The sequence below is a fragment of the Micropterus salmoides genome, unplaced genomic scaffold (genome assembly GCF_014851395.1).
Source record: "Micropterus salmoides isolate LMB-PRFRI ecotype aquatic unplaced genomic scaffold, ASM1485139v1 Ms_hic_scaffold_8, whole genome shotgun sequence".
Classification (NCBI taxonomy): Eukaryota; Metazoa; Chordata; class Actinopteri; order Centrarchiformes; family Centrarchidae; genus Micropterus; species Micropterus salmoides.
This window is the reverse complement of record NW_024044570.1, coordinates 33636052-33759707: the sequence shown is the minus strand read 5'-3', so window position 1 is coordinate 33759707 and position 123656 is coordinate 33636052. Positions and strand designations below refer to the sequence as shown.

The 123656-nt window shown below is 40.5% G+C and overlaps 3 protein-coding genes across 3 annotated transcripts; all 3 read right to left on the bottom strand.

Annotated features, from left to right (window-relative positions):
- Positions 1 to 21399: 21399 nt before the first annotated feature.
- On the bottom strand, positions 21400 to 31254 carry gins3 (GINS complex subunit 3). The gene is made up of 3 exons (XM_038706647.1): positions 30984 to 31254; positions 30135 to 30368; positions 21400 to 22004 (listed from the first exon to the last, which is right to left on the bottom strand). Exons 1-3 carry the CDS (start codon positions 31152 to 31154, stop codon positions 21774 to 21776), a joined length of 636 nt encoding a protein of 211 aa, XP_038562575.1. The 5' UTR covers positions 31155 to 31254; the 3' UTR covers positions 21400 to 21773.
- Positions 31255 to 35327: 4073 nt separating this feature from the next.
- Positions 35328 to 99615, bottom strand: znrf1 (zinc and ring finger 1). The gene is made up of 5 exons (XM_038706958.1): positions 98466 to 99615; positions 56552 to 56647; positions 41655 to 41760; positions 38754 to 38846; positions 35328 to 37114 (listed from the first exon to the last, which is right to left on the bottom strand). The coding sequence occupies exons 1-4, from the start codon at positions 98857 to 98859 to the stop codon at positions 38789 to 38791; spliced, it is 654 nt and encodes a 217-aa protein (XP_038562886.1). The 5' UTR covers positions 98860 to 99615; the 3' UTR covers positions 35328 to 37114; positions 38754 to 38788.
- A 4183-nt stretch (positions 99616 to 103798) lies between these two features.
- Positions 103799 to 121479, bottom strand: LOC119893470 (probable D-lactate dehydrogenase, mitochondrial). The gene is given in 12 exon segments (XM_038705655.1): positions 103799 to 104449; positions 106450 to 106561; positions 107793 to 107883; positions 108552 to 108679; positions 110573 to 110665; positions 110668 to 110700; positions 113001 to 113200; positions 113297 to 113456; positions 114081 to 114222; positions 115309 to 115450; positions 116034 to 116146; positions 121322 to 121479. Coding segments are annotated over 12 exon segments (1488 nt in total). The 5' UTR covers positions 121415 to 121479; the 3' UTR covers positions 103799 to 104268.
- Positions 121480 to 123656: the final 2177 nt, after the last annotated feature.

The following is a 123656-nucleotide window of genomic DNA, read 5'->3' as shown; positions in this document are numbered from 1 at the left end:
TATATGGTGAATAACAGTGGCCCCAAGATCGACCCCTGGGGGACCCCACAAAATAGAGGAGCATGAGAGAAGGAGGCTTCTTCAAGGATCGAGGAAAATGACAAACCAATCCAGGGCCACATCTCTGATGCCAACATACCCACTGTGTAGGTAGATGCATATGGATTATGGTAAGTCAGCTCCCAGCAACTCAAATAGTGGCATCGGCAGCTAGCAGTGGCACTTCCGCTGGCAGCCTGAGGTGCCGCACCACCTGCCGCTGTTTCTGTGGTATTTCCTGAGATGCCACAGGATCTACCGCTGTTTGTGTGGTAAATGCGCCAGGGTTTGTTTTAACTGAAACAAACAGGTTAGGTGTGAAGGCAAAACTCACAAAATAAATTCATTGGGAAGTGGAATCAAAGACAATACAAAAGGCCAGTGTTAGTGTTTGACATATGCATTGCATATTGACATCAGCAAAACTCAAGAGGCATGTTGGCATACATAGCAAAACCAAAGCAGAATGCTACTAATAGAAAGTAAGTCTTTTGCAGTAAAATAAGGTTATAAAACGTGAATATAAATTGCAAGTCAAACCAAAATTAACATTGCCAAATTAAAACCATAAAAGGTCCAGAGTGTAATATTTCTGAGGATCTATTGACAGAAATGCTTTATAAGATCCATAACTATGTTTTCAGTGGTGTATAAAGACCTTACATAATGAACCGTTATGTTTTTATTACCTTAGAATGAGACATTTTTATTATATTTCTATTCTTTCTATCTCCGCCTTTCCATGGGCGCCGCCATGTTTCTACAGGAGCTGAAAACAGACAAACAGCGCTACAGAGTGCGTTTCGTCACTACCTTCTTCTTCTTCTTCTTCTTCTTCTTCTTCTTGTAGCATTCCGGCAGTGTAGACGCTCATCACTATGTTGAATACTTAAATGAATAATTAAATAATATAAGTGGAGTGGTAGACTAGACAGTTGGTTTGCAACCTCACCGCTAGATGCCACTAAATCTTACACACAAAAATGTTTAGAAACTTATTATACTAAAGAAGAAACAGCTTGTGCCGTTTTTTCAACTCGGCTCGACTCGACTCGGTTTGGCCGTGCTCCGTTTTCCATTGCAGATAGTACCCCTCAATGTAACTGGTCATCATAGGGACACCACACACAACTGCCGCAACGTAATTTTCAATGCGACACCCACACCAGCGACCCACACAGCTGTCTCTTGATTTAAGTTAAAACGTTTCAACATGCCTCAGAATGTAAAGACAGATAAGCAGTATGAAAACCTTCCAGCTGTGTTTTCCTCTGCCGTTGTTGCTGCAGCGGCCTGTGTGACAGCGGGAGCAGAGGGCTCTGTGAGCGGGCGGCTGGCCGGCATCACAAGCTCCTCCCGGGGGTTGGTGCAGGCTTTCCCTGCCGCCACTTGCGGATCTCCTCAACTCCGAAAACTTTCAAGCACATTTTTGTTCCGACATCACTTCTCGTAAAACTGTCAGTATTCAAAATCTACACATTTGATTTCTCACCTCAAAATTTCTCAGAAGTGGATTTAATGATGAATAACGTATGAAAATTGTAAAATATAAAACGTTCTGTTGCTAGCCTCTGTCTGGTGCGTGCAATGATGACGCAGTGAATAGTGACTATTCTCTCTGACCAATGAGTAAGCCGTGTTTTCACGTCACATTTTAGTATCGCCTCAGCCCGGTTGGAACCTCGACAGGGGTGATCCCAAAAAAAGCCTGTTAGCTGGTACAGGTACAACTTTTCCACATGGAAAACCAAAAAAAGGCGAGGCGAGTCGAGCTGGTACCATGCTGTGGAAAAGGGGCTTTAATTGCCAAGAAGGTTTTAGACATCCAAGGGATTTGCTTTTGTCTTGGCGCATTCACAAGAAATGATGTAGTAGGTGGAAAATATTAGACTTGAGAAAGGAAAGTACTGCAAGAAAAATATCATTAATATAAAATTGGCAATAAGATCTAAAAATTATAAAAGATTAATAAAGACTATGCATACAATATGGCTGTTATTTAAATAACATTTTGTGCAGGGGTGTGCAGTGTAGGAATCAGGTATACTATTGATTATGATTTTCTTTTAAATAAAGGTTGAAAGTTTTTGTCAGTTGAGTTTAAACCAGTGATTTAAAACCTCAGTTGATATTTCAGATCAAAAGGGATTATATTAAATTATCATACTTCGAGTGCAATAATGCATAAGCTGCAGTTCTCTGGATTTGAAGTCTCTAAAAAACACATTTTGGCAGCATATCAACTATTAAGTGTGCATGACAGCATGACAGATATTAAGATATCAGATTAATTGGAACCAAAGTGGAGACTAACTGCTGTGTGCTTTTGTCCTTGCTCTAGTTAAAATTGTAGCATGACTCTGTACTTCTTGTAACTATTAAGCTAGGAGGAGATGCACTTGAAATACAGCGCGACACTAAGTGACTTCCGTGTTACAAGAGAAAAGCTCTGTGTTGCAACAATCCCCTGATACTTTCGTCCTGCCCCAAACAACAAGGCACAGCTCCCAAATGGAGTTTGAGGTTGCTGTTTTTTTTCCTGTGACCAGTGAAAAGTTGATCAACTAAGACTCTTCCTAAAGGTTTAGTCGACTGTTAGTCACTACAGAGCAGAAAAACAGATACACCAAGAGCTTTGCAACCAGTTAATCAAGTTGTTTTAGTTAACATGTTAGCAAACTGGAGTCCCCATTAGCAGTTATGGGATGTTATTCTCAAAAGTGTCTGGACACTGGGTGAATGAAACGTTCACTCTACTTCTAGCTCTGTTTTGCGCTCCACAAACTCCTGAGAAAGATAGCTGGCTCTTGAATGTTAACCCTTTTTCAACAGCTATTTGCTGTTTGCCATTTAGTACTAGGCAGGGAGTGTACAGTGGGTTTATCAGAGCGTTCATGCTGGCTAGTGTTTCCTGAGGTTGATAGCATAAATTGATGCATACAATCAATGTACTGCAAAACCAAAGCAACCAGGCAAAAAAGGCTAGGTAAGGGCTGGTAAGTTGATAATTGGTGATAATTCTCATTGATTACTGTGCCATGAGCTGATCTTTAATCAGTCATTTGATTGAATGTTATCAAAAATGATAATAATGACATTTCTATAATTATAATAATTAAAATTTTTGAGTGCACTGTTTTTGCTGTTTTGGAATATGTTTCCTGTATTTGTGTTGTCTTAAAATATTGTCATTGTTTCACTGTATTTGGCTATAATTATTTATACCTCATCCATTTTTATCAATTTGTGTGGTTACATCAGTAAAAATGTATAATTACACTTCTTGACTTGCTCATCTCGTCTGTAAATTAAACTATAGTCATTAATGCTAATCTCAACAAGACTTTAACAACAACTTAACATACGGGCCACCCTACAGTGAGGCTGGAGACTGTTACAATTGGGTAACAAGACGACCACAGGCTCAATCTCTGCAATCTCCTAATGTGTCCATCAACAGTCACATATCCTGCAAAAATGGCCTGTAGCGAAAGACTGAGTTTGCTGCAAATTGCCCTAGCCTACAATTTCAGTAAGATGCATAAATTACAAAATAAAATGTAAAAAGTAAAGTTTTTTCATCGAAAATGTGACTACCTACTGAAAATGGCATGTTGTGTTAAATAGCATCTTTCCTCTGGGAAAAATTCAAGTCTGAAGGACGAGAGATGGGATCCCTTCATAAACCCTCTGACAGCCAGCAGGAGCTTTTTCTGACGTGTGTGCGTCATGTGGAATCATTTGATATCTGTTGACACATGTCCCAAGCTTTTAGGTTCAAAGTCTCAGAATTGTCCCTGGCAAATTAGACATGGTCTTTCTCTCAAAGGCTGCGCAATACCATAAGCTTAGCACACAAAAAGAGGCTGGGAGGGTGGAGGGAGCTGCATCAACAAATGCCATTGGCATGACCATATCAGCACAACAAAAGTGGTAAGTGTCGGATTATAATGGCTGTGCAGTATATCTGAATATGAACATGATTGGACATCACTAGTCAACTGGTAGCCAAGCAGTAGATATATAAGCCAATGATGCCGAAGCATGAATGAAGCAGCTCATGCCAATCAACTAATGCTATGATCAGTTTAGGATGCCTCATTGTAATACACGTCTGTTCAATGTATTATCACATTTATATCTAGACCATTTCCAAAGGAAAAATGAAAGTTAAATGTGTGTGGAGCTCTAGCCACCATGAAGTCGACATCATCGTCAAAGTCATTTTATTTGTCATATGCACCGAATAACATTGCATAAAAGACAATCTTGTGACATGGCTTGTGACAACTACACAGTAGGCATTAAACATTCAATATTATGTATATAAGTGTGGTAGTGCCTATGGAGGGTACATTAACAAAGTGGAAATAAACATTTATTTACATGAAAAAGACCAGAGTGTAACAAGTGTTTGTTGAGAAACAGTATGGCCTGGGGGAAAGAAACGATGTTGCGTGCTTTCCTAAGGCATCGCTTGCGGTAGATGCCTTGAGCGTAAGAAAGATGGCAGCCGATGAAGTGCTCCGCTGTCTTTATCACCCTCTAGTGAGGCGCTTTTGTGCAGATTTTACCACCCAGTCTGTTTGCCTAACCACGTGAGTTTGTCGATGAACACACAGAAGAACTTGAAGACGGAGACTTGCTCCAATTCAGTTTCGGCATGACCCCTCTTTCAGTTTACTGAAGTCCAGAATCATCTCCTTAGTTTTGCTGACTTTAAGAGAGATGTTGTTGATGTCCTGGCACCATGTTACCAGGTCAATTACTACCTCTTTGAAAGCGGTCTAATTGATGGGACCCAGGGCAGTGGAGATGACTTTGAGCTGCGTATGCAGCCCTGGGAGGATCCGGTGCTCAGAGTCAGTGCAGAGGATGTGAGGTTGCCCATTCTCACCACTTGGGGTCTGCTCATCAGGAAGTCTAGGATCCAGTTGTAGTCAGAGCTGTTTATATCCAGGATCCTGAACTTGGGAATAAGCTTAGCATGTTACAGTTAATGTTGAATGCTCAGCTGTATACCACGAAGAGCATCCTCACATTTATGTTGCCCTTTTCCAGGTGGGAGGGAACGGTGTGTGCCATCAGCGTGATGGCATTGTCTGTAGATCTGTTGTTTGGGTATGCAAATTGTAGGGTCCAAGGTGTCAGAAAGAATGGAGCTGATGTGGGTCCTGACCAACGACTCAAAGCACTTCATGATTATGGAGGTTCTTTAGGCAAGTGACGGAGCTGTTGTTGGGTACAAGGACAATAGTGGTCTGAAGCAGGTGGGGACTGCAGACTGGTTCAGGTAGAGGTTATGAGTTAAATGTCTTTACAACTGTTGGCTAGATTGTCACTGAAATTTTCCTCTCCAGAAAAGACCGCTTGTATAGCATACTTAATATACTTTGGTTTATAACCAAATACCTGCTAAACTACATTTACATTTACATTTACTCATCTGGCAGCTGCTTTAATCCAAAGCGACTTACATTTGAGAAACAACATACAAGCATCAACAAAGCATCTAATACAGCACGAGATCTACAACTGACTAGTACTACATACTAGTAACAGCAGCAATAAATACTAGTAAGAGCTATAAATACTAGTAAGTGCTAATAGCACATATCGCATCAATGGGGTAAATACCTAGGCAAAGAAGAGTTAACAAAAAAGTGCTATCAATACAAGACAATTGTAAGGGCATAGAAGAAGAAGAGCACAGGAAGTGCATGTTAGAGGTGTTATAAGAGGAAGTGTTCTCGGAAGAGATGAGTTTTCAAGAGCTTCTTGAAGTTAGAGAGGGACGCCCCTGCTCTGATGGCGTGTGGTAGCTTGTTCCACCATCGTGCCACAGTGTCACAGATGAGAATAGCCGGGACTGGGATCGCTTTGTGTGAAGGGATGGCAGAGCTAGGCGGCGTTTGTTGGAAGAGTGTAGTGGCCAAGAAGGAACGTAAACTTGTATAATGTAGCTTAGGTAGATAGGTACAGATCCAGTAGTCACTCTGTATGTATGCATTAGTGACTTGAATCTGATTCTAGAGGCCATGGGTAGCCAGTGGAGGTCACACAGTAATGGAGTGACACGAGTCCTTTTGGAATCATTTGTAGGGGCACGACCAAGAGACAGCAGCAACATGGTCTGAAAAGGACAACTTTCCAACAAGTTTCTCACCACCCTGGTTGGAGTGATGGTTGAGGAGTTGATTTGTAGTTTGATGTTATGGTGGATAGATTACTTTGCTGGAATGACCTAGAGTTTAGTCTTAAGAGAGGTTTAGGTTGAAGGTGACATGCCTTCTCCCATGAAGATATGTCCGAGAGACAGTCTGTGATCTGTGCCGAGACAGTGGGGTTGTCTGGCAGGAAGGATAGGTAGAGTTGCGTATCGTCTGCGTAGCAGTGGTAAGAGAAGCCGTGCGAGCGAATGATCAGCCCCAGTGAGCTGGTGTAAATTGAGAAGAGAAGAGGCCCTAGCACTGAGCCTTGGGGCACCCCTGTGGAGAGGCAGTGGGAGGAGGATAATTGTCCTTCCCATAAAATATTGTAGGAATGACTGAGAGGTAGGATTCAAACCACAGGAGTGCTTCACTCAAGATGCCCATTGCTGAGAGTGCGGATAGCAGGATCCTGTGATTAACTGTGTCAAAGGCAGCTGATAGGTCAAGCAGGATAAGAACCGAGGATTGTGCCATTGACCTGGGAGGGCAGAGGAAAAGATGTAGTAGGACTGCCACATGTTAGCCTTGGTGTTGAGCCTTTTGAGCCATTTCCCGAGGGAGATGTATAAGGACTGTTACATGGCAGGTTTTCCTGTGCCGAGTTCACACAGTGGGCGCTGACCAGGGCGGGAATAGAATGGTTGATTTTGAGCGAATTAGAGAATGGGCTAGTTATATCCGCCACTTTTCCTGTGAAGAAGGCAGCAAAGATATCAACAGACAAGTTTGTGGGTGGTTGTGGAGGTGGAGGAGGATTTAGTAGCGCTTTAAAAGTGGAAAATAATTTCCTTGAGGATATTAGTTAGCCATGGGTGGGACTAGTTCGGGCGAACAGGCTTGGTGGAGAGAGGACACAGGCCATCCAGGCACGAGTTCGATGTAGAGCACAGACATTGTGCGGCATCATTGACCTCGAGTGAGGAAAAAGTGTTGAAGGAAGGTAGAGCGGAAGCTACCACTGAGGCAAAGTGAGTGGGAGACAGGTTGCGGAGGTTGCGGCGGTGTAAGACAAACAGTGCTGGAACAATGGGCTGTTCCTGTAGGCATACCGCGAACTGAATGAAATAGTTGTCCGACATGTGTAGCGGTGTGACAGTTAGGCACTCAGTGGCACAGTTTCGGACAAGAACGAGGTCAAGCACTTTGCCAGCTTTGTGTGTCGGGGGGCTGAGAACCCGTGTTAGATCAAAGGACTGAATCAGAGACAGGAAGTCTGCTGAGTTTGATTTGTCTAAGTGAATGTTCATGTCACCGAGGACAAGTAACGTACAGTCATGCTCTGGGATTGAAGACAGCAGTGTGTCTCTGGCTCGTCCACAAAGTTACCCACTTGTCCTGGTAGACGGTATATGACAATCACAGAGACCTTTACCGGAGCCTTTACCTTCACCAAGACAGCATGATATTCGAAGGAGGTATAGTGGTTCGGGGGTAGCCGCTGTGTGAATTTCCATGTGTTGGAAGTCCCTCATATCAGGCCTAATTAATTTGTCCCAAACGAGATGTATGTTGTCCCGTTTATCGACTACTACGCTGATCTAACCACTGACTGATACAACAGCAGCAGCAGCAGTGCTGATCACGACACTTGACAATGGTCACAGACAGCTGACATCATCACAGCCCCCCCTCACTCGCCTTGGTATACATCAAGTAACATTAGCAGCTACTGTGGAAACAGACAAAAAGGCGGCAAGTGAAGCCTCGTAGTGTATTATCCTGTCAAACATGGACTTTAGCGCCGACTGTCTTGTTAAGCTAAACAGTGCTTTGTTTCAGAACTCAAATGTTGTGAAGAAGATGCACTAGGGAAGAAGGAAAGCTGAGATGATAACAATGACTATTTTAGTACCAAAGACTGTGCGGGATTTCCTGAATGATCTAACTTATCCCCAGCCTTTTACTTAACCTTTCACTCGGTTGCCACCGACACCTCAAACGAGGGAAACAGAAAAATGTTTCCAGTGTGCGTGAGATATTTTTCTGTGTGATGGAGTGTGGTGCAAGTTAGTTGACTTTTATGAAAATAGTGATGAAACTGCAAATGGTATTCATCAAGCACTGATGAAATTCCTGAAAAAGCTTGAACTGTAAATAAAACACATCACAGCAGTTTTGTCTTATACTAATAGTAAAGGTAAAGCATATAGAAGCTATGTTTTGTCATATGTACATGTGGGGGATAACCTGTCCTAACCTGCAGTACAAGAGTGTCAAGTGTTTTGTATTAGACTAATAGTAAAGGCAATGGTTCAATTATAGGACTGTGTTAAAGGTACCTGCTGTAAATAAACTATTATGAAACCTACTGTATGTTGCCATGGCATGAGACTTATATTAATATTTAATTAAGAGATTAGCTATCATTATGACAAATTGCTTCAAACAATACACTGTATAGGCTATTCACACAAAAACATACCGCAGCAGGCCGCATTTTGTCCCTTATTTCATAGTGACAAAGTTGGCGACACTAACTGTACAGCCTCACAAAGCCACTAGCATGGCTGTTGACTCTAAGGCTTGTTGCAACTTGTTTACTTTTAGGCAAGCATTTCACTTCTAGGACAGTCTTTTGCTTTTCTCTTTGCATATTGCAACAATGTTTTCTAAAAATCCACTGCATGGCTTAGTCAGCCTGCCCTGGACTCAAACCTTCACCCACCAATAAAATCATCGAAATCGTTCCGACCTCCTGCTGAAACTGGTATTATGCATTTATATCTGTTCTTTAAAAGAGTAAGCCCTACACACACTGGGATACAATATCAAGGAGCCACAATCAGCACACAGGCAGGGATTTAAAACTCACTGTGGGACAGTCACAAAACCAACCCCCTGGCATGTTTGTCCCCAATGTCCATTTCCATTGATCCAGTCAGTCCAGTAAAAAGCACTCACTCTGTGCAATAATGCCACAGGAGCTCAGCGTGTGTTTACTGCCAACAGACAGACAGACTGAGTGACCCCTGGGAGGACTGGGCTGCTGTTATTGTTATTATGACGCATCAGCCTGTTATGCAGCAAATTGGCCTCTGTAGATTTCTGTAAATGTGAGTCTCTGTTCTGTATAAGATAGAGGTACAGTACAGGGTAATTAAATGAGTGAGTGTGAGTGAGTTGCTTGTAGTAAATACTGTATAATGTTTTGAATGTCAACCCACAGACAGAAGCAGGCATTTGTTGTCATCCATAGAATAGACATGGGGAGGTGGCATTGATTGCCCCCATAGCATAAAACATCAATAATTATGTTCTTGACATGATCTTGGAGGGGGGGGGGCTTTATTCATTAAAAGAGCACTCCACTAATTTAGCATTATTTTACATGTCGGTCATTTCTAACTAATTTCCCAATAAATTCCTAGATCGTTTCCTGGAAATAACTATTTGGTATAGATCATGTGAAAAATAGGAATTTCCTTGAAAGAAAAACACAATAGTAGATCTTTATTCATTGTTCCTTATTACTAGAAACTTTGTTCTCCATTGAATTGTATGATGCCCGAATAAATTTCACATTTTTGGAAAAACCTGTCTTGTCTTCACAGTGAACTGAAGAGTTCCAACTGGACACTATGTTAACTTGTTTTCCATATTATTATTGAAATTTCTTCTACTATTACTACTACTACTACTACTACTACTAATAATAATAATAATAATAATACTATTATTATATTATTAATTAGCTGGAAATTAAGTATTACAATTTTGTTGGAATGAAATGTTTGCTTTTGTCTGTAATTTTAACATTCTTAGCAATAGGTGTTATAACAAATCCAAAAACTACCTGAGCCTGCCTCTTTACCATTAGCCTCTGCCAGACAATGGACTTTTCTGTAGGGGGTTGCTTCATAGGTCTTTCTAAACAATTAGCATTGAAAAACTTAAGCTTCATGCGGCATGGTAATGTGCTAATTAACAGGGGTGTAAAGAAACAGGCACTGCGGTGAGTTCCTTTACATAGTGAGGTGAAAACTATTTCCTGAGGGGCAGTCCATGTGGGTCAGACTCATGAGAGCTGTACATGCTGCCCAAACAAATAATTAATCAATTAGTGGATTCATGGATGCCACAGAGATATATACAAGGCATATGGAGAAATGAGAATGGAAGTGAGCTAACAGTCAATAGTACACTGTAATACTGTAATACTGGCGCTGTATGGACAGCAAAGCTATCCATGCACCACTTTATTTTGTAACCTCTTACCTCAGACGTTGTTACATAAGCGCTCTTTTAAACCCTGTCACCACAAAAGCAAAATAGTGTGGATTTATCTGTTAACAGAATATTTTGAGTCTGATTGTCACCTGCATTATGAATATTACAAGCTATGTCAAACTATTGATTGCTTCGAAATGTCACATGGAAATCCATCTGGTCAACACTGTATAATTTTGAGAAACTGGCTCAATGAATTGAATTATAATGAATTGAATGTCATTACTTTGTGTTTGATATTGAATTGCTTAACCTTTGCTAAAACCTTAGTGTGCCACCTGAGCTGACTCTGGGCACCCCAGGGTGCAGGCAACAACAGTTGAAAAGTGGATGAACTGCTTCTCTAAGGGCTCAAGTTAGAATCTTGTGTTTTCTTTCAGCTGTAAGAGTAAAATTTTACACGTATTGATGTGGATGGACTTCATATGTTTGTATGGTAAAGAGAAATGACATGTTCTCACATTCTAACCGAACCTCCAAGTGCAGTAAACGGATGACTGGGCATACATGCTGCTTTAATATGGAAGATGACCGGACTCTTGGTTGAATTCATAGGGTGTATTAATCAAAATAAGATGTAATAAAAGATGAAAGCCATATAATTTAATAACTAAAGATACTCATGATAATTTACAACTCAGCCAACTGAAAACAAACATTTTGTTGTGATGTTTGATGCTATGTGGGACAATCATGTCACAAAATGCACTGAACACATTCATTGTTGACCTAGACATTTCTTCTTGCTATAGGCAGGTACTAGCCTCTGATACAGCATTAGCTCAAGGTCTACTTCATAATCAGTGCCTGTTTTGCGCCTCTCATTTTTCCTCCTCTCATCTCATTTTTGCGTGACTGTTTGCTCCTCCCTGATTGAGTTTACCCTGTCTTTGCTTGTATTTAGTCTTGTGTTCAAGCCCTATTCCTTGTTTCCCTGTGTTTTCTTGGATTGTGTTTTTCTAGTGTTTTTGGACTGTCTGTTGCTGGACTGTCTGTTGCTGGACTTTGTATTCTGATTCTTGCCCACTCCCTACTGGATTTGGTTGGCTTTTGGACTGCTTTCCCACTACTGGAAATTCACCAGTAACCCTGTTGTGTTGAGGGTTTTGTAATTTAAACCACTCTGCTGAACCTGCTCTGCCTCTGTTGTCTGCATTTGGGCCCTAACCCTTGTTTTCCTGCTACTCCTATAGCAGTCATTGTAATAGTTCACCAGCTTGTTGCTAACTTTGTCTGTCTGCCGACTGGTGCTGTGCAGTTAGTGTAAAGTGATTTTATCAGTGCCTTCTCATTGAAAACATTTGCCTCCAGCAGCAGGAAACAATGCTGATGAGAGAGGTGAACCACAACAGCAAAGCCGGCAGCTTTAAAACCAAAAGAATGAGTTAAAAGATACTAATTGCGTCACACAGTTGAGAGGTACTGCAAAGTCAGGTGATAATTCTCCTTGGGTTGAACACTATTAGTGACCCCTTTATTGTTACCCATAGTAATATGTAACATTGTTTATATAAAAATGTTGATTTATGCCATAGACAAAAAATATTAATCCATGTTTTTCAATATAAATAGAGAACCATGACCAGAACAACAGCAAAGGTTTGTTGGCTAATTAATAATGTCCTTGGATCTAAATAACAGAAGAGGTCGTTTGCCAATGACTCACAAAACTACACATCACCGGTCCCTAATATATGAACAGTGGAGACTACCAGCAACAGGCGTACTGGACCTCCATCATCATGGTAACAATAATAAACATGTGGTTAACGTTGATCACAGTTTGGTTAGGTTTAGGAACCAAAACTACTTGATAATGTTTTGAAAGAGATCATGATTTGGGTGAAAATAAATACTTTATGTTAGTAAGTCATGTGAGCGGTCTCGTGACATAACTGTAGTTACGTACGAAAGTTAAAATAAGTCCGCACTGACTTCTAGTTTCATACGAGACACAGACAGCAGCCTGTCCTGTGTCTGCCCTATCCATCAACCCTCCTCCCTTTGTAGACTGTTCATAGCTCTTCATCTATATATACCACTCCCTCCTGTGCACCTGTCATAATTAATAAGACCACTAGAGGTCCCCGCCTAACAATAAAGTTCGTAATGTCTATGAAGATTCTCAGTCATCCAGGTCATAGTTATCCAACGAAGGTTAAAGTCAAGGGCAACTGGACTTGGTTGAAGATACTGGAAGACGTTTCGTCCCTCATCCAAAGGACTTCTTCAGTTCTGACTGACTGGCAGGGAAACTCAGCTATTTAACCTCATTGGGGTCGTTGGCCTGCAGTCTACTTACATCTGAAGGACAGAGGACACTCGTTTGAGGACCACCAGGTGCACATTTTAGACAGAGAAGATGGATGGTTTGAAAGAGGTGTCAAGGAAGCATCTACACCAGGGTCGTGAAGCCGTCATTGAACAGAGGAGGGGGTCTACGCCACCACTTATCCCCCACTTACAATGCTGTCCTTTCATCACTTCCCAGGAAACTCAACAAACGTAACCTATTGGCCTCAGGTGAAGATGCCAACGATGGTCGTTCAGTCTTGGCCACGGGTAGTCTTAACGACTGTAACGACTGTCGTCACAGCAACAAGCAACACTAACGAACCAGCGGTATCGATGACCCGGGATAACGACCCCACTGAGGTTAAATAGCTGAGCTTCCCTGCCAGTCAGTCAGAACTGAAGAAGTCCTTTGGATGAGGGACGAAACGTCTTCCAGTATCTTCAACCAAGTCCAGTTGCCCTTGATTTTAACCTTCGTTGGATTGTTCGTAATGATCGTATGAAGCTGCTTGCTTAGATATCTATTTGGGCGTATTTTGGGGGCGGATGGTCTGCTAATTTTGGACAAAACATTAGCATATCAACCTCTTAGTCTTTTCATAGTTCCAATCATTCAACTGTCCAAACACATGTATCACCATTGCATAGTCAGACACATATATCACCAGCTATCAAATAGCTGCCTATTTTTTCCTCACGGCTGCCTGCCACCTGCTACAGATAATGAAGCGAGGCCCTACAGCGTGTTGGACTCCCTCCACCTCCCATCCCTGACAACATGGTATTGTACGAGCAGTTGCTCTTGTGCCAACGGGGGGGGGGGATAATACCCATTTGGAGAGCATAGCGGGGGCGTTGCTTCAGATACAGCTAATCCTCACACCTCATCGCTGAGATGTGGCTGGCTGCTGCATAGCTCGCCTCCGCCACTCCCTCTCTCTTTTTTTCTTTAGTCTCCTTATTTGCTCTTCTTTCTTGACATTCAGGACATCTACTGTTGTTTTTGTTCTCATCTCTGAGTCCTCTTCTCTTTCGCATTTTCTTCTCCTGCACTTATCCCCTCTCTTCTGGGGCATGAGCACAAAAGCCGAAAAGCCGGGGCATTTAGGGAGAGGAAGATAATAGAGGATTGAAAAGATGAGATAAGGAAGGTTGATTAAAAAGAGTAGAGGGGAACACAGCTCAGCATGAAATAATAAGATGTCCCGACAAAAATAAAATTATCTATCATTATTACTATCATTGTAAATTGAGGTTTTGTACCGCTGGACTGAAGAAGATATTTAAACACTTCACCTCTGGTTGTGGAAGTTTTTCACCATTTGTGGACATTTTATAGAATACACAAACTGAAATTTAATCAGCAGATTGATTGGTTATGAACATGTATGTGAAGTCAATACACACAGTTGCTACCAGACACAAACAGGATGATAGCTCTCTGCTGTCCCTCCTTTCATTTTAGAAAGCCTATATAAGGTGAAATATTGGGGCCCAATTGTCCATTATAAATGATTAAAGTAAGTTGTTTTTGAGTGTCTAGGACTCAAAAATACTTTTTACCCCCTTTACAAGATTATTACAAAAACAAGGCTGTAGATGAATATATATATATTTCTGAGAGTGATTTTTCAAAACTCAGAATTTGAATCTAATAAAAAAAATTGGTACATTACAAACACAAAATCTCAAAGAGTATGAGCAAGTTATTTTCATTCCATTTCATGTGAGGGGAGGCAGCAGGAGGTCGATCGGCTCAGTCATATAAGGACTCTGGTGCATATGCTTTACAGGCCCAAAAACATGGACCCCCCCCCAAACACACATATGGCCCTGGTGAATATCTTCTCTAGATTGAATGGGCGCTATCTTGGAACACAATATGCAGTGTTGGGCACTATATTAACTTTTCTTAGTTGATGAGTTATGAACGGATTAGGTGGAATTTCAGTATACACTAATAAGAGCAACACTAAGAGTAACAGTTACTTGTAGAGGCAGCTAGCTTCTACTAAAAGGAGGAATACGTATGCCTTCTAGAAACTCCCAAGTTGCTTTATTTACATGTTGCATCGCCGTAACTAGGTGTTTATAAAGTCACTGCAGTCAATGGGGCTGAACTGGTTAGTAAATACCTCCAGCCATGTCACATTTTCTATTTCTAGAATACAATAACTGTGACGTGTAGATATGGAGGTTTTGGAGTTGCTGGAGGGCACTGAGTACTCAAACAAATACTGAGCAAGTATTAATCTTACATAATTATTTTTTTAATTGAGTAATAAGTAATTCAATGAATGCTTCAAGAACCTTACCCAACAATGTTCCCAGGGCATTATGTGACCTGCAACTGTAACTCTAGACAGTACAGCAAAGTGACTGCATAGCCCATTGCTGGTCCTCAGGGACTGGATTCTATTAGGTTGATGTTTTAATGGTAAGTACAGTACCCTGTCACTTCATGTTGGCAAAAACTCCTCTTGACTAACAGATACACTCAAACCAACTTTTTCTTCTTAACAGGGACAAGAAAATCACAGAGCTCACTAACGTGACAGTGTCTTTGCACATGGAAGCTCTTCACAGCAGAACCATAAATCAACAGGTGACTCTGGTGGGAATGAGCAGCTTTACAATGTATACATCTGAGCTACAGAGGAGCATGAAAGTACAGATGTTAATTTAAATTTAGTAGTCACGTGGAACCTTGTAAGGTAACTTCTTATTCTTGTAATTCAATCCAGTGACGTGTTCTAGAACAAGAGTAATTGGCAAAGGTTGTGGATGAGTGAAGATGATAAAGTGTTAATTGCGCGGTGGCTCTGCTCAGAATAGAAACTCTGCCTGCACAATGTCTCCACAGTGAGAGAAAGTGATGAAATTACTTGTAAGGCCGACTCAAAAGTACAGGGCTAAAATGTGAATGGAAAGAATAGAAATGTCATTACAATAAAAGGTACTCACATGTCGAAAATGAGAGACAAACTGAGTGGGATAGGGTGAGAGAGGGAGAAAGAAAAAGCCTTTGGCTCCTCTCAACATTTTATCATGTACACAAATGGTTCTCCAACAAATACCAAATGTCAGAGGCCCTTAAAGTAGACAGAAGCCAGAGGCAGCATTAGTGTCTTGTATGTCAGCTTCCTGGACGCTCGCCCTCAGTCTGCCCTTTGCTTCAGCTAAACCTTTGGCTGACACTGCCCACCAGGACCCTCAGACAGAGGCAATGAAAGGCCTGTAACAGATCTGCCTGCAGAGACATGTAATCAGACAGTAATGGTCAGATCCGCCTACAAATGGATTTTGTGCTTTTTAAGATTTCTCGCCCCTGTGGGTGAGACTGATTGCATTGTACCTCAATGGTCATGAAGTTCATTGTGAATACATCCTTCATTTGATCCTAATCCTGAGGAGTGCTAAACTGTAGAGCTTGGATCTACTTACCTGCCCGATCTACATGCAGGTCATCTAAATAGGTAATGATATCAGCAGGAAGGTTACTACATCAGTGGGAACACTTTACGATGTAGTGATCCTGGGTTCATAGATTTAGTTTAGCTAAGGCAATATCTCAAGGCAGGTTTCAATAAAAGTTTAAAAATTAGCGGATGATGCAATGCAGCTAATTAGTAAATTAACTCTCCGTTTCTCAGTTCCCTCAAAGGTCAGCACTGTCAAGACGGTTTGCTATTGGTTCACAGCGGGACTTGTATGTCCAAATTCACTGAAGTTGAACTTGACGTGAATTACTTATGTCTTTAATTTTAAGAATAAGATTGTTCTGGAAGGTATTGTTAACTTTGTTTGCCAAGATGATAAATCAGGTTATGTTAGAGGAGGAAGTACACCAACCAAGGGGACTTTTCACAACCTGGAAACTGAGCCTTTATTCTTATGGCTTATTACTGATCTATAATAAATTATTTGTTAACAGTTAATAAAGGCATCAATTACAACTTCTAAACCGTTTATAAAGTATACTTTATTAGAAAGTGAAACCTTGGCTTTTGAATGGACTGAGTACTGAAATGTATTTAGATTTTTCTTTGAGGTTGAGCAAAACAATTGGATCTTGCAAAATGTATGCATCTGTTGGTAGGTTGGTAGGGTTTCATGGGTTAACATACTAGTGAAGGGACTGACCAATTCTGAAAAACAAGATACTGCTTTTCTTAAAAAAAAAAAAAAAAAAAAAAAAAAAAAGACTGCATACAGAAAAAATACAGTTTAAAAGACATGAAGAATCCAAAGGGCACTAATGTGGTAAAATCTTTTTGTGTCCATGTGTCAGGACAATCCCATATCAGGATCAATAGTTACAGCCCAGCGTCAACATCAATATTTTCATCAGCGGTGACCTGATCTCCTGACTTGCTGTCCATCATCTGACACACACTTCAGTTTGCAGTTAGGACTAGCCGCTCTCACATGGTTTGTTACACTAAAGCCTTTTCCACATAAATCCATGTATGACCAGTTATAGCAGCCTGCTGCTTACTGTTAAATATTTTCTTTCCTGGAATATTGCCTGTGTCGGATAAATCTAGAACCTGTTACAAAACAACTTGAGCAAGTGGGACTGTTGATAGTTTGTGGAGAACCAATTGACTTTGATTGACCTTACGCATCCATTGTGCAATACATTCAGCATGTTAAGTGCTAAGGTTGGCAAAACCAGCAAGTTTTGACCTTGTGCATGATGCAGATGGCCTCAGCTGAATCAAGTACAACCAAAACAGTTGGCAAGCTGTGTAAAATGTAAATAAAAATAAAATGTAATGATGTGCAATACAGTGGAGCCCCATATTTAATTGAAAATAGCACAAAAGCAACTTATCAAATACTGAAACTGTAGAAAATGTAGTGGAAAATGAAATGCTCATTTTGAATTTGATGCTAGCAACATGTTTCAAAAAAGTTGGTAAAGGGTCATGTTTACCACTCTGCTGCATCGCCTCTTCTTTTAACACTCGTCTGGGAACGGAGGAGACCGACTGATGTAATCTTTAAAGTGGAACGTTTTCCTATTCTTGCTTGTTGTAGGATTTCAGCTGCTCAACAGTTCGGGGTCAGTTTGTTGTATTTTACTTTTCAAACATTTTCAGTGGGTGACAAGTCAGGACTGCAGGCAGGCCAGTTCAGTACCAGGACTCTTTTACTCAGTGTTGTAATACTTGCAGAATGTGGTTTGGCATTGTCTTGCTGTAATAAGCAAAGCCGTCCTTGAAAAAGATGTCATCTACTTGGCAGCATGTTGTTCCAAAACAGCATTAATGGTGCTTTCACATGTATGCAGGTTAGCAATGCCATGTGCACTAATGCACTCCCATACCATTACAAATACTGGCTTTTACACTGTGCACTGATAACAAGCCGGGTGGTCCCGCTCCCCTTTAGCCTGGAGGACACAGGGTCCATGATTTCCAAACAGAATTTCAGATTTTGACTCATCAGACCACAGGACAGTTTTCCACTTCACCTCGGTCTACCTAAAATGAGTTTCTACTTGCATTTGTGGATGAAGTTTTTGGAAATGTTCCTTAGCCCATGCAGTGATGTCTCCTACAGAATCCTGTCTGTTTTGACGCAATGTCATCTGAGAGCCCAGAAGGTCATGGCCAGTATTAGTTTTCGGCCTTGACCCTTGCGTACAGAGATTTCTTCGTACTCTCCACTGTTGCCACTGTCCCAACTTTTTTAAAATGTGTCACTGGCATCATTACAAATGGGCATATATATATAAAATGTATCAGTTACAACATTTGACAATCAAATCACATTTTGTTTTAATTTACATTTTACATAGCGTGCCAACTGCCTTGCGATGGACTGGCGACCTGAAGCTGGGATTGGCTTAAAAGTAAAAGTATCAATGAATGATGCAGAAAAGCCCTGAGGTGCAGTTCAGTCTAAAATGACACATGCAGGCTGAGATGTGTCTCCTCTGGATAACAAGCAGGGACAGCAAGCTAATCAGCAGCTAAAGGCCAACACTCACATACAGAGAGGGCATGGACAAAACAGCAGTAACACCGTGCAATAATACAGACTGACAGTAAATACCAATATGGTTTGTAAGACTCTCTCTGTGGACACTTTTCGAATGGAGTTTGTAGTGTCAGACAGATGTTCTACCAACTAACTGTCTTGCATTCAGTGTTAAAAATAAAGCAGTGATTACTGTAAATCAAAACTACAGAGGCAGCTACACAAATGAATCATTAGGCTGAATATCAATCAAGTATGAGTCAGCTTTAGCAGAGGTCTGACAATTACCATTATCAATATTCCCTCAATAGTAGCAAGTATTTATGGGTGGGTTCCATTCCAAAGCATCATTTTGGATCAGACATCACAAATTGTTGCACAGTAACAGATAAAATGCAAGACATTGGCAGTAAACTACAGAAACCCTAAGCAGCCATCGATGCAGGAAAACTATCTCATGATAACAAATGTTGTTTTCCTGTGATAACTGGATCATTTTCTCATGATCTTGCGATAACAAACCATAGCTGAATACAGGGGTCGGATGCGTTTCTTTAGGATAATTTCCAACAAATTTACAGTGTTTCTGGTTAGCTCAGTTGGTAGAGCACAGGACTACTACTGTGTTGTTATTTCTAAATCACAAGGAAAGGATCCCGTTATCAAGGGAAAACAACATTTATTATGTCAAGATCGCGAGATAATTATCCTATTATCACAGGAAAAGAGTAAAAAAAATATTGAAACCGCTCAGGGCTTCCGTAGTAAACACAATATAAGATTGTAAACTAAACCCACGAACGTCTATGGCACCTTTTTTTATACTTAAACCAAGAGGTGCCAAATTCAGAAATGTACATAAAAGAAGAATTGCAATGGTACTTCGCAGCAGGCACACCAATTTATTTTACAGGTAGAAAACAGGACAGCTTTGACTATTTCAGCATCCCTAGTTAGTGTTTTAAACTCCATTTTGAAGAGGAGTCTTTTTGTAGCATAAAGGATGTATGAACTATACATTTATTAGCTTTTTACAAAGTCAATTCATAGTCAGACTGTGCTTGTAATTCATCCACACATTTTAGGAAAAGTTCATGAACGCAGGTTTCCGTCACCTTCTATTAAAGTGGATATAACAAGATCAAATAATTGAGCACCGCCAACTTTGACACTTGATGACCTTTATTTCTAGTTACTGCATAAAATGTCCTCTTTGATTCCTCTTAAGCAAAATGGGGGGGAAAAGGGTGACACGCAACAAGGGTCCCTGGCTGGTCTCCATGCAGGGCAGTTTTTGGGCTTTCTGATCAAAAGGAGTCCTGTAATGGTGGGTGGCAGCATGACATGTGCGTTATGTACAGTAGAAGCAGGTATTGCAGCGTCATGGTTAGATTAAAAAATGCTATCAGCATTCTTTGTCACATCGTTTTTTTTACAGAACACCAAGAAGTACTTGTAGTACAGGCCTTCTTCACATACAGGTGACACAATTTTGAGTAATAACATTAATGATGGCTGTTTTCTGCACACTGGCTGACTGTCATTAGCTTACTGAACACTTAGAACAGTCATAATGTCTGCTGTGAGAAAGGTCCCTCGCCTACATCAAATAAAATAGCTATTTATTGTCCTACTGTCTAACATATAGCAGGGCATCATTGGTGATTTACTCTCATTAACAGAAATATACACATAAAATTACTCAAAACATCACAGTCCCCTGGAGTCAGGTCAAATGGTTCGTCCCACCAGCAGGGGTCAGGAATGTTCCACAGGAACGTTGTCTCCAGGAGAGAGGTGAAGTCTGCAGTTGAACAGCCTATCTGCCCACAGCCTGCCCTCATATCACATTTGATTATCTCACTGTAGGACGGTTCAGACTTGAGGCAGAGATGGGAGGGAAGGAAAGGTTTGCAGACTGTGCCACTTTTTAGAGTAGCAGCGGGTGAGACAGCTAACCAGCAGCCTGTTTGCCACATTCTTTTGCTTGGAGACAGTCAGCTCATGGTGACGGGGGGGTAGTAGTTTACAGTGGAGACCTGAAGCTGAGGGAAAAGACTAAAGACTGGTTATGAATGCTTTCAAAATGTTAACGTCTCAGTAACTCAGGCGGTGTGGTGGGTGACCCTCACTGATGATTCTACCAGAGACACGTTTTACCAGCATTTGGTGTCCGACAGGTGGTAACAGCAGATTGTGCTCAGTGTGCACAACAGTTGGCATTTAGAGACCTCAATCTGCATGCCGTGTCTACACTTTTAGTATTCATAATTAAAATTAAAAGATAGCTGCTTTCTAGTTTGTTTTGAAAAGGAGCTCATGTTACCACAGAGTGTTCAGTGTACAGTGTATCAATAACAGCAGATGTATCACAGGTCGTAAATATTGCGACAGCAGGTAGTTTGCAACAAGAAATGTATTACTGATATTGTGAGATGCTCTGCTGCTTCCACCAAGGTCACTATAGCTTTAATGTCTCCTGTTCTGCTGGTAGGCAATTTAGAAACGACTGAGTTGGACTGCTTAATGGAAAATGTTGCTATTTTATCATATAAAATTATATATGTTTAGCTAAACGTTTTATCCATATCATCATCAACGCTCATTGACCAGTCTAAAAATCCTAAGGTTACCCATCTGTAGTGAACAGGAAAACAGGAAATGTTAGGAATCTTTACTTGATATTTGTCAAAACAATTAAATCAATAATGAAAATTTAAACAGACAAATATGTATATATCACCTGAATGTCCATCAAAACTCAACGTATATATTAGTCAACACTTTCAGCACTAGTGATGAAAAATCTAGTGATCATGAACACACTGTCAAACTGTCAAGATTACATGAAGCTCATACAGTATGACAGAATAAATAAAATGTGTATTCTCCACAGGGCCGTCGTCCCACCACAGAGAGCATGATCAGAAGTAAAGAGTGGATTTGTCACAGTGCTTAGAAGAGTTGACCAAGTTCTGCTCCATGTCAGTATTCTTTAACCGCAGGCCGAGGTCAGGGCTGTATATCGTTGATCTTCCTCTTGCGGTAGTTCAGAACCAGACTGGAGGCGGTGAGTTGTGATGCACGGCCCTTTTCCCAGCTCTGGAAGCCGTTGAGGCCACTCTGCCCGGACCTGAACAGAGCCTTCTCCAGACAGTCCAGGCGCTCCACCAACGCAGACGTGTCCTCGTTGTAGGCATTCTGGGAGGAGTCCATGGTCCGTCTGAACCGGCCGATGAACGTCTGGACGAAGGACAATGTCACTGATTAGATGAGACAACATTCTTAAAGAAAACAACCCAATCAAAGAGTGCGGGTCCAGAACCGGCCCCTGCTACACTGAGTTCTAACATTTACAACTACTAACTACAGCTGGTATATCATTAAAGCTGCAATCAGATGGAATTCCTAATTTGCCATCTTGATAATATTTTTTAGCAGAGTCCCTGCACCACATTTTAAAGAGTCTCTATAGAAATAACTTATACAAATGTAGGGAGCACAAGCAGTTGTACAGGCTTGACATGAACACCCGCCAACCCACCGCATGCAGGTGGATTTCAGCTGTGGCGGATAACTAGCCATGTTGTCATGTGAATTTTAAGCGTACTTTCAAAATGTCACAAAAAAAAAACCCCAATATATATTGCGTTTCTATCAGCTGGTTTGGAGCAAATAAACCAGGCTACAGCGAGCGTAGTTACATCAGTTACACATGGCTGTAATAACCAGGACGGTTGGGTTCGCATGAACCTGATGGCCATGGATCTTAATAAAATGGAGAGAGGTCCTCAGGAATGTGTTTCAAGCGGGCAAGTTGCTGCCAGCCATGTCTCTGCACGTAATGGGAATCCGGTGTTATGCTGAGTTTTGCATGCACCTCCAAATAATGCTTTTAACGCTATAATATCCTTTGTGGGGTTCATCAATGGGGATAAATGATTTGAAGTATATAGTTTATGAACATTTAGAGTCGTTAATATTTTATTACACTTCGTAAAAGTAGCATTCATTGAGATTCAGCAAAAAGATGCGGTGATAACCACGTCTGATGAGTGCGCAGATCAAAGGATCTGAAAAGGATCTTTAAGAGGTGAATGCACAATTTGGCAGAACAGATGATGAAGGCTACCTGTTGAGATTTGCATCCACCCCTTTTCTCAGCACAAATTAGCGTTACCAGCTGCGAGGTGCAGGAAATTCTCGGCAGGCATGCAGAACTCTGCACAACCGGGCAAGATGCCGACAGCAGAAACAGCTGATCAGACATCAGTTACAAGTTTGCTACGTCAGAATTTATTCCGAAAAAGTTTTTCGATGTCCGATTTGCTCTTTATCGACAAAGGCAAAAATCACCTCAAGCGAGCGTAAAAACGTTAGCAAAATTAAAGATTTTTTTCCCCCAAGTATTGCCGTTTCCACCAACCTTTTCTAATATGATACTTCAAAATGCGCATTAAAAAACATTGATGGAAACACGGCTACTGCCACTAGCCACTTTGGCATGTTGAAAAATACGACACTCCAACTCCCATGAGTACTACGTGCACATAGTGTTTGATCATCGGTCCATTCGTGAAGCCTATTGTCTTTACTGACAACACTGTACCGACTATCACAAGTTGACGCTGTGGAGATTAAACTCGTTGACTGGCCGTCGGACTGAGGGCTATAGCCTGGTGTCAACAGACGCGTCTCACTCTCTCCTGCAGTGCCGCCGCTCGAGGTGCACAAGTATGACATCCAGATGTTTGTCAAACGAAGATAGTAAAAATTGTATCTGTCACAGGGCAGCACAGTCTACCAGCAAATAAAGGAGCTTGACACACAACCTTATTAGAGCTAATGATCATATATATTTTAGTACACCATAATCAACTTTAATCATATAAAACGTCATTTTCTAACAACACAAATGTGGCCAGTTTGGAAAAACACAAGCCACATTGGCTAGTGAGCGAAAAAATTTAATGTCAAGCCCTGGTTGTACATCTGAACACGGGCTGCATGCAGTAAACACATGTTCATAACAAGCTCAGTTCTCACTCACTTGATGGCGTGCCTGATTAAATGTAATTAAGATGAGCTTGAACATAAGTGGGTTTTTAGTCAACATTCAGTTTGTAACTCACTAGCAACTGGGACAGGAACGCCGCAGAAGTTGCCTGTGAATAGTTTCAGGGATTATTTATTCCTATTATAACTATATGTAACCATTTTGCTATAATTAGTGTAGAGAAGACACAACAACTGCGGCAGCCTCTGTACATGGTTTCATCCAAGCATATTGTCAATATTTTAGAGACCCCCCGCAAAATATCACAAATCCTGTTTTCAGGGGAGCTCATGTCGGCTGGCTCCCCGTTGTTCATCCTGGCCGTAGCCTCGAGAGAAAAAAATAATTATATAATATAAATATATATTGATAAACATATTCAGGTATTTTCTTAGATCACTCAGGTGCTTCAGATCAGCCCAAAACAAAATGCTACCTGGATGCTGATGTACTTAATAAATAATCGACTGGAAATAGGATAATAAGTGTTTGAGTGGCTTGCAGGCAAAGAAAAGCATCACAATACATTGTCTTCAATTTCTTTTTTCATATGTGGCTATAAAAAAGTGCTCATTTCTACAATCATATTCGCCACAGTCACTATGAGATGCTATGAAAGAAGAAAAAAAAAAAAAAAATATATATATATATATATATAGAAGAAATAGCCTATATGTTTTGTAAGTGTGACCAGTCTGGGGAAGGAGGCAGACTACAGCTGTTGTAAACAGGCACATGTAAAGCAGCCAGTTAGTTTGAAAACCAGTAAGGATACAACAGCAGTCATAGAACAAGAAGCAGCTGCTTTGTTTTTCTGATTTGGTTTTGAAACTAAATAATCAAAGAGCAAACCACACACAGATTTTGATGACATCCAACTGAGATTTTCTTATGAAGCTCACACAGTTTTGTCACTTAAAGTAAACCTGTTGGTGCTTGAGGCTGTGGAGAAGTCTTACAGTGTGCAACAACCATCTCTTTCTGTTAGTCTGTCAGACAATCTCCCCGGTTACAGCCGTTTGTTTTCTGATCTGACTGCGCCCCCTAGTTGTAATGTCCTAAATAACACTGGCTTCATTTGTTTTAAATCTGCATTGTGTTGGTTGATCTGGGAAGTTTTGTATCGAAGCATCTGGGTTGTAAACTATATATTATCACACATTTATTGATACTTATAAAGAAACCCAGAAAAATATTTTGGTCATTGCAAGCTTGTACAGTATGTATACTTTCACATACAGGTGCAAACATTCATTCCACACAGACTAATATATTTCAAGTGTTCATTCATTTTAATTTTGATGATTATAACTGACAACTAATGAAAACCCCAAAATCACTATCTCAGAAAATTAGAATATTGTGAAAAGGTTCAATATTGAAGACACCTGGTGCCACACTCTAATCAGCTAATTAACTCAAAACACCTGCAAAGGCCTTTAAATGGTCTCAGTCTAGTTCTGTAGGCTACACAATCATGGGGAAGACTGCTGACTTGACAGCTGTCCAAAAGACGACCATTGACACCTTGCACAAGGAGGGCAAGACACAAAAAGTCATTGCTAAAGAGGCTGGCTGTTCACAGAGCTCTGTGTCCAAGCACATTAATAGAGAGGCGAAGGGAAGGAAAAGATGTGGCAGAAGAAAAGTGTACAAGCAATAGGGATAACCGCACCCTGGAGAGGATTGTGAAACAAAACCCATTCAACAATGTGGGGGAGATTCACAAAGAGTGGACTGCAGCTGGAGTCAGTGCTTCAAGAAGCACCACGCACAGACGTATGCAAGACATGGGTTTCAGCTGTCGCATTCCTTGTGTCAAGCCACTCTTGAACAAGACACAGCGTCAGAAGCGTCTCGCCTGGGCTAAAGACAAAAAGGACGGGACTGCTGCTGAGTGGTCCAAAGGTATGTTCTCTGATGAAAGCAAATTTTGCATTTCCTTTGGAAATCAAGGTCCCAGAGTCTGGAGGAAGAGGAGAGGCACAGAATCCACATTGCTTGAAGTCCAGTGTACAGTTTCCACAGTCAGTGATGGTTTGGGGTGCCATGTCATCTGCTGGTGTTGGTCCACTGTGTTTTCTGAGGTCCAAGGTCAACGCAGCCGTCTACCAGGAAGTTTTAGAGCCCTTCATGCTTCCTGCTGCTGACCAACTTTATGGAGATGCAGATTTCATTTCCCAACAGGACTTGGCACCTGCACACAGTGCCAAAGCTACCAGGACCTGGTTTAAGGACCATGGTATCCCTGTTCTTAATTGGCCAGCAAACTCACCTGACCTTAACCCTATAGAAAATCTATGGGGTATTGTGAAGAGGAAGATGCGATACGCCAGACCCAACAATGCAGAAGAGCTGAAGGCCACTATCAGAGCAACCTGGGCTCTCATAACACCTGAGCAGTGCCACAGACTGATGGACTCCATGCCACTACGCATTGCTGCAGTAATTCAGGCAAAAGGAGCCCCAGCTAAGTATTGAGTGCTGTTCATGCTCATACTTTTCATGTTCATACTTTTCAGTTGGCCAACATTTCTAAAAATCCTTTTTTTGTATTGGTCTTAAGTAATAATCTAATTTTCGGAGATATTGAATTTGGGACTTTCATTAGTTGTCAGTTTTAATCATCACAATTACATAAAATAAACATTTGAAATATATCAGTCTGTGTATAATGAATGAATATAATATCCAAGTTTCACTTTTTGAATGGAATTACTGAAATAAATCAACTTTTTGATGATATTCTAATTATATGACCAGCACCTGTACTTCAAATCAAATCCTTTACCATAGGCTGGAAATCCAACTGTGCATTACAAACTGACATTCTCGCACGCAATTCTTCGTGTGCACGTCTGTATGTCAAACAACAATCAAACAAATCTACAAAATAAATAATAAAATACTCCTTTAGTAAAAATGTGACACTGTAATTGTAACAGTTCATTATTTTTCTCTAATTGTGACCTTTGGTTCAGTGGAAAACAAAAAATAAACAAACAAACAAAAAAGTACTCTTGCTAAGGCGATATTTAGGGCTGCGCAATGACAAAAAATCATATCCCGATATACGTAGGTCATTTCATACCTCAATAACGATACATATCCAGATATAGAATTTGTTTTGTAAATTCAATGAAATATGGCATTTCCAACTGTAACTCGGGATATTTCTCTGCATTATAAAAGTGGGGTAACTTGGCAACACCATGACAAATACAATGATAGAGTGAACAACGACACAGCAAAGTAATGTAACTAATGTTAGGTAGGTTGTGGATTAGCAAAGTAATTAGTAAGTAAGTAAAATTTATTTCACAGATAAAATCACAAGGTGCTTCACAATATAACAAAAAAATACAGTTCTAGCTTAACACCAGAAACACATTGACATATGACAGACAACTTTAAAACCAAGCTTAATGTTTAGCAAACGCCTGTCTTCTGCGAATCTTCAGCTGCTTTTTAAAAGAAACAACACAGTTTAAGGTGCGTAACGAAGTGGGGAGTGCATTCCACAACCTGGATCCATCGATCTTAGTTTGGATATGTTCCTTAGTTGGAAGAAACAGTTTTTAATTAGTTGGTAGCAAACTGATGCTACTTGCTGCTGCAAAGCTAACATCAGAGGATGAGATGGTACAGAAAGCGACACACACAATTTTTCTCCCACCCCTACGCTGTAGCATGTATGACACTATCATACAATGCAATTAGCCTACTCAGACAAGTCTCGCTGGGTTTAAATACCTATAGCCCATTGAACAATTAACAAACAGGATATAAGCGCCCTTCTTCTATAGATTCTTGCTGGAGGACACGATGTAACACGTTGCCGTGGCAGATACCGACACACCAGTGGGCTGAACGGAGATGATGTGCACACAGCTTTGTCTGTGTAGGCTGGCTCACCTTTATAATTGGGACTAAACCCAAAATACTCCCAAACAGGGGTCATGTAATGTTATCCCACCACTCACAGTCGCTATCAAGTTGCCTGTTTTTTTTGTACGTAGTGGCAATGAGCAACAGGTGAACGCAGCGGAGCAGAGGAAACGAGCGGGAGCAGTGATGTGTGGCAGTAAATGTAGAGTGTAGTAGGGCTGAACCATTTAGGGAAAACATCTAATTGCGATTTTTTATCTCTGCAAGATATTGAGATTATGATTTGATTTGCGATTTTATTTTATTTTTTTAAAGTTGGGCGATGTCTACAATGAAACATCAGGATGGACAATGTCATCGGGTGCGCGTGCGCCCACGTGCGCGCGGGGGGCAGCAGTCGCCTTATGTGCATGTATTCTCGCACAGACTTCACTCCGTAAAAAAAATGGTAAGTTAGACTATTAACTTACGTTACAAGTTGCAGCGATATTTTACACACGGACCAGGTAAAGCAATGGTGAACACACAGGGTGCAGATGTTGGTTTCAGTTGTTTTATAGGCTGCGTCATTAATAAGCAGAGGTGAGGCTCACCTGCTGCCGTGATAAGGGATCGCGGGTGGAAATATACGGAAAGGGAGCGGGATGATCACTCCCTACATGATCACTCCAGATCATGTATCAACAATAAACACAGTTAAAACAGATAAAAAATAAACAATTTAACAACGTAGCCTACTTAACCATGGTAGAAGCAAAAAAATCAAGGAGAACCGAACAAATCAACAAAATCTGAACAACTCAGCAAAGTCAGGCAGGCAAAACGCTGTCATTCTGAAATGCTCCATGTGAGAAATGCAGCCTGCACAGAGCGGCACAACAGCTGCTCACAGAGAGCCGTTATACATAGTTGAAGCACAAGAAAGGACAAATTAACAACACGTCAACAATGTAGGGCAGGCTAAATGCTTCGCTTCTGAAACACTTCAGTGTGAGTTGACGCCGCGCAAAACCTGCCTGTGTAATTTCGGCTGGCGCCATTATACCACATGTTTTCCTCTAGTTTTGTTTGTTGTAAAATGTACACGCCATGTGCCCCACTCTGATTGGTGAGTAGGACCGTAACAGGAGGCGCATGGAGCTTGAGATTGGCGAGCAAGTCACACAAGGATGACAACAGAATGAATATGTAACTGCATGACCGTTTGAAACGGGTCAGAGGCGCTGTATAATTAATCTACATTTTAATCGCCGTCTTCACAATGAGCTAATCGTGTTCTTTCAAATCGCAATTTCAAATTGAAAACTATTAATCGTTCAGCCCTAGAGTGTAGATTACAGTATGACAGAGAATAAACTAAGTAGTGGAACAAAACCTTGTTAAAAGAATAGTTTGACATTTTGGGAAATAGGCCTGTTTGCTGTCTGGCAAGTTAGATGAGAAGTCTGATACCGCTCTCATACCTGTGGCAACAACCAACAGTCAGTTCGCTTAGCTAAGCATAAAACACTGGAAACAGTGGGAAGAGCTAACCTGGCTCCAAAAGTAACAAAATTCACCTACTGCCATCTCTAAAATTAACATGTTATATCTGGTTTGTTTAATCTCCACAGAAACCAAAGTGTAAAAATGAAAATTTGTTATTTCCCGGTGGCTTATGTGCCAAAACATTTTGAACTTTTTTAGTGGGAAAATCATCGCAGACACAAATTATTATTATAAGTTAGTATTTTATGTCCTAAAACATGTCTGGGTGGTGGTGGTGGGGGTCCTTTAAATAAAGCACCACAATCTGTATAATGTTCACTGGACAACACATAATATATTATAATATTTGACTTAATTAAACAGCTGCAATCTGTGCAGTCTAGCAGCATCAGCTGCTTGGCAGATTTCCCACCATTCCCTGCCCTCTAGCTCAATTAATGAGTCCAGATCAGATAACTGTATACTTAAACACAACATCAGACATGTCTGTTCACCAGTGATACCACATTGTTATTCTTGCATCATGTCACAGTTTAGATTTCTGACCATTAGCTCTCAATGACAATAAGAGAGGCGGGGATCTGTACACACTGTACACCTATGCACACCGGGTTCTACTAAGCCTACTAAATATCCAGCACCATCAGAAACTTTTTCTTCTCCTGCAGGTTTGTCTCACCTCCCAGAGGGCATAGTCATGCAGGGTTTTCATAAATCCATTAAAAGTTTTCCAGAAACATGCTGTGTCCTTGATGAAGTAGATAAATCACTGTAATGACGTGTAATGTGTACAACAAGGACCCCTGTCTGATTTATTTATTTATTATTTGTTAATGGTGGTCCAGTGTAGATCTGGGTACTATTAAAATGGCAATACCAACGATAAGTTTTTATATTTAACAATTAACTTTTCTGTGTTCATGTTTGCTCGTGTGGTTCACCTGCAGCAGCGTCTGTGCGATCTCTGGGTTCTCTGGGTTGTCAAAGTGCAGCATCTGGGATCCCAGACCATAGTAGTAGGGCCCCATCTTATGCAGGTCCACTACGTTGGGGTCAGCGTTGAATACAGTCCTCCAGCCCTCCCTGTACACCTTCGGAAGCTCGACTGACAACACTCTCCTCTTCTTCTCGTACAGTCCCTTGGAGAGCCACAGAGGAAGCTCCATCTTTGTACCCTAAGATAAAGGAAATAAGAGTTGAAGTAACTGTCAAGACCCCCGAGCTCCCGGCATGCACGACACCAGGACCCTCAAACTGAAACAGCATCCATTTTCTTCTTTAAGCCTGTGCTTTTCCTACTGTACAAATTTCCAAATGTCTTCTGTGAAGTAGGCCAAAGCCTGTGTTTTATACAACATTTCGTTATGATAAAATGTCACTGCTGGGTCCTGTTTAATTTACAGTATCCACCATGATTTGTGACTTAACGCCAATGACGTTGGATTTATATTAATGTAAGCATCCTCTAGTTTTATATATTGCTTTAATGTCCTTGACCACTGATTTTTGCTGCCCATTGTCGCCTGTGTGTTAATCAATGCCTGCATGAATACCACATATCCTCCCAGATAATAATAAAGTTGAAGTTTTGCATTATTTTCGACCACATATGTGCCAATTCCAGTAATTTAACGTCATGGCAGGGTAAGAATAAACTGCAAAGTATTTAATGAGGTTTGGTCTAAGTTTCGTTTCAAAAAAAGACCTGTACATCTGAGAGACACAGTTATCTCTAAATGTATTAACACTATCACAACGTTCATACATTTTCCCTCAGTAACTTTACCGACCTCCGGTATGTCCTGCGTGTCACTCGACTTCTCCAAGAATCCCAGCCGGGGGAAAGTGCACTCTGTCCGTATGGGAAGTCTTTCATGAGAGAGCAAAATATCGTCGAGAGACAGGAAATTCTCCTCCATCCCCACCCCCGGTTGTACAGACTGATATGACTGCGTATCCATTTTGTGGCTGAATGAGGCCAAACGTAGCTTTAAACCAAATGTATTTACTGAAATATTGAGCAGAAACCTCTCTTGTTGTGTTTACAACGCCTCCTTGCTGTTTTGGCGCGAAGACCTGTTGCCCAATCAGAGCACTGCTGTGACGTCTAGACCAGAGCAATCGATTCAATCTGAGTCGAACTGAGTCAAAATGTTCTGCTGTCCACGCCTTTCTGCTCTTTTTCTGCTTAATGTTCTAAAGGTTGCTGTTTTGTCATGTTTTCTTATAGCTGTAAAACAGTAAATGTACTGTTGCAATCGTTGTAATTAATTTCACAAAAACAGTGAAATGAATTACAAAATAAAATGTTATTGTTGCCATAAAAATCAGGTGCAATTATTTATTTAGCCATTAGAGGTCAGAATATTACCATTACAAATGTAAGGTCCCCTTGTGTCCTGAATTAAGAGTTTTTAGCGGTCATGACGCTGGAAACTATAATAATAATAATAATAATAATAACACAGATAGAAGATAAGGGTACTACAAACAAACACAGTCAACCTTGAATTTCCATTCAACTAAATTGGAAAATCTCTTATTCTATTACGCTCTCTGTCTGTCCTGATCACATTTATCAGTTGATAAATGAAAAATGACAGCTAGTCCATACTGGAAAATATTTTTCCCCATTTTACCATGACTTTACAAATCAGGAAGAACAGGTCAGTCATCTGTCTTATTTTGTTATTTTTAATATTATAGATTATATGTCATTGTTATTACTCATCCCACAGATTGCACATCAAAGTAATCAGACATGTTAGTCGGTGCCCCAAAAAGCAGGCAGCCATTCACAAAGTAAAATCAACTAAAAGAGGTCAAATGAAATAGTAAGCCATAGTAAACGAAGGTACTGTCTTCTTGTGGCTGTGTGTCCGAGCTGAGTGGGCAGGCAGAAGGTACAGTGGGCCTACTGTTGACTGTAGCAGCAGTCTGAGAGACTCTGCAAACCAGACTAAAGCGCACGTCATTTCCCAAAGAGATCATCCCCCTCTATTTGCTGCGGGCCATGATACACAGGGAACATTGTGTGTCACACAAATAGGCAATGAGGTTAGCAGTTACCATTATTATTTGGCTTCTTATGGCCCACTGTTACGCACCATGATGCTGATACCCATCCTTACTCAAATTAACATTGCCCTCTGTCTCGAATCGTCCATGTGTCATGGCCCCAATAAGGAACAAGGACGATCTCAGCGCTGCCAGGCTTGTAACACTTAATTTGAAGTGGTGCTCACGAGGCATCATAACCACATTATCATCACAAGTGCTTTAATGTGAGATGTGATATAATGAGGAAAAAATCTCCAGTAGGATTAAAATAATTTCTGCCGAAAACAATTTCAAACCACATTTAAACCCCACTAAAGCTGAATTAGACATCACATGACGGCTGCTCCAAATGTTGAATAAAATATAAAATTGATTTCTAATAGATCTTTAAAGTGAGGTCACAAAGCATACTCCTGTTTTCCAGACCAGCCAGTGTGGGATAAGGACAGTCAATGACAGAAGAAAAAGATTAAAAAAAAAGTAAATTTGTTGTTAACAGTGTCTCAACTACTGTTGATGAGAAACAGTTGTATTTTTATAAGCCAAATGCAGCTTTACTGTGTCCCATCATATATTTTAATTCTAATGCTAATTGTTTTCTGAATGCATTTATTATAGCTGCATTAATCAAATGTTTAGCCCCATGAGGGCAGTGGAACAAGCTAAAACCCACAACCATACAACATATTATCACCTTCTTAGGTTTTTATGTATAACTTATTAGCAAACTGTTGCCTACTTACACATCCATCAAACACATCCATCACTACAGGTCACACCTTTCACGTTACACATGGTCATTTGAACCACTGTCAATAAAAAATATTGGTTCAGGCTTTGTAGTTGCTAAATGCTCCACTATTCACCTGTGCTTCACCTGCTTTCGGGTGGCAGTAGCTCAGTCTGGAAGGATTAGGCTGGGAGGGTCGTCGATTCAAGTCCAGCTCGGACCACAGTTGCAGAGTGTGGATTGGTAGCTGGAGAGGTGCCAGTTCACCTCCTGGGCACTGCCAAAGGTGGCCCCAACTGCTCGGCACTCTGTCATCTCTCTGTGTGTTGCTGCATGTGCATGTGTCTTCTTCTTCTAGTCGCTAACTTTGCCTGTCAGCTGAACAGGTACAGGGTGTTCAGAGCTTTCTTCACTGAAAACAGTTGCCTGGGGGTTGGGTGATAATTCTTGAGTGAACTCTTACATGTAGTCATTTAATCCATTGCATTATTTTTACTAGAGCAGCTTTAAGCTAACATACAATAGTATATTCATACATATGCTATATGTCTACAGTCCTTATAATGCCTCGTAAAACACTTCATGTAAAGTTTATGAAAAAGCTCTCATGATAAAGGTTCCCAAAATGGACTGCGCTGACTTAGGCATCCAACTTTTGCAGGAAATACAGATGCTCATGACTAGCGCAGTGTGAGTACAGAGCAATCCCTATTCTGTAAATGGTTAACTCCCAAATTATCACATCTGAAGCAGTTTTCCTGTCAGCTTCAGAGCACTACAGATGCCCCTTTGGGAGTTGACTGCATTCAGTTGTGTTAAATGTCATCTGTTCTGGTATAAAGGTGACTATAGAGCAATAAAGGATAAAAGCAAGGGGTGACAACTTCCCCACCCGTCATTTTACTTTAGTGCAAAGTTATACCTCAAGAATCAGAAAGATTGAGAGATTAAAAAGATCAAAATATAGTGTGGATGGCTGTTTTCCCACACATACACACAAACATACTATACACTTCCAAGGGTTTTGGCTGGATTCCTCATGTTATAGCCTACCCCAAACAAAAGATATTAGATCATATGACATCTGTAAGAAAGAATGAAAGTCTTAGTGTTCTGAAGCTGTTGGGAAGCTCTCAGTGCTGATCAGTGATTTCCTGCCAACATTCAAGATTTGGTCTGAAAATTCTCCCGAAAGCTGGGTTTCCCTGAAAGCATCTTAGCAGTGAGTCCAGCTCTTACACACTGACTTACAACAGTGGAACAGTACTTTAGGTTAGTTAGTAGGTTCAAGAGTTTGGACCAACATGTCCTGTCGTTGTGACTTTTTCAACATTATATATCATGGAGAGAAGAAATGTTTGAGGAAGAATCCACTCTTGAATGATTCAACAGCAGCGTGTTATGTACCGTATTTCTGATGCATTTCTTCAAATGTAAGGTTTGGTATATTGAATCGCTTCCCATTGATAGTTAGCCAAACAAAATGATGTCAAACTGGGATATTTCCAGTATCTATAATAGAGTTTGCTAGCAGATTTGTGAGTGAGGTTTTAGAATCAAGGGTACTGATAAACCTCAATAGACCAGAATGCACTGCAGCCACAAAACATGTCACGCTTTGAGTAAGAGTTACAAGGTGGGAAGAGTTATTTTAGGCATTAGAAAATATCTAATGCCTAATGTGTAAGATACAAGTTTGAGTACATTAAAATGTAAGTAGAAATGTCAATTAATTAATTAATTAAACCTCTATGTTTCACCCCCCTTCACTCTGAAGTGCTTTGAGTATAGTTTTGTTAAATGATCCTTTCATAAATATCCATGTTGAGGAACACTGAGGAAATCATTTAAAGAAAACTTATTTTTTTACTTATTTTTATTTAACAACTCTCTCAGCATGGCCACTATTATTGCAGAAAGTTTAAGAAGTAACTGTGGTAATAGCAGGAGACAGTCGTAACCACATTCTATACATTTACACATGCCCCCTCTACAGCCCCTTCCTTGTCACTTGTCAAAAGGCATTCTGGGAAATGTAGTAAAATGACCAATTGAAATAAGATTACACACAGCCTGTTTAGAGAAAGTGGATACATCACATTCATTCCCAAAATAACTCCTGGAGTGTGTTGAACATTTCTGACTGATGTAAGAGTGAGAGATGATTCAAGGGTGGATTCTTCCTTAGCTGTAACACCATGTCCCATTAATATACAAGTATAATACAGAGAGTGTGTCTATAGGACGATAATAACCTCAGGATTAAGATGTTTCATGGGAAACCCAGTGCTGCTCAGTTTGTATATGTTGTATCTGGGTCACAGAATGAGAGTTGAAAATAGAGTCTGTCATCTAGCACAATTTATTCCACCATTTGTTTACAGTAGCTTTGTAAATGCAGTTGGTTTGTATGTTGATTTGTAGTAGTCTTCACACATCAGCTCTTGGCATTCTGAAGAGTGAGTAACACCTCACATGATTGAAATATTAAACAAATATTGTTAAATATGAACAAATGAATAAATAAGCCCCGTTGAGTGGATCCACAGTGGGACTACAGAGTCCTTTTTCGGGTCTGAGTGGCTCACGTCTCCGGTCGCAGTCAGCCAGACCTACTCTAGCAGAAACACAACGTGGGGAACCAACAGTAGCATAGACCAATAGGCGCCTTTTGAATCACACACTCACACACACATGCACAAACAGTCATATGCACGGAAACACACACGCGCTCTCACACTCGAGGCTCTCACGAGAAAATGACTAATCATGATCACATGAAAAATCTGGCAGATCTAAAAAGAAAGAACCGAGAGAGGTTACATATGTAATTTACAATATGTCACGTCGCTTCTCTGTAGCTGTAAACATCAGCAAAGTAAAGGGAGGACTGCCAGTCACACACACAGGGAACATGGACATCTAGACTGTAAACATTTCAATATACAGACACACACAGCACTGTCCCAGTCAGCCTTCTACAGTGACCTTTCACGCTGTCTCACACACACACACACACACACAGACTAGGCTTCAGCAAAAGCTATGTTGTCACGGTTCCAAGCTCACACACACCCCACACACACACACACACACACACATACACACATAGTGTACATACACATACCGGGTGAAGCCTGACACTGGGGCATCCCAAACACACACACAGTAGGAGCGTAAACTACATTGCTGGCCCCTTCCTCCTGCTCAATCGGAACTGAGCATGCTCAGACTGCTCCTCTCCACCCCCAGTCCATCGTTAGATGACCCCCCTCCATGCTGTACATACAAGACAAGCTGACATCCCAGTTTATGTGTTTGTTTTTTTTTAACCCTCCATCCCTCCCTGCCTGCCCAGATGCGCAAAAATCTAAGAAGCATTTTGGGGACTGTCTGATTTGATCATAATGAGTCAAATTGGCAAGGATGGGCGCAGAACAGAGGCAAGAACTATAAGAAAGAAGCACACCCTTTCTGTTTTGAGAGGACGTCACAAAGTTGGAGTCCTGAGATGAGAAGCCCACCAAATAATGTACAAGTCTGTTTCTCAAAGCAAGCTTCTGCAACTCAACAATCCTTCATTCGTCGTTTTCCTCCTCCTCCCTCTGATCCTCATTGTCTTCCTTGTTTGGCTTTCTTCCTCTTCCCTCCTGCCCCCTTCCCTGCTCTACTTCCTCTCCTCTCCCAAGTTAAGGCCATGGAAGGGCTGGACACCAGTGACTGACAGGCCTGGATCCAGATAGAAGATGGAAGGCCAGTTGCTGGAGGCCTGCGATGACCTGAGCACATCAGGGAAGCAACTGGCCACTTGAGTTAGAGGGGGAGCTGAGGCCGATGAAGCCCTGTAAGGGACTCTGTTAGCCTGGAAAAGTGGAAGGGGAGGGATGGAAGGGCGCTTGGGCCGGGTTTGTAAGCAGTCTCTTCAGCAGATGTTAAATGGAGCGCTGAGGTGGGGGAGGGGCCTTTAATGTACGAAGGTTTCACGTTTTTTTTGGTTCAGTTCACGAGGAATAATTATCTTGGTTAGGATGATAGAATCTGTCAGAATAAGTACGTGTTGATCGCTTTGATTGTTTCATCAGATTTGGTTGCGTCTGTGTCCAGATATCCATGGCAGGACCACGAGATGTCCTGGAGGCACAGAGGAGGAGAGGCGGGGCACAGACAAACAGACAGAGGGGGAAAAATGATGCGTGGCTTGTAGTTATATCTGGTTTACAAAGCAACATATTAATAGATGAAAAATGGTTAGATTTAGTCATTTGTGTAATTTAACAGAAACTCTGTATATGAGTATAAGAGTGTACCACAGAAAGAGAGTGTATGGATATATTACTTTTTCAACAAACAAACAAAAAAGACCAAGTTTATCAATGTTGGGTATCTTTAACTCTAATTTTAGTCCGCGTGTATGTTATTTTTAGACATGCTAGGAGCTTGGCTCGACGGTAGGGTTACTCAATTATAGCAAAAATCATAATCACGATTATTTTGGTCATAAATGAAATCACGAAGTATTGATTGACTCAGGAAACATCATGCATTTATTGAACTTTTAAATTCAATGCTTCATTTTTTTTTAAAGTATGCATTATCCAAAATATCCCCTGAAATGGGAAAAAGTAATCAAATAGTTTAAACAGCATCATAGAGCCAAGACTAAGACAGCACCGCTATGTGTGTGTGTTTGCTGGACCATGGAGTGGAGCAGAGCAGGTGACAGGTGAAGTATTTGAGTTGACGACACCTCGTTATGTTACAACGCTGAAATTCAGTTCATTCGGGAGATGCAGTTACTTAAACCAATGGAGAGGAAAGTATAAATCCAGTAATACGTTAGAAGACGGGGACACAGAGAATATTTTACAAGCACGAACCAGGTAAAGCAAGGCTTAACACACCTGGTTTAGTATAAGCACAAATTGTTATGTAAATTGCAAAGGGGAGAGGAAAAGTCCGCTAGCCGCTAGGCTAATGTATGAGGTGTAAAATGCCATAGGCTGAATCTCATAATGGTGACTAGCAACTTGTAGCAGTTTTAACCCCGTCATCTCAGCTTGAGCTGAAGTAAACATCACAGCTGCTGAGAGGGAGTTTGGTCTTTTAGGGGGGGCGCCGCTGTAAAGGAAAGGATGCGCTGGATTTATAACACAAGACAAAACGAGTGTCATTGTGAAACAGCATGCGGTTCAGGGATGATTTTAATTTTTTATTAACTTGCTTTCATAATTGTTGGAAATTTTGATTAATTGCACAGCCCTACTCTGTGGAACTTTGTGTTTGTTGCTAATTCTCAAATGTTAGCATGCTAACACTCTAAACTAAGATGGTGAACATTGCAAACGCACCTTCGTAACATCAGCTTGATCATCATTTTGATTACGAGCGTGTTAGCATACTAACGTTAGCATTTGTCCCAAAGCAGTGCTGTACAGCTTCACAGAGCCGCTAGCATGGCTGTAGACTCTTGTTACAGTATTAAAATGTGCAATTCTCTGTTTTATCTTTTATTGTAGCTAGTTTTATAACCTGGCACAGCTTGGTCTTTGAAAGGTGCTGTACAAATTTAAATTTCTCACCTTCAAAATTGAAACATTAATCTTAAAATTATAAGTCATTATTTCTACAATGAATTTGTATCCAGTCAAATCCATCAAATCCATCATACTAATGGAGGAATACAGTGAATTAACCACATCTTTGTATGCAAAGTCTTATACTTGCAATAATTAGCATTCAGACAGTGGTGTGCATGTGCTGTGTGTCTCACCTTGAAAGAGTATTCATAGTGGGCCTGGTGGTCAGTCAGTCAGAGGGGTGTTCGGGGCAGGATCGATTGATCTCAAACCATGAGTCTATACAGCTGGAGATACACAGAGACATTAAGTTAGTTTGTCAAAAGACAAGCTGCAAATACAGATGACACTTAGGAAAAACATTTGACTCAGTTGACTCATCAAAGGTCAGTCATCAGGGCTAATAAAAAGTCATAGTCAAAATAATAATAACAGAGGGAATAATAAAAATAAAATCAATAGACATTTGATAAAGACATAAGAACTGAATTATACTGTAGTCTTAATTGGTTTCAGTACCACAGAGGATTGTTGCTAAAGTAACACGTAGGCATGTTGGAAGGCCTCCATGCACTCCCACATTAGTAGAACATACACAATAGTGTATACAGCATGTAAATGAGACTCAGAGGGAAACATAACAGCAGTGTTACACCACTATATACTGTTGGGTGGTTTTATGTAAAGCAAAAGATCTGATTTTTAAAGCATGTAAAATCTTTATCTGCAAAGTAATTAACTACATAGCTGACTGATATATGGGGTTTAGTAAAAAATGCTATTATATACATTATCTAAGGTGGGTTGAAATCAAGGACAACTGGACTTGGTTGAAAATACTCAAAGATGTTTCGCCTTTCATCCAAGAGGCTTCTCCAGTTCTGACTTCACAGCAGGGAGGCCCAGCTATTTAACCTCTGTGGGATCGTTATCAAGGTGTTGGATACCCGCTTGATTTGTTAGTTCTCTAACACGGGAGTGTGGCGTCAGAAAACAAACTCAGAGTTGTTGCAAAGTAAACAGCGACATGCACAGTACAGGTGTAGGCAGATGAGTGTTATTTGCACAGTACAGAATATTTTAATAAAAATATGATGTCAAAAACCCAGTCAGCAGCATTGTGTTTCTGCTTTGCAAGACCCAATCAGTAGGGCTGTAAATATCGATTATTTTTTAAGTCGATTAATCTAACGACTAATTTTGTTTACTCTAAAGAAAGAAAAGTTGCCTATTACTCAGTTAACATAACAATTTATCCAAAATAAATATCAAAAACATGTCTAATCAATAAATCTATATTTTATTCAATCATCCTGATGAAGCACATTGGAATAATGACAATAACAAGCAAATCTTAAAATGAATCAAATTTCCACGTCACTGATGTGTTGTGATAACAACAATAACAGATATTAATTAGGGTACTTCACTTAAAATTTTAAATGTTTCTGACATGGATTCATTTCAATATTAAGTGATGCAGTATGATAATAAAATATATTCCTCATTTCGAGGTACCTAGGATATTAATGCTAATGCTAATGCTAATGTGAATGCAAATTGTAATTGCAGTTACAACTTACCCATCATACATAAGTGAAATTCAATCAGTCTTAACCCGCAACATTACATTGACTGTCAGAAACTTGTAGTTTAGAAAGAAGTACAAAATGTCTCTCTAGAGTTTTGTGAAGTAGAAATATAAAGTCACAGAAAATGTAAAGTAAAATAAAACAGTTCTATGGCTGTGCCTTTTTCAACTGATTTCAACTGTTTTTTGAAACAAGGTATCCTCTAAAAGCCACTTTTGCATTGCAACCCCATAATATTCCGGTTTTATTGTAAAGTGTCTTTGAGTATCTTGAAAAGCGATAAAGAAATAAAATGTATTATAATCATTATTAATACAGGATACTACTGCTAATGTGGTGCAAATATAAATCATAACAGACTCAAACATGTGTGGAATCCAGTCAGTCTTTTCCGTAAAGTAACTCTAACTGTTAGATAAGCTGGGTTTAGTAAACAGTACATCATTTCCCTCTGAAATGTGGTGGAATAGTAATATAAAGTAGCCAAGTAAAGTACCTAAAATACAATGGGTGGGATTTTGTTTTCAAAGTTTTCAAAGCAGACAAAGCCATCCAACATGTTTGGAAGAACCTCTGCAAACCTCATTTACATTGGAACCAAGAATATTAATGCTGGCTTTCAAATACTAATTCTAATAAAAACATATCCTCATACATGGGTGCATGATCAATCCATATTACTCTGCAATGTGTAGTAAATTGTAGTAAAAAGTACATTATTTCCCTCTGAAATGTGGTGAAGCAGAAATAAAAATAAAAAGCAGCATAAATGGATGTGACTGTGATTTCAAGGCAAGTATTTTTTAAGCCCAGTGCTTTAGTAATTATACTGCCCATAAACCTGAACTCATAAGCTTACAGTAAACTCATACTTACACAATGAAGCTATGTCTAAATGCACAACACTGTTTAAGTCCTTCAAACATTATTTCTAGTTTGTGTTGACAGATTTGAGCTTAAAGGTACAGAGTGAGCTTAAAGACACGTAAGACGATCACCTAAAATTGGAAACCTCTATTAGAGCTGTCTGGGCTTATGTTAAATATATAAAATATATTAAAGGGAAATTGGCCAAATTGCTTCATGCTAAAAAAAACAAAAACAAAAAACAGGAAGAGGGTGCTATTTATACATAGCAAGCAGGGTTTTCAGGTGATGCATATGAAACAATCTTTTTAGTGTGTTTAGTGTGTTTAGTGTGTGCAGTCTGCTCTCATTTGTTTATGGTAATTATCCAAAGCTGTCACAGTTAATCTGACAGTGATGTATCGATGTTTAGAAATGCTACACGCAGCACCTTCATTCCCAGTGATATAATATGAATAACCCCTAAATCAAAGGCAACAAGTACTGTTCATATTTAAGGAATGTTTTTATTGGAGTGCAGTAAGTGGATTTAATTAGAAGAAGTGCAAAATGATATAACGGGCAGTGATTCAAATCTCTTGGTGTGTGTGTGTGTGTGTGTGTGTGTGTGTGTGTGTGTGTGTGTGTGTGTGTCACCTTTTGTGGTAGATGCAGAGGCACGGCAGTCTGGCTATGGTGTCCCCTTGCTGCAGTTCCTCTAGACATATCACACACTCACCGGCATCCCTCGCCAACACATCATCTAAAGTGGCAGGCGCACATGCGCGCGCGCACACACACACACACACACACACAGGGCAGAACGTGTATCAGTATTCACCAGACAGCCACAATTTCAGACTCCAACAGAATATCAAACACAGCAGAGAGCAGTAAGGAGAGCAGGTTGGTGCATTACACAAAGTAGATATAGTGGGTAGATTTTGCTAGTATCGATGAAAATGCACAAGGAGTTTCAAGATGAATTAGGAGCCTGGAGTCTGTTTCCACTGTAGAAAAATAACAGCGTCCATCACATGGAAATTCACCACTGGATATTTTTATTTCCAAAAATCTACTTACTGTAATGAATGCAGCCTCTTAAAAGTCTTGAATAGTCTATGTACAGTATAAGGCTATATAATATCTAAAATACAGTTTACAGGATAACTATTTATTACATGTTTAACAGTTGAAAACTGAAACAGTTGAAACTCTCTGGGTGTGGTTTAATCAGACTTGACTGACAGTAACCGAACAACCCTCAAACTGTCATCGGACTCAGATTTAAATGTTGTTAAATCCTGATTGGTGCAGAAGTACATGACATCAACCTTTTGTATTTGAGAAAAACAGAAATGCAAAAAAAGTCAACTGACCAAAATTGTTTTAAATTGTTTTAATTCAGAGAGAAAGAAGCTGACTAAGGAAGTGAGTCTTCAAGGCCTTTGAACACAGACAGCTTTCAAAATTGCTGCTTTAGGGAAAAGTGGACCATATATATATATATATATATATATATATTGCACTTACATGTACAGCATATCAATAAAAATCATATATAAATCAGTTCACCAGTACACATGCAATATGCCAACCAATGCAGACGTATAACAATAAAAAATACCAAAGTTCTTAAGTTTAGAAAATATATACACCCTACACCTAAAATAGAAATGAAAATATATACTAAAGGAACAAATAAATTAATGAAAAGCAAATAAATATTACTTGTGTAACAGACTGCTTGTTAGTTGTAGCTAACTTGGGGGCTAACCTCTGAACCTCTGTGTTACATTCAGCTGCTGGCACCAGAGTGAAAGGCCTGTACAGTTCAATTATTTGCTGTATTTCGGTGGTAGGTGGCATGAAGTGTATGAAGGAACAAATTCATAAACAAACATAACAATATATATAAAACTGTTGGTTAGACAGCTATAGGGATGGGTATCGCTACTCGATACCTTTATGGTATCTCCTGAAACAGTAGGCCTACAGTAGCCCAGTTCGAGAAGAATCGATCGTCTCCATTCAAACCAGTACTTCAGTCGATACTTTTTGTAACCAGATCCCAGCAAATAATTACTATTTGTATGGTTTTGCTTGCAGCAAAACACGCAAGCAACACACCGAAAGAAAGAGAAGAGCATGCCTTTTTTCCCTTATGTGCCTGCATCATAAACTGTATTAAAAAAGGCCTGCACGCACCGAGTCCACGCTGATTTTAACAGCCGCTCACATGGCTGCGGTCTCAGGCATGTTTGTCACTGTTGCAAGTTTATCACCACAAGCTTGGCTTTCCGTTGGTTTCATCTATCATTTAACACTTCCCGTACATTTTCATTTGTTATTCACATCACTTGTCACTGATCGATCGCTGCGTTCCATCACATGCAGATTCTCTTTTCCTCTGTTTGTGTCTTTAGTGTAGTTAAGTGACTTGTTTAAACAGACTCCTTTTATACTTACAACACTAAACCTAAAAACCTGAAACTATAGCAGATGACATAGTACAACGTGTTATTTCTGTGGGGCACAGCTACAAAGACTCTGCAGCCAGCTGCTGCTCCGGTTTGATATTGGCTGGTTGGTAAGGCAGAAGCAGAAACCCTAGCTTCTAATCCACAGTGAGTCAATTCAGAGCTGAGCTGGTCGCAGCTCATCACCAAATATCAGCTTGTTTCTTTTTTTTCTTGTCATCTTTGTTGCTGAACTGACTTGGCATATTTTATTGCAAGTTTTTTTCCTTCTTTGACTGCTCATTACTCATTACTTTTCTCTTTGTCTGCTCACTCATGGTAGGTATTCAATTCGATTCAAAATGCTTTATTTCTCCCTTAAAGCCCATTATTTAAGGTGAGCTGGTTTGCAAGCATAAAACCACGCAAAACAATTCATTCACACAATATACACAACACAATAACACATACAAATCTGAGTGTAAAGATTTAAGAAAAGTGATGACCAACAGTTTCCAAGACCATAAAGGCAAATTTTATCAGTGCACAGACAGCGTTCACTGACCATCACTTTAATTAAGGATTTTCACAAGCCTTTCGGCTTCTGCAATAAAACCAAACATCCTTATATTGGTTTTACATGCAGGTAATGTAAAAAGCAATTATGGAATTAGCTTGAAGAATTCATAAAGAATATGTGTGAGGTCACTGATAATCATATTTACCTTCTTAAGGACATGTTCAGTATTATGTGAGAAAGAGACCTGTGGTTTACCAATAGTTTTGGAGCTGAGGTTAATGACACCTTGTAATTAATTTTGACAAAGGAATGTAAAGCAGCTGTCATTTGGTAAAATGATCATTTCTGTGGGCATGGATACATTTAAATCTAATCTAATGATCTATAGCTGTATGGGCCCATGTGATTTATCTGACTAAGAGGAGATGGAAGAACACTGTCATCAACACATTTCACAATATGGAGATATTTGTATTTATTATGTCAATCATCTGTATATAAGATAAAAGAATAAGGGAGAACAAGGATACAGCCCTGGAAGCTGGTAGGACAAAGGGATTTGAATGCTAGACCATTTATGACCTCTAAGTTCTGTTGGTGACAGAAAACTGATAATCCATCTGATGAGTTGATGATCTAGCAGTGATCTATACACACCAGGACACACATGCACCCATGATGAGATGGGATACATATTCTGCTGCTTGTTTTCTATTCCACTAATTGACAGTTGGTGGCGGTAACGCAAGAAACATAGAAATGTGCCTTACAAGGCAGTAAAGAAAACTGCCAGCTAATAAACAGGGTGTAAACAATGTGGGAATTAAAGAATTCAAAGAATCGAATTACTATGGCAAGCCATTTTCAAATTTATTCCATAAAACTTACTAGTCGCTATTTTAAAGCTACTATGACTTATTTACTAGTTACTAGTAACTATTCCATTAGCTACTAGAAACTATTCCGGTTTTACTAGTAACAACTGATTAGATCAAAGACTATTAAACTATTAAAGACTATTAGCAATTAAAAAAAACAGAGTCGGATCTTTCACTCATGTCTCGAGTGTTGCATAGTTTTCCCACCAGAGGGCGCTCTGCAACTCCCCTGATAACCTGGCTGCACCACAACACAATCAGCTGACCGGAGTCTACAGGAGAATGCACAAACAGGAAGGGAGAGTGGAGAGTGGTTGTGTTACCGGCGAGTTGGTCATTTGTTATAAAAATGGCCCGCATCACTTCTCCTCTCCTGAAAACATTCATAACCATACTTGCTAACCCTCCCGTTTGTCACAGACCTCTCCCGGGTCAAAGCAGTATGTCTAATGTTACAGTAGGTGAGTGGTGGAGGCTACGCTGTTGACAAATGTGATTGTCAATTTATTTCTGAAACAATGGTCCAGTTCTAGTGAACAGTCCTTTCATTTCTATCTAGTTCATCACTTCAAAATATTTAGCACATTGCTAAATTAGCTTCCTCACAAAGCTAGCTAATGCCATGTTTATCAGTGGAAGAGCGCTAACGTTAATGAGCAGTTAAACTATAGTGTTTCTAAATATAATCTAAATATATCTGCGAGTCGCTTGTCTGTAGTTACAGTCGGTACATTGGAAACGATTAAACCAGAGGGGACATGTAAATAAACGTGAGCTGAACAAGTATCTAAAACAGCTTCCTGCCATACAAAGCTATCTGGCTCCTCTTTCAAATGTGCAACGTGTGATATCCATAGGTGAAATCTCAAATTTGAAGGTCCTTTTGTAGACAGTCATGTAGTATTAGATGCATTCAAGAGCAGTGTTTCTCTGGCTCACTGTATCATAAACGGTGGTTGAAAAAATTGTGAATCTTTGGATAGAATTAAAGAGTGCTGGTAATGGGATAAATGTGAATATGCTACACTGACAATAGTCCTTGTGGCAGATTATGAGGTAATAACTACATGACAAATAATATATTGCCCATCTGGGAGAGCCCTGTTTCTCATTATAATGTAATATAATAATTGTAATGACATGATAAATATATATTATTATTATTGTTAGTACTAGTAGTAGTATATTAGTATTATATCATTTATAGCTTCTGTTTGGCAGCCCCACACAATTGGCGACATACACTATTTCTTTTAATGTTCATTAGTTGTAGTACTCTATAGTTTACAATGAATCTTTAAATATTTTTGTAGTTTTGACTCTTATTTATCAAAACTTTAATATATTTTTTGTTGTACTACTGTGTACTCATTTGTGCATTTTGTTATGTTATCTTGGTGAGGTCTCATAACAACAAATGTTAGGAATTATCTTTGTTCATGTTGTTTGTTACTGAAAAGAAGGGGGAAAAAATAATATCGGCATGTCGGATATTAAAATCCTCAAATATTGAAATCGGTATCATTAATCACTTCCCTCTTGTGTGTTTAAGACTGTGTCATCCCGCTGTTTAGTGTTAGTCGTCTCGTATATTGTCAAGGGTTGCTGTTGCCTCTTGTGTTCTCTTCCCGTGTTTCTTGACTTCTTTTCGGATTTATGGACTTATTATTTATGGAGATTATTACCTGTGCCTTTTGGATTTGGTTTCTGCCTGCCTCCTTGTCATTAGTTCTGCAGGAATTTGGTCAAGAGATGAAAAGTCAAAAGATCACCAGAGTTTTACAATTAATCTTATTAGGGGACATGGATACCAAAGACACAGAAAAAGAAATGTGAACCTCATGGTGGCACTAGAAGAAATGTCAGGGGATCACCAAAGTTGTTAGCATTCATCGGGACAATTAAATTTATTGACAATGATTTTTTCAGCTATTTCAGTCTGGTCAAAGGTGGACCAACACGCCAACATTGCCATCACTGGAGCCACGCAGCTTGTATTGCTAAAATTCACAGTAAACTATGTCATAATTGTTTGTAATTGTGAAAAAGGGTCTGTTTTTACAGTGTTTAGAATAATAACCTGTATCTGCAAAAAGATCACTGTCATATGAAGTACAGCCTAATGAAATTGTAATAAAGTGACAGAATTACAGCACTTGAATAAATGCATGCTTTACAACCCAACTGGATAGATGTTCAATCACTATTGCACTGCCACAGAGGGAACCAACATTAACATTTATTCATATGAAAATGTCACACATTATTGCCTTGATACAAAATAAATCCTCTTTTTGGGGCCAATAAGAAGAGGGGGTAGACTGTGAGATGGAATAAGAGACAGAACACATATGCTCTGACTGCAAATCAGCTTAGTTCCTCAACAAACTCCCATAACCCCTCTCTCCTCCTCCCTCTCTCCTTCCTCTCTCTATCTTTCTCTGCTCTTTTGACCCCCCTCCTTTATTCTAGTGTTCACTGTAGCACATCCCTCTATCCCTCTGTCCTCCGTCAACCCCCTGAAAACACCCAGCAACTCTCCAACAGAGCTCTCCGGATTAAATTGCAGGAATCTACATACACTGTCTGATAACAACACAGCAGCTCTACTCCTCCTCTTCCTCTTCCTCAAATATCCGTAGCATTCAAATCCAAGCAGGAAACGCTCAGAGATTATTCAACTCCCAAAAAGTCCGCATCCCGTTTGACGGCGAGTGCAAAGTGTATTAAATCTAAAGTCAACATCTGACCCCAGCTTTAATAATCAAGTGAAGAGTGTTGTTGATGCTTGTTTCCTTCACCCGTGAAATCTTTAAAAAATGAGGTCATGGATAAAGTTAGAGCCCTAACTCATCATTGTCCCGCCTCAGCCAAAACTCTCTACATCGATTGCAATGCAAAATGCAGCTGCAAGGCTTTTAACTGGATCAGATAGGAGCATGTCACTGCTGTTTTAACTAACCTCCACTGACTCCCGATGAATTCTAGAGCTGATTAGGAAATTTTACTGTTCATTTATGAAGCCTGTCCTGATCTTGAAGATACATAAGGGAGCTTTTGGCTGCTTATGTACTAGCATGTGACTCGATATCCAGTTTTTTGGACCTGAAACTAGGTCACTGCAGTACAACATTCTGTACAATACTAAGGAATAGTCTTAAAGTGTAGTGGTCACTGAGTATCTGCAATGCTCATATGAAAGTGTTGAAGATAACTAACAATATAGTGGTCCTCCAAATAAAAGCACAAAATATGTTGTTGGTCCATGCCCACTAGAACAGCACAACAACCGGAGACTGCAACTTGTAAAGAGCGATTTTTAGCCCGATTTGCCGCTCGCCGAGCTTGACGACCGTCAGGCTGTGAACGTGGGGAAATCAGCGGTCGACTGGTGGTCGCCAGTTGTTATATGTGAACTACACGACGCATCAAAACGGCACTCCGACACATATCTGACACATCGCCGACGTCTGCCAGATATCTGCCAAATCTGCCAAATATCTAGAAGAGTCAGCCAACTCGACATCTTCATCCAGCCAATGAGAGCAGGCAGCTACTTTTTCACCGCAAAACACTTTTTACTCACCTCCAGCTCTCTCCGTAGCTCAGACAACACCTGCTACCTGCGTGTGCTAATCCATTCTGTAACCCATATGTTTTGTCTTTATATTTGCAATCTTTATAATAACAGACAAGAGCTGTTTCATGGCCACGGAGGCCAAGTTAGCATTGGAAATAACAATGTATCCTGAGGGGACCATGAACTTACACAATACACAATTTGATGGCTATCCGGTCAAGATCAAGATGACTGAGGAAGTGTGTTTGAAGGCTTTTATTGTTTGAAGCATGTGGATTTGAAACTGGCCAAATAGCAGGTGTGTCTTCAATCCTGAAAGAGTGTCATTCCACGTTAGACTAGTTCACTAAGCGTTGGTGGTCCAGTGGTAGGATTCTCACCGCCACAGAGGCCAAGTGAGAATTCCACCAGAAACCCTTACAGGTTAGCTTTTTCAAGCATCAGTGGTTCAGTGATAGAATTCTTGCCTGCCACGCTGGAGGTCTGGGCTCAACTCCTGGCCAATGCAGAGTCAGTTTTAACCTTGTCACATATCAGCAGAAAGTACTTAGCTGTGAAGGATACCGTAATGGAAAACTTGTACATACATCAACTACTGATTGCAGATTCCTTCATTCATCTGAAAGCGTGTCAGACCAAACTTGACTTGTTCATTAGCAGTGGAAATTACAATTTATCCTGAGGGGAAAGTGAATGTGTGCGCCAAACTTCATGACAATACATCCAGTAGTTGTTGAGACACTCAATTCATTTGTGGCACTTTCTGCAGTCATTCTTCTTGGAAGGGCAGCCTCAGATTTTTCTATTCTTACAGTCTATCTTGAAGCTTGTGTTGGAGAAAAGTTAATGGGGTAACTGAAATCAAAAGTGTTTATCCATTGGGAGCATGAACATGCTCAGCAAGCTTCATGATGGGGACATTATCATGGTTTAATCTGCATCTGGCTTTTTAGCAGCTAAATGTTCCACTATGTTCACCATCTAGTCGCTAACTATCTCACGTCTGTACCTGTCCCTGTCGACCGATGCTGTCAAGGTAATGTCCAGAGCATTTAGCCGAGCTTTTTCACTGAAAACAGCGGCATGTTGCTGCTTGAAGTGACGCTAATGAGAGTGGTAAAGTGAAAAGTTGCAATTTTCTGCACAAGAGGAACATTTTATGGAGTGTTTCCGAGGGTGAACATAAAAATGGTTCACCCTCTGGGGAGCATGGCTGTGCTGAAAGAAAGTTTCATGGCAATCTTAGCCTCCTCTAGGTACTCGGAGAAAGGACAGAAGGTCATCAAAGTCATTTGGTTTTATCCTCTGGGAACCATGAAAATGTTAAATGTTATAGCAGTGTGACAGTAGTTGCCAAGATATCCTTCTCTGGATAAAGTGTTGAAACTGACAAATTTACAGACGGACAGATGGATGGACTGACTGACATTTACATCCTTAGGCATACGTAACCAATGAGAATATGATCAGAATCTGAAGAAATGGCATAAGACAAGTATAAATCTGTGTGTGTGTGTGCTCTCAGGTCTTGCTGACTTTCCCCGTTCCCTCAATCATCAGCCCTCTCCTCACTTGCCCCTGTTTCCCTCTTGACTTTCAGCTGTCTCTCCCCATTGCTGGCTTGCCAAAAGACATTTGGCAACCAACACCTTCACATCAATTATGAGTTAGAGGAGTCGCTCTTTGCCTCTCTGAATCACAGCACTCAATTCCCTTTTTCTTGTATCTTTCTGTGCCCTGCGGTGACCTGAGCTGCAAGAGGCAAACTGCATGTCTCTTTACCTTTATCTCTCTAACACATGCACTTTCTTGCTTTCTGTGTCTCCATACCAGCCCCCTTGCTTCTGTGTGTGGCCCCCTCTCCCTCTCTCTGTGCATGTGGGCTATATTTAGTGGGAGGCATTAAAATATCATCATGCAAAGTCAAAGCCCAGAAAAGATCCAGTGGTCAGCTCACGTGGACTCAGTGTGCTACCTATAACCCTCACCTGCTTCACATAAACTAATGCGCGGTATGCCTGCATCAACACATAGACACACACAGTAGGCAAGCAGAGAGACCCACAAAACTGGTTTGTGTCTGTTCATTCAGAGCAGCAAAGATGGAACATTTAGCATCATTTGTGAAATAATTTCCCCTAGTTGATTTTGGTATGCAGTGAAAATGTCAGGAGTCTCTCAGCATCTCCATCCTATGTAAATGTGCTGTTTTTAGTATTTAACCACACCACACAGATAAAATAATAAATTGTTTAGAGCAGTGGTTTACAATTTCTTGAAGGACTATAACAGTCAAATAGCAGAGTAGCCTACTCGGGGGGATTTAGGCTCCATCCACATACTGAATTTTGCTACGTTTGCACCTCCCGTCCAGACTAAAACGGAGAAGTCTGAAAACACTGCCGACACTGTTTTTTGTTTTAAAACTCTGGAGAGCATTTTAAGTGGGGACGGGCAAAAACGGAGGACTTTAGAAACGATGACGCAGACGCTCACACTTGGCTCTCTGATTGGGTCTTATTAGTCATGCAAAGCAGAAACAGGATGCTGCTGACAGAGTTTCTGATTTGGTATTTTTATTAAAATATTCTGTACCGTGCAAATAACACTTACAGTCTACACTTGTACTGAGCATGTAGCCGTATTTACTTTTGACGACTCCCAGTCTGGTTTCCGCATCACAGCAGCTTTTAACTCCCGTGTTACATTCAGTAACAGTCCCAGCTCGTTATTGGTCCATGCAAAAAAATCTGATGTGGTTCTTCATCTCTAGTACTTTATTCTTTTGCCAAATCTTCTGTAACTACAGAATAGACCATCTACTTCATGTTTACACCGGCACGCGCATGCCCAGTGTATGTGAACGACCACCAGATGGGCGTTTTCAGTCGTTTGTATAGATGGAGATCAACTCTGATACGCAGCTAAAACGCTGGCGGGGACGGAGATCGTATTTGTTTCGTAGTATGGATGGGGCCTTAGCACTTCCACAATGCTGCACGGTGTGAAAGACAGACTGTAAAAAGTGAAAATGAATGCAGCAGAGGCTGAGACTGCATCCTACAATTCCGGTAATGTATATTACAGCTAAGAAATTGGGAAAATCATTTTAGGAGAGAGCGTTGGTGAGTTTTGTGGATATGGATGAAACCAGGTTACGATGATGCACTGTTGCACATGTATATTTTCATGGGAAAAATGTCTGTAGTTTGTTCTGTGCCCACAAACTACTCATCGTTTAACTTTGTTAAAATCATGAATCAATTCCTGACTGCAAATGCTGTTGTCTTGGAATTTGGAAAGTAAAAGAAAACACAGAAGCAAGTGATTTTCATACTATAGTGAAATTAAGCAGGGGCTGACAGAAAGACAAACTATATGTAAAACGTGTATGAACATAAACTATACTAAATGTAAGTTAAACACCACTGTGGCTCTGTAATACACTGTAATACACTGCATTAACATTCAGCAGACAAGTAGTGCATGTATGCAGATGGCTTTAAGCTAAAATCTGTTGGGCTAAATTCCCACAAAGTCAGTCCTTTAAGAGTCTGATTAAATTCCTGCATCTATTGTACAGTAAATGTGTGTATGTGTAACGACCTTGCTCAGAGATGTGCTGATGTGCGACAGTCAGTAGGCCCAGGTGATTGACAAGAGACCCCTGAGAATGCTGGGAAACGAGATAAGCTCTGCAGCTCGGCCCGTTTTGTGGGTCTCAAAAACCCAAGAGAACAGAGAGAGAGAGAGAGAGAGAGAGAGAGGGAAAAAAGACAGAGAGAAATTACAGAGAGATTACACAGCGGGAACAGAGCCGGACAGACAAGCAGACTCACGTAGAGGAGAGAAGGACAGAGGGAGAACGAGAGAGAGTAATTTGCTGGAAATAAAGAGTGACAGGACAGACAGAGCCTTAGAAAAAGAGAGGAATTATAGGAGTCTTTCTCCTTTTACCCTCTCTCCTCTCATCCGTTATCAGCCATCGGGGCACTCCATCACTCTGGATCCCATCTTCCTTAAGACAGTTTCACTCTCCTCTCTCAGTCTCTGTCACTCAGTCTTCTTTCGCCTCACAGTCTGAATTCAGCTGCCAGCTTGAAACTTACATGATTTTTTTTACTGCCCTGGCCTTGTGGGCCTTTAGTTGACCGCTATTTGTGGAGCTGTAAAATTACTTTTTCTCCTCTCCCTCCCTCTAACAACTTTACATGATTGCGTCTGTGTGGTTACATGATCAGCATCCCCAGAAACAACACCGCCCCCACAATGCAGACACATACGCAAACAAACACAGACTTCTTCAAGGTGACCTTCAGGCTCCAGATCAGACATACATGTGCACAGTCTTGAGTCAAACAAGTAACTGTCAATCACCCACTTGCTCCGGGCAATGAACAGACATGACTGCTGTCAATCCTGTGTCTCCAAGCAGCCAGGAGTGGCAGCCCAGGCCATAATTAAAAGAGCAGCCTGCTCAAGATATTCAACAGTAGACTGGAAGGTAGACAGTGTGTCTGCAGCTGTATCTAAATCTAAAATCTATATAAATCTTTGGCGGCTGTGGCTCAGGAGGTAGAGCAGGTTGCCCATTAATCAAAAGGTTGGTGGTTCAATCCCTGGCTCCTCCAGGCTGCATGTCAAAATACCCTTGGGTAAGCTACTGAACCCCTGGTGGCTGTTCCACCAGTGTGTGTGAAAAGTGAATGCAGATGTAGAGTGAAAATGCTTTAAGTGGTCAAAAAGACTAGAAAGGTGCTATATGGAGCATTTACATATTACTGACATATTTTGCACTTTATGTACATTTTTATTTCATTCATAAATAGCTCTGAGTGTCACTATGGACACAGAGTAACAATAAACACGAATGATGTTAGGACCTTATGGGTCTTATAAGTCAGCAGCAACTCGCATCATCCTTCCAGGTCTTATTGGTGGTATGACCAATTGGCTTCTAAAAAGGCTCAAATTTGGATCATTATTTTCTATACTAAAGCTGAGACGGACTGACAGACTCAACAATTAAACAGGCATCAAACAGGGATGTAGCATTTAAATATTCTAAATAAAATGAATATTTCTCAGGCAGTTTATGTCCATTATCAGGATCAGAGCGCATCATTTTTTGAACGTTTGCATGCTTCAAACCACAGCCACCTTTCCGTGCCCTGATGATAACTGGTGGCCCAGGACAAGCAATTTGAACACATCACCCCAGGCTCTGAGAAAGCGGGATGGGCATTTTTTTCACCTGTTTGTTACGTTTGCATTTTTCAACAAATAGTTTTTGTTCAATTAAATCATTTCCTGTCCATACTGACTGTGAAGAGATCTCTTCCTAATGCGGTTACTAATGCAATTACAGTGGGATGTGCAATACTACCTAACAACCCGTAGCTATCAGCTATATTGAATTAGTGGTAGTATTAGTTCAAATGTTTTAATGTACACGATGTATCATATACCCAAACATCTGCTGTATTCCTTCACTACAACTGACAGCAGGCATCACTTCCCCAAAACATTAAACACACTTATGTGGGTAATAAATTAGCGCTCATGAAAACGAATCAGTCAACTGGTGGTTGAATAACATAGAGAAAGAGAGACGGGCAGCATGGAGAAAGAGTGAGAGATGAGCTAAGAGAGCACCACAGAGCAGCACTACAGACAATCAATAAAGAAAAATAAAAGACCCTGACATGCCTGGGCCCCACAGCCCCACCCAACACTGTTACAATGGCTTTTCTTTTGACGTCACATGGAAACCCAGTGAGACCACGATGAGCACTGATCTTCGAGGTTATTGATGGCAAACTTTATTTGTATGATGACACACTAAGCACAATCTTAAAATGCTACTTTACATTCTAAAATTAAACCGCAAGCTTCTGAACTCAGACTTTTGTCAAGTAATGTGTGTTAAAAGCTTTGGGGTCAGCATATTAAGGCTGTTTCTGTCATTTTTGGCAGTCATCCCAGCTGATTCATTTGTGAAATACTGTAGTACTGAGGAAAATTCAAACTGTTGGAGAGACACAATTGCCATAAATTCTGGAATCTGGAATATGCAATGATTTGCTTAGTAAAGTAAACTGTGCAGCACTATTGATGCATTCAAATCTGCTGGTGTATCATTCTTCTGTTCTCCTTCTCATCCTCCCAGCCTGAAAACTAGCAGGGGACTTCCTTGTGTTGATTGTCTCTTTATTTGCACTAATTGCTGTGGTTCTTTGGACGAAGTTTCTTTAGGTGGTATTCAGCCATGATTCTGAATCATTCACTACTAATGTCATCAATCCATTTTTTTTATTTGTTATATAACCTACTTGTGTCACTTATATTAAAGAGAAGAGGTCATCTCCTCTATGTAATATGTAAGAGGCTGAGACTTTCTAAGACTTGGATTCAGGCTTAAATATTAAACAAACTATATTTCTGTAGATTGTTCCAGTGGAAAATGTAATTGATAAGTGATAATAAAAAAACATGGACACACTAATTATCAATATAATGCTACCCCTGGTAAACCATTGGCTCTGAATAATCTCTAATAACATTTGAACAGCATGTCATCTTAACCAGGTTTTAAAAATGACAGTTTTTTGTGTTTGCATTCAACAACTGCAGATCTCAAAAGGTTTTGATAGCACTGCTAGCAACTCATGGGAGCTGTAGTTGTTAAATGCTAACTAACAAATGATGGGTTTATCTGATTAAACTGACAAAGCGGTCAGTTTTTACTGTCATGTGCAGTGGACACCAATTCTTCTTATCACCAGAATCATATTTCTATTTGAGCTTTTCTTCAAAAGATCCTTTCAGAGCTAAGAGCTAATGTCAGTAGAACAGATGCTAACACAGTTTCATTCAGAGGATTCTTTTTTTGCAGCAAGTCAGAATTAAATGAAACATAAACACAATAAGACAATGCAAGACATTAAAAGTTCTGGTACTATGAACCTTTAAAATAAAAGGTATATGATAAAATCAAGGAAAACAGCAACACGAATAATAAAGATATTAGACAGTATTATATAGACATATATAGACAGTATTGCTAAGCTGTTTGAGGCAGTTTATAATGTATTAGTATTTAGAACATTTTGCAATTAAGAGCACTTATTGTTAAGTGGAGTAGAATTTTGTCTCTCTATAAAATGGCAAGGTGGTCATTTATTGATCAGAAAATGTGACACATTTGTTTTAAGGTTGCTTTCACAGCTTTCATTTCATATGACTAACAAATCAAGAGCTGTAGACTTTAAATTAGTCATATGGTTGCATGGACCCACAGAGGAAACTCTCCTTCTGCTGAGCACTCTGCTGAGCCTTATGTTTATGTATCTTCACTAGTGTCATAGCATGCAGCAGCAGAACTGATTGTGAATATTATTAGTCGGGATTCCAACAAGACCACCTTCTCAGGGGCTCTTGGTTTTCACAGCAGCTTAAATGAGCCATCTATCCCAGAGTTCATCTGAAGCATATCCAACAGTACAACACTATGGCAACTAATGCTACCTCTGTCTCTACTGTAGGGTTACGGTTAGGGCTTCTTCTGGAGTGAGACCAGTAGCTTGCTGCTCCAGTAGATGGAAACCAAATGCTAAAAAGACACAGACATCTCAGAAGGGACCACTAACATCTTGTGAAACTAAACAGGTTACATGTTCCAGCAGGGGTTGATTGCCATTAGGCGTCTTGGCAGCCTCAGTTGTGTCTGTGTTTTCAAGTTTCAAGAGTGCATGACTGAATATGGCAGGTTGTGTAAACTCATTTCTATGAATTTTTATGATTTTCCTCATTTCCCCTCATTCATATTTATCATGTTTTGGAAGGACTAGCTTGACAACACGCGTCAGTATGTAGACCCACCCACCTTGTCGTGAATATTTATGAGCACAGCAGCAGTGAGAGGAGACTGGGCACAACACTGGGGGGACCAATAAACATGAAAACAGTACATCATCTTGAAGAACCCGAGCCAAAATCAGTTTGGCGTTTACTGGCACAGCAGTGAGCCTGGCTTTTCCACCCAATATCAGATCTACAGTAGCCTCCTGTCATATAAAGAGAAGGTGAGAACAGAAAGATACAAGGGCACTCCTTACCGTTGTAGGAGAGGCGAGGCTTGCTTAGACACATGATGAAGTGGACTTCCATTTCACTGGACGCCACAGACTTAGAGCAGACAGGACACTTGAATCCTAGGAAGAACAGCAGAGAACACATCAGTGAAAAATTCTAATATATTCACAGACCTCTGAAATAAACCAGCTTCATCATCATCCGTTTTTGTAAAGCACCCTTAAACCAGGGCTGCTTTTAAAATCTTTACATAAATGAAAGGTGAATAATATATTTCAGATTTAAATGATGATACATGTTTCGTGGAACAGTTTTTTGCTTGCTGAGCCACAGTGGAGGGATACATTCTGCAAAGTCCGTTTAGGAAGGAGGTCAGACTGGATGAATAAGTCTGTTTATCTCCCATTTCCAGCAGATAGTCAGTGGGTTTTTTTATGACCACAGTTTCCCCTTAACCATTTGATTATTCTAACCTTGACGACGAAGCTAAACCTAAACCTTACCAAATTGTTTTTATTCCTAAACCTAATCAAACCTTTACTATAGCAATGGTACATCATAAAATAGATTTATGTTTTAACAGTGATTTGTAAGGCTGTTGGAAGGCACAGACAAACACCGTCGTCCAGGTGTTTCTGGCTCCGGAGCTGTGGGGTCTGGATCTGTGGTTGCAGACAGACTGCTGCCCACATGCTCATCACCCGTTGCTACAATTATCATTATCATTATTAATCCTATTATTATTACTATTAATATTGCTATCAATATGAGTACTATTATTTATTTCAAACGGGCGAGGCAGATGGCTGCCCACCCTGAGTCACGGTTCTATTCAAGGTTTTTACCAGAGTACTTCCCTGCTAAGTGCATGGTGGGAAAATAATAGTATAATACAATACTATACAACATTACAGTCTAGACCTGCTCTCTATAAAAAAGTGCAATAAAATAACTTTTGCTATGAATTGGCGCTATATAAATAAAATTTAACTGAACTGAGTCTGTGTTGTTCTACAGTGCATGGACGAACATTTTGGCTGCCCACTCTTACCCACATTTTTACACAGTACCTTTCTTGTTTTTTTCATAATGTTGGAGCCGTCTCAGTATAGTTGCCTCCTGTGCAGTTGGGGCTCATTCAGCCTAACCATATTAGTTTAACACATAGCAGATAATTAAATCATCCACTGGGCCACATGAGCCGAGTTTGCACAACGCTGAAAACAGACACGACTGCTCTGTGATAGAGAGATCTTTATGATTTTAAACCACGATACACTGATGCCTGCATACACATACGTGTTCTTTATCAGAACCTTTTGGTCATCACTGATTAGATTAGAGATGCTATGGGAGGTATCTCTCTCTGGTGACAAAGCCACAATCTTGTAGTGATTATAGCAGCTACTGTGAACAGTCAGATATCTTATATGTGCTACAATCATGTGGTGGTATAATGAGATTTACATATAATCAGCAGCACTGCCAGGAGGCTTTCCCCCCAGAGAGTTTTATCTCTCACCCCCAGAGAGATAAAACTCTCTGGGGGTGTTTATGGGAGTTTTTCCTTGCACACTTTGCAGTTCTCAGGTCAGCGGTGCTACGGACTCCCGACAGTATTAGATTGGTTTATTTATGTTTTCTCTCTTGTTACTGTCTCATTTCTCTTTTTATTTTGGTTTGCAGTAAAGGGCTGTATAAAGAATTGTACTTGCACTTAAAGGGGTACTCCAGTGATTTAGTATTACACTTCCTTAAAGTTGGGGAACAACAAGAGACAGATTAAAAAGAGGAAAGTCAAAACCTGCAGCAGAGGCCGAGATAGCTTGACTTTTATTACGCAGTAAAAATCTGAGGTAAAAATCTATGGTTCCTATAATGCAGCGATTCCCAAAGTGTGGAGCCTCTAGGGGGTGCGCGACAGGAAAAATGTAATGGTGGTGTAGGTTAGGGAATGTAGTGTAACTATAACAATATCTTCATTAAATTTAAACCCGAATTGAAAACTCTCCTTTGTCAATTTAATTTAAAATCGTTATTGTTAATAGTTAGCTCACAGGAAATGGCTAGTCGCACAACTGTCTCCCACTCCCCTCCATCCCTCTCTCTGTCAGGCTGATCCACCTGCGCGGTACTTGCAATCCTCATATGGATCCTCCTTTTGTCCATGTTATCTGTTTATGAGGCTATAAAAGGGTGCGATTTGTGAAAAAACAGAGGGGAGATGTTTTGAAAGGGGTTTTTTTGTCATGAAAAAATACCTCCCTCCGCATGGTTCGGCACGCAGCTGAACTGTGGATTGATTGCAAAGTTTAACCATCACAGTATGAGAAAAAGTTTTACTGCCACGGTTACTTTTTGAAGAAATAAATAACGTTACATTGCGATGCAGAGTTTCAGTGAACAGAAGACAGATGCATGCTGAGCGACTAGTTTAAAAGCCATCACTTTTGAGAGTGTCATTGAGGGAAACCCCATAGCTGTGACTTCGGGCATCTTCACGCTGGTGAAACAGGGACACTGCGCTGCTTGTCATCATAGAAACAGATCGTCTTATTTTGATGTTAATTGCACCTTCAGTAATTTCAACACGCTGCTCACCGGAGCAAAGTGTTGATGGGCTATTATTCGCGACATGTAACCAATCAGAGCAAATAAATAAGTGAATAATAAATAAATAAGTTTTTCTAAGAAACTCCAGCTTCTTCAATGTGACGACTCTGTTTTATATCATTGTAAATTGCACATATTTTGGTTTTAGATCAAGCAATTTGATGTAACCTTAGAAGTTGATGTTTGTTATTTGTCTATTTATTTAATTAATTATTATTTTATTATACTTTAAGATTAAAACACTCTGAAAGGGTCTGTCTGCAAACACAACCAGCTGTTTCTCTCAGAAAAGTTCAACAACACTTCATTAAAAAAGCTTCAAAATCTGACATACACACGTACAGTAGTTTGTTAGGTTACACACAGACAAATTCAGTATACACAGACCCCCCCTCCACATGGCAGCTGACCCACTTTTCCCTTGGCTGCTATTTTCAGATGCTCCATAGGGACGAGCAGAAGGAGAGATTGAGGAAATGAGTGAAAAAGAGGCGCAGAAGGAAGGTGAGAGAGTTCAGGCATTTGAGGAGAAATGAAGGGTTATGATGATACATGGTCCAGCAGGACTCTAGCTGTGCAGTCAGGGAGGTGTGTGTGTGTGTGTGTGTGTGCATGTGTGTGCATTTGCCTTCAACTTCAGCCAAGCACCACAAATCCTTGAGGACTTTTCATAATCAAGGAGTGTGTAAGGTCAGATAGGGACAAAAATAAATCATAGGCCTGGATCATAAATGAATTATAGCGGTGCCTATGTGATAGTGTGTGTGTTGTGAAAGAGCACAACCATGCACACCACACCGTGTATTTGATCAACTTGTGTTTCGGTGTTTCCACGCGCTGCCTCTGTCCACGCGCTGCCTCTGTCCACGCGCTGCCTCGGTGTTTCAGCGAGGGCGGGGCTTAGCCCTTTGCGTCTCCTCCACGCACACACACGCATACACGCATACAAACACGGCGTCATATCAAAGACGGCGAGCTAGCAAGAGCTCATCACTTCAACAAACTCTCCGAAGTGAAACCACATCGGCAGATGCAAGACGTGAGCTCGTTGTAGACTTCGTGGCTGTGTGGGCGGAAATAATTAAAAATAAAAAAGTTATGTCTGGTCAGGCTTTGTAAACAGGGAGGAGCGCTGTCCATGTGAGTGTAGCCTCGCCAGACCCACTTATACTGTGTGTTCAGAAGGATATGGAGGCTGTCAAGTAATGACGAATTTGATAGAGGACAATTCACAGTACATGTGGTGCAACAATGCGTTCATTGTGAATTGTCCCCTGTTAAATAGTATTATAGTATTTTAATAACTTACTGTTGCAACACATTTATTGTGAATTGTCCACATAAATAATTGCACATACATTTGAATTTTTCTATATTGCATGATACATCAAATTAATTGATTTTGATTCAATATGTAATATTTCATATTCATCCACCACATGATTACACACTTTTTCTGATGACTAAATGTGCTTAAATTGTAAAACACGTAAGTGGAAAAATTTTATGTAATCTGGCAGCAAATTTAAACTAATTTCATAGGGCCCTATCCATGGTCTCATTGCCCAATATCTGAATTTAGCATAACCGTAGCAAGCTCCATCAGGAGACCGCAACTTTAGCAATACAAATGACGAGGTGACGAGCCTAACAGGAAAAAATGTGTGCACCGTGTCAACGACAACACCACCTATCCGTAACATGCCCACTCTGCGACACTCCTGGTTTAGGGGGGTCGACCACCACGCCTGAAAAAAATCCTAGGTGAAACACTGCAGCCCTTTCAGCACCGAGCTCTTACTGACGGCTGCTGAGGAGATTTAATGGTAAATTGGGAAATATCCAGATTTCTGTTTTTGCAGCTCAGTTCAGATGTATTAGGGAAAAGGGAGATTTTATTTTTTGTGCAGCTCTTTGTAATTTAGGCTAATAAAATGAGAGATCTCTTTACAAAAATCTTACCTTGTGTAGTTTGAAATATATATATCTAAAAAAAAGACAAATTCATTCATTGTATAAATATTTTGGTAAACAAATTGCATTTTGTTATTGAATTCTTTGTTGTATTTTACGTTGGCATAAATCAATAGATGGCTTCTTTTTGCTTTCTCTCAATGGTCTTGGTGATAGGGGACAATGACAGCATTGACATTGGCATTTACTTCTTTCTATTTGTTGTTGTCGTTTAGTATTTTTTATTATGTTTTTTATATGTATTTCCTGGCTTTAAACCAAAGTGTCCCTGTAGGACATTAAAGCTCTACTTCATTGTCTTCAACTGCTTATCGTATTTTCCTATTACAGTTTTTCTCCATTACTAACTAACACACAAAGATGTGCAGTGTAAGCAATCCTCATGAAACCATTTTGTTTATTCTTTTTTAAAAAAAGAGGTAGATTTAGATCAACACTATTGAGATTACTGAAGCTTCAACAAATTGCTAATGATAATGTCAGAGTTTAGTTTAGCTTCTTCTTTTCATTAACTTTAATTGTTTAAAATAGGATATGGATATATGTAACTAATTACAGTATGCACGGATTTAGAGTGAGCAGCTATTCAAAGCTGAAGTCTGTAACGTTGTGAAAGTTGTCATCCTCTCCAGCAGTGAGATGCTTTTTAGCTGTTTACCTTTCCCTTTTGTATTCTTGTCTCACCCAATTTCTTTTTCTCCTTTCTCATTATTTCCAACCGCTTTTGTGAGTTGCACCATTGTGCTGCCATTGTCTTGCAATGTGTGTGTCAAGCAGGTGTAAAGTTAGCCTCCATACTCATTATGTGAGTATGCCTATCCTGTCTATGCAGTTCTGACTCATAAAACTTTGAAAAACAGTATTCCACCCTGCTTTTTCTGCAGCAGCAGGAATAAAAAAAAATGTAACTGCATCTTCTGATTTTATCCCCATTTGACTGAAGCTTTTCGGCAAATCTAGACATGTTTGTAAACATATTAAATAGCCTTCTATCTGCTGGGCCCAGTCTCAAGCTTCAGCTTCTCAAAGTGTCCCATTTAACATATCTCCATTAGGTCTTTATGATTGTAATTGTATTTGACCTGTTTTGTGAATCAAACGAAACTTAAACACACAGTTCTTTGGAAGAAGCTATTTTTAGTGTGGATATCATGGCAGAGACTGCAGACGGAAGAAGACGAGGAAAAGACCATATCGGTATGGTTTTTACTTGTTGGTAGTAATAATAATAATAATAATAATAATAATAAATTTTATTTATAGGCGCCTTTCTGAACACTCAAGGTCACCTCACAAAACATAATAAAACAGTACAGCAATAATCGATAAAATTAACAACTATAATTACAGTGCATAAAATCAGGGTACAACTGGAAACAAAGATTGAGAAAGAGTGATCACGTGGGACAGGAGGTACAGTGAGGTGAATAGAAGAAGATGACCTAAGAGTACGGGTGGGTGTGGTAATATGAAGGAGGTCAGTGAGGTACCGAGGAGCGAGGTTATGAATGGCCTTGAAGGTCAGGAGCAGAGTTTTGAAATCAATGCAGTATTTAACTGGAAGCCAATGAAGCTGCTGAAGGACAGGAGTGATATGATTAATAGAAGGGGTTCTGGTGATGATACAGGCAGCAGAGTTCTGAACCAGTTGAAGCTTATGTATGGATTTGAGAGGAAGACCAGCGGGAAGAGAATTACAATAATCAATGCGTGATGTGACCAGTGTGTGAACAAGAATGGCTGTACTAGTGGGTGACAGAGATGGTCAGAGGCGATTAATGTTACGTAAATGGAAGTATGCAGACCTAGTGATATTATTAATGTGAGCCTGAAATGAAAGTGTGCTGTCGAGGATCACACCCAGACTCTTGACCTGAAGGGAGGGGGAAACTGTGCAGTTGTCAATGGTAAGAGAAAAACTGTCAGATTCAGTCAAAGTGGATTTGGTGCCAATGAGGAGAACCTCGGTTCTGTCACTGTTAAGTTTGAGGAAGTTACTAGAGAACCAGGATTCGATTTCCGTAAGGCAATCAGAGAGGGAGGTGGGTGGGAGAGATGTGGTAGGTTTGGTGGACAGGTAGAGCTGGGTGTCATGCGCATAGCAGTGGAAATAGATGTTAAATTTACGAATGATATGGTCAAGAGGAAGCAAATAAATGATGAACAGTAGAGGCCCCAAGACAGAGCCCTGGGGAACACCGGTAGTGACAGGGGATAGCTCTGATTTGAAATGTTTTGAGTTGATGGAGTGCGGCCAGAGAGATATGATTTTAACCAGTCCAAGGGTGTGTCAGTGAAACCAATAGAGACTAATCTGTCAAGGAGGACGTTATGAGAGATGGTGTCAAAGGCTGCACTCAGATCAAGGAGGATGAGAATAATTAGTAGTCCGGAATCAGCTGCCATGAAAAGATCATTGGTGATTTTTACCAGCGCAGTTTCTGTGCTATGGCAGGGACGGAAACCAGATTGGAATTGTTCATAGAGGTTATTGTCAGACATTTGTGCATGGACCTGAACTGTTTTATCAGAAATTTTAGAAAGAAAAGAATAGGATGGAAGTTGTTGAAAAAGTTGGGGTCTGCACCAGGTTTCTTAAGTATAGGACTTACTGCAGCTGATTTTAGAGACGAGGGAACAATACCAGAGGTGAGGGAGGAATGTATAATGGTAGTTAGAGTTACAATAAGCAGATGAGTACAGATAAGGCGCGAGAGAGTCCGGTGGTCATAGTATGTTGATGACCATGGAGAACAGGGTTCTGGTATTACCTTTGCCTGAACTGATTATATCTGCATAATAGGTGGATTTGGCTGTAGAAAGAGCGTCCTTGTAGTGGAGAATGTGGTTTTTGTACATTTCTTGGTGCACAACGAGTCCAGTTTTCTTGTAAAGGCGTTCCAGGTGACGACCTTTTACCTAGAGCTGGTGTAGTTCTGATGTAAACCATGGGGCAGAATGGGTGAAAGAAACAGTCCGGGGTTTTTAAAGGAGCAAGAGTATTTAAAATGTTTTGTAGGCCATCGTTGTAATGAAAAACCAGATCATCAGGTTTGGAAAAACTCGGGAGGCAGTCAATTTCAGTAGAGAGAGTGTTTAAATTAATGTCCTTAATATTTCTGAATGAAATGACACGTGGCAGCTTTATTTTGGACAGTGTTAAGTTGACATTAAAATAAATTAACAAAAAAAGAAACATGTGATCAGAAATGGGGAGGCAGTGCAACCATGAGGAGTGACACCAGAGCAGCAAACCAAGTCCAAAACATGACCTTTGGAGTGAGTGGGAAAGTGAATGTTGCTCCAATCCAAAACAGGCAAGATGTAAATTCCCTTGTGTATGCATTAGAGGTATTGTCCATATGTATATTTAAATCCCCCAGCAGTATTACATTAGGGGAGAGTGATCAGATAAATGTGAGAAAAGCAGCAAACCGTGAGAAGGTACAGAAACAGGTGAGATTTTCCTCTTCTCGCGGTATATTACAGCGAGACCTCCCCCTCTGCCTGAGTCATGGGGTTGACAGATGTAGATTCATTCAGCTGTGAAAAGTCATTAGGTTGTTGCCATGTTTCAATTAAACACAGAAAATCAAACTTACGATAACTCAGAAGAACCTGGAGGAGAGGACCCTTGTCCGTTAGAGAGCGGGTGTTGAACAGTCCGAAGCTGACGTTGTTGTGGCCATGTTGGATGTTGTCGTTAGCCGACCTGGCTAAGCAGGCTATGACACTGTGGTCAACTTTTCATGTGGAGTTCTTGGGGGGATGACGAGTAGAAGACCAGACAAATTGTATTGCTTTGGAGTCGTCAATGTAGGATCTCCGTCGGGATCCACGGTGGCTATACTTCCGACGGGTACAACGAGCATAATCCCGACAGTGATGCAGCGCCGACGGTGGGTCAGACAGGTGGAAGCGTAGCTGCAGGAGTTCAGCCGCTGTGTATTGGAGTATCGCTGTAGTTGGAGCCAGCATAAAAGACAGGGCGGTCCAGGAGAGCACAAACCACACAAACATCCGGTTGATCCACATTGTTGCCGGCGCAGTTGTTGAGCCAAGCAGGCAGAGAAAGCAGCCAAGTGGGGGGCGGGAGCCCCGGTGGTAACGCTACTGGTAAACTAGTCCAAACAACAACACCGGATAATCTAACCATATGCCGACAACTGACAACTTTTCAAGAGTCAGTTAAAACAGCGTGAAATCAGGCCAGAGTGCATCAGTTAAAAAAAAATCAACGACAGTTAAAATGAACTAAAAAACAGTAAAAAAGGGGGCCGGAGAGTAGCGGCAGCTAACCGCGCCAGCGTTCACACTCACGGCCGGAAGTCGAGCTAAAAGAGCTAAATGGATGCAAGACAGGTGCCGAGCTGGGTTTGCTGTTGGCCCAGTTAGTAGTAACTTATTAGCTGTCTTGCTATGTCTTGTATTGTTGCGCTTGCTTAATGTTTGCCTTTGTTGGCAAAGTTGTTGACTCAAGCTAAATCAGCCAGAGGTTTCACAGACAGAGGTTTAGCCGCTATCTATAAATCAATAACACACTCAGACATCAGTAACGTTACTGTAAGTGCTCTTGCGTCGGTTGCTGTCTAGCTTTGTCGGCTAGTTTGCCCAAAATACCACATCTTACATAATGTAAATAGAAAGTTTTTAAATTGCACAAAAATCCCCAAATGTTAATGCTAATAACATTTTGCTAAATTGCCTTATAATGTCAGTGTAATTTGACACTTCCCACTCATGCTGCATGTATGCTAGTCTCTGAAACACACATTTCTTTATGTTCGTAGATATAAATAAAACAGTAATTATAGTAAGTACATTTTCAAACAATTGGTAGTTAAGTTTAATAAATAAGTTGATCTGCTAAAGCTGTTATTTTTGGCAATTATGTTGCAGCTTGTGACCCTACTGTGGCTTCCTGTTTAAATAACACTATAGCCACCGAAGTCAGTAAATCACGAGTTTGCAGCTAGAAAATAGTTGAGGCAAATCTATCTAGATGTAAATAGTGATCATATTTACATTTTAGAAAGGTTCTGCAAAAATGTAATTATACACACCACACCCACTTAGTTGTAGGGTAACTGTTGTTACTGTTACTGTTACTGCATTTAGATGAGGAATTCATTTACAAATAATAATTATTATTATTTTGAAATCCAGAAATGAAAAACCCCAGCTTATTCATTTTCATTTGTCTTCTGTAGTGGCTGCAGGTGCTGCATCTGTTTCCTTTTCTGCATTGAGAGCACACACTTGTGTTATTGTTGTGTTATTCAGCTTTTGGTCAGCCCTCTGTGATGTTTTAGTGATGAAAAACATCAGTGAATCAAAGTTGCACAAAAAAACAGCGCAGTGCTGTGATACAATAATTAACATTCAGCTAGCGGTGGGGATCAAAGCTGGATAATGACTCAAATGCAAAATCAGTTGTTAGGCTTCCAGCTTGGATTTTCCTGGGATCATGGCATCTTACTAAATTGTGATTTCTGTCAGGAGGACCACCACATGATCAGCAGTCAAAGATACAGAAACAGATGCCTTTTCATACGTTGTAATATGTATTAAGTGTGAAGGCTAGACTAGAATGTTTTGACCAATACTACTTTATTAGTATCGGCTCTCATTTATCACAACACTGGGTCCTAGTGTCTACAGCCACTAAAGAACATTAGCAAAAATCACACTACTATGTAACATTTATTTTGGCAGAACATTGTCATATAGGCCTATCTTTGTTCTTGGATTTTTCCAACAGCAGATGGATCCTTGAAAACTTCTCTGTCAGATGGGGACTGTCACACTCTTGCCTCAAGTGGAAACAAGCTATCACAAGGGGGGAATCTGCTCACTTCAATCATCACAAAAGAGTTTAGAAATACTCAGAATGGAGATGTTAACTATGGTATATCTATTCAAAACTGGCTAATTACAACAACAGAAACAGCCAATTACGGTTAAAGTAATTAAAACACACTGATGCACACAGTAATTAACAATCATTCATCCTCATATCAGCCACAATCCTGGGTTTGGGGTCCCAGTATGCATTAGGTATAGTCTTATATTTGTGCTTCAATTCAAACTTGCACCTCAAACACATTCTTTGGAAAGGCAGAAAAAAGTCTTTGCTAGCTGAAATCTGAAAACACCCCAACTAAGATATCGCTCTGCTAGCTACTCATTAAAAGTCACCGGAAAAACACATTTGATTGAATACTTTATGTAAGTGAGTTTAACTTGAGTCATCAAAAGCATTTTTATTATAAAAGAAAAGAGGTGGATTTTGAGAGAAGAAGTTTTTAGTACACAACAAGAGAAAAATTATTAATCCACACAGGAATAGAACTTTCTATTTCACTGTGCCTTTAACAGCCAAAAAATGTGGTCTGGTAGCATCAGGTTAATGGGCTAGGCTAGACTTTAGCATGCTGGTTGACAGTAGCTCTGCATTCTAACTTAACGCTGCTAACGGTACATTTTAAGATTATGAGAAGAGGGCGGGTCATTATCTTGGGAGAAAGCTTTAGCAAGAAACTGTGAATTCAAACTGTGTTTAACCACTTTCAGTATGTCATTGTTTCCAATACTGCGCTGTGTAATAGAAAAGAATATTTATTATCTAATACATTACTAATACATTTGTTGGTTTTCCAGGCTGTTACCTTCAATAGCTCTGTGTCAAAGCCTCAATTTATCCCAGTTTTGGGATATGTTGGAGAGTTAATTTAGGCAGACGTTACGCAGTTTTTATCAACTCAAAATCAACAAAGAAGCAGTTTGCAGCGCTAAGAACTAAATGTCTGTCCAACGCGTGTCACTATAGGCGGAGTTGGGGACCATCTTAATAGTCCAATATGATTCATTTCAATCGTCAATGACTGTTTTGTTGTAAGAACATAGAAATCTCAAACCACTGCCAATATAGATAGTGACCACCCTTCAACATCTCACACATGTGAAATTAGGTAATTAAATAATTAATTAATTATGCTCATTGCAAGGTTGTAATTTCAAAAGCTTGCTCATTTATTAATATATTGACATCAAATTCACTCTCATCTGTCCTGAACATCCTCACACAGATCTCCCAGCTGTTAGTTGTTTTTTGTGTTCAAATTTATTAAACGATTGTTTGTTGAAGTAGATGGGATTTATTATTTTGTGTTTTGATTTTTAACGTGGTATTGCATTATATATCGAGTTAAATTAGTGTAAAAGTCCACACAATGTTTTTGCTCTAGAACTGAGAGAGGTTATTATTGTTTTCTTATTATAGAAAACATTCATATAAATTGATTGAGAACAGATTTTTCGTTGCTCAAATAATAATAATATAATTTATTTCCTTAAAAATAATCTTTTTTCTGAGCTCAAAATCATAGAATTGAAGCACAAATATAATTCCACATGGGTAGAGGAAGAGGCACTCTGCACAGAAGCTCCCATTCAGATCTGCAGGCAATCTGTTGTCTAATCTACCTGCCTGTGGGAGGAATACCCTGAGAACACACAGGCTACACACACACACACACACACACCCACACGCACACCTTGCATGACTATGCAATAACAACAATGAAAGAGGCTGAATAGATAGAGCCATCACACACTCTGAACTGAAGTGCTATTAAACGGTCCCATGGAGACTTGTCAACCCCTGCACAGACAACACACACACTCACACAGACTCTTCTCAGGCGAGGTCACTCAACTCATCTCTGGCCAATACATATTTCATCAACGCTTGGCAGTCCGTCCCAGTCTGAGACCCTGACCCTGACGCAGCTCCCAAATAACCACTGTCCACTGATGAAGACTTCAAGACTAACAAAGATACATGCAAGCCATGTCTGTCAGCAGGGAAACAGTGTAGCTAACTGGGTATGAAATGTTGCTGGTTGCAGCTACTGTATTTGCTTTTAAAGGTTCAGTCTTACATTTTGTTACAGTTTGTGTATTAAATTTAACAAACTCCAAAGCTGACTTATTCTGTCTTAATTACACATTGTATCTTGTTAGCAGGCAATCTAGTCACTTAAACATTAAACAGTCACACGTTCTTTCTTCTGTTTCCCCTACGATTGTTTTCCGGGGGGGCTGGTAGACCAGCCAAAATTACTAGTGAGGGGGAGCAGGCGTGTTACGTATATGTGATGTCATCAAAGACATGGCGCACTCATTAAGGCCTGTTAAGGATCGTCACCTTCTACCTTCTGATGGAGTTTCTACAGTTATGCTGCATTCACATATTATATTCACCCTATGAAAACCATTTTCATTTGCTGCCAGATTACATTTTATTTGTTCCCAAATTTCTTGTTTTTCTGTTTAAATTTTTCTGAATTCTGTGTTTTACAATGTAAGCACGCTTTGTCATCAGAAAGAGTGCGTCATCATGTGGTGGATGAATACAGTTTCAACAATTCAATTACAAAATATTACGAATTCAATAACTTTCAATGAATTTGATGTTTCATGCAAATATACACTTAGAAATAATGTATGTATTATTGTGTGTATTGTATTGTAACACAAGTATTGCAACAGTAGGACATTGAAATACAATAAAACTATTTAATAGGGGCAATTCACAATAAATGCATTGTTGCAATACATGTATTGTGAATTGTCCCCTATCAAACAGGTAGGCAACTTGGCAGCCTCCATATGCTGCTGGACACAGGTAATAAATGGGTCTGACGGAGGCTCCTCTCACATGGGCAGCGCTGTTCCTTGTTTACAAAGCTTGACCTAGCTTTTAAATTTTTCTAACGGAATATTTGACTCCGCCCACACACTTCTGAGCGTTTGTTGAAGTGATGAGCTTTTGCTAGCGAGTCGAATTCCTCGATATGACACAGTATGTGTGTGCCTGTGAGCAAAGGAACCGCTAAGCTCTGCGCTCGCTGAAACAACAGGACGGACCTTCCCCCCCAAAGGATGACATTATGATTAATGTCTGTAGGTAAGGCAACAAAGAAAGGTATTTTTCAGAATGGTGTTTTTACATGGAAAAATCTAAATACAGTAGAAAATTGCAAAGCTGACTAAAACTATGTATATAGCACATTTGTAATTGACATATTTGCTTCTCAAGAAGTGCATTTCAATAATGGACACACCTTTTCATTAAAAACGTTACGTAGACTATTCATGAGCCTGTGACTGTGCTGTGTCGAGATTTTAAAAAAGTAAGAAGTCTGAGTCAGAGGCAGAACAATTGAAAAAAATATAAAGTTTGAGAAACATAGCTGCTGTTTGTGATTGCGCAACCATATCCGTATCAGTAGCCGGGCTAAGTAAAAATGTAAAACCTAAATTACTAAGCCTCGGAGAAAAAAAAAGCCAGAACAGACCAAACAATGAGAGTACACAGAAACAGTACAGAAGTAGTACTTTTTTAAAATTCATACTTAACTTAGTTTAAACTCAGCAGAATATGGCTTTATCTTTCCTGTGGACCACAGCTGGTAGGGGAGCAGTCCAGCTACACTTTCAGTTAATGATATCTTATTCCACTATTACCACTAAGGACAATAAGGTCATCGTCCACAGAACATAAGTCACTCAACCGCTAATAAACACTTAATAGCCAATAACACTTTGGTTGCATTAGCTTACATGGGCTAAACACACACATTTTACTGTCGATCCACTTTAGACCTTTACACTTTGAAATCACTGCATACTGGGTCACTTGAGCTCCATATCCTAACACTGCTAATAGAATGCACTTAAGGAAAGAGATAAGAAAATATGCCATTTTCCTGGGAGACTGAGAGACTGCAAGCTGCATTTAAACTGTGTTTTAACAAAACATTAAATACTTGTAACTGTTTCCATTGTTTTCAACTGTACTATAATAGAAAGGCAAGCATCTCCCACAGAAAACACTGCTCCTGAACTGCCTGAAAACAGCTGGATTGTAGTCCAGCCTTTACTTCAGTGAGCTATCTCCCTAGCAACTAGTGTGGCACGCCCTCAAAAACACTGGTGGAGAAACACTCTGAGCTGCAGCAGACACAGTGACAAGACGTCCACCTGCCGCCTCCCCCGCCTCCACCCTCCCTGCCCAACGTTAGATGTCCTCCAGGCAGTCAGTGGACATAAAGTTGTTACTGTGATGTAGAGACAGTGCACAGTTAAAACATTGAAATCTGAATGTGTTACAAATTCATAACTTACCACTCTGAAACTCTTGCTCCAGTCTAGGTTGTGAAGCTGGTTCGGGAACATACTGCTTTACAACCAGTGAAGCCCTTGTTAGCGGCTTGTCAGGACCCACCCTACTCTGCTTCTGATTGGCTAGTAGTCCTTAACTAGGTACTGTGCATGTGCAACTCCCAACAAAGACTGAATAGATAGAATTCACAGGGTGAAAAGAGGCTCTGTGTGCAGAAAAATGTGTGTTAAAAATATGGTGTTTTTTGAAAATTGAACCATGCAAATCTATTCTGGTACAACCCCTAAATAAAAATTTTCAACCTGAAATTGAGCATAACATGAGTTCTCATGTGGTGTCACTGTATTGGCTGACAGAAATGTTTGATTCTGATTTTGAGAATATGAGGCACTGTCTGTTAGCTTGTACTTTGTTGTCTCCCAGCGGTAGCTAATTTGGACCATTTATCCTATCCGACAACACTATCCCATACCCCTCTTAGTCCTATGGAGGGTTACAACCATATATGGCTATTCATTATTATAGTATATTATTAGATATCTTATTATATCATATATATAACATTATCTGAAAAAACTAAACTACTGAAACTTTTGAACCTAAGTAAGTTTTTCCATGTATGTGTAAATTAAATCAGGGGCAGGTCTGGCAGATTTGTTAAACAAATTCAAAAGATTCTCAGATTATTCAAATATTTTCACTTTCTCTGTTTTAAAGAGATGTGTACATACTTGTTAGTTTAAATACTACTTTGGTATATCAGCTTAATTGAGTTACATTTATGTTGAGAAGATTTATGAATTAATTAACCTTTGACACCTTATGAAAGATGTTAAGCTTTGACGTTTTCTTTGGTATGTAATAAAATCACTTCAGGGGTCTTAAAGCACCCTGTCAGGGCTTGTTCTAGAGTAATCGCTGGCTCACTGTATCATCCCTTACTTAACAACTTTTAATTACCTAAAGGTCAGTGTTCTTGGATAATGCTAGTGGCTATTATCACTCAGCAGAGTGCTGGAGACAATAATCTGCATATGGACACAGTGTTTTCTTTTTTGTGTATGTGTTTTTATCATTTAACAAAAAGGTCTAAAAAATAGCTTTAAACTATCTATGTTTGATCCTTTGCTAAAGAAAGCAGATTGTTACTTTGAGCTTACCAAAAGTCACTCTCAGACCAAGTGAAAATATATGAGCAGAGAAAACTAACTCCTTTCAGTTGAAATGCTATCAAATGCTTCCATGACAGAGACCAATGAAGGACTGAGGTTACTTTTGAGCCACTAACTGATGCTGCAGTATGGCTGCTACAGCCCACACCGGTCCTGGGAATTACATCCATGTCGGACAATTGTGCACCAGACTATTTTCAACCAAGGCCAACATTCAGTGCCCATGCAGAAAGCAGTGTGCCCCATTTTGCAGCAAACCGAAAGTAAGGGTGTTGAGGTTGGGGTGGTAGATAGTCCTGCTACGCCAAGGGCTAATTTCCACTGGGGACAGAGCTGACATGTCCCCCTCACTTTTCAAAATCCTGCTCTTACAGTTTTACAGTTGTGGTAGTTGAGTGCTACAATATCTCTTAATAATGTTCTCTTACTGCCCAACTGGCCCAAAAGGTTGCTTTCAATTGAAGCAATATCATGCTTTTGTAAGCAGCGGCTAGTCTTTTTAAAATGATATCTGCCCTGGGATTTGTGTCTCAGGCAAGGCTGCCCTAACCCTCAGATTAGTGGAGCTTGTTGGTGCCGTAAGTAGCCTGACAAGAAGCTTTGCAGACACTCACTCCAGACAGAACACAACTATTTTTAACCTCCTCTTCATGTTTTGGGGGAAAAAGACAACAATTAAACATAAATAAAAGTCAGCAAAGCCCAGTGTTGCTGAGACAAAATGTTATTTTTGGTGACTAAAACTGTTTTCTACTTTTTAAGTCTTTGAGTAATGTAACTCTTAATTAGATTAAGAGATTAATTAGATCAGTTATTTGCTAGGCCTATAGGAATGTATGTAAATGAGTAGTATTCACATTCTTTCTTATGTCCCCTACATTTAATGCAATTAACATTCTTTTTTATTTACTCAAACCACAATCTTTTGCCTAACCGTAAATTCACCTACCTACCTTACCCACGATGACTCCAATCTCAACCACAGTTTCAGTGCAGTGAATTGCATGATGGCAGAATTTAAAAAGCTTTTCAGTGAATTGTTGAACATCATCATCTGGGGCTTTAACAGAATCACTCAATATCAATGTTCTTGTCTGCCGATAGAGCCAACAACACAATGCATGAATGTGTTTAAACGCACGGCCTTCTAGAAAAAGAGAAAGTGTGCTCATTCTATATTTATAGTTCAAGTGGAACCTGAACCCTGTAGCAACATGCTCTGGCATAGATTTATTTTTAAATTAGGTGACAATATATCAGTCAGCAAACGCTGACTCGTTCATTAAGTCAGTCACTTATCTCTATCACTCACTTCATTCTATATTATCAGTCATATGGAACAACACCCCAACAACCACCCGCTTGTAAGCAATGAATGTATGTGAGACGTAGCAATACTGCAGTAGACAACATGATTAAAACATGGCTCAGCCTGTCTCATAATGATGAATAATGTCCAAAAGAGGATGGCTGGACTGTAGATGGCCACATTCATCGAGAGGAGCCAGTCTAAATCAAACCAGTGCCTGGGAGCGTAATGTCTGCACAAACAACTCTCCCAGATCAAATCAATAGCATTGTAAAATCCTGACTGGATTCAGACCTCACATAAAATATCTGCGGAACAATAATTACTGAGCAGATGAAGGGTTGGTTATTGTTTCCAGTCCAGGCTGTTATCTGTATTAACAGGAGACGCTTTGATTGAAAAGTGTCAATAGCTGTGGAGGACAGACAGACGCTGGAGGAGGAAGGGGGAGTCTGCTTTAACTGTGCAGTAAAATAAGGATCACAACAGTCCGGGGGCAGAGGGAGAGATGAATCATTCAGCCGTCTACTTTATGGTGCAGAAGTGAGGAGGAGGAGGAGGAGGAGAGGAAAGAGGGAGAGAAATAGAGGTGACAGTAAAGCAGAGAAAAGAGGAAGGCGAGACAGAAAGTTGAAGGGGGAATTGCTGAAAATGAGAGTGCACGAGGGAGCAATAGAGAGGAAAAAGCGAGAATACTAAGACTAAATAGAGAGAGTGAGGCTGAATCCAGAGATTGAGTAGTTAGCGAGCGGTGGAGGAGAGAGTGAGAGGTGGAGAGACACCGAGTGGCGAGAAAAGGAGAAGGAGAGTCAGGAAGACAGAAAAGGGGCAGACTGAAACAAGAGAAAAGAAGCAGAAAGCGGAGAAAATGAGAAAATGCAGAAAGAGAAAAAGAAAGCAAGTGTGGCCTAGTTAAAGAACAATTTCTGACTTGCATCTGAGTTCCTCCTCTTTTGGAGTTGTTGTGCAGCTGTGTAGTGCCTCTCACACATGTGCATCACTGCAACAAGGTGAGATGTTCAGCCATTGAAGGTCAGCAGAAACAAATTTGTGAGCATCATTAACCCCTGAAATAACAGAATTGTATCCTTTCTGTCCAATAACACGTGGAAAGTCTCGTAGAGCTCGTAGTGAACCAACACTCTTGGGCGCGCATGCTCTCAGAGTGAGGAAGCCTGCAGATGTTTTTCTTACTTTCATAGGAATGAATGCCAACTTTGAACTTAAATCACTGTTGATTTACAGTAGCCAGTTCAGCTGCTGAAAACACCTGATCAGATCTCCAGAAGTCTTGGAAATGCATGGATATTGCCATGCAAAATTACAAACTCAGGGAACGTTTCTACATTTAACTTCTGCCACGGAATTTACAGTACACCCACAGAAGGGGGAGTGTTGCTCAGAAAGTTCATGGCATTGGGTTTGATGTTGCTTGAAAGTACTGCTTGTCCCCAACATTAGCTACTATGTAGCCCGAGACGTTCCCCTTCGAGGGAATTCGAACTGCGTCGGTTACGACACTATGCTACGCCTAGAGGCGTTCCCATAGTGCCGTAATCGACACAGTGTCTCGTTCCCCTTCTCGGGGAACCAGGGTTACATACGTAACCCGAGACGTTCTGTCCGCTACCTGACGCATTTCTGGAACTGATGAAGCTAGCGGGTTGGCATTACCATGAGGCTCTGGATAGCAAGCTAAACCAAACATCTGCCATAACACAACTCAGTGGGGTTTTCATAGTGTCGGTTAAAACCGGAGAAGTCATCAACACATATGGACAGGTAACTCAGTCAGGAGAGTTAGCTAGCTCGCAGGACAGCGACAATAAGCAGAAAACAGAAGGTTTTTTGTCCTTGGAGAGCAGTGGAAGACAGACTAGTCTAGCAACACCAAAACCACAGTACATTTTCACTGTCACTTCTCTTTTACGTTGCCACTTACATACATTTTTAATCAATTGAATTATTCATTATAAAAAATATAAAATAAAATAATAATAGTTGACATCCCTATTCTCCATATAGAATAGTAAACCATTCTCTAAAGTGCTGGCTTGCATTTTGCCAGTTCAAATGTAAAATAAACAAAGAGCAACAACAGCTGCCAAGTTAGGTCTGTAATGTGTCTATATTTAATTATTTAAATTAAACGGTCCCTTATTTTGCGGAGGGCCCTCTTCAAGGACCCATAGAGGTCCCTGGATGGCACTTTCACAGTAACTACAGGAGCAGATGTTATAGCACTGCTAGAACTGGATACTTTAAGATCATAAAAAAGATGATTAGAAGAGATGCTCAGTGTTAGGTAGCAGAATTAAAGACAGTGACACAGTAAACAGCAAAGGTCACCATCCACAAGTAACACTTACAGGTGATGGTATAATTAATAACTTGAGTGGCGATGGTGGCAAATTAAAACTTTCTTGTCGCTGCCTAACTCAGATTGATTTCACCAATTGTGCTAACACCACCGCTGGAATAGCTCACTTCAACTTATCACATGGTTTACTTTGAAGATTCAGAGGGCAGGCTGATTGATAGAGAAACAGGCCCATGAATGGTTAACAGATGAGCATTGCTTTCTTTATCTAAATGGTGTTTGATCACTGTAAGGTTAACCTTCACACAATACATTATTGTTGGAGTTTTATTTTGTATTCGTGGTCAGAAATTTATGCAAAACAGTTTTTTCAAGGCAAGCTTGGAAGGGGTTGTGGGATTAGATAGGCATTGTTGCAGTTTCAAGCTTTCAATGTATAGTAGTTTAGTAGTGGGGTTCGGTTTCAGATTGTAACCCTTCCCCTCCCTCTCCAAGCCTGTCGGAGAACCTACGAGGGCCACTAACGTCTGTGCAGTTAGTAAATTGGCTGTTTGAGGTGCATAAACACAGACTGCACAAACAGTCCAGCGGTTAAATATGTGTAAACAACATGAGGAGAAACTTTGCTTCAATTTCTCTCTGAACACATATTACGTCTTCTTCATCCCGGGATTCTCCCGTAATTCACTAGCATCTCCTAGTGTCCTCTTCTTTAAAATTTTTTCACATAAATCTCCTGTATTTTCAACCTTTCTAAAGAAAAGAAAATTGCTGTGCGTATTTCCCATGTTTGCTACATTCCCCTCCGGTAAAGCAGGTGGCATTTTGTAGAACATTAGCTGTAACCATAGGTGCATTTTACTTTATGCAGCGCTGCGAAGCACTGATTTAATGTGATGCATGCTGGACTCCACATAAGGCACGCTGGTTAAACACTGCAAAACGCCACCACATCATATGACGTTGAAACCCTGCAGGAGGAAGGCAATTGCTTTTCTCTGGCTGCACAAAGTTTGAACCGCCTTTTGTGTGATCTCGTCTTGTGTTTGCAAAGCTTGGAAGGGGCAGTCACTGATCCAAACTCACAGTAAGCTCACGCACTCAGCAGGAGGTAGAATGTGTCCGACTTGACGTTGGTGTTTTTATACCCCGCCCGTGCAGTCGACTGCAGCTCACGTTTCACTATCAAGTTGGACGCAGTCATCTTGAACGCACCTAGTGACTGGAAGTCAACAGCAACCACCACTAAAACAAGAAGAAGAAGAAGAAGAACAGCAGTGCGAAGGGACCAGGATGGATGATGCAGTGCTGAGAGAATTTTAGTCGCATATGCCCCTAAAAATCAATACGAAACTGGAAAATGATTGACAATGTGCGAGTAAAGACTACAGTAATTCTTCTGCATAAATGGTTATGATTATTGACAAGTTAGTATTAAGCATTAATTCATTAGAGACTAATGTAGACTGTTTTTCTGGACTAGACTAGACTGAAAAAATATTACTATATTCTTATAATTTTCAAATCCCCATGTTGGCAGGTATGCTTTAATATCAAAATTGCTCTAAATTTGCCTTACCTGCTGGGATGCCACCCACTACTTTGCCTGCAGTACGCTAGCACTGCGCAGTTTTCACAGAATGCTAATGCTATAAAAGTGATATAAATCTCAACATACAGTTAGATCAGAGTCTTTTCTTTTTGGTCATTGTGCCCTGTCCAACAGATAATCAAAGCATGCAAGGTATATGAAGGAATAAATAAAATAATATATTTTGAATTTCTTTTAAAGCAGAATTAAACTGATTCAGCTGCAGATGCACACGCACACAGACACACGCACACACACACACACACACACACACACACGCACACACACTGAGCTTGAGCTCTCCAGCAGACAGGCTGAAGGCAGACATTCTACTGCAGAAGCACAACAAAGCCACTCTGGGGGTTTAGCTCTGTAGCATGGCAGACTGAAGGCGGAGATTTAACACACAGAGGCACTCCAGGCAGGCGGTGTCAGGCAGACAGATCAGAGAGCAGGAGGGAGAAGACACCATTAATGCTACAGATGGAAAGTGAGAGCAACTCTAGTCACACTGCTTGTCACGCTGCAGAGCCAACCAGGCACAAGGAAGAGTTGGACTCTGGGTTTTCAGTAAAGACACGTATTTTGTAAAAATTACTGAATTCCAAATGTTGAAAAGGAATGAAAAATACAGGAATAGGAACAGCAGGTAAGGACAAAAGTTACCACAACAAAATATAAAGGTGACAAAAGTACATATACTGTCTGATATAAAAAATCTTTGACCTGCTGCTGTGAACAAAGACTAATTATGTTAAGATGCCAAAACATTACTATTGTTATCTAGATAAACATCATATACAGTTCTTCTCAGTGTAACATTTCACACACCTTAAATGATCACCTGCATTCATGTGTAAATTTGATATTTTGTATGGGTATGTGTTTGTGTGTGTTTTGAAGATTGTTCTACTCAACATTTCTTAAGGTTAAATTTGAGGTCCCATCCGTTTTATATGTATTATTAACACAATATATTATTCAGGAAATTCAGTGTGTGTTGGATATTGCAGAAATGGATTGAAGATAAATCAAAAAACAGTATTATTTGGTCGCTTTTATACAGAAATATTACAAAAACTAGTCTTGGCAGCTGTATACAGTCTGCCATATAACAAACTGACATTACTTTTGATGCTCAGGTAAAGATATGGGTAGCCCTGTTTTGTTCAGTTGCAAAACTCATCTAAAATTGAGCAGTATTTATTGTTCATCAGTCTGGAGAAAACCAATCTCATTTTCATTTCCTCTTACCCAGACTACTGCATCATTAAGTGATCTGCTGCCCTGGCTTAGGTTTGGCTTGACTTTTTAACCTGTTCTGAGTGTGAGTGCATGCAACATGAGTTCCCTGACCAGGAGCCTTCACCATAAGACAGGTCACCCCCGTTTTAATACTTTTCTGACCACAAGACAGCCAATATCATACACACCGCCACTGTTTGTTCAAGGGACTGACTTAATTCTTGAAGTCAGTCCCTCGCACCTCCTTCCGGTGACATCACACACGCCGTGAATAATGGCAAGCTATTATTTGATTTGGATTGGATTTCTTGCAGAAATTCATCCTTCAGGATTAACTGTAAAACGTTTGCCATCCCCTGACTTTTCATATAGAGCCGCCATGGGGGATACTTTGTTTATGATCTGCAATATATATATACAGGATATACTTTCTAGCTGCTAAACAAATTAAATTTCCATCAGCCACATTTGTAACATTTCTTTAGTTCTGATCAGCTAATGTTAGCATGCTAACACACTAAACTAAGATGGGGAACATTGTATCTGATTAACATCAGCACGTTAGCATTGTCATTGTGAGCATGTTAGCATGCTGACATCAGTACCTTAGCACAGCCTCGCAGAGCTGCTAGCACGGCTGTGGACTCTTAGTCTTGTTCAAAACTGGGAAATAGCCATGAGTGAGCACTGTACCAGACCTATCTGAATCGCGTAGGCAGCTATTCAGAGCTCTGAAGCCAAACTAGGTTTGTAACCTGTTATTAATGTTTAAAATAGACAGAGTGGGTAATACTGTTCTGTTTTCTCTTCCAAATTTGTTTAAAACCTGTCTACTCTCAAGGCCTCAAGGGTTTGTGATGATACTTATCTTTATGAAGCTGTTCCACTCTCTTTATGTATAATATGCTTGCCCCGTCTTTTACTGTAACCAGGTTCCTTCTGTCACCTCCATTTTGTTATTGCCACCTGGATTATGGAACAGCAGGAGTTCACCAGCGCATTCAGAGCTTTACAAATAAAGCAATACACACAGCCATTGTAGATAATAACTGGATGAGACAGCAGGATTTGTAGTATACCTTTCTCTTTCATAAACACACACATTCAAAGACACACACACCCTCCACCTCAGAGAGCCTCTCTGTGCCACAGTCAGAAAGGAGAAAGTCTGATCGTCAGCAGCATACCACTGTCATGACCATAAACGGCAGCCCTGGAAACTGTTGGCTTGATTACATCACAACTTACAACGAACGCAACTCTCTCCAACAAACTCTCCTTACCTTACCGGAAAGACCAGCAGTTTCCATGGGAACAGGACAGAACAAGAGAAAGAGCAAAACAGACAGAGAGAGATGGAGAGACAGAGGAGAGGACGCGTGTTGGGGGTGTGGAGAGGAGAGCGCTTCAAGAAACAGAAAAACGACAAACATGCCTATTGTTTTATTTGTCTCGAAGAGAAGTAATGTGACCTTAGATGGAGGTGAGGCGGAGGGAGGATAGAGGTGGACTGGGAGTGGGAGGGAGAGAGAAATGCATAATTATACTAGAAAAAGAAAGGACAGGGCCACAGCTTGAAGACAGCGTGGCCTGTGCTTTGGGGCTGTACGATCCAGCGTCACCGGGGGTTAAATTAGACTGTTTGCTCCGAAGAGAGTCCCTGAATGTTCAATCAACCCCTCAGAGCCCTGCTCTCCAGGGAGCACAGGGATTGGTAAACAACACGGTGAATATAACTCAGTCTGAACAACAATCACAGCGCAGCTTCACACACGCGCCATGTTGTTCCCTCAACAGTGATTATACAAAGACGAGCTGTTACATTTGCAATACTCCAACCAGGGTTCCAACTCACTATTATTTTCACTATCACTTCATCTGTGGATGATATCAGGAGTTAACTGATTAATCATTTCAATCATTTAATTGATTAATCGTTTCATCTTAAAGAAAGTTTAAAAAAATGCCTTTGAAGAACCCACAAGGCTGAAGTCACTCACTAATTTAAACAGTAGTTTAAAGTAGCTGAAAAAGCCCAACCTTGATCCAGATGTTTTAGCCAACTACAGACCTATATCTAACCTTTCATTTCTCTCTAAGATCCTTCAGGACTTTCTACAGAGCAATAGAGGATTGTATTTGTTTCAGTTGCAGTTGAGTTCTACTGTAAAACTGTAACACCATGTATAGTATAATCACTCATACTGTACTTGAAGGTTCTAGTTCTCCCTCTCTCCTGCATTTGGCCACAAGTTCAACATCACATCTTGTGACTTCTCTGGCGATGCAGCTTGGAAAGCATCAAGTATCTTCTGGAATGTCTAATCCAACCCCGCCACTCTTCTTTCCCCACCCACCTGGCTTCTGTGATCTATATTTTCAAACTACTGGAAGTCATTTCGAAGCCGTCACCTTTTTGGCTAGATGGCAACGAGACTAAATACAGGACACTTGGGTAGGCTTTCAGCTGAAACTGCTATCAGCTGTGTTTAGAATGACTAAATATTCTGCCTAAGATTTCAGTCTGGTTACTGAGAAATGCAGGACATTTGCCATTATTCTGTTTTGAATGCGTTTTGTAAAAGTTTTGGACCGTGTAAAGACTTTTGACAATGTGACTTCAGTTTTGACCAACGCATGTTAGCAATTGAAAAAAATGTTATGTTTTTTTTCACTTGCTCGTCGTATTTTGGCCGTCACAACGCCTTTTGTGACAATTTAGTTTCTGATGACTTATATTTGAGACAGTGCACCATTTTACAAGCAAATGTCAAGTGATGAGATATAAAGTCCAACAAAGGGACGAGGACGATGTGGATATATGGGTAAAAAAAACTGACTTTTACCCAGGAGGCACCAAGTGAGTGATTTATTATAACTAAAGTACTTACCTACCTGCCGGTTAAGAGGAGTGAGGAGTCAAGAGTCAAAGGCGGTAAAAAATAGAGCAGTCAGTAAAATAGATTTTCAAAAATTGTGAACCACCGCAACCACAAGAGTTCCTTCAGCATACATACATACAGACATGACATAAATGATGTGAAACAAATAACCAATTATCACAATTGCTGCGATTCATTTTCTGTTGCTCGACTCATCAACTAATCAACTAACCAGGTTGTCACTTATGAACTAAACTGATCACCGGACAAGATGTGACCAGATGTGGGAGGCTTACCACCATGGCTAAACAAAGAACACAAAGAAAGGCAGCAACCCCTTACATTTCAGAAGCTGCAGCCAGAAAATGTTGGGCATGTTTGCTTAAAAAATGACTTAGATAATTAATTTATTATCAAAACTGTTCCCTGTTGAGTTGTTAAAGGGTATTCTGGGAAATGCAGAAAATCACTTACTTTACATTTGCATTTACTCATTTGGCAGACGTTTTTATCCAAAGCTACTTACATTTGAGGAACAACACACAAGCATCAATGAAGCATCAATACAGTAAGACATCTACAAGTGATCATAAATACTAGTAAGCGCTACTAGCACGTACGGCATCAATAGGGTAAATACCTAGGGGAAGAAGTAAGAGTCAACAAAATAGTGCAATCAATACAAGAGAATTGTAACGAGATAGAAGAAGGGGGTTAGGGGTTAGAGGAAGTGTTCATCGGAAGAGGTGAGTTTTCAAGAGTAGAAATAAACAAAACAAGAAAAAGTGGATCCAACAAGCAAGTATATATGTTAGAAATATGTATGTAGATACCATAGATGTCACAGTCTGTCTGAATGCTGCTACTTATCCCTGTTGATCTTTACAAAGTTGCTTTTCTCTGCTGTGACGACATTTAGGTGCCGTCCATAGCAACAGTCGCCGTGCCCACCGACTGCCACTGTGACCGGCAGGGCCCTCGCTGCTCGCAATTAGCCAGCCCATTGCAATTACAGTACATATGGCGTTGACATGCAGCCACACACTGATGAAACCTTTCATACCTTTATACCTTTTACATGGCTGTTGCTTGCAGTAGTGACGGACAGAGTAGTTATTTTCACTGTACTGAAAAATTTGAATCTGATCAGTTCAGCTCGCGGACTAGTGAAGCGAGACGGTCGTTTGTGAAGGTTAAGCCAGTGAGCTGAATGTTTAGAGATTTAACTAACTAAAAGCTGCAATAACAAAATATTACCCTATTATGTAGAACACATACATTTTTGCGATACCAAATTAAATAAAATATTTGTTACTACTTTGAGACATAAGATGGAAAGAGGGAGGCGGACTCGAGTGACTCAGCAACTGTCTGTAACTCAGGGCTCAAGTTCAATGTGTTCACTGAACGAACCACTGGACATGCACTGTTCCCTCACAGTGAGAGGATCTTAAAAAGTCAATTTTTTAAAATCTATTTTACATTTTTTACAGATGCATCAGTTTTAGTTATGCACTCTCTGATACTATCCCATCTCTCATTCCGTGTCACAGCTTGGCCTCAGGCAGGAATTACAAGAATGCAACTACTCCACAAACTCTATAAACAATCGATGAGGGTCCTGGATACAAAATCTAATTCTATAAATCAGTATAGCTGTCCACTCTTCAAAACAGTAATGTTATAATAATATCTATATACCTATCTAATGTCCTGCAGTCTATCTGTATTGCAATCCAAGACCAATGTTGTTGAATCAGTGCAGCTAAATGTTTGCAACCTGAATCAGCTGTGCATTTGCTGTCTTGAACACACCCCATTCCTCCTGCAGAGCTCAACTGAACTGACTGAGAGAACGGATCGTTTCAGAAAGTGAGTCAGTTCAGTTACTAAAAAGATTTGTTCTTTTGGAAAAAAAACTTGTGAAAGACACAACACCATTTAAAAAAGTGAACATCTCAATAATTTACTGTCTTCCAGACTGTCTTATCTCTACTCCATTTCTCACTCTGTCTCCTTCTTTCCTGCCCTCATGTGGCGCTTACATTTCTGCCAACGTGTGTGTAAATAGCATTTGTGTATGCATAGCATTTGATGAAAGTCAGCCAGGAAGGGAATAGTGGGGTCAAGGCGACATTTGCAAAGGTAAGGCGAGTGTGTGTGTGTGTGTGTGTGTGTTGTGTGAGAGTGTGCATGTGGGGCTCGTGCATGTCTAGAGAAACACAGCTATGTGCTTCTCACAGCAACAAAACACCATCCTCAAACCTTGCCTCGCAGTCTCTCCTTCATTCTCCGTCATCTTACTCTGCATGTATGCACTGCGCTGAGTTAACAGGGAGGAAAGAGACAAGGAAAGATGTGTGTGTGTGTGTGTGTGTGTGTGTGTGTGTGTGTGTGTGTGAGTGAGTGAGTGAGAGAGAGAGAGAGAGAGAGAGACAGAGGCAGAGGAAACAGAAATAAATTGCAGTGCTGACCTATATTCCCGAATCCCGCAACCAGTTCAGCGGCACAGATGTTCCCCCAATCCGTGTGTTTCTGAAACCCTCGGCTGTGAAGTCCAGCCACAACACCCGACTATATGGAAAGGATACGCTCTAATTGTGCCTGTGTGTTTCCTGTGTGTCCCACGTACGTGATGCATCAGCTGTGTATTTATTTGTTTTTGTGTGCTGTTGCAGTATGTGTGGGCAGATCTCTGCTGATTTATTTCTGTGCTTAAAGGAGCACCCCGCTGATTTCAGCCTCGTCTCCATGTATATGTCAGAATACGACTTTGGACGCTATTGTACGCATGTGAATAATCTGTATCTGGTAGGAAGACTCTTTTCATCCCTCCAAATCCTAAAACTGATGATGCAAGCGCAGGCCGAGCAGCAGCAAGGAAGACTTATTTCCGGCCACAGACCTCTAATCATTCTCTCTACAACACTGAACTGTTTTCTTCACGCCTGCTCATCCTATTGGCTACATCTTCAGGAGTAGGATTGTGTTGCATATAGAGGGATCCTTTAAAATGCAGATAGCATTTTCAAATATCAAATAGTTGTTTGAGTGTGTAATAGCGGTGTTTATTTAAGTCTAGTCACTTTTGAGGCTGGAGTTTGTTGTATTTTATAACATGGGCAAGGAAAAGTACTGACTGCCTGACAGGTATCTATTAAAGTTCTAGAACATGATACCTAAAAATCATTTAACAAGATTTTTAAGAAGGACAGTTTACTCAAATGACAAAAAAAAAGAAAAATCACACGTATTTTCTCACTGGTGTTATCTAACTATGTTGTCTGTATGTTCTGGTTTCATTTGCCCAGGTATTGAGGTATCTGTCACGACATGTAAAAGGTGTGAAAATGTTTTTTGTAATTTGGAAGTACCAACCCTTTAATCTATAGGTTACCATAGCAATAGTACCCAAACTACAAATTAACTCTCACAAGTGAAACCAACTTAATTTGAAATTTCCTTTAATTGGGACACATATATGGAAGCCCTAAGCCAGGGGTCTCAAACTCCAGGCCTGCGGGCCACATCCGGCCCTCCCTCCCCCTCGGTCTGGCCCACGAGGCGATGGAAAGAAAATACCAAAATCTGTCAGGCCAAATTATTATTTTATTTAATTATATTATATAGCTGTTTAATGCCATGTCAAGCTACCAATTTGAAATAAATAAAATAAAAACAAAATTTTTAAATGCATTTCTTTTGTCATGGTAAAGGTGATAGGTAAGGTGGCCTCAAATGCCCGCTATTGGCTGAAGAAGAAAAACGTTGCTGTGCACATCGAAACGTGTTATGCCGAAGGTGGATGATAAGCACTGGCTGTTTCAAGAAAGATGGACAAAGCAGGAGAGCAACAAGAAGTAGGCTACCAGGGAGACGAGAGGACAACAGCCACAGCTACAGAGAGAATTTATATCAGAGCAAAGTCTTTTACATTAAGCCAAGAAGGATGCTGAAACTGAAGTTGAAACAAGTTATGTGGTGAGTGAATTAATCACAAATAAAGGCCAGTTTGAAGCACTCTGTGTTGAAAGTTGCGGATATTTTCTATGGCGAAAAAAAGAGCGAGTTCAACAATATACTAACTTGATAACTAGCGGATCAGCTAGTTTCTGATCAGTAACGTGATAAAGTTAAAGTTTTCACTGCATACTATGTGGCGCGCGATGAAGATCTTAACCGAGAAGGCTCTGCTCGCAATTTTCATCAGGAGTATTAATGAGAAGTTCAAAGTGACAATGGTTCGCGCTGGATCACCACAGAGCTGATTGGAAGGCATTACAACTGACAGAGCCCCATCAGGCAGAAATAACGGACTGATGGCGCCGGTACAAAGAAAGTTAGAAGAGGAAAAAGCAGGTGCTGCACTGCATTATACACCCACAGGCACTGTGCAGCAAGTCCTAGAAATATGAACATGTCATGTTTGTTGTCTGTTGCAAATGGAACTTATTGACTTGCAGTGTAACAAACTAAAAAACACATTCAGGGAGGCACAGGGAAAAGCAGATCTTACTGGACAATTTCTGAGTTTCTTGTATCTCCATCCTTCCCAGAACTGGCCAAAGTGTTCAGTCAGTTAATGTGCCTTTTTGGAAGCAAATAGGCAAATAGGTGTTTTCTCAACTAAAGTCCAGGTCCAGGCTTACTAACTGATGCCCGTCTTGAAGCTGTAGCTAGGGTTTCAACTGCAACCTCCATCAGAGCAAATGTGTTTCAGTTGTGTGAGAAGGAGCACAGGTGTCTGGAAAATAAAATTAAAATCAAAAAGGCCTATGAGCCAACAAAGTATTCAGGGATTGCATATGTTAGTTCAGTGTTAAATTGAAGTGTACAACTGATATTTGCATTTTTTGTTAAGTATGATGCTCAGTTTGCAAAATTTAAGTTCATTTGTGGCTGATAGTGTACTTCAGTGGTACATTTTTGAGTTACATATACTTGAGAATGCACTACATTTGAGTAAAGTATATATACAATTATCAGCCAGCTTTACTATTTATTTCAGTAAAACACATGGAAATGTTCAAAATATGTTGGTAATTGTAATAAAAATAAGTAGGCTACATTTTGAGAATATTGCACTTTCTTAGAGTACTTTAATGGTGCTGTGGCCCTCCTATTAGATGACAGTACCAAAGTGGCCCCTGGATAATTTGAGACCCCTGCCCTAAAACATCCATTCAAATTTATTTTTTACTCCATTTTCCTGTGATAACGGAATAATTTTCTCGTGATCTCAAGATGACAAAACCGTAGTTTAGCACAGTGGTTTAATGGTAATGTCAGTATGAATGTCACAGGACTTGTATTCTTAGAGTTATGGGTTTGATCCTCACAGAAGACCTACTTTGTTTTATCTTTTTCATAATCTTCTTCAACAAAGTTCTTATGAAGAGACTGTGCACTGTGTGCATCCCAATGATTGGTCCACATCCATCAACCTATCAACTTTTCATATACCCATCATTCCCAAGCAGAAATTTCTCTGCTTCTCATTCAGGGGAATCCATTTAACATCACACATTTCCTGACGGCTATTTCGGAACCTTTGAAATAGCCGTCGGGGAATGTGTGATTGTTTTCTCCCGAAAAACTTCATAACAACTTTGTTGCAGAAGATAATACAAAACACAAAAGAAAAGTCCAACACGCAATCCTTGGATTACGAGTCCTATGCTAAACCAATTGAGCTAACCAGTCACACTTTAAGGTGCTCTGAAATTATCCTAAAGAAATCGTTTTCTTATCATGGGAAAACAGAGTAAAAAAATATTTTAACGGATGGCCGCTCAGGGCTTCTGTATTTAAATTGTAAACTGTTCCTGTTATTTTGTCCACCCCTTTATTATACCTATTTTATTTATTATTAAAACTTTTTATATCCAAATTGTGACTTGAAAGTAAGAGTAAAGGGTAAAAATTTACACTGGGTCAAAGACAGTTTCTGCAAGAAAGAAACACCACTCATCATATGGCTGTTTGAAAGACTGTTCAAATGTTAAAAAAGACCATCAGGGTGGTAAATCTTGGTCTGTACAAACAATCTAGCTCGCTTCACTTCACGAGAGTAGCTAGCTTGGCAGCTGTTGGGTATTTAGTCTAATAACAGACAGGTGGATAGCAAACAGTAATAGTAAACTCCCATTTAAGTATTTATGCATGCCACATAATTGTTTTAAGGTTACTGTTATAGCACTGGATTTGGAACTGTGGGATTCAGGACTGTAGCTCCTCCTGTCTTTTAAATGTTAGCGCTAGTTTAAGCAGCCATCTGGTAGATCCAGAGCTGTCAACTGTATTGTCAGTGGTCGTCAGTCAGATAACAAAACTTTTTAATGTCAGATGTGACTTTCAAGAAGCTTTAGCACAGTAACCGCACAACTGTGTAACCATGTATCTTAAATCATCATCTAAATATTATCTAAATACTCTTTCTGAACGCCCTAATTGCTTGAATATTGTCGGTAGAACTAGAACAGAAAAAACAGCTAGGTTTACTCAGAGGGGGGCTTTGCTCCAACTGACAAAACCTAAACAGCAAGCAAGTTAACCATTTTTTCAGATTATTTTCATGTACAAACAAGATATGTTTGTGGTCATGCTTGTCTATGAAAGTATCATGTTTAGTGCTACACATACAAATACTGACAAATATCTTCATACATTAACTTAAGTTCACCATATGTCCATATGTGCAATTTGTTTTTTTATCACTATGTGCATTAAATTGCACAGCACTTGTGTATAGAAGATTTGCGTATGTGTCTGTAATCTGAGAACAATAGCGTGCAAACATCTGCTCAGTGAGACAGAGTGGAGCAGAGGAAAGAGGAAGTAATGGGGTTGCTGAGTAATTGATTTGCACCTGAGATGGGTGAGTGAACTTTCAGGAAGCAGATTACACGCAGCGGTGTGAGAAAAGTCATCGGTTCACCCTCTAACCTGGATTAAGCCAACGGTGAGCACGCATGTGCGTTTGAGAGCATAAAACTCTTTTCCTGTGTGTGTGTGTGTGTGCGTGCATGTGTGTATTATGTGTGCGTGTAAGAGTGTTGTAGCTTTTATGTATGCATTTATATGTGTGTGTGTGTGTGTGCTTGTGGAAGTGTGAAATTGAGCTATTTTCTTCTCCATGGATCATCTTTAAATTTAAAAAGAGAGAGAACAGTTAGTGGTTATACTTTGCTAGTTCCCAATGAAAATGGTTTGCTATGTACATTCTCCTAAGCAGTGAGGGGATAACTACATTCCTATTCTATATCTCAAATGTAATTTCATAATTAGACATTTTTGCTTGTCACAGCAGCAAAAGGACGAGTGTCTCTAACAATGGTTCCTCTCAGTGAGCCAGCATGAACAATGCCAATGCACTAATAGTGGACTCCAAAATGGAACACAGATATGAAAAGTATTATTAATTACACCTGTGCTAATTATAAAATGCATGGTATGGCAGACATTTTTATACAAAGCCACTTTTTATGGAAATGCAATATGCTTAGCTCACTGTCCCTGTCTTGCACGCATAAAAAACCTATGATCAGTCAAAATCTATGGGAGTCCCAACAGTAGTGGTGGGGAACAGGAAATTCATTTACCCAACGCCAATTCTCACCAAAATATTGGCCCCAAAAAACAGGTCAGATTCTGTTTTGGGGAACTTCATTAGATTCATAGACGATGAAGACAATCAAAAGCATATAGATACCAAGCAATGTTTTGCTTTAGTTGCAGCACAAAGAGCAGTGGAACACAAAATACCATATGATGCACCACACACACAATCTTGGAGCATCACCATAGCCAGTGTTGGGAGTAACGCAATTACAGCAGTAATATAATGCATTCCCTGTTGCGGGAATCCGATGGTCGAGATTGTAGGCAGGGTGCAAACTACGGGGGAGCTCGGCTCCTCTTAACAAGATGGTAGCTCCCCTGATGGATCAACACTGACCATACCCAGAAAGACACACGTGTTATAGAGGCATTAAAGCTGCACTAATCAATATTTTTCTATGAACAAAAAATCAGTGTACTATGTTCATTGCCAAAGGAGACGCTCATAGTGATGAGCCCAGAGAGAATTATGACCCACCTTTGCTGTTCCCCTCTGCTTCACAGAGAGTTTTAGCATCTTTCAGTTCATTGTTTTGGTTTTACATCTCACAACTTTCCTGTTTGGTTCACTCTCACCGCACTCATCAGCTTCATTTCCAGCCACTGCAGGGAGCTGTTTTTAGTGAAAAACATCTTAACCATACACTATCTTCCCAGCGCCAATGGCAGTCAGGCAACATGAGTGACTAGCTTGAGAAACAAAACAGCACTGAAAGGAGGAGGAATATTGGATTTACATTCATCAGGTGGTAAGAATAACTGCCCCAAATGAATGCTATTGTTGATCTGAGACAGCTGCAAGTGAAAACAGGAAGCGGCTTACTAACAACTTTATCATAACATAGGGAATAACATGTCATTGTTGTCTTGTTGTCTTGTTCTACCTGCCCCCAAGTGGTCAAAAACTGTTAAAACTGCTTTAAAATGTTTTCTCTACAGTGCATCTCTTTTGCTTTATAATTGTTCTATATGCACTGCAGACCCGACTGTGCCTGAGCAGTTTGTTCAGTTTACATATTTACTAGCGAGCTATTGACCTCTGGTCTGTACTGTACAGCAATCAAACTGCAGGATATGTTTCGTCCCCGTGAATGATCTACGCAACTGAATGATTAATCTATACCCTGAACATTCACATAGAAGATCCATCATAGACCTACCATGCTTGCAACATGCCAGTGCAGCAGCATCTAGTCTTGCTGCCAAATAACAACAAAGAGGGAATAAACAGCGAGTTGGCCACTGTGTTTGAGTGCAGAATTAAAGTGGTCACAGGTCTTGTGGTGAGTGCTTGCTTTATATTTTCAAATGTGCTATGTCGCAGTCAAACCATAGAGGCTTAACTGATCTGAAAATATGATTCAGTTCCAGTGATGCATTGATTCAACACGGTCGCTTAAAAGCATTGTTCAAATGAACAATTGATTTGTGAATTGACACATCACTACTGTTCAACCACGTTACAAATGGACCTGGGGGATGGCACCAGTTGTGTTGCCGGGAGAATTGTGAGTCATCTGCAAAGGCATCTATTGAATTGTATCAAGTTATTTTCCTTTCTGTTCTGATCTGGTCAAACAGGCAATGTAATCAAGCATCCACTTGCAAGGTACAACTTGCTGGTTAGAAAAAGAGTGCTGTACCGTTGAAGCACGGATACTCTATTGACAGCATGTGTCAGTAAAGAGGCAGGAGGGCAGAGGGGAGGCCTTTGGTCTGAGGGGTGACTGAGCTTGACTGATGACGTCACTTAGGATGTAGTATATGAACAAAACAAAAATACCTCCAAAGCCCTGTCAGACGAAATCCAGTACCTCTTCCTTAACACCAGCGATTATTTCCAAATATTTTAATATCAGTTGATTTTAAACTGGAACACAATTCATTACACCAAAGTGCATCTGTTGCGATATCTTTTTCATACAGTAGGCCTACAGTTTGTTTGGGTCAGTTTTGTCAAGTTTGCATTCCCAGTATTATCCACTAGGTAACTACTTAAACTTTTCTCTTTCTAGTTTTCACACTCTCACAATCGCAACATGTGATGTTAAGGTTACAATTGACTCAGGTTGGTGATACTATCAGCCTATTGTAGCTGGAAGCTTACTGCTTGATTGAAAATATACTGATCAGTATCACACCAATTTGTAATCCTATTTCGCTTTTTCTGTTGAACATCATTAGGTAGATGTATTCTTTAAATCAAATCATAATTTCTACTTTTTAAAATTAGTTAAGCTACTCCATATGGCCAAAAATCCTATCACGATAAAATAATTTCACATCATTCGATATCGATAATTATCACGATAAAGGTCAAATCATTATATCTTTCAAGTGTAAAGGCTGATTTTTGCTCCAATATGAACGAGTAAAATTAAGTAAAATCTTTTTCAGTCCCTTTTCCTCAACAAAATAAATATCTTAATAGAAAAATTAAGTGCTAATTTGATAATTATTAATATTGTTTTATTGCCCTAATCTAAACACCAATATAAAGTTTTGAACAAAATTGAGAACTATGCAAGAGAGCTGGAAAATCATGATTCTTTTCCATCCATCCTCAACCTGCATACAGGAGCCAATCCCAGCTTACATCCGGTACTGGACTCTGGACCGGTCGCCAGGGACACACAAACAACCAACCACTCACATCTACACTTAAAGACACCAATTAATCTAGGCTACATGCCTTTGGATGGTGGGAGGAAGCCACAGAGAGAACATGCAAACTCCACACAGAAAGGCCAGGTCAACAGGGGTTTGAACCCACAACCTTCTTGCTGTGAGGTAACAGTGCTAACCACTACACAAACTTGTGACGCACAGGTTTTGTTGCAGTCCTTCTACCTAACAGAACAGGAGTGACATGCTGACTAAGCGGAGTCTGCCAGTAGATTAGCAGCACTAAGAATCGGCTTATGCCACAAAACCAGACTAACAGTCACTTTTAGAACTCTGTATCACTGTTTGATGTTGTTTTAAATAAAGCACATTATTATTATTATTATTATTATTATTATTATTATTATTATTGCAACAATGACCTAGACTACAATTCCCCCCTGTGAGGTCTGATTCACACAGATGCAAACAGCCATATGTTCTGTCAGCAGAGGTATAGTGAGATGGAGACCCAAAATAAAGCCGTTGTAAAAACATGAATGAAAGCTAAATCCTCAAACCCATTCATGTTCCTGATTCAAGCAGCAGCCATTTAATGCACCCCAGCGTGCCTTGTTTGACCTCTACCTGTTCTGGACTAAAGATGGATGGGAGGAAGAGGCGACTTGACTGCTGCTGCTCTGTGAGTGTGTGTGTGTGTGTGTGTGTGTGTGTGGGCAGCATGAGTGCATGAGAGGATGCAATCTCAAGGCGAGACTGCATAAGGCTACATTACAAATGCAATTGCAAGGCTCTTACTGTTCTGTGTCGCGATTAACATTAGCCTAGTAAACGCATCTCTTAACATCTTAATGGATGTTCATCAACACACACACTCTTCTGCATTAACATCGGCGTTTGTCTTGAATTTTAAATAGACAATCTCTTCTCCCTTGTGACGACGATTTTGACTCTTCTTTCCCCCCTTCCGTTTGTGTCTCACAAACATAGACACACACACCAACCTCCCAAGGGCAAACAGGGAGAGGCACCTGTGGCCTGCCTGATTACCAGCTATTTTACAGAGGAGCAGAGAGAGTTTTCTGCACAGCAATGATGGGCATCTTCTGAGAATCCCTCTAAGATATGTGTGTGTGTGTCTGTGTGTGTGTGTGTGTGTGTGTGTGTGTGTGTCTGTGTGTCTGTGTGTCTGTGTGTTTGTGTGTGATTGTACATGTATGTGTGTGTTGTGGTGGGTAACTATGTCAACAACAGCCCCTCCCTATATCAACAGCAACCACTTTATGAATATGGGAATATAAAGGTCAAGGTCTGAATGTGACCTTTACTCTTTGTCTAACAACACAACACTCCATACGTGAACATATTGTTACTGTATGTAAACGAGTCAAGGTTTCCTCTCAATCTATAAACCAGGTTTCTGAGCATTACTCAAAAGATAATGACCAATTATAGTCCACGTGCAATGCATGGTCGCAGAAAGAATGGCCAGCATGGGAGGGTTCAGACTTCACTGGATACATCCTCCTTTGTCGGAGTTACGTGCACTGCTCTACCAACTTCTACCAATTTTTCGACATTCATCTTGGCATGGATTGTCCCATACATTGCCACATTAACATACTAGGGGACCAAGGGGCAAAAATTACCTGCTGTGCCCCGTAATCCCTATTCCCCTCACATACAATGAGAGTTTTTCTGAGCTAGACTAGCTGATTTGCTGTGTGGTAGTCAAACTGGAAAAGATAATTTAGGAATGTGCAACAGTTAAGCATAAAATGGAAATAATGAAAGTCTTAAAACTAGATGTTGAGACAGAGACCCTCCTTGAGACAGGGCCTGAAGATTAGGCAATAAAGCCGGAACCACCTTAAAAAGTAATTCCTGTATTTTTAAACCAGGGTCTTATTTATCATAGTTTGGGGTCTAAATGACTAACAGGGATTTCTATTAACTGGGCTGAACTAGGGCTGGACGATATGGCCGAAAATGTTATCAAGATAAAAGGTTTCATATCTTTCAATATCGATAATTACCACGGTAAGTATCAAATCATTATTTCTTGCGCGTTTAAAGACTGATTTTTGCTCCTGAGTGAAAGTTGAAGAAACCTGATGGTTAATTGTGGTTTAAACTCTTTATGGTCAGAGCATGACAAACACTTGATGCCAAACAGTGGATCACGTCACATGTCTGAGGTAGAACATTTAAAACAATCATCTTTGTCAACAAATATGCATGAGTAAAATTAAGTAAAAGCTTTTCTTGCTCCTTTTTCCTCAACAAAATAAACATCTTAATAAAAAAATGAAGTCCTACTTCATATATGATTCAAATGAATAAAATGAAACATTTATTGAAAATTTAATGAACATTTGTAATATTGTTATTGAAAAAATAAATATCGCAATAATTATTATTATTGTATTGTAAAATTACTGGTACGGCCTTTTAAGGCAGACATTTGTCCTTTCATAGCACAGTGGTAAAATGACATGATGTGAAGAGTAGGTATTAAGAAATGAACTAGCCTATAGGTTTTGCATTTGTGCATTACATTAGACAAGCTTCACTTGGTAATTTCAAGTAAATGATATTTCAAAAAGGAAAGCCACATTTCATGTACACAAAAAGGGAAATAAAAAAATTTAATTTAAAAATTCTCCCACTGCATGTGAAAGGATATTCTTGATCAATAACTTACGCCTTTTCATTGTGTTTGTAAAAATAGTGGATTTTCTTATGCTGAAAAATCCCAAACTGAGCATTTTCTTGTGTTATGCATGCATATGACACTGTCCTCCCTATAGCTGGGTGGAATCACAGCTGCATCAGTCCCAAAAGATTTGGATTGGAAGTGTATAGAAACACCTGAAACTGAAAAGCCCTGGGGTTTTGAAATAACTAGTCTCATTAGGTGTGGTCATGCCTTAGATATAGACCAAACCAGGCTAGAGAAAAGCACCCAAAGCAACGCAGTCACCACACTGGACTTGATTTTCAGGGTGTGGGTCTTTTACTTTAACCCTTTAACACCAAATCCCCTGAAAACATTGTCATGTCTGGGAAAGTTCTACAGAGAGCTGGGCCTCTGCCGTCACAAATGTGTTTCCAGGGACCTTCCCTGTTTCAACTGAACAATGTTAAACCAAATTTTTCTCCAAACCAACACTCTCGTCTCATGTCACTGCAGCTTATTTGAAAAGCATAACGTTCATAAAACGATATGTAAATCAGCTCTTCCAGCTCTAGTTTCTCGTTTTTGTTAACCATAGCAGCACGAGTTATATGTCCAGGGACCAACACGACATTTAGGCTACTATGATTTGGTTCATTGGGTGTACCAAACCAAAGAATTTTTCATACTCAATAGATCGTTCTGTATCGAACAGTTCAGTATGCATACAGTTAGGGCTGATCCCAAACAGTCAAAGATTTGATGCTTCGATGGGCGGAACCTGATTTGACTGTCAATCTCACAGTCAAAGCTTCGCAGCGAAACAAGGATCATGCCATTTTGGTGATATGGGGGTGCCCAACGTCTGATTTTACATAGAACAACCAGTTTTCTCGCAATAAGTTAATATACAGCCTATTAAAATACACATTTCAGCGTTTAATGCTGTAAATAAGCATGTAAATAGAATAAAACATTCAATAAATGCTTTTAAAGTGTGTGAAGAAATCCAAAATTGTAATCCGAACCCTGGGTGGTCAGTGCACATGTGTAGGCGTAGCATGTATGGTGTGTAGTGGCAGCTAGCTACTTGAAATAGACCCGCGAGGAACCGCGACGTGCATGCAGTTTTCAGCAGCACACGAAGCTCTGCACAAGACCGGTGAATGGCGAGAGAGAGAGAGAGAGAAAAGGGTCTTCAAAAAGACTCCGTTCAGACCATGTGTGGTCCCACCGCCACTGGCAATCGCCGTGCACAAAAACCCTCATGATTCGACTATAGGCTGGACCTGACGATTCTGATTCGACTATGTAAATCCTTAGTCGGACACGAAACATTACACATCTACTGCAAGCTGTTTTCTTCGCGTTTCATGTTCTTTCGTTTGCGAGGAAAACAGCATAATTAGCAGAATGCTAAAAAGCTATGTGCTACTAGCTATTCTACCTAACATGGATACTTTAACTTACTGGATTGGCCTACACATTGCATTGCCGGATTCTCTGTCAAGTTGAACCAGGATGAACTTTTGTAACAAACAGGACTTGGACAGACTACATGCGTTTTCTTGCCGGAGCCCTTCGCAGCGGCACCCCACTGTGCCAATATGGTGAGGACTGTGGATTTTTTGATGTGGTGCTATTGTCGTTGTGGACGCAGCCTAAGGCGGCCAGGTTCCTAGAAAAATCTCATTCACCAGCAGAAAACTCCTGAGGAACATTTCTGCTGGAGTTACAAGGGAAATAAAAGGTCACGCTAAGCAGTGGGAGCAGAGGTCAGTGATGGATGATAGGAGGGCGAAACTCCCTATAAGAGCAACTAATCTTTTATTACAGCATTAAAGATGTGACATTTTGGCCAGAGTGACCTTCATCAGACTCTTTAGACCATATCTTGTAAGCTTATCTGCCTCTAACATTGACCGCACACATATTGCAGCACTGAGAAATAACAGATTGAAGCTGCAACTTTTCTCACAGAGACAGGACGAGTATTGTCAGTCCTGCCCTCCGCCCCCCTCAGATGGTCGAGTTCTCGCCCCAACACTTGTCAGTCATCTTGATGGGGCTGTCAGTCGTTTTTATGTGATCTTGCCTGAGGTTGTGGTGTGCAGCATCTGTCACCAGCATGTCTAAAGCCTCCACACTGCCTGGTGTTCACTGTGTTTTTGAGCATTTTTTTAACAATGTGTTTGGGCAATGTGGCTGCAGCAAGCCTCACCTTTGTAGCCGCAACAAGCTGCCAGCTGACCACGCCCCTGGTCCAATCCCACAGAGCGCACCCAAAACTGTCCCTAACTTTTCTACAATGCTATTTGAGTCAAACAAGGTGAGTTAGTCATAAACATACTGGAGTTTCCTATATAGTTACTATTCCTTGAAGGCCTCTCTTCTTCAGTTTTTTTCCAATCTTTTGCTCACACCCGCCCCCCCGACTCTGTTATCTCCTCCCACTGATATGAAAGCACATCAGAGTCGCTAGGCAATGTAGACAGGGAAAAACAGCTGAGATGTTGACGTCCAACTTGCTATTCTCCTGCTGTGAGCCGGTCAGGGCTTTGGTAATGAGAGCCTGGGGACCTAGCTGAGCCTGCTGTGTGTGTGTGTGTGTGTGTGTGTGTGTGTGTGTGTGTGAGTGTGAGAGAGAGAGAGGAGGAAGAGTGTGTGTAAAATCTTCTTGCTGAGTGTTTGTGCGTGTTTCTGTATGTGCAGTTGGAAGGGAACCAGCTGTGGCCATGTGGTGGAGGTTTGTGTGTCTGTGTGTGTGTTCAAGTGTTGGTGTGTGTGCGTGTACTTGATGGCCTGACAGGTTCAGTCACACTCAGAAACATATTGTGGAGCGAGTGGTAAGCCGATGATAAGCATGAACAACCCCTCTCAACCTTTCTCTCCTTCCTTCCCTCCCTCGTTTCTTCCTTCCTTCCCTGCCTCACCTTGCTCCATCTCTTTCCCTTCTCCCGTTTCTCCTCCCTCCCTTCCTCCTCTCTAATCGCTGGGCTAATTGACTCAGCCAGATTTGGCAACAGGCTTATTAGTGTCATTTCACACAACAAGGAATGACCTATGCAGACTCTGCAGCGGTGATAGTCAGGACGGAGTGCACCCTGCAATGTTATGATCACCAAATCCAATTTCCCATTCACACATGCACACACAGAGCAAACATATTTCTCTCAATCCAGAAAATGACCTACTGACAGCACTTTCATGTGTGTTTGCCCAACATTGGTATTTAAAGATACTTAGTTTTTAGACCTGAGGATATAGAATGAAATATATTCACTTTCCTGCATACATTTGTCAAGGATTAAGTGTTCAAAAGCTGATTTCTGTCCAATGCCCCACAGCTTTCAGCTGGCACTGTGCAGCTTCCCCACCTCAGCCAACACAGGGTAAGAACCTGGGGAAGCTATTGATTTACACACAAGTCTGCTTTTTTTAAAGCTTAAAGCTGCTTTTTCTGTATTTTGGCTCTTTCTCTCAGAGCATCCTCAGGCTGGCCTGAACTTCCCCTCAGTGATATTTAATGGCACCGCATTGGTGTCATTCCTGCGTGCAGGTAAACAAGGTGTGCGTGACAGTATGTGTCTGTCGGTAGAAGCTGACTTCCAGGGGGAATGCATTTGTATGTGGTTTCCTGATATGATTAATCTTTCAGCGTCACCCAAATTCTGCCTGATGGGTGTCAGTGTGTGTGTGTGCAGAGTAGAACTCCCTTACCGCTGTGCGCGCTGAACCAGCGGGGTGCGATGTGCAGGGGCAAGGTGTCAGCCAGCGACCCTCGGGACCCCAGATAGAGCACCCCGTCCGTGTGGTGCCCTCCGCCCCCAGTGTCCTGGTAGCCGGTACCGTGGGGGGCGGCGGTAGTGCCCCCTGACCCGCCTCCGGCTCGATCCGAGTCCGTACCTCTAGGGGTATAGAAGCTGAAGGGCACGGCGGGACTGTGGTCGATGCCCATCCCGGCCACGGAGCTCACCGAGCGGCTCCGCAGGCCCATGGTGCCGCTCGGCCGGTAGTGGCCGAAGTGGGCCGAGGGTGGCACCGCGCTGTCATCCGTAGAGACACCGGGAAAAGCACCCCGGGGCCGCCCCGCCGTGCTCTGCTTTCCCCCCATCCAAAGCGGGAGGCAGATGGGTGGGGGTTCTGGGTAGAATCAGGAGGGGGCTCGGCTCGATCCGCAAAGGGTCGAGAGAGCCGAAACAGGCTGTCGCCCCCCTCCCCTCGCTCCTGTCTGTCTCTCGGCCTGCCTGCCTGCCTGCCTGTCAGTCCGTGTGTCTCAGCAGGCTCGTCAGCTCTGACTCTCTGCAGACGCAACAGCCCGTTTCCCTGCTGAGCGGAACATGAGCCCGCCCTGACGTCTGTGTTCACCTCACCCGCAGACAAAACCTCGACACAACCCGGGGAACGGCTGACGAGCTGAATGACGCCGAAAGCCCAGAATGACACGCAGATGTAGCCTACACCACACTCCCCTCGCTGTCCCAGGTGATTAAGACGGCTGTATCATTGCAGGCGGGACGCGGCAGCAACACGTTCATCCAGCCCGGCCCGGATCACGGCAGCGCAGCAGCGTTCACTCCGCTGCTCTCGCCTCATCTGATCTCAGACATCGTGACAACTGTTGCTGCCTGTCTGACCGCCAAAAAAAAAAAAAAAAACGACGGTCAGTCTTTGACCACAAAACAGTGACGTCGCCGTCCGTCCGCTCCGGTGGTGTCCGACCAGCGTTGTTGCCCGGAGATCGGGGTCACAGTGAAGCCGCTCCCCTGCGCTCAGATCGGCGCTCCGCTGCTCTCCGCTCCGCCGCCGCCGCTGCTGCTACTGGCCAGACAATGGAGGCGCTCAGTGCGCAAACTCGGATCATAAGAACAGACAGGACAGGAGACAGTGCTGCTGGGAGAGGCCAAATACAATTTGTGTAAATACTAATCAAGGGGAATGGGCTTGGACATTTTCTGCAGTGTTACCTTAAAGCCTTTTGAATCATGGGGCACTTATATGGCAAGGTGTGGCAGTGGGCAGCAGGTGGCCCAAACTGAGCCTAAATTGGATTTTGTAGTCCTGTTTATTTTTTGTGATAGTGAAGATTATAAGCAACATACCAGGACTTCTTATAGAAGTTATATTTAAAAACAAGATGGGCATTATGACCAGATGTGAAACTAGTGGTTTTGTGTTTTTTAGCAGGCCTATGCATTTGTATCACCTTTAAACACCTGTCAGTATAGGCTACAGGCCAATCTATATCCTTATACCTAACACAGAGATTCCGTTGAGTCAGAAGTGTACATGAGGCTTGAACAATTTACATTTTTGAAAGGCTAGGGCATCCCCTCTGTTGAGTTTATTGCTTAATTAATCTGTTAATTGACAAATCGAAATAGTTGCCTTCTCTTTACCCAGGATTCTGCTTTTCTCCTTCACACTGTCAGGCCTTCAGCCAGCCGGCTGTTGTCATTACCAAGTCATGCACAGATTTTTTCACCATATGCTAAATTATTGGGATTACTGGCTCACATGTTTTGTTTGGGATTACTTGGTCTAATCCTGTATGTGTTCGTGTGTGTGTGTGTGTGTGTGTGTAATTAGACTGGTTTTATTCTGTCTGGCTCTTTGTTTCTTCACAATAACACAGTCAGTCTTGTACAGTCTTCTTGGCCTCACTACCCAATAAGGTAAACTGTAGTTAATGCAATAGGTGCTATAATGACAGCAAGCCTATAAATGGCCCCCTCTCTGCTCCTCAGGCATGATAAACACACACTCACTCACACACACACACACACACACACACATAGCCACACACATACACCATGCACACAATCAACTCAAATGGTTCTAATATAAATATTAGACCACAGGGAGAAAATACCTAAGCTTACAGGGCTGTCGGACAACTCAACTGTCTGGCAGTTTAATTTGAGTGCTTCCTGCCATTATCATTAAATGTACAGTAAATCTGAAGGCTTACCACACATTAAAATGTGCCAATGACACAGACGCAATCCAAGAATTAGAAGCATTTAGGCCTATAAAGATTCTAGACACACAGTCTTTTTAAGTAATAAGTAGCCTAAAGGAAGAAATCCCTTGTGTTTTATGACACAGTGGAGAAAACAAATATGAGCATCTTAATAAAAGCGAGGTGCACTTTCACACAGCTTGCAGTCATAACAAACTGGCTTCACAAATACACAGTGCAGGCAGGGCCATAGCCTGGATTATAGAAATACTGAGGTTATGACTTCAAATTCGCCGAAGCAGAATCGCACCTAACCTATACATGTTGGTAACATTTTCTAATATCACATCCTTTATTAAGTGTTTGTAAATTGTAAGTTATTAATGGGCAATGCATTATTTACTCATTTTTATGGAGAGGTTAAAACTATAAGCCATTCATATGAACAATTTTTGGGTTGCCAGGTTGGGAATATTTCCTCTGGCAAGTGTTTGTTGTCCAACAGGACACTTCTGGAACAATCTGTGGAAGATTTGGTCCAAAATGGTCCAATGATAACAAATTATCATCATTCATTAATACCGACCTGATTTTTTATCATACAGTGAGAAATCATAATTATTATTTAATAGATTACAAACATTTTTAATGTGTTACCAAGTAGAATAAGAATAATAACTACAAGAGGGATTTTCACAACCTGAAGAACCCAGAAGTTGAGTTGCTTTACCTGTGAAGCATTAATGATTTATTAACATTAATAAAATCAGGTTTAAAGCATTCTTAGTTACAGATTATAACCCCTTTATAAAGTATTACTAATTAGAAGCTCTTATGAGATTAATTTTATTTTTCTGCGTATTTAAAAAGAAAAACACAAAACTTCACATTTTATGTATTCATTATGTATATTACTGATAAAGTTGTTTTTTTAATGTAAATTTTATCTCCTTATATTAAGCTATAAATGGTGTTTTAGACTGTTCCTGACATTGCCAGATTAGATCCTTTTTATTTTGAACAGGCCAAATTAAATCCACATCCATATGTGTGTAATGGTAGAATCTAAACTGCACTTCTTGTCAAACCCTCCAAATTCACAAAATATAAATTAGGACATTACCTTGGTGTCCTCAATTGTAGCAGCCCTGACTGCAACCAGCTGCCAAAATGACACTGTCAATCACAGATCACACACATCTTCACTGCCTTTAAAACACTCATACTGTAAATGTGGCTGTATTACACCAGAAAGCAGGAAGTGGAACAATAAAAACACCAAATACAGACTTCAAAAAAACACCTGGCATCCACTGATTTAATTGAAACCAATACACATAAAGTATTATGTCATATAATGTAATGTTACGTTCAATTTAATTGCTATAGGTAGGTAGAAAGAGGCAATTTATTTATAGACAGACCATCACTAAACAGAGGAGGAGGGCTGAGACCCCACTTATCCCCCACTTACAATGCTGTCCCTTCATCATTCCCAGGTGAGTAAACAAACACTCACATTTGGCGTCATGTGACAATGCCAATGATGGTGGTTCAGACCTGGCCTCATGTGGCTCCGACCATGACAGTCGTTGCAACAGCGAGCAGCACGAACAAAGCAGTCTCTATCACCTTGATAAGGACCCCGCAGAGGCTAAACAGTTGGGATTCTCTGCCAGACAGTCAGAACTGAAGAAGCCCCTCGGATGAGAGGTCCACTTACCCTTGATTTTAACCTTCCTTCCTGGATGAATGAGACTCTTCACAGACATGCACACAACTCAAAAAGTCTTTCGACTCATAAACACACAAGGAGGAGGAAGTTGTGCAGTTAATGGCTGAAAGCTGTGACAACAACATTTACAGGCCCACCGAGGCAGAAATGAGCATTTTATTTTACCTTCTAATCTTACAGACTGAGACACTGCATGTTTGTCCCAAAGTCTGTCCCCACTGAGGGGATGCACTGCTGACACTCTGTGGTGGAGCAGAGAATTGCTTCTTCACTGTAACAGGACAACAGGATCAAGTCCATGTCATCGTAGTCTGACTTCTAAGTTGTCAAGTTTGTCCTTTTGTCTGTCCATTTCAATGTCCATGGGATCATGATGTGAAAACAAACAAAAAAAGAGATAGCTCTACAAATTTCCATTGTACATGGAGTGAAGAGCCTGATACACCAAGCACAAACTAGAAAATTAACTTCTCCTTGATCTAGGCTACTTGGTGTTCAAGACATTAAAACCTGTCTAAGGAGGTGGGACCATTTTACCAAACGGTTTAAAGAAACATTTTGACATTTTGGGAAAAAGCGCTAATTCACTCTCTTGAGAAAATAGATGCCACTCATCACATCATATCTGTCCAGTAACTTTGAAGCCTGAGCCAGGAGAGGGTTAGATTAGCTTTGCACACTTCTTAGCAAGACTAGAAGCAGAGGGAAACAGCTAGCCTGGCCTCCCAGCACCTCTAAAGCTCACTATAGCATAGAGGTGCAAAAGGCTTTATATCCAGCCCCAATGATTTTGTTATCTTTGGACAGAGCCGTTTCCCCGTTCCTAGGTAAGATAACCTGCAGCTTGCTCCAGTTACAAATTTTACAGACAGATATGAGAGTGGCATCGTTCCTCTCATAACGCCCAGCAGAAAACAAATGTGTATTCACCAAAACTAGTCCTAGTCTAAGAGAACTAGGGTTAAAACCAATCTGTATGGCATCCTGTTAGAGATTTAACATCTGACATTGTGCAAGTTGTCCTCCAGATTGTGTCAGATACACAGTATGTCATGTAGTTATATAACAGCTTGTCATGACGGCTGTTGTTTTGTCCATTTTATGCAGGAAGTTTTATACTCTGTTATAATGTGTCACTGTTTAACACAGTGCTGATATATGCAAGGGCAAAAAAACTAATTATTTTTATTTTTAATTAACAAAAATGTCAGTTGTTTTTTTATCTGTTCACACCTCAAATATATTCAATTTACAATCATATAAATGTAAAGTAGCAAATCAGCCAAACATTAGCATTATTGCTTGATATCAAATAATCAACCCAAACAGACACTAAATAAAGAGGCAAAAAACTGATTCAGATTCATCACAATATTACATTTTCTAAACAAAATGTTAATAAAATCAGTCATCTGCAAAAGATTCTGCTTCTGACCATTTACATTGTTATAGTTCTGGTGGTTAGCAGTTCAGTCAGGCAAAGCAACCCTCATTTAATGTAAGTACACTGTTTGCATATTTTATATTTTTCTACATTACATGATATTCGTGATTCACTTGAATTTCTAAATCAAAGACTTTTCCAATCTGGAAAAGAGAGCATTATTACTGGTGACCACACAACAAAACCTTCACATATTTGAGTATAGTCCGATATGTCTCACATTAAACAGTGTCATACTCATGTTGATTTGTTTTCACTTATGAGTGATCCCTGCCCGTTATCTTTCATACAACAGTCTCTAAAAATGCCCCTGATCAAACAGTGAGCAGATCATGATGAGGTTCTCTGTGTTTAGTGACTTTCCCTCAGACTAAAATACTGTTTATAGTTCTCTAGGCTGCAGAATTTTCTCAGGATTCATCAGGCCCTTCGGGTCGAGGGCGTCCTTGAGACCTTGCATGACCTGGATAGCCATGGGTCCCATCTCCTCACACAGCAGCACTCTCTTCCCTAAGCCCACTCCGTGCTCCCCTGTACATGTACCATCCATGGTCAGGGCTCGCCTAGAGGGAAAACAAAGAACATTCATTTACCGGAAACAATGTAGTGTTTATACAGTACTGTACGAGAGTAGCCTGTATTAAACTTTAAGTTATGTTACTGAAATATTTACTGTAAATACTAGCCATGATGTGTGTGTCAGGGAGGTAACGGACATACAGCTTACTCCAGAGTTTGCCAAGACATGCTGTTGTTGTGATGCTAGCTGTAGTAGGCTAGCAGGAGAGCTGTAAGTGTTGCTGTCTTGAGCTGCTGTGGGAGCGTCTCCTTCTCTCATGTTAGCTTTGCAGCAGCAAGTAGCGTCAGTTTGCTAATCCACAACATGCCTAACATTAGTTACATTACTTGCTGTGTTGTTGTTCACTCTATCATGGTATTTGTCATGGTGTTGGATTTACCCCACCTTTATAATGCAGAGAAATATCCCGAGTTACAGTTGGAATTTACAAAAAAATGTTCTAGATCGGGATATGTATCGTTATTGTGATATGAAATGACCTATATCGGGATATAGATTTTTTGCCATATTGCACAGCCCTACTGTCGCTACAGCTGCTGCTGTGAAGCTAACATGCAGAGAAGACAAGACGGTCCCAGAGCAGCACAGCAGCTCCAGACAGCGATACTTAACAACTCTCCTGCTGCTACAGCTGTCTTGGCAAACTCTAGAGTAAGCTGTATGTCCGTGGGCAACTCTTTTAACGTTACCTGACACACAGGTCACCTGGCTGGAATAGTGTTGTGTGGCGGGATACGCATCACTTTGTTTCGCATTTACAGAGCCCTGGCTGTGTACAAACACTAGATTCTTCTTCACAGCACCAGCACACACAGAATGGACAGCTAGCAGTCCGTGAGGTATTGTGAGATATTTGCTGAATTTGACAAAAAACCCCGGTAGATTGGACTAGAATCACTTACTGCCCACCTTTAAATATCAATAACTTGGTAACCATAACAATCTCACACTTTATCCCTACACTTAACTATTGCTAACCTAATACTTAAACATAACCAATTCTGTAGAAGCCTTTATGTTCCCACTATTACTCTGTATATCTCTGGCTTTCTTCATGTACTCCTCTGTGCCTTACAATTTGGGATCTAGGACTGACCCTGGTACAGCCAGTAGTTTTTACAGGCTTTCAAAACAGATTTGGAAAAGATTGTGTAGGCATTTAGCATAATTCTCCATTTATGGACAGACAACACACCGTCCAACAAACCTTTTAAAAACCCAATACTTAAAGTTAAGTCTTCTGAAATCAATATCAGCTAAGAGAGATGGGTGAGAGTGCGATACCAAAGGTGATGTGAGTTTGTCTGAAAGTAGGTGAGCAGAGTGAAAAGGATTAGGCAAAGTGTGGGGAGGATTAGGGAGAAGAGAAAGAGTTGAAGAGTGAATGACACAGTAGATAACAAGGAAAAAGTTGTTAAACGGGAGCAGTGAGGCTTTTCAACCTGACTGGCTTCAGGGCAGAACATTTACTTGCAGGACACATCCTTTAACAACTCTTTAAAAAAAAAAAAAAGAGATTAGTGTTGTTATAATCTGAAATTCAGGTCAACGTTGAATCTAGTACATGACGGCTACCGAGGTCAAATACTTATTCAGTGTTTACTACAAGGCCTGTACAGTAAATGGGTGTTTAACTGAGGTGTAGGCTTCTTGTGTGTCTGAGTGTGGGGAGAAGAGAATTCCGAGGAAGGTGACAAGCATATTTAAAATTTATTATAATAATGTTCGTGGTGATTAAAACCTGCTTTCACATGGTGATATTATGTGAAAAATTACATTTTTTTTGCCGGGGGTCGCGGTTTTACAAACCCTAGTGTCAAGTAAGAGTGATGATACTCACAAAGTGTCTCCCAATTGAATAACAGTGGTTCACGGTGTTAAGAATTAGTTCATAAGGTATGCTCACTGAGAACAATGTGGAGGATTTGTGAGAAAGTGAGAATTGTCAGAGGACAAGAGTGTAGAGGTTCAAAGGAGCATTACCTGGCCAGTCTCTCAGTGAACAGGTGGACCCTGTGCAGCTCTTCTGGGTCATTGGGGTCCACCACCATCAGACAGTGGAAGTTTCCATCACCCACATGACCTGCTATGGGACCTGAAGGTGCAGAGGACAGCATTCACACTAATTATTCCAGAGAACATACAACATCATTTTTATTTGACTTTGTCATTCTAAGCCCTTCTCACATGATCTTTGTACAGCGTGTTAGTACAGGAAGAAATAAAACAATTTCCTTTTAAAAATGAGAAGTTAATTTCATCTGCAATAAAACAGGGTTTGCTGCTCCAGCCTTACTCGGTGTGGCCAGCAGCTTTAAGTGGCTAATGTTAATTACTGGGTCGTGTCCAGATGGCAACGCTGACTTTCGCTTCCACACGGGACACAGACAGAAAGCCCTGAAGGCAAACTTCACCCACGTGCAGAATCAAAGTCCACAAATCTCGCAAGAGTTTCGCAAATCTAGGACTACCATCTAGCCCCGACCAGATTACTGTGTAACTGCCATTACTGAGTCAGTCTGCTGACTTAACAACTCTTTCGCTGCTTCTGCTACTGCATGCAAGCCTTTACTATTATGCCATAATTGTCACATGTAGCCACAGAGCAGTTTTAGTTCTGCCATATCTTATTTACTTGGTGAATGGGTAATCATAACAGAGGTATTCATTATTAAAGAAATAAATTTAAATATGCTGAATCTATTTATTTTGTATTCGTTAAAGGCTTTGTAAAACTGCTAAACTCGCATGCCACACTACAACCAGTTCAACATGAAGCTTTATGTTTTTAATTGGTGGACAAATCTGATGAAGTTGCGATTTATGATATAATTTCTTACGATAGTTCGCCTTAACAAGAATGACTATCGGATGTTGTCGATGTGGCCACTACACACTCAAAATCGAATTACATGCTGGCCACATCCATATGCAAGCCCACGTTAAATGGTATACACAAACATAGTCCATAATGCTAAAACTGCATTTTTAAATATACTACTTATTTGTGAAAAAAAAGTAATACATCACTAGCGCATACACATAACGAATGCATCAAATCATTTAAGAATCAATTTTAATCATTAGTAGCAATCTTGTGACTAATAACTACGACTGTAATGTATCCCTAAGACATATCCTGCCAGTCCATCTACTTTTTTTGCACTTAGTGTAAATACTCTGACTGTAATAATACACATTGCATGATACAGGATACTATAATGCACCTAGTAGTAATAGTCACACTGAATCATTACAAGCGTTATGAACATTATTAACCCAGAGTCATGTAACACCAATAATATTGTTCTCAGCAGTTTGCTCACCTGTAAGTCTGTTCTCAATCAGGTCCTCCTTTGTCTCCACTATGATCTGAGGCAGTCGAGACAAAGGGACACACACATCCGTAGCGTAGGCCTGTGGGACACACACACACACGCGCACAGAAGATAAGGTCACAGTACTGGAATTGCATCAAGTGGTTGTACTTTGCAATCACTAGGATTTAAAACGTTAATAAGGTGCAACATTAAACTGCCTCAGACTGGTGATGGAGTTAGTGTAGCACAGAGCTATCAGACAAAGCCCTTCAACCAGTGGAGTAATTCACTACTCTGTTGTTCTCATTAAAAGGCAACACATTTAAGCAGCATCCTGTATCCCTTTACCTTGAGCTCAAATGCTATTGAGTTTTCCGCACAGCAGTCACAGAGGAGAGTAATATTGTGGTAAGTGATAATAACATGATACTGCAAGCTGAATGTTGTTTTATCCCTTTGGAATAGTTATAATGAACAATATTACATCTACCTGACCCATTGATCCTCTTATACCTTTACCTCCCATCAATCTGTGGTGTTCAGGGAATTAAAGGAGCTGTTTGGTGGTGAAATGTACTATTTTACTTTGCCTGTCTCTGTACACTTCTAATAGTAGTGTTTTCTCACATCAAGCACAGGACAGAGCAGAGGTCTTTTAATATTGCTTGTTGTTTTCAGTTTCAAAATATTATGAGGAGTCAGCAGTAACTTTAAGACTACTATGTTAAAACCAGCTCGTTACAAGTAGCGGATGACTTTCTTTACCTTGCAGCCAGGTCTGAGAGCCAGAGCAGCGTACCAGGCATCATGACGAGCTTTCCACAGCCGGCTCCGTGTTTCTGGATCTCTAGCCCACTGAAAATCTGAACCACCATTACTCTGAGTGATGTCCTCTGTAGAAACACACACCAAGACTATTTTAGTTCTGACCCTTTAGAACTGCCATGCCTACACTGCCTGTGGTAATAATGTTGATTGACCAGTTGACAACCTGAATGTTGCGGCTCCTTCTACCTTTTAGTGTATCTGTTTTAGGTTTTTGGTAGGCTAGTAAGATAAGCTAGAGTATGTTAGCAGTCAACTGTGCAGCTATAATACAGAGCTTTTGTTGAATAACAGCATTTTATCAAATACTGTTATGAAGCGGCAACCTCCGGGGATGAAAAATGAAGCCAACATGAAATTCCCATTGACCCCAGAGTTAAAATGCCCAACTTTACAGCAACAATAAACATGTTAACAGCCTGGTGCAAAAAACGTTTTTGGTCGCTATAGCTAATTTTCCCATTCATGACAACTTTAGAAGGGGTGAATTTTAAATAACTCACCCATTTACATTATATTAAGGCTTAAAGTTAAATGCATAATTCAAGGTGGGCCGGTATGAGTGACGGGGGGTGTCGTCATAGGTAGCCAGCCTCTAGGTGGTTCAGCAACCAGGCTTTATTCAGACTGCCCCAGCTCCACCTCTTTACCCATTTTTGGATTAGCCAGAGTCAGGGACTGCCAAGATGGCAACAGCTGAAGCCACCCACATTGAGCGTTAGTGGCTCTTCAGAAACCCATGGCTAACATTTTTAGGCAGTGTTTCAGCTATGCTAGCAGCCCTGTTCGGTTGTAATGCTGATTATACAGCATTTGGAATATTAGCATGCTTGCAGGCAGTTAGCATGCTAACATGCAAGTGTGTCCTTCCATGCTAATGTGCTTGCACCAACAATTAACATGCTGACATTTAATGTATGTGAAATGTCAGCATGTTGGCATGCTATGATTTGCATGTTATCATTCTCATTGTTAGCATAACATCCTCCACATTTAGTATGTTAACGTTAATATATTGGTCATCGTGTTAGTATGATAACATGCAAATGTTTTCCATGTCTTATTGTGCTAACAGTATGGTACTTCAACTTTAATGTAAAATTAGAGCAGAGGTTGGCGGGAGTTTAAGTTAGTTGAGTTTTAGCGGCATGTCGAAGTGTCCCGAAGAAAGACACTAGGCCAGAGCCATTGTTAAGATTATTGGTTTCACCTGTACTTTGTCAGACGTCTACTGTTAAAACGGCCACTTTTGACCTAATGGTGACATTCATGGATGTATTAAGAGAGCTGGATACAGTGCAGTGAGCTAGTCCTGCTCCCAGTTTGCCCAACTGGCCGACCACAGTACTTCAACTTTAAAATCACCTGCAGCCCAAAAAGCATTTTTCCCATAGACCGCCATTATAAAAGACATGTCTGTAACTGTTGACAGTTTTAGAGTCCTGTATCCAGGTCTCCTATTAATACATCCATGGTGGCACTACATATAAAGTCAGGGAATTACCAGGGTCATTACAATTCATCCTAATCTGGGGAACCACAAATATCTACCACCAAATTTCCATCCAGTAGTTTAGAGATTTCACTTTGCAATGAAGAGATCACCACTGCTATCCCTACACCTACGCGGCTAGCATGGCTAAAACCAAAAATATCTCTCTACCATACCCTGTCTCATGTGTGGCTGAAAGTATGAAATGCAATACATTATTTGGCTTTGCTGCTGACAAACGTGCAACGTTTAAATCCAGGCATTCAATTTATACTTCATTTCATCGACAAGATGACACATAATTCTGTGATAAAATATTTCTGTAAACAAAACAGATTTTCACGTAAAAATATATTACCATTGATAATAATTTGAAATGTTAACTTTATATATGCACAGTATATTAGGTTCTTATCCAACAGCAATGGTACCCTATGGGACTTAAGCTGATTTTTTTACACTCACACACCGGTTGTGTTGACCTGTTCCTCGAGGCTTCGTTCAGAGCCGTGGAACTCCAGGAACAGAGTCGGGGTCATGGGGTAGGACAGAGAGCTGAACTGTTGCACGCATCAATCATCACATCATCCAGAAACTCTGGATAACACATATTTCCACAGAGTCAGAAAACAAACACAGAGAAGAAAGACAAAATGTCAGTGTGATGTATCCAAACAGGCCATTCTTCTGACTTCTGTCAACTTTTACTTAAGGGTCAAATATGTACTTTCCAACTGCCAGTAACTGAACTAATTTTTTGATCCAATTCTCACTCTTGTATTCTTTTATCCTTCCACTGCAGGTACCAATGTTTACTAAGAGGTCAATAAAGTTCCATTGATTCCTTGTTTTGTCTCTAAGCTAAGTTTTCCCAAACCCCATTTTTCCTATATCTCCTGGCTCTTTTATATTTCATTAAGACTTATGATGTCCACGTCTAGGCGGGGTGATTACATTAACATGGCTAACACTTCACACACATTTAGATCCCCTCCAGTACAGTGCTTATATGTGGGCCAAACTAGTCAGAATGGCCTGGAGATACCCCTACAATTCATCCATATTTAATTTCATCTTCAGTCTTGACCACATACTGTGAAGAAAGAGGCAGATTATCAAAGACATGATCTGAAGAGATGTCTTCCTCTTTGAGCATGTTAGACGCTCAAAAGTTTGATTTCATTGTTAAAATTCTCTTTGTACATCTCAGAAACAGGAAACTTTGTCCAAATCAGCTGCAAAAGATTCTCTCTCAATCTCTTTGTGGCAAACAGCGCTGTCTTTAGCACAGTCAAAATATGGATCTATCAAATCCAAGTTAATCCTAATGAGTTTTTATTTCACTGCACCATCCCTTTATGTGTCGAGCAGATTGGTGTCTCTTAAATCTGGTCTTGCTGTGCTTGAGGTGATGCACCTGTTTAGAACAGTCATAGATTGTGGACTTTCGAAGTACTGTAAGTAACAACAAGAGCTATTTTTCACATGTGTCCATCTTAAATATGCTTAAGGAGGAAGCCATCAAATCACATCTCATCATTGACCGATCACATATTTACACGGTGTGATAAAAAATTCCTTCTAGGTTTTAAAAAACGTTGGTTTTGACACAAGACGTCAGTCACAGTAAATTAATTGCAACAGACTTCTTGAGCCTTGTTCAGACTGGAACCAGATGGGGCCTGGGGTTGGGGGTGTGTAATGATTGACTACTGAAGCCCCATTCCTACTAGACCATTGTAGCATGCTTTAGCCATGCCCTGATGTGCTGTGCTGTGATCCATTTTATCTCACTGCACTCATCCAGCGGGGGATAACCAGCATCATTTTACTGTATGGAAGGGCTAGTCCATGATGCCTTTCACCCTCAGCCAAGTTGTGTCATCGCTGTTAACTGATTGGCTCAACATGTGTGCTAATGCAGGCGACTACAGAAAGAAAAAAGTGACTAAGTTATGCCCAGCTTCTATGTTCCTGTCCTTTACCAGTCACAGGGTCTGTAGGCAATTTATACAAACATTTGAAAAATGCCAACACACAGTTTACTTATGTGACACTAGGTTTCCATCCAAATCTCCTAAATAAAGTAGTAATAAATGCAAATTAAGGCAAGTTTCCATCCACTTTTTTATGTGAATATTATAATAATAATAATAATAATCCTTATTTGTAGAGCACTTTTCAAAAACAAGTTACAAAGTGCTTTAACAAGTGTAAAGAATAATACAAAAAAGATAAGAGCATGAATATTTAATATAAAATTAGTAAAATACAATAAATATAACTCAAATAAGATCGGGAAAAGCTCTCCTATAAAAGTATGTTTTAAGAAGGGACTTAAAAGAGTTCACCGACTCAGCCGACCTGATTTCCTGGGGCAGGCTGTTCCAGAGCCTCGGGGCCCTGACAGAAAACGCTCTGTCCCCTTTAGTTTTCAGTCGAGACTCTGGAACAGACAACAGACCTCTGCCCGAGGATCTCAAGGTGCGTGCTGGTGTGTATGGGACTAAAAGGTCAGAAATATAACAAGGCTGAATGTGCATTTGTTTTTTGTGTTGAAGTCAAATATAACCGCTAAAGTATCTCAGTTTGATTGGCATGTATTTGCGTGAGCCATGGGATGGTCTCAAGTATGATCCAGCAAGTGTAGATACTTGCACAGTTGAAGCTGTATTTGTCGTGTTTTTCCGCTGCTGCTTCACATTAAATGTTAACATATGCAAACCTCTCAAAGTATTTTATTGTGAAGCAGCTCCAAGTGGTGCAGTATTATTTGTCACCAAGGTTAGCAACTGACAGCTAACACCGTGTTCAATAAAATATATTGAAATATGTTGACTGTTGTATGGAAAAAGTGCAGTTATCTATTGTATGTATGTTATGTATATTCTAGTCACCAATGCGAGCGATGGGTACTCCTGATTGCAGAACCTGCACTGTGCTGTCTACAGCAGCCTGGACCGACGGAAAAGAGCAAACGGCTGACACCACGGCCTCTGGGATGCCGTATAGGCGCAATGTAGTCTTAGTGATGATCCCCAGGGTGCCCTCTGACCCCACAAACAGGTTTGTCAGGTTATAGCCTGCTGAGGTTTTCCTAAAGATTGATAAAAGATAGAAAAGAAAGGCAATAGCATTTAAGCCGCCAGAGGGCAATACGGCATATTTGAGGGTGCAAACAGATATTGTGTACCTGGGACGTCGGCCCTTCCCCGCCGTGTGTATGATGGTCCCATCAGCCAGCACCACCTCCAGGTTTAAGGTGTTTTCTCTCATAGTTCCATAACGCACTGCATTGGTGCCAGACGCACTGGTGGCAGCCATACCACACACAGAAGCATCGGCCCCAGGATCTGAGACGATTAAAGCACATCATTAGCATTTATTATTATTTAAAAGTTATTTTTAAAAGTGATACACAGACAGAACATGTCAATCTACTATAATTCTGTCACACCCACATTTGTGTGATCTTGCAGCCAGTGCTTGACCTAAAATTCAGTTTTTAGTTGTTTTTTTTATTGTTTAATTTTCACTTAGGTTTTTTATATAAACTTGAAAAATCACTTTGGAGGTTAAGATACCTTATACAACATCCCCACCTGCTGGATGTATTAAGTTAAACTACTTTAATGTCAGCTAAAAAGGGTTAAAAAAAACATTTTAAAGAGGTCATACTATGCTTTTTGACTTTTTCCCACTCCTTTATTGAGTTATATACCTATTTTGTGCATGTAATAGGTTTGTGAAAAGTGAAAAAGCCCAAAGTCCATCCCAAAGGGAGTTCCCATCTCCCACAGAAAACTCTGCTCTGAACTGCCTGAAAACAGCTCGTTTGTAGTTCAGCCCTTTCCTTTTGTTCTCTGTGACAACAGCAAAATGCGCATCATAATGCTCGCCAAGCAGCTAGTCCGACATGGGTAGAAAAACTGTGAGATTGAGCTACTGGAAAATACAGTGAAAACTAAGAAACTGACCAACAGGAAACCATAAGCCGGTGTCTCGCAGGTAGGAGTTGAGGGCCTTCCGAGTCACACCAGGCTCCACCGTCACGTCAAAGTCCTCCTGGTGGAGATCCAGAACCTGGTCCATGTTCCTCAGACTGAAGCACACACCACCCTAAGGGAAAGGAGAAGGAAGAGAGAATACCCAAATATTTGTTATTTTGTAGTTTTCATGCTCGTAGTGGCTTTTTATACACCATATATTACATTTCCCAGTGTAAATTCCAATGTTGTACAGCAATTGCAATTTTGCCACTTAATGTCATTCATCTTTGTCATTGAATTGTCAGTACATTTTCGCTTAAAGTGGCTATCAGCTCACTGTTTATCCGTTTACCTGTTTATCTGCTGTAACTTCACTATTTTGGTTCACTTTCACTGGGCTCATAGTGTTTTCAGCTGCAACAGCCAGCCGTTTTCAATGAAAAGGCCACATGGTGAAAAAAAACATGGTGGAGAATTTAGCAGCTAAAAAGCCAGATATATAAGAGAGTGAATGTTGTACTTACATTTGGCAGGTGGTCGGACACACAACTTCAAATGAATGATAATGTCGCCTGATAACTGCTGGATGCATATAAACTCACCAGCCACTTTATTAGGTACACCTGTTTAATAGCTAATCAGCCAATTCACATGGCAGCAATTCAATTGCTACTTCCAGCAGGATAATGCACCATGTCAAATCATCTCAATCTGGTTTCTTGAACATGACAATGAGTTCACTGAACTCCAATGGCAACAACTCTGTAATGTTTCCGGTCTGTCCACCGTAAAACGAAACTTATGTCGCCTCGGCAACAGCACAACGGCATCTGATCAGAAAGCACCCGGTGTTCTGCCAGCGGACCACAGACAAGGTAACAGTAACAGCAACTTTAGCATTAAACTGAAATCCTGATTGATTGTTGAATTGAAGGCTAGCCAAAGTAAGCCCTCAGTAAGTCCTCAGTTGAAAATGTACACGTGCGTTTGTTGTTCTCCTTTTTGCGCCGCGAGTTGTAACCTCACAGTCATGAGTTAACTGGGTGTTGGGAGCTGCACCTTTTAACTCACCTGCTGCCCGCCGCCGAGCACAAATACTTCTTAAACGACACATCGATGAATCGTTGAAATAATCTATAGAAGCTACAAATACTAAAATCCTCGTTAGCTGCAGCCCTACATAAAACTGTCTTATTACTGCTCCTATTTCTCTCACCTTCACTGCGCCGACCCCTCCCTCCAGGCCAGTTCCAGTGCCAAAGGGGATGATGGGAAGGTGGTGGTTGTGGCAGACTTTAGCCAGGGCGCTGACTTCCTCCACACAACGAGGAAACAGCACCACATCCGGGGGACGACATCTGGAAAGCAGCAATACGACTCACACTCACTCGTCTTCATAGTTCTCCACTAAATAGCACCTTTGTTATCACCCCTTGCTGAATTCAGCAGGAAATATTTCTGTACATTTACAAGGAAATCATTGATCTCCAGGCAACCAACACTACTGGTGCCGTCATGGAGGTCCATATTGGGAGATGTCTATGTGCAAACAACCTCTTTTACAAGCAGACTAAGAGGAGAGATGGGCTGCCAGTACACTCTGATGGTCTAATTAGCTTCAGGAACCCTCTCCCCCGAAACCTTTCCGACATCAGTCCAGGACTGTGCTGTGTCTGACCATTTTTGCAACTTTCCGAAGCAGACAACCCAGCATTCAACATTCACACCCACTTTACACCGTGATTGGCCAGCTGTGCAGAGGTGACAATTTGAAGTACTGTGTGCATACATCCTGCAGCTCTCTGTCTTTCAACCACTGGTATCATTTCCTTTTTGTTTACTGTCACACAACTTGTTACGGTGTTATCTTGGGATAAATTTAAGTTTTTAGAATGTTTGCATAGTACTGAAAACCAGTGTGTGTCTGTGAGAGAGACTGACCTGTGTACAGACTCATCTTTGCCGTGCTGCTCTCTGACAGCTTCACCCAATGAGACGCCGTCCTCACCACATATAGACCTGAATGCAGAGAGCACGCTGTCCAGAGCAGCACTCTGTGCAGAAACACAAACATAAATGATTACACACAGTGAAGGCAAGTGAGTCACCACAAGAGAGTGGGAGGAAAGACTTTGATAAGTGATGCTTTTGTAAAAATGTGTCAAACTCTATTCTTCAAAGTGTCAATTAATTGTGTCCCTGCTTATCAACAAAAGCACCTGGCTGGGCCAACAATGACAAATCAAGAGCCACTGAAACACGCGGCAAGTTGGTGTTCAGTTCCTGGCCAATGCAGCTTTTTAAAAAGCTTATCAGACACAGATGTTATGTAAGGCAAGACAAGTTAATTTGTATGGCACATTTCAACAACAAGGCAATTCAAAGTGTTTTACATAAAATATAAAAGCAACATTAAGGAAATATAAAAAGCTATTTAGATCCAACTACAACAGGTTTAAATAGAAAACAAAAAATAAAACAGAGTAAAAAAGTAAAGTGCAGTGTAAGATATTAATGAAAACCTCAACTATGATTTAATAAAAGGAAGCTGCAAAAAGAGTCTTCAGTCTTGATTTAAAAGAAGAGTTTCAGCAGACCTGCAGTTTTCTGGGAGTCCAGATACATTGACAGAGAGCAGACCTGTCCCAGACGACCTGAGAGGTCCGGATGGTTCATAGTGTAATACAAGATCAGGAATGTATTTTGGCCCTAAATCTTTTAGCTTTATAAACCAAAAGCAGTATTTTGAAATCAGTTCTTTGACTGACAGAAAGCCACTGTAAAGGCCTCATAACTGGAGTGATTTGACCCACTTTTTGGGTCTCAGTGAGGACTCGAGCAGCAGCGTTTTGAATCAGCTGCAGATGTCTGACGGTCAGGTCCATGACTACACCAAGATTTCTGGCTTGGTTTGTGGTTTTTCAACATTGCTGACTGAAGCTGAACACTGACTTTTAATTGTTCTTCCTTGGCTCCAAAAAACAAAAACAACTAACAAACTATCTATTATGTTTAATTGAAGAAAATTCTGGCACATCTATTCGTTAAATGTAAGTCGCTTCGGATAAAAGCATCTGCCAAATGAGTAAATGTTAATGTATTCAATTAATTTACTGAGCTTGTATGGGATCGTAGTTCCCTGGTGATATGGTTATGTACATCTGTGTGTCATCTGCATAATTATGGTAACATATTTTTGTTGTTTTTCATAATCTGAGCCGGTGGAAGCATTTAGATGTTAAACAGAAGAGGCCCCAGAATAGAGCCTTGGGGAAATCCATATGTCATTTTTATGAGCTCAGACGTGTGATTAACTATAGACACAAAGTAGACTCTGTCTGTTAAGTAGGATTCAAACCACTTTTGTACTGTGCCAGACAGTCCCACGCAGTTTTCCAGTCACTAATGTGCTATGTTCGACTGTGTTGAATGCAGCACTAAGATCCAATAATGAGACTGAAATTCTGAGACTGTCTGTTTAAATGGATGTCACTGAAGACCTTAACAAGGGCCATCTCAGTGCTGTGGTGTGTTGGAAATCCTGACTGGAAGACATCAAAACAATTGTTTAGCACGACAAAGTTGTTAAGCTGTTAAAAAACAAATTACTAAAAAATGTATTATTTTACTCATATGTCATAATGAACCTGGAGATTTGTTTTTCGCCACCAGCGTCCAGCTTTTCAACTCTCTTTTTTCTACTCTTACCAGCGTGACTCCATGGAAATCTTTTCTTACCAGAGTCCACCTTCCCTTTCGTGAGTTCAATGGCATCAATAACATTTGTCATTTTAGAATTGAAATGATATACAGGCTCATTGACTGAGACCCAAGAGAGGGTGGGTGTGGAAGAGAAAGCCTGAATAAATATCCCACTGGTCTTTTCAGTGATATACTGTTTTGTGAAATACGCCTGTACACATTTGTGTGCACTGAGATAGCGCTCTCAAAAGAAAACGCAAGAATGATCACCACAATCCATGGAAACGTTCACACCCTTGGAGATGATAAAGTCCAGAGTGTGCCCCTTATTGTGTGTGTGGGACCTGTTACATGCTGACTCAGCCCATAATTATCAAGAACACAACACAGTTCTTTAGTCCCTCTGTCCTGGGAGTTGTTAAATGTTAAAGTTAGGACTGAAGTTAGGAGGGGTAGACGCTATAAGAACAGCTGCCCTGTTATCTTGGTCTAACAAAGTGTTTTGAAACATGAAATTAAGATTGTGCTTGATGATAAAATCATTGATTAAAATGATTTTTGAGACAGGCTGCAAAATTCAAGAAATTGATGCTAAATTTGCAGAATCTATTGGCTGCTTCCTGATTCTTAACACATTCACCATACTTTTTCTATTACCTATCAAGACAGGAACTGAGAAGGCTACTGGCACACTGGGCCCTGGCTTGTCCTATAGAGTCATGAGTGCCATGTAGCCTGGACCCAGCAATCACTTACAGCTTGGTGTATTTTGTACACAAATAACTGGACGTGCTGTGCTTTTATCAGACTGTGGAGACAGAGGAAGATTATGACACTGTTGTTGGGCGGAGGGACAATTGTGTCACAACTGGCTGAGGAATTAAAGCCAATGGTCTAATGCTGCGTTCCATTTACCTTGGAAGTTGGAGGTCGGAACTGGGAATAACGTCACACCCGAGTTGATGGCGTTCCAGTTAACAAGTCAGAAAACCTCGCTCAGCCAGCTATTGTTAACAAATAGCCAGATTAGCTATTGATTTGCCGGTTGATAAAAAAACGCATTGTGTGGTATTTACTCACACTAAACACTGTAGCAACACGTCCACAGACAGCAGCTGGACAGCACTTTGTGTACGATCATTTCTATGAGTCACAAGTACACCGAAGTGCTAATAAACAGTATAAACTACAGCTTTCATTAACTGTTGATACCCCGACAGTCATCTAGGCTTACAAAGTCGGGGCAGTGCAGTTCTCTGACTTCCCTTTGAAATTTTGAACTTTGAAATTCCGACTTCCCATGTCAAATGGAATGCACCATAAGTGGACACTGCAGGGGGTTTAGGGGAGAGAGAATGGGAGAGTAGGGTGAGGGAAGGGGTAGGGGGAGTTGTTTGGGCAGTTCTTTCTGTGAACTCCAAGGGGGGGTGAGGAGGGAGAAAGGGTGACTGGAGATGAGGGTGACCTGGATGGGATGAACAAGGTCAATTATAGACTATGTACTATAGACTGAAGGAACCTTCAGGGCCCTGTTTCAGAAAGCAGGCTTAAAAAAAGTTGATTGAGCCTGAGATGGTTCTGGTTCCAGAACAGCTGATCAGAATTAGTTCAATCAACTCTGAGTATGTTGAGCCTGATGGTGGGGATGAAAAAAGGCCATCATCAATGGGGATCCGACACTACAATTCACCATGCCAACAGGTAAATAAAGGCAGAGCCTCCATTTCAATCGGGTGGCGCTAGAAATATGAACGCGTGCCAACACAGACCATGATGAGGAGTGGGGGAAGGATAAATACGTTAACATTTGTACTATACAGCGTTGCTCATTCATCATCAACTAGACTGGAATTTCCTTAATGAATGAAATTGCTGGAATTCTCCTACAGCCCATTACATTCAATTTAAATAGGAAGGCTAATAAGCTGTAACCTGACGGGACTAAATGCCGGTGGCAATCGGCTATGATTGTGAATAAAGATTGTGAAGTATAGATCAAATGTAAGATATAGTTTACTCATGGATCTGTGATTATAAATCACAGCCTATTCTTTTTTTTGCAGTGGAAAATGTGTCTATGGGTTCAAAATGAAGGTAAAGTTTAAGACATCTATTTTACATTAATCAAATCTTGCTCATTTCGTATGTCAGCTGCTAATAATGAAAAACTCACTTTTAAACTACATTTAGGCCTATTTGTTTCAGCTGCACCACAGTCATCCTCCCTCAGAAATAGTCACATTATCTCCAGCGTGATAACTACGATATGAATGCTCCAATCGGTGAAACTACAATATGTAAGATTACTGTTCATTGATCAGTTTTAACAGTTCAATGTAGCTCACAGTAAGTGTTTTTAGTGCAACTGTACACAGTGTTCTACCTAAACACGGACCTAGATTTTATTCTGTGCTGAGGATAAATCCACGATGTGCAGAGATAACTCTCTGTTCATACACTGATGACAGATTGATGAAGTGGTCATGTTCAAGATCATGTTTGGATAAAAAACTAATAGCCTATCTGTTTTAGCTTTAGGTTTATACTTATAGCCAGGGCTAAATAAATATGTTCTTCTTGCCATGAACAGGAACTAATAAATTACACACAATTTACCATATAAGGTTGCCTACCTTTAACATTAACCCAAGACCCCACAACAAGTTCAGCTAAGACTTACTGCTTGCTTACTGTCTACACTAGAGAGAGAGAGAAAATATGGGTGGCTAAAACAGTCCTGTTGGGCTTTACATATGATGCAAAGATTCCTCTGTATGTAGGTTTACCATGCTTCATCAAAGAGATGCTCTGGTGTTACATTGAAAAGATTACGTTCACAGATGCTTTAGGAATAATCACATTGTATTGGCTGCTGTTCCATGGTTTTAATGGTATTTTGTCAGTTTTGTTCTAGTTAGCCTATACTGTATTATACTCTGTCTCTCTGACTGCACCCGAGTCTTTATCCCCTCCCGTCTATTCTCCATCTTCTTTCACTGCAAAAACTATATTTAAACCGCACTAATTAGTACATTCTGTTTTCAAGAGTCATTAGAAAGAGCATGTAAATGCTTTATTTAAATAAAAAATAAAAACATCGGGGGCAATTTCTAGCATTTCAGCGTCCCCCCCAGCTTCAAAGTCGCTCCTACGCCCCTGATCTCAGCTCATTTACGTTAGTTTATAAACTAATAATGTAGCCGGTAGCTTAATGTAAGTTAATTAAAGGTATATGCAACAACAGATAAGAAATGTAACCTTGTCTTGTCAATAATGTTAACACGTTCCGTGTTAGAACGTTATCATTATGCTCTGGGTTGTTACAGAGGCTTTTGTGTCATTGGCTTTGTTAACGCTAGCTACATGTGGAAGTAACCTGCACATACTGTCTCTGCACCTAACACACCAAACCTCTAAGCTGGTGCTGTTGCATTTGGATTTCACGTTCGCTCAACGCCTGACCTCTTTCATGCAACATTTAAATGAAACGATAAAGTGTAACGTTAGCTGTCTATAAAAACACTTACTCTGGCGACGTTTTCTGATTTAATGTTGCGCCACTGCAGGGCGCAGTGGCGATGAGGCAGCAGCCGGCGGCTCAGTGACAAGCTAAGCAACATTGTTTACCCTGCACCGAACTGCTGTCATTGAACGGACTGGTTAACATCATAGGTTATATTCAGTCCATGGTCAAAACCGGCCAAAATCTTCTTGTTCTTCCAGCTTACAGGTGCATTACCGCCACCAACTGGACTGGAGTGAGACAAGACATTATGAGATTAATCCTCACTATAGTGTCTTTTCTACAACGATGCAGTAGCCTACATGTTGGACTGTTTCTGGTTGCTACAGTGTGTACATTTTCCAGTTGGGTGCTTACCTATTATATAATGTATGGTTGAGAGCTCTATCACCTATTCTCAGACAAGTGATTATATTTCCTTCCCTTCGTTTCCAGCCCTCCATCCTTCCAGCACCAACATGTTTTCATAGATGTCTTCCAGTGTCATTATTATCCTCGTACTCCTGCCATACTGACAGCGCATGTAATGAATGTCTTAGCTTCAGCTTTACTTAGTGGAATTTGCAGGTTTACATGCTTAATTCTGAGTGTTTGTTGACAAGAATATCCGCCTGCTCATTTCCCCTCTACTCTCATAAGCCCACACTTCAATTCCATCCTGTAAATTCTAATTAATATTTGATGGACAGTATCGGTTCTAAATGATGAACTGACAGATCTTATGCTTGTTAGTGCTGATAAGCTGTCAGATACAATAACAGTGTTATTTATTTCCTTCTCCTCTATCCACTGCAGGGCCAAGTAAATTGTCAGTAGCTCTGTGATATATACTGACACATGGTCTGATACTATTTTCTTAATATATTTCACTCCCTGGAATAGCCTATTACTGCAGATGCAAATGCAGCAAAGAGTTACATTTGTTGCAAGTCACATTTTTCCTCAGGAGTTTACTTTTTCAAAACTCAATATTCCATGAACAGTTTTCTCACTCCAGCTCAACCACCACCAAAACTTTGTATTGGCGGTGCACACAATTTTCAAAACTGTAAACTTTACATTCAAAAACATAAAGATTCATTTCATTTGTAATGAAGTCATGGTTTATGATAAACAAACAAAAAAAAACTTTAAAAAGACTATATTGACACTAATTACAATACTACAACTTGATGTTTCGCATCAAAATATAATGAATGACAAAGTGTTACTATAAGTAGACAAAGCGTTTGGGTACACGAGTTGATCCTGAGATGTGAATGAAGGGTTTTGGTTGCATTAGTGCATTTTGAGATGTCAGATTATCTGCTGAGCTACATGTGGTTTAAGTGAACTGTGTGAAGATTTCTGAATAGGTGACCCCCGCATGGAGAAATGTGACTTAGCAATTGAAAATAACTGTAAAGTCAAATCAGGTAAATATTTTCATATAGCCGAATATCACAACTTTGCCATCAATGAGCTTTACAGCGTGGACAATCATGATTACAAGTTCTAAATGTATTGTAAACATAGTATAAGAAGAACATGGATCCGTGAGGTGTTGTCTGACTGATGGAGACCTGGAAGACGACAGACTGAGCAAACACACAAGAGGCAAAACTCAAGCAAGCCACTCACACAGGAGAAAAGCACCACCACACACTGAGCGAGAGAGAGAGACAAGAGGAGAGGCTTAATGTCCTGGAGAACAAAGATCCAGAGTTAAAACATCTGGAATGAGGCACCGACAGCCAGGGGAGAGAGAGAGGTCCCAGGACGGTCCAGCACAGAGGAGAATGAGAAAAGAAGACAGAGAAAGAAATAGATTGAGCTCGGCACACAGTTGTGCTTGTGGGGAGCAAACACACACAGTGTTAAGGAGATGCAGTTGTTTGCAGAAACTTTATAGTATTATATTACATATAACAATATTATAAACTATCGTCGTCCAGGTTTGGACAATAGTACTCGGCTTAATAGATTCATTGAGACTAAGCTTCACATCAGGATGACAATGGTAACATAAGCAGCTAACTGAAGATTAAGACAAAAGGATGTTTCAAGTTTGCAAAGCATGAATCATAAATGCAAAATGCTTTATTGTAACATTGCTTATAATCAAGCACCTCAGTCACCTAGTCAGGTTAAACTGTTCAGTTTTAATGCCGTGAAGAACAAGTAAGAACGTAAAGACCATCTACTTATTATAACAAAATACTGTCATACAACTTTTTTCTTCGTGGTATTTGTTGAGATGTTGCAGGGTTGGAGTCTCCTACCTGATGATACACAGACATCTCCTTATCACCTGTTAAATCAGTAGCAAATTTTTAAACCTGCTGTATCTAGTCATCAAA

What these genes read in the sequence shown, in the direction of transcription:
- gins3 (XM_038706647.1), bottom strand. Translation starts at nt 31,154, where the DNA reads ATGGATACGCAGTCATATCAGTCTGTACAACCGGGGGTGGGGATGGAG. An exon ending in ACACGCAGGACATACCGGAG is followed by an intron (nt 30,369 to 30,983) that starts GTCGGTAAAGTT and finishes CCTTTATCTTAG; the next exon opens with GGTACAAAGATGGAGCTTCC. An exon ending in TCGCACAGACGCTGCTGCAG is followed by an intron (nt 22,005 to 30,134) that starts GTGAACCACACG and finishes TCCTTCGTCCAG; the next exon opens with ACGTTCATCGGCCGGTTCAG.
- znrf1 (XM_038706958.1), bottom strand. Translation starts at nt 98,859, where the DNA reads ATGGGGGGAAAGCAGAGCACGGCGGGGCGGCCCCGGGGTGCTTTTCCC. An exon ending in GCCTCGCCTCTCCTACAACG is followed by an intron (nt 41,761 to 56,551) that starts GTAAGGAGTGCC and finishes CTGCCACTTTAG; the next exon opens with ATGATGTGTTGGCGAGGGAT. An exon ending in CTCTGCATCTACCACAAAAG is followed by an intron (nt 38,847 to 41,654) that starts GTGACACACACA and finishes GTGTATCTCCAG; the next exon opens with CTGTATAGACTCATGGTTTG.